Source organism: Raphanus sativus, chromosome 6 (assembly GCF_000801105.2).
Source record: "Raphanus sativus cultivar WK10039 chromosome 6, ASM80110v3, whole genome shotgun sequence".
Taxonomy (NCBI): Eukaryota; Viridiplantae; Streptophyta; class Magnoliopsida; order Brassicales; family Brassicaceae; genus Raphanus; species Raphanus sativus.
This window is the reverse complement of record NC_079516.1, coordinates 40,729,825-40,867,315: the sequence shown is the minus strand read 5'-3', so window position 1 is coordinate 40,867,315 and position 137,491 is coordinate 40,729,825. Positions and strand designations below refer to the sequence as shown.

The following is a 137,491-nucleotide window of genomic DNA, read 5'->3' as shown; positions in this document are numbered from 1 at the left end:
TCATCATCCACATTGATCTACGATACTTTTGATGTATTAGGTCTCCTTTTTATATTGTTAATTAATGTAATTAAATTGTAATTTATAGTGCAATATTTTGTTTAGTAATAATAGAAAACGTCAAAAAGAGTTTTGTAATATTCATGTAAACAAAACTTGTATACCATTTATTTGAATAATACCAGATAATTGACAATTCCAGCGAGGACCTGAATAAACATATTATTTGTATATATACTACTAATATAATTTTGGAGGATCTACGTATTAAATATTATTTGTATATAATTTTGACATATTAAATATTATTTGTATATTCCAGCGAGGACCTGAATAAGCCTATTATTATGTATTTTCATTTAAAAAATATTGAACTCTGCATTCGGAAAACACGATTCAGCTTTTGCTAGTGGTGTTACGTTTAGGTCATTGTATTGGAGATTTGATCTTTGATTAAAGTACCAATGAGAATAAACTTGGTTAAACATTAATTAATATTTAAACATATGAATAATAATTATGATAATGTATTTCCGGCAAAAGTAGCAAGGGAAGAATGATTACGTGAATGATGTGGGTCCCAATGTTTTGAAATATATTTCTAAATATTTGACCAAAGGAGGAGTTTTTAAGAGGAGTGTGGGCCCCGTTACCTTCGCGTCGACCTCTTCATTGTCTTTATGGAATGAATGATAAAAGAGGACACCTCACGTGGACTCTGCAGCCACAACGACTCTCTCCAACCATATCTTTCATATACTATTACTATTAATTTTTTTGGTAAAATACTATTATTATCAGAATATTTTCTGTATTTTTTTTTTTACTTATATATAGTAGTGGTAAAGATTCTTATATATGTATAATTTTATCGCATTTATTAACGCAACGTTCTGATTTTTCCCCTTTTAACTAGTCGTGAAAAAAGTATTTTCCTTGTACGGTGAATATTGTTCTCCATTTTCACGGTGTGGCTCTTTCTATCTATTCATTTTAATTATTATCATACATAAAATTAACAGATAAAATGGAAAATGATTATATTAAATCGTATTATTGTCTATTTTTGTGATGTAAAATGACATTTCTTTCTTAACTGTTAACGAATTGATTTGACATACAAGCTGGAAACTGACGTTGAAAGTTTCAAAGCTAGGGTTAGATTCAAACTATCTTTGCTAATTACATGAATCCATCGATCAGTCCATTTGCGTTGATAAAATGACACTTTTGTTTTCTTCAACTATTAAATGATACTCACATTGTTGACGTTTCTCTTAATTATTATGTGTTTCGTTTTTATGTTTTTATAAAGAAGTGACAAACAATTTTTTGTTGCAAAAAATAAATAAATATGCAATGAGAGTTTGTATTTTCTTTTAGTTTCTTTATTATATTTTTTTAAAAAAATGTAAAGCTCACCCATATAATTTCCACTCATGATCTTTGTTTCTTTAAGCTTTTCTCCCCATTCTCTCTTATCCTTCTCACTCAATTCCTTCGAACGTCTTTTCTTACTATTATTTTCCTTACTTATAAATATATGCAAAAGACACCATCTACTCTCTTAAATGTCATAATGGACGGTGGAGACAACGTTGGAGGAGGAGATGATCACAACCGTCACCTTCACCACCACCATCACCGGCCAACTTTCCCTTTCCAACTCCTCGGAAAACGAGACCCCGAGGACAACAACCAACAACAACAACAGCAGCAACCTTCCCCCTCCTCTTCCTCATCTCTCTTCTCCCTCCACCAACACCAACAATTATCCCAAACGCAACCGCAACCGCAGCAAAAGCCAGAACCGCAGAAAGACTTGCAAGAGGAAACAGCTGTGGTCGTAGCTAAAAGGCCGCCGTTAAAACGAGCGTCGACGAAAGACAGACACACGAAAGTAGACGGAAGAGGGAGGAGGATAAGGATGCCGGCCTTGTGCGCAGCTAGGGTTTTCCAGCTAACAAGAGAGCTCGGCCATAAATCCGACGGAGAGACCATCGAGTGGCTTCTTCAACAAGCTGAGCCGTCGGTCATCGCCGCCACCGGAACAGGAACTATCCCCGCGAACTTCACTTCTCTCAACATCTCTCTCCGTTCTTCAGGCTCCTCCATGTCTCTCCCTTCTCATTACCGTAACGCAGCTTCCACTTTCAGCCCTAACAACATCTTCTCTCCGTCGTTACTTCAACAACAACAACAACAAAGAAGCGGTGGTGGTGGGTTTCTTCATCCTCACCATCATCTACAAGGACGCGCAACGACGTCGTCTCTCTTTCCTGGTATTGATAACTTCACCCCGACGACATCGTTTTTGAACTTCCATAATCCGACAAAGCAAGAAGGAGATCAAGATTCGGAAGAGTTAAGTTCAGACAAGAAACGGAGACTCCAAACGGCGTCGGATATACATCATCAACATGAACAAATCGGTGGCTATACGCTTCAGTCTAGCAACAGTGGTTCCACGGCTACAACCGCGCAAATACCAGGAAACTTCTGGATGGTTGCGGCTGCGGCGGCGGCCGCAGGTGGTGGTAATAATAACCAAACAGGAGGAGTTTCTGGAGGCAGCGGTGGTGGTGGAGAGCCTGTGTGGACGTTTCCTTCGATTAACACTGCCGCTGCTGCCTTATACAGAAGTAGCGTTTCGGGCGTTTCAGGCGGTGCGGTTTCAAGCGGTTTGCATTTTATGAATTTTGCAGCGCCAATGGCATTTCTTACTGGACAACAGCTAGCAACCAGTAGTAATCATGAGATCAATGAAGATAATAATAATAATGAAGGAGGAAGAAGAAGTGACGGTGGGGATCATCATAGTACACATGAGAGACATCATCATCATCAACAACAACAGCATCATAATATTCTCTCCGGTTTAAATCAGTACGGACGGCAAGTTTCAGGCGAATCTCAGGCTAGTGATTCACTTGGAGGCGGTGAGGAAGATCCACAAGATTAAAAATACACAGAGAAAACAAACACAACTAATCGTGGATGACCCGGCGGCGCCGGTGGTGGAGACGGCGTTCGGCGGCTGTGTAATACTTTTGTTTTGCCGTTATTTTTTATTTTTCACTGTCTGTATTAATTTTTTTTTTGCTAAGTTAAAAACAAAAATACGCGAGAACGTGAGATTTTTTTAGTTTTGATTTTTTTTTACTTTGATTTAAATTTGAGTTTTTATTGTGAGTGAGTGAGTGATTAAATATAGTACACGAGATTTTCTCTGTCAGGTTTTTTTGGATTTTGAGGAGAATATGACACTTTTTATCATTATTGCTTTTAATGGTCTTATTTTTACTGTTATTGTCACTTGTCTCGATTCTCAATCATTATCCACAAGAAAATTAATTACGCATAAAAATATGTTTAAGTTGTACGCCCAAATTTTGCTTAGTATCTCCAGTCTCCTCAAGGAATCATTCATCTATCCTATTAAAAGTGAAGTACAAATGAGAAATAACCTTTACTTCATTTTAATAGTTACAATAACCTGTCACTGATTTTAATTACATAGAGTATGCTAAATAAATGGACCCATTCACGCAAGCCTAATTAGCAAAACCCATCTTTCGATTTTTTTTACAAATTGTTATTTATTGCTAAATACTTGCAGCATATTCAATTTTAGTAAAGATCAAATATAATCTACGAGTGAAAAAGTAAGGGTTTTAGCATAAAAACATTCGTAATATACAAATATTATCTTCCTGAAGTCATACAAACCAGTGGTATCATTTTGACACTCAAACCAAGCCCATATATATTTAATATTAATAAAAATATGAAAACACCTTTTTCAACTATATTACATACCTGATTTATATGTTAATTTTTTAATATAAAACTCAAATCATATCAGTGTATTTTTTATAAGCATGTATACGTAATTTACAATTTTTAATAGGATATCCTTAGTCATAGTTATTTATTTATTTGTATTTTATATCTATAAAAATATTATTTTCATTGTATAGGAACTTTCTAATTACATATATGTTGAATTTACTTAGTTTTTTTTAATCTTCGTCATAAAATACATGGTTTAATATGAAAAAAAAAATATAATAAACAGAATGTAATACGATTAACTATTTAAATACATCATTTACAATTAACAAAAAAACCGTAAATTTTCTGAGAAAATAACTTTAATCGATAAATCATTACATCTTCTAATTCCACACACTACCAAAGACAAACTATATAATTAACAAAAAAAATGTATCAACCATTTATATATAAATAACTAACGTAATTAATCATTTACACTTTTAATATCACCACACAATATAAGATATTTAATATCTGAATTACATAACGTAAAATAGTAATATCATAACATTTTAAATCGAAAATGAAAACCCGTGCGGACGCGCAGGTAAAAGTCTAGTTTATAGTAGGGGTGGGCATTTCGGTTTAGTTTCGGGTTCGGTTTGGGTTCGGTTTGGTTTGGGTAATTTGGGTTTTATAAAACTCAAACCAATTAAAACCAAAGTAGCTTTGGTTTGGGTTCGGTTTGGGTTTAATTCAGTTTGGTTCAGTTCGGTTTGGTTTAAATTTAGTTCGGTTTACATTATTATGGTCTAGTTTGGTTCGGTGTAGTTCGGGTTGGTGATAAAATATGAAGGCATCAGTTTTATACTTTTATTAAAAAATAATCAACTCATAAACGATAGAGTGAGAATATAAAAACTTATGCTACATGATTTTATATATAATAGTATTATTTGAATCGTATTTATAATTTTTTTTAAAGATATGGAAGTTATGAAAAAATGAAAAACAAAACTTTAACTAAAATTTACAATATGTTAATACACATATATATATATATATATATATCATATATATTTTTACTAATATATATTGGATTATCTGTTTGGTTCGGTTTAGCTCGGTTTAAATCCAAACCAAACCAAACCGTTCGGGTTGAGTAAAACATGAACCAATTGGGTTACATAAAGAGCACGGTTTGATTTGGTTCGGTTTAACTTCGGTTTGGTTGGTTCGATTCGGTTCGGTTTGGGTTTTTTGCCCACCCCTAGTTTATAGTTTAAAGTATAACAAATTTATGAAAAATGTTATACTTTGATTTTTTTGGGTCAAAATAACAATCAAGTATTAATTATTTATAAGTTTGTCAGTAGTTTAACGTTTTTAATGTAAAACAAAATTGCCAATATTTTAGAACCAAAAAAAAAAGTATAACATTTTTCATAAATTTGTCAGTAAATTAACGTTTTTAATGTAAAACAAAATTGCCAATTTATGAGAAATTATGTATCGACTTATCGAGGAACGAGATGGGCCTCTCTCTCGCTTGGCCCACAAATCTCTCTCACTTGGCCCTTGAGGTTGTTGTTTTAAAGCGAATAGAAAACAGCAAAGTGTCTCGTTTGTTTTACATGGTCGAACAAAAACGATACACAAAACATAAAAATATCTCGTTTGATCGTATATGCTAGGAAACATATTAAATGTTTTTAAGTATATGATTCATTTTATCTTTATTTCTTTGTCGTTTGTCCCCACTGAAAAATCGATCTGCTTTTTATATATGATCTTCGGATATTCAAATCAAGACTAGTTTAAAGTTTAAACTATGTATCTGAACTTAGCTCTGATCTAGATTGAAAGACTTATTCGACGTTAAATGTGGTCTTGTCTTTACTCTTTAGGAAAACGCTACAACTTATAAAGAAAAGATTCACTGTTTCAGATTATTCTTTTTTTTTTGCTTGCTTACCTTTAAATCATTAGATAAAATTTTACTTATAAGAAGTCACAACCAAGAAAAATAACATTGGATTGTTAGTATACTTAATTATAATCTACTCTGTAAAATCTATTCTTTTTTATTTAAAAATCTATTCGCAAGGGCCTAAAGTTTACAAAAATATAGAGACAAGGAAATAATCTAGGCAAATAAGCCCCATAAATAAATGATTTGTATTATTGCAGACTATACAATATATTAATGAATTTCTATGATAAAAACATTTATACAAATTCAATAAGTAGAGAGCGAGAGAGAGAAAAAGATTGATTGTGGTGGTGACATGAGGACTGTAGTGGTGTAAGGAGTGTGGGGCCAAAACGTTATCAGGTGCAGGGATTGTCGTGTGGACCCCAATCCATCTGTTTATCTCTCCGTAACCAACGTTCATTTTTTCTTGTCAACGAAACCAACTAAACTATAAAATATCAAATTTGGTATTTTTTCTCTCTAAAGAAACTCCAAAAATTACATAATTATATCAAATTTGATATTTTATGAAGTGTTACACCTAATATCAAATAATATTTTTTGTTTGTTTTCAAATTATAGTTGCATTAATATTATTAGTAGTTTAAATTTAAAGCTATAGATAAATATACTACACAATTTTATACATTTCATTATTATTTTAAAATTAATAAACACCAAAATATTATTATTTAAATTTCAAAACACTAAAGACACAAAATTTGCTGTTGTTTCAACAATAAATTTAGTATTGTGGTTGGAGTTACCTGACACAAGATATTTTTCTTCCTTTTTGGTTTCATCTTATATTAATTAACTAAGACCATGTACAAAGATTACAATTTTTTCAACATTCTATTTTCACATCATTTTTTTATTTTGACCTACCTAATAATGCAATAACTATTCAATTTGTTTTCACTTACAATAATTTTTTGTTAAATTAAATTTAACATTTTCTCCCTCCAATTTTCTTTTATATTTTATATTTTATCTATATTATATTTTTATTCTTTTACATTTGTATTTTGTGAACACTAACAATCTATTAGATTTAGGTAGTTAAATGAAAATTAGAAGAATTTTGGATGTCAAAAACTTATTACTAAGATACATTTTAACAAAAAGAGTAAAAACCATAATGAAAATGGCAATTCTTTTATATTCAAATGGAACGAGTTTATATATAAATTATAAAATACAGAATTTTTGTATAGTTCTTATAAAACAATTTGGACTAAAAATCATACAATTTTTAACAAGTAATAAAAACGTATGATGTAGATGCTATGAGCTATCAATATCATATAATCTCAAAGTTTGACATGTGGAAAAACTGAGTGCATTCTATCTTCTTTCAATTTGTTGAACAGATTGAATACCGTTTAATACATGTGTATTATCACAGAATTAACAGCTTTGTTTCGCTGTACTATTTAAACCGTTGAAAAAAGTTTAACAACCCCATTATTCATGGTCTAAGGTAAATAAAATGAGATTCATCACTCCACGTAAAGCTTAAAGTATTCTTTTGTTACCAGAAAATTCTGAACTAAAACCTGCAAGTCATCAGGCCAAAAAGGCAAAAACACCATTATGTAATTAAATTTTGTCACAGCATTCCTAATTATGCAGTGGAGATTTGTTTTGTCTGTGTAATTTATAAATTTTCACATTGTCATTATGAAATAGCAAATTCACATCTAATGTTAATACTCGTGATTTGATTAACGGATGTCAATTCTTTTTTTAACTTGACATTTATTTATAAGCAGATTTATGACATAAAACTTATTTGTCGAGTCTATTTTATGTTTAAATGCTAAGAAGTTGATACCATGTATCAATACAGATCAGCCAGCTACGAATGGATAGTTAGTTGTGGTCAATATATTTGTTCTCTTGCTGTCTAGGCTTTAAATGGTAACACATTGCAATGCAGTTAATAATAACAAAATTGTTGTATAAACCTATATATTTATACATTTTTATTGCTATTAGATCAAACAACAATTGTTTCGGATGTTACAATTCAGAGCCGTAGTGTTTTATTTATCACATTTTTAGTTTTTTCACATATAAATTTCTGTTTTGTTGTGACCAAAAAAATTATATTTATTATTTTTACAATAATTATTGGTTTTAGATGTATGATCATATAAAGTTATTGTTACTACCAAAAAAACACAGAATTTAAAATAATTGTAAAACCAAATGAATGAATGATTAATTTCTGAACCATTTTGTCAAGAACAATTTGAGCCATATAAATAAATAACACAATATGTACAACTAGTATCTAGTAATAAAATTGGTTTATCTACAATAAAATACCACTCAACTAATCAACTGATTTTTAGGACAGAGATTCAAACAGTTAAAGTAGTGTTGTTGAGGTAAGTTTTAGAGCACATGGGTTTAGATTCAAAAGCCATCGTACGGAAACGTAAAAATTGGTCCCCATAGTAAAAACTACAATAAAGAAGCAAATGTACGATTAAAAGTGCAACCTTCAACTAGTCACGGGGTCAAATGAAAAATCCATGTGTTTGTTTGTTTGTTTTTGAAATATGCATATTTGAAACGAATTAATAATTATAAACTATACATACAATATTTTTCATACAAATATTTGCCGTATGCGAACGGACTTGTGATCAAGTAGCAATAAACAGACATGAGACGCTAATATGTTTCAGGTTCGATCTTTCTGATATACGAAACTAAATCATATTATTCTTTTAATCTATTGCGGATATGAATCTATACTTTAGGATCCATTTGAATGCTCTGAAAAAAGAGTTCATCCGCGAGCTTGCGAATCCTTTAGATTCAACCATATTTAAAGTTTTTCAGTCAAAAAAATATTTTCCTTATGCCTACTAGTGACTAATGAGCACTTTTTTACATCTAATACAATATAAATCCTGCGGACATACTTGAATAATGAATATTTATTCTTGAAAAGATGAAGTATTATTTTTATATTTGACTTCAAATTCTGAGCCAGAGAAAACCCAAATGCGGACATACTTGAATACTTGGCTACCAAGCCTACAATTAATCCCCTTCTTGTTTTCACTGCAGCAAAAAAAAAGGGGAAAATTATGGAAAGAAGACTAATCCCAATATCTAACCAGTTTCGTGACTGAACAAGAAAATTAGATCAACATAAATCACAACTATTACCAACAGTCCATATCATCGGCTTAAGATGGTATAGAGAAACATAAAACAACATAATATTCGTCTTATAATCTGAAAATTCCATACGAAATGTCTAGAGGCAAACAGAAATATACTCTCTGTTATTTTAACATTTTTTTTGTTAAAAATGATATTTTACAATTTCAATTCAAATTATAAATCTCAATATATTTCGTTCTTTTGCTTTCTCCAAAATTAATTCGCATTTATTCACAACAATCAGTATGTAATCAAATGAAATCATGATATAGATCCAATGTATATAATTATAAATTGTTATTTTTCTTTGAATTAATTGTTAAATTAACTCAAAAAAATTTTTACATCTGGATGCTTCTTTTTCTTACTTTCTATACAAATTTTTCTCAAAGAATTAAAAAGAACTACTCTTCACTTCTATGTCTTTGAACTTCTACCTCTCTTTTTTAGTTTTGCTTGGTTCCAAACCAATATCTCAGACCTCCCTCTAGATCCTTATCCTTCTTCTTCTGGATAATAGAAAAACTTGTTTCTCACTGTTTTATCAATCAGGCTTGGCTAAAAGGGTTGATGGAAATTCCTTTTTCTCCATGCCTTCTCCTATTTCTCTCCCTCCAAATGTTGTGAACAGCTGCTTGAAACATATATCTGGTTGTAAAAAGCTAAAGCTTATTCCGACTTGAGTCAGTGATAAACCTCTTTATCCCCATCTAACTCTCTGTGTAATGTTCTTTGAGGACTCCTCTCGCCAAACTTCCCCATACCTGTTTTGAATAAGGACACTCGAAAAAGAAATGGACAACTGTTTCCATAGGCTCTTGACAGAATATACATGACGCATCCACACTCACATTCCACTGCATCATACGATCCCCTCTCGCAAGTCTATTTCTCATAGCCACACAAACCAAAAAGAGAATTTTGGAGTTGAATGCTTGAACCATATCGCCTTGTGCCCCTCAAAAGTCTGGTGCCTCTCTCTCATGATCTGCCATGTTTCACTTGTTGAGAACATCTTTTTATATCTATCTTCTTCTCCTTGCTGCCTCAGACCTTTAAACTTCTCAATCTCCACTTCTACTCTATTTAAAATTGGAATCCTGTGATTTCTCCTGCTATTGCTCATAAGAGACCTTCAAGTGGTAGAAAATTCTGCTCCCATAAATGTTTACAAACTACAGAGGAAATTGAACATAATGATGGAAAAACAAAAAAACAAAAGGACCACTTGTTTAATTAAACATCTTTAAATTAAGCATTATAAACTGGAAGAGCATAAGACGCAAAATGATGAAAGGGCATTTATTAAAGTTCAAAATCAACATTTGTAGATTTTTGCATTTTATTTATTTGACACAACCGTGAATTCACCTGCCAAGTTCAGATTCATATTTTAAATTAGGTATTTTGGGGATACACATGAAAAAAATAGAAAATTTAATTAAAGATTCCAGAGGAGCCGTTGAAAAACTACTTCCTATATTTGGCAGGTGAAGATCTGAAAAAAAAAAAAACAGCTGCAAACTTTTAAGGTCTTTCACGACTGAATGCATTTTGGGCAAAACTCATGAACCAAAAGTTGCATGAACACACACACACACACGAAATATAGAATGGTTGATTCAAGAGGTCTTAATTTATTTCATACCCTTAATTTAAAGCTATTCTTACTAAACCAACTTATATTCACTATCTCGACACTAGATAGAATCTAGTGACCAACAAAAAAATTTCTCCAAAACTTTAAACATATCTTAAGAAGCACAGATTCTCTCCCATTATGTTTAAGAACATGTTGCGACTCTATACTGAACCACCAAAAAAAAATACAAAGAGATTGAACTAACTTGTATAGTTGTATAGATGGGCTTCCCTTCTTGTGTGTGAGTCTGAAGTAAGAACATAAAAATGATAAAATGATAGTAGATTGATGTGTTTGCTTCTATATTTCTCTCATCTATGACATCAGAAGACATAACCATCAACACAAAAAGAAAAGTTGTTACTTCAAAACCAAAAAAGAAGAAGAAAAAGAAAGAATGATCATCAACTTAATGGTGGCAAGATCTACTTTCTTCAACTAACAGTTCATCTAAAACCCTTTCATGACCGAGAATTCCAAGCTTTGCGCATTTTCTGGGAAAGATACATTGTTGCATTAATAGCTCCAGCAGCCAAGAAACCAGACACAGCCTGTCTGGCACTTGAAACCATTACCCTTCGCTTCATTACCTTCTCCATACATCTCGCTGCTACTTCTCTTGAACCTATACAAACTTCCCCTGAAACTCTACCTATTTACCATTTCAACCATCAATTATTATTCCTCCATTTCCTTTCATATAACTAGAGAGAGAGAGAGGTCAGAGTTGGTACCGGTCTCGCTCAAGATTTTCTTTTCCCCAAGTAACTTCCCCATTTGGCTTCTTACTGATGCAGGGAGAGAAGAGACCAGAGAGCGTGATGCTGAAAGGCTTGAGTCCTGTCCACAAGTTGTTAAGGATCAATATCAGAACAGTGACTGAAATAATCTCATGATTGAACCAACCACATACAGTATGTATATAACAGCTATGAGCTGTGTGTACCTGAACTAAATTAGTTTCAGCAGATGAGAATCTCAGCAAGTTTTTGGTCTGGCAGTCTTCAAGAAAAGGCTTATACATTGACTGGAAAAGATCAAATTGCCCCTTCACAATCTTGTTCACCTAAAAGACAGGAGATTGAACTAATGGATCAGAAACCTTTCATCCGAAAAAAATTACATTAACATGTTTGTGAGAACAATATTCACAATGTGATGTACTCAAGAACAGGACAAGGTTCTCTCACCTTATTAGTGTCCTCAGCAAAAAGCATTCGCAAGTCTCCCATGTAAGAAAGGCTGCATATTTTGGCGTACAGATCTTCCTGCATACCAGAGTTCTGTGAGTTATATATAGTGTACAGTCTCATAGAACTTCATTTGAGCACTGAACAGAAACTCTAACCTCGGTGAATTTTGATGGCAAGAGAAGAAGGGCTGCAGATACTGCGGCTCTCTTATTAACAGAGTTCACGTCTTCTATGTCCAGATTATCAACAAGCAAGTGAACCTGCAACCAAGAGGCACTTCCCTATTATACATCTCACGATCCTTGCACGGTTATCAGTGAGAAGACCAAGAAACTGAGATACCGGTTTCTGTAAACGGCCACTCAAGTAGAATCTGTTCCAGTCCAGTATGTCCTGTACTAGGTCATTCATCCGAACAACCCCATACTTGAGCTTCTGCAAACAGCTTCACAAGGGAAATTAAATCATGCAAGCAAAAACGAATTTCAAATTACATACAATATGATCAAATAGAGCAGAACGTAAACATATGAAATACACAAGATTGTTCATTAGGTTTTCAGACAATCCCACAGTTTCTCTGGAAGTTCATTACCCTGTCGTTCCAGCTGACAAATGGGTTGAAGTGAACTCCAACACCTACTTTATCCGCAACTTCCGTGATCTGTGAAAAGAGTGTGTGCACAGTGTTCACTTAAGCAATGGTAGAGTATGTGAGAATGGAGAGAAACATACCAGCCTGGCTCCACCAAGGTGAACCATCCATGAAGCATAGTGATCTGAATTCATCTTCAGATTCTTGATTCACACGATGACAAACAATAGTTAAAAATCCGCTAGCTTAAAATAGCTTCTCTAATCTATTGAAAAAGTTTGTGGCTTTCTTGAGAGACTGACCTCAGAGTGCCATTGCAAGGGATCAGAGACGCCAAGGATGTAGTCCACCATTTTAGACTGCATTTTTGTGGGTCAATCATAAACAGGAAAATGCGAATATATATATATATATATATATATAAGAAATAAAAACCTTATCTTGGTTATTTGGGTGCAGCGTAGAACCATAAACACAACAGAAATCCACAGGGGGGAGAACAGTTAAGAAGCTAGAAAGCTCATCTCTTTGACTAGTTTCCATGTTCCCTAATTCCTGTTTGATTTCACCAGAGATGGTAAACAGAAGATCAGAACAGTAAACTAAACACTGTTAAATCATCATCACTAGTATAAAACGGTCATTACTTGCACAACATTTCTACAATTTTTTTACTACTAGTGAAGAGATTTGGCTCAGACAACACCAAAAAAAAAAAGAGAAAGCAAATTAAGCTATTTTCACAAGTGGGGTTATTCCAGTCATTCAAGATCACGATTTCAGTTGAGAAAATTAAGCAAATGGTGGCGACTAAAAGACATCAATGAAACTTCAAGTCCGGTTCTGTGGCACACGAAACTAAGGTTTATCAATCAATAGTGCTCTGAGAGATCAAAAAGATTTGGGAAAAAGAGATAGAAATCAAACAAGAGGAAGAACGCCAAAGGGACTGTTGATATGAAGAAGCTATACCTGCGTTGCGACTGAAGGCGGTGTAGATCGAAGACGAACAACTTAACGCCGTTCAAAGTTTGAAGCTTTCTTAAACCCCAATACATAAAGCTTTCTTCTTTGCCCGAAGTGAAGTTTTTTTCTTTAGGTTGGGCCCAAAATATCGTTGTTTTTTTTTTTTTACAAAATGTGTATAATTTCTTTTGACAGCTTAAATTTTTATTTAGTTTTCTGAATTTTCATTTAATTTTCTAATTTTTTTTTATAAAAATCTGTTTTTTATAAAAATTAATGGATATCGCATAAAATTTTGAAAGTGGTATTTATTGTTTTCTACTAGTCACTTTAACTTTTAAAATGATATTTCTATCATTAAAAACATTTCTTACATACTTGTTCATCAATTATAAAACTGACTGTTTGTGTAGGTAAAAAGGATGATGGGCTAATTTTTTCCAAAATAATTAAAAATAGTTTTTTTTTTTAATCAGAAAACTGAATACAAATTAGAAAATAATAAAAGTATGGGAAATGCCCTACCTTTGAGTGCGGTTTGAACTATTTGATTTACGTAATTGGAAGTAACCAATTAGGTTTACGACAAAACCTAGAAATCGATCACTGATCCAATTTGAGTACCTCTGCAGGATAGACCTCAACAGTTAAAAATATAAATAAAATTAAATTAAAAACTATATAACAGTTATAACAAAAACTCATAAAATTAAATAAAAATTCAGAAAATTAAAAAAATACATAACAGTGAGAAAATTAAAAAATTAAAAATAGTTTTTGTTTAAAATTACATGATTATAATTTTTAAAAAACTGGAATATCATCATTAACAATAACATTTCAAACATATCATTCATGACGATGATTATTTCTCACATAACTATTAACAATGATGGTTTTTGACATATCTTTAGTGATAGTTTCCAACATCATCAACGACGGTAGAATGTATGTCAATAACAATGTTTTTGACAACAATTGTTTACAACTGAAAGTATGTCAAGAACAATGTTTTGGCAAATAACAATGCTTTTGACAACTATCAAAGTGACATTTCATAGTTAAAAATTAGTGTAACACATGCACTATGCATATCTCGGAAACTATAATTGTAAATATGTTAATACCCGTCATTATTAATGGTTATGTGGAAAATGATCATGTTTGAAATGTTATTGTAATTGTCCATGTCCATTGATAAAGAAAGTTTTAAGTATCACGTATTTTGTGACTAAATGAAATACTGCATTTCATTTTAACGGATCCCAGTTCAGAAAAGACGATTTTTTATGGAGGGTTAAAGACACTAAAAGTTTAATAAGTTTAATAGTTGGAAGTTTAAAAACATAAAGTTTTAGTTGGGGGTTTTCATCCGATTTAAAAATAACTGGAGGTTTAAATAACTAAAACATTCGTTAAATGTAAGCATCTCATGTTATTTCAGTGATTATATGAAACATTGCGTTTTAATTTAACGGATTTCTGTTAAAGTAAAGACGACTTTGTTAGAGGGTTAACATTATTAACGGTTTAATAGTTGAGAGTTCAAAAGCATAAAGTTTTAGTTGGAGGTTTTCCATCGGATCTGAAATAGATGAATGTTTAAATCACTAAAAACCCCCTGATAAATATTTACAAAGATTTTAAGTTTTAGTTATAAACGAATTTAAATATTTTTATAATTTTTACCCATTCAAAATTTAACAAACATAAGAAATTTATATTATAATTTATCATTATTATCTAATAAAATTTGTATTGAAAATCTTAAAAAAAGATCTTTTTGAAACATATTTTTTAATGTTTGTCATTTTTAAACAGAGAGGTAACACTAACAAGTATAACAAAAGAATATCAATTTTTTTTTACATTTACCAAAGATAAATTGAAAAAGAAAACAGGTTATTAGTAGGTAGCAAGAAGAAATGGATGGAAAGTAAGAAATTGTGAATATGGGTGGATCTAAAGAGAACCGGTATAAAGACTGAATATGGTTTAATTAAGTGGATAAAGATTTTGGTAAAAGAGACAAAGAACGCACAAACAAAAGAGAGGGAGGGAGAAGAACATATCTTATCTGCCTATCGGTGGGTCAGAAACAGAAATGGCGAATTCACTATGCTTCTTAGCTTCTCCTCCTACCAGTTGCATCCAGTCTTCCATCAAAAGCCATATACCAACTCACTTCTTCTTTCTAGGAAGTGATCAGAACTCGTCGTTGACTCAGAAGAGACAAGTGTTTCAGACTTGTAAATCCAAAAGCTTCAAAATTCAGGTTCGGTTATTTCTAAAACTATGTTCTCTACCAAATCTGCTTACTCCATTTCATGCCAAAAAAACTTATCTCTTGGAACCAACAACAGGCCACAGACGGTACTGAGACCACTAAATCGAACAGCATACTTTGTCCAAACTGTGAAGGCAAGGGTAAGAGCTTGCCACTAAATCGAACAGAACTACCGAATTGGTTAATTTTTTTTTGACAAAAACAGTTTTGTGTGAAATAAGGTGCTGTGGCATGTTCTCAATGCAAAGGAGGAGGTGTGAATTTGATTGACCATTTTAATGGGCAGTTTAAAGCTGGTGACTCCTGTTGGCTTTGTGGGTTAGCCTACATCTTTCTCTTTTCATCTTATTCTTCTTTCTTCCTACAATACAACGAACAAACTCATGAATGAATATCCTCTCGTGTGCAGTGAGAAAAAGTTTATTTTATGTGGGGACTGCAATGGAGCGGGTTTCCTTGGTGGTTTCTTGAGCACCCAGGATCAGTAATACATAAAAAAGCCTCTTCAAAAGTTGGATCCTGTACCTTTATGTACAAACCTTAGATGTAAAAGTCGTTCTCTCTCTATCAATGCTCTTCTAAAACCAAAATGTATATTAGTATTACTATTTGTTACTGAACACCATCTTTGTTTCTAGTGCATCTCTCACACGTCACAGTTCATTATCTTCCTCTCCATCATCATTAATAACTTCCATGTCCTCCTTGGGGTATTATTATAACAAGCTTTGCTCTGTTTTTGTTATGATGAAGAGGTTTCCTCTGTTTCTGCCTCCATTGTTTCCTTTTAGTTTTGTTTAAATGTTTTGTTATAGTGATTTCCTTTTTGTTCTTCTTCCCGATTGATGGACGCAACCAATAAAGAAGTAGACAAGGAAACGCTGAAGCTCGTTTAGAAAGTAGATTCTAGGGGTTGAATGCAATTTATCGACAAGTTTTGATACAGCTCTTATCAAATTACATATACAAACAAACAAACCAATATACTCTAAATAGATAGATGTTTTAGGGAGTTTTTGATGTTTTAAAATAGTTAATTTTAGTATATCAATGTACTTTTTAGCTTTATCAAAAACTGTTTAACCAATGATAAAATGTAATCTATTTTGTGATTGGTTGAACCATTTTTAATTTATATTTTAATGATTTTTTTAGATTAAAAACAAGTTTCTTAATAATCGTGCACAATCCTAAAACTTCATCTATTTTGAAACAGAGGGAATAGTATTTAATTACAAACAGGAACAGAGAACAAGACACACTTGTGAATTCGATAATTGACAAAAACAGAGAAAGAAAGAAAAAGAGAAAAAGTTGAAACCTTTAGTGGAAAACCAGGAGAAGCTTCTTCATCTGGCTGACAATGGCCAAGCAAACACTCATCATCTGATTAACCCTCACCATCTCTCTCTTGATCTCGTTCCCCACAACAGTTCCCATCTCCTCAAGCCCATCGGAGCAAGTCTCGCCGTCAGTCATGGCCGCGCTGATCCAAGTCTTAACGTCTCCAACAACCTTCTCCGTCATCCAATTCCCTCCTCCCTTCTTCTCCGCCACGATCTCCGACAACGTCTCGTTCAGTTGACTCCCCGCGTCCGCGTAGAGCTTCGCGCAGTCCTTGACGGCCGGCTCCTCCCCGGGCACATCGTCGATCGACCGGAACGACACGGATAAGGCTGAGACCTTCTCGGAAGCGATCCGGAGAGATAGCTCGAGGATTGACTCGGGGTCGGATTCTTTGAGAGAGGAGGAGGAGAGAGCATCGAGGCAGGTCTGTGGGTAAGGAGTCACGGCGCAGACTGCCTTGAGAGAGTTGGAGGGGGGAGGGTTGTGGGAAGGAGGACGAGTGAAGACTCCGGCTGTTAAGGCGACGATAGCGAGGATCAAGAGGAGGGATACGATGGCGACGAGGGTTTTGCGGGATGATGGTTTGGGAAGTGGAGATGATGGAGGAATCTGGTTTTCTTGGTCGGATACTTTGCCGTAGCCTTTCAAGGTGTTAATCGACTCCATTGGGGAAGGGGGTTTGGATCTGTGAAACTCTCTGAGATTTGGGATTTGGAGATTAAAAAGTCAACGAGACTTAAGTTGGATCGAAGATGAATGGAGACTTTGGTACCATTTATTCGTAACTTACTGTTATTAACACGTCTTTTCTCTCTCTCACTTTTGAAGTTTCAAATCTTTTGCTCTCACGCGCGTGAGTAACCATGTGTCTTTCAATGCTTTTTCTCCAAATTGAAATTATATTACAACATCGAAGTTTTACAATAGCCCATATATACATGGACACCAAAACCGGCGGAACACAGATATATTCTCGGAAACTACAACCCATACAAGGACATCAAAGCCGGCAGAACACCAATAGATCCCTGGAAACTACAACCCAACAAAGGGAAACTAATACACCACCCATCTTAAAGTACAACCATGCTACTTCAACCACGAGGTCATGATTAAATTGAATAGCTCCAGTGGCGAACCTACTTGAACACTAATGGTGTCAGTTGACATCACAGAAAGTAATAAAAATTTAGTTTGTGGACTATTTTCACTGATCATTTGTGGCCTAGTTGGTTAGATAGTGCAGCACTGAACCCACAAAACACAAGTTCAAATCTCCTAAACTACAATATGAATCCTTTTGAACCCACATAATATTTTTCTGGGATCGCCACTGAATAGCTCCGAAGATGAAACAAAACACCAAAACTGAACCAGGTTAGAATCAATATCTGAAAAGAAGGGATGCCAGGTAGATAAACCCTTCGTACTGAAGACATTTGAGAGACAACAACAAACTCAACAACAAGAAAGAAGAAGAAAACATCCAACAGCTGAAAATTATTTGATAAACTTTCACCAGTTGCTACAAAAATGGTTTAGATATCAACTCTAACTACTAATCAACGATAAGAAGAGAGACTACTGTAAAGGAGCCAACCCAAAGATAAAGGCGAAGCGGAGACAAACTGGACACAGGACCAAGAGCTACCACTGGACTCAACAAGAAGAATCCGAACACAATCCAAATAACACTCGACAAGAAAAAACATAACAAGAGGTGTCGAAAGACCAACAATGTCGTGAACAAATGCCCTGCACCGCCTCCTGCGGCTACACTCTCCGTCAAAAGATCCCCGATCTCCAATTTGGCACCAGAGACATCATTGAACCCAAGTCTCCACCACCACCACCTTTCAACTCGAGCTAGAGAACCATAATCACCAGAAGCCCGAAGACTTAAACTGCGCTAGACACGCACAAAATCTCCTACTCCATAACAACAAATCAAACCCCTCTATAAACCTCCTGAGACCTAACAAAACCACCGACTAAAACCATTGATAAAACCACCAGGAATGACACTTAGCTTAAACTAAAGAGAACGGCAAAGACGAGAAAGAGATTCTCACCAGAAAAAAACATAAACCATATAAAACCTAGTTTAAACTAAAGAGAAGGAGGAGATCCTCCCTCACATAGCGGCGGTGAGGAGCACGGCCAACCACGGAGGGGTATCGGAGACCATGGAGATTTCTTCTTCTTTTCTCCCTCGATGTGTCTTTCGAATGTTTTGCTTTTTAAAATAAAACCTCGGTAAAACTAGGAGTGGACGTTCGGACTACTCATTCAAATTTGGTTAGAGTTTATTCGGGTTTTGGTGTTTTGAGGTTAAAGATTCTAGTTTCATTCAAATATTTAGAAATTCTGGCTCGTGCTCGGTTCGAATCTTTACGGATTTGGTTCGAGTCAGTGGCGGAGGCAGGATATCTTTTCACTAGGGTCAATTTTATAACAATTACATACAAGGGTCAATTATTTAACTTTACCATATTTCATCAAATTTTATAAAGAAAAAACAAGTATTTTTTTTTCACATGGGTCATGTGACCACCCTTGTTAATCTCTAAGCTTTGCCACTGGTTCGGATTTGAATACCATGTTTAAATTATTTTTAAAATTTTAAATTTATATATAATTTTAATTTAAATTTTATAAAAATCGAAAAATAAAAATAATATATAACATTTAATTTGAATAAGTGAATGTCAAAATACCTAAATTTGACATAAAATTTGGGTATTTTGAATATTGTTTAGTTATTTTAGATATTTAATTTTGACTACTTGGTATATATTTTCGAATATTAGACAACTTGAAAGTATCTTATATATTTTGGATATTTTTTTGGATATTAAATTAAAAAAACAATTAACATATTCAAGTACATAAACCTGATTCAGATATATTTGGATATACGAATACATTTTGGTTTGAATCAGATTTGGTTCTAATATTTTAGATACCAAAATTTTGAATCCTCAAATATTTAACCAATTTTTATTCGGATTTGATACTATTTTCAGATTGAATTCAGTTTGATTTTCTGGAAATTTTTTTCTGTAGATTTTACTTTTGGTAATGTCTTCTAAGACACTGAACGATGTGGTAGCAAGAGGAATAGGATCTTTGATGCAGTATGAAATATCTAAACAAAGTTTGAAATTCAAAATATTCCAGACTTACTCAATTATTCACTAAAATAAAAGATGTAATTACTTGATTAAGTAACAAAATTTATTTTTGTTTATTACATCATTTTTTTATTTTGGAATGCTGAGAGTTGACTCTAATATAAAATTATTCTATTTTAAAGTAAAAAGAATATAGTGATATATTGGGTTGTTCTTACGTAAAAGTGATGTTAAGTTTTTAGGTAAATCCTAATGAAATTCCATAATACCAAATTGAAAGAAATGATGTTACTATAAGAGTTACAATAGAGCTAAAATGACACCACACTTTAAAAAAACATATTTTAATTTAGTAAAATAGTTAAGATAATGTCATTAATTAGTTTATCTATTTATATTTTACTATACTTTCATAATACTAGATACTAAAATACTATATTGTTATTTAATAGTTTAGTTAAATTTATATTTGTTTAACTATTTAGTAATATAATAAATTCAATTTTTTGATATGATATAATAACATTGTTACGTCCGTCTTTACTTAACAGAGATGGCATGTATTCACACTATTTTTATCTATTAAGATACATTTAAAATCAGTATAAATTTTATTCTCAAGTATTGAATTCAATACATTTTATTCATATTTAAATTACAAAAACGTATTTAAAACGATAAAAATGTTTAAACAAAGTTTACCAATTTAACATATTTTAATTAACATAAACCAAAAATCCAAAATTTATTCAAATTTGTATGGCATATACTATTGAATTTAAAAGTAAGCGATAATATGCATATTTAAATAAATATTCAATAAATATTCATTAGTGTATAAATAAAATACTATCCTGAGCAAAAATAATTTTAATTTTATTAAAATGTAAATGAAATAAATATAAAATAACTAAACCAGATCAAATGAAAGAAGAATACATATAATTAGATTTTCAAATCGATAAATCGATAAATTAAAATATAAAAATAATAATATTAAAGTATAAATTAATAATAAGTAAGATAAAATTATATTTAAAACTATTATTTCTGCGCATCTTTTAATAAAAATAAAATTAGCAATCAATTTTTCTAAACATGTCAATTAAATAAAAATTTAATAAAATTTATCTCAAACATATCACTTGATTCACATTTATTAATGGATTTTTCTTTAAAACATGCAACATGCAACTTAGGAACACGAAGCACAAACAATCCTGAAACCAGGTGCGCTTAGCGGCACACTCTTCAAACCAGGATCTAACAAAAGATCAAATTACCCCTTATCTATTATTCTTTATAAGGATAAAACTGTCATACTAAGATCCAGACGGTGGTAAAGCAATAAAACCAGCAGCCACATCTTCTGGTTTCACCCCAACTTAACGGCGATTATTGTTGGCTTCTTCACTTTATATATCATTCAATTTCACTTCTCTAAAATCACAAAAACAACATATTCTAAATTCAAAAGAAGATCGTAAACTGAAAGTGAAGAAAAGATGAGTTCTACAAGCAAAGCGTGGACGGTGGCAGTTAGCATCGGAGTCGTAGAGACGTTGAAAGACCAGTTGGGTCTTTGTCGGTGGAACTACATGTTCCGGTCGGTGAATCAGCATCTCCGGAACAATGTCAGAACTGTTTCTCAGGGGAAAAGGTTCTCGTCTTCTGTTGCCGCAGCTAACTCGTCTGGTGAGAGTGAAAAAGCAAAGAAGTCTGAAGAATCGCTTAGAACGGTTATGTATTTGAGCTGTTGGGGTCCTAATTGATTAGTACTTAGTTTATAATGTATAGTTTTGTAATTTTTAAGATGACTTGGAGAAACGGAGTTTTAATTAAAAATTTGGTTCGAAAAAGAAAAATGTGATGAGCCGATCCAATCCCCCAAACAAAAAGCAACGACAAAAAAAAAAGCTCTCAGCTTATAAAGCAAAGCTTTCAAGTATTGCAACAGCAAAAAAATGTATCGGTTGAAATTTGTAAGAATATCAACTCAGATTTGTGTGTTCCAAAAAAAAAAAATAGAAAAAATAAAAATCAGCTCAGATTTGTATAAATTAACTAATTCTGAAAGTGTAAATTTCTGCATTTGTGTATATTCATCTCAAAGGATCAAGTACATATGAAAGTCATCCCTTCAGAATAATAGGCAAAACAATAATAAAAACGAATAGCACTATTGTTTTTTGGTCTTCTTATTTTGCAAACGTGAATTCTACAGTAGGTGATAAGCCTGCGGGTTCGAGTAGTTTGTGTAATTTGGTTTGGATAATTCTGGTTCCGAGTTCAGTGTAACTTGATTTGGGTAGTTCAGTGTAACTTGATTTGGATAGTTCAGTTTTCAGATAGTTTGGTTCGATTAAAAGTTTACTGAATTGAACCGTAAAAAAATTGGTTCAGTTTGGTATTTAGATATTATAGTTTTTAAATTTTTTACCGAAATTAACCAGAGTTTTCGGTTTGGATTATATTTTGATTAAAAATTGGGCAAATTTTGTTAATGAAGACTCTTATATATATATATATATATATATATATATACTATTATTTGCGAAGTGATTTTCGAAACAAAACTCTCACGTTAAAAGTTAGACTGGTTAATATCGTTTATACCCTTACTGAATAAACATATAAATTATCCATAAATAAAAACGAATTTTAATTTTATGATTAGGTAACTGATTAAAATTAATAATGACAAGAATATCCAAAATTTAAAAATATATTTTAAATAAAAAATTACAGTGACTAATATTGTTTATATCCTTAATGGATAAATACATAAATTACATACAAAATAAAAACGAATTTATTTTTTGATTACATAAGTAAATAAAATTAATAATGATAAGAATTATCCAAAATCTACAAATATATTGTAAAATAAAAAATTTAGAGTGGTCAATATCATTTATACCCGTAATGAATAAAACACATAAATTAACCACAAAATAAAAAATAATTTTTTTTATTAGATAAATAATTAAAACTAATATTAATAATAATGATCCAAAATCTAAAAATATATATTAAAATAAAACAAACTTATATTAATCATAGTATTTTAATAAAAATATATAATGTTTTTATTTTAGTCTAACAATAAATATATTGATCAAACTATTACTTTTTGTAAGTAATTTCTTTTTATTGTTTTTGTTTAAATAGTATAGATGAGCAAAATATATGTAATGGAAATATAAATAATGTAAAAAAGAAATGGAAAATATAAGTAAAATATAAGTAAAAATAAATGTTCAAAAAGTGATAACAAAAGTATAAGATTTCAAAATGAAAAATATTTTTAATATGTTAGTGTTTTCAAAAATTTAATACTTTAATAAACATACATATTTTAATAAAATATATAAACTAATAAATATTCGGAAGAAAATTGCAGGCAACACACCTAGTTCAAACTTGTTTAGAACCTCAACCATACCATCTAGAGATAGAGCAGAACCATTGGTAAATATGACCAGATCGTCGGCGAAGCTCATATTAAATCGACATCCTTACATTTAAGAAGATGCCCAAATCTGCCTATGTTTACAGCTTTGTTTAGACGATTAATCAACACGAAAAAATTGGGGATAGAGTTTTAGAGAGCAATCCTATCTCATTTTTTGAATATATAAACCCTAGCCGTCAAGAGAGAAAAAGAGAGATTTTTCATAGTCTCAAACCGATGATCGGAGGTTTTTCCAGCTCCGACATCGGATTGTTTAATTCGTTTTGCTTCTCTTTTTTTGATCTATTTTGTTTCCAGTTGCTGTTTTATTGTCAATTTATTTTGAATCTGGCAATATTTTTTGTTCTTTTGTATGCTTTTCCAATTGGTTTAGAAAGACAAAACTTTCGGTTTAGTTGAACTGTTTAGAAAAGATAATTGACAGATCTACTGCAGATGGTGGCGACGGATCTTACCGGCTTCAATCGTTGATGGTTCTTCATTTGATGGCGATGGAGTTCTTGCTGCAAACTATGGCTACTTCGAAAGGCAGCATGAAGTTCTATAGAACGGTAATCTCTTTGACTCTGATAATAGAGCAAAATAAAGAGTTGTCTTATCTCGGTGACTCATACTGGAGTAATAAAAAGAGAATGACAATTGTTTTTAACTTACTCTGAAGCGGGTGCTTTTGGATTAATATGAAGATTATCTCATTTGAGATTCATCTATTCTAGAAGCAAATATGAAGCTTTTATATGAAAATCTTTAGTTATCCATACGCACAATAGATGTATTAGTTTATTTTGGATCCCTACTAATGTATCATTTTCTATATTGTTTTGTTGGTTCTCATTATTTAGAATTTTTTGCCGCTTAATAATACAATCCAGTGACAAAAAAAAACAAGAGATTCGAGTGATTTGTATTAAATGATAAATTCACTGTTATTTAAATATGAATTTTAAAAAATTAAAGCAAATCTATATAGAAAGAAAGAAATACTGATCTATAGAAAATATTATATGGAAATTAATAATACAGAAACTGAAAGTGTATATTTAAATCAAATAAAAACTGGTTCACACATATCATCCCACGCCAATGAGAAAACGAATAATTTAATAGCAAAAAAATTAAATTTGCAAAATCTTTACAAGTTGCCGCTGCCAGCGTGTTACCTCTCTCTCTCTCTCTCTCCTCCTTTTGAGTTCCTTTCTCCTTTCTTCACTTCTCTCTCCGCTCTTTTCTCTGCTTCAGTTTCTCTTGGGAGGTTTTAGAGGCAAAGCAAAGTTGAAATGGCGGCGAGCATCGGGATCATGGACAGTGCATACTTCGTGGGGAGAAACGAGATTCTCACTTGGATCAACGATCGCCTTCACCTCAATCTCTCTCGCGTCGAAGAGGTTATCTTCTTTGCATGTCACCTCTCTCTTCTTTGCTTTATCATCGACCAACTTTAGTATCAAATGTGTTTTTTTTTTTCATTTTGCATTTCTTTTGTTATCTCTGCTGGATAGTGTGTGTGACCATTGATTCACGCTTTCATGGATAAGTGTTGATTTGCTTTGATAATTGAAGTTTGAATTGCAGATTAGAGTTTGATTTATTACAACTGATTTACAAAGTTTCACCGTTACGACTGAGATTGGGGACAATAAATGTATTGATTGTTTTTTTTAGTGTTCAAAGTTGCAATGCCCATAGATTCACTGTTGCTATTAGAAAGAGCCTTACTTGTTTTGTATCCAACTGTTCTTGTATTGAAGATTTGACTCTTGTCTTTGTTCTTTTAAGTAATTAATTTTCTGTTTTTTTATTATTTTTGGTTAGGCTGCATCTGGTGCTGTGCAATGTCAGATGCTTGATATGACCTTTCCTGGAGTTGTGCCAATGCACAAGGTAATATTCTACTTTCATATATTTTAGTTTTTGTTCTTGGCAAACTTAATATGATAATCTCAAAAAATGATTCTCTGCAACTGCAAAGGTTAATTTTGACGCCAAGAACGAATACGATATGATTCAAAACTACAAGGTCCTGCAAGATGTGTTCAACAAGCTCAAAATCACAAAGGTAAATAAATATGATCAAATCATATCTCAGATTTCTCTCAGCTTTCCTCTCTTACTAGCTAACAGATTTTGAAAATTACCTCTCTCCAGCCATTGGAGATTAACAGGCTTGTGAAAGGCCGACCACTGGACAACTTGGAGTTTCTGCAATGGTTGAAACGTTTCTGCGATTCCATTAACGGTGGCATTATGAACGAGTATGTTGTTTTTTTTTTCCATCTGTCAAGAGTTTTGGGAACTGTTACCTTCCATTGTCTCTCTCTCCTAAACACTCAAAGCCTTTGTAGGAACTATAACCCCGTGGAACGAAGATCAAAAGGAGGCAGAGAGAGGAGTGTAAAGGGATCTAATAAGATGCCAAAGTCACTGCAAACAAACAATACTCCACCAAACTCCACTTCCGTTGGTCTAAGCAAAGCCTCAGGTGCGCATCACAGAATAACAAAACAGACTCTTTCTCCTAACTTCTTTAAAGTTAACATCGTTGGAATCATCACTCCTAGGGCCCAAGCCAGCAAATACAGCTCAAGTGCAGGCTTTGTCAAAGGAGGTACACTTTCCACAGATCCTATTAGCTCTTTGATATATAAGCGTTGTTACATATGTTGGATATATATAACCCTTTTTCTCTTGTATGTCCAGTAGTAAGTTAACTGAAAACTTCATTTTTTTCTCTTCTGCTTTTTACAGCTTACAGATCTCAAGCTCTCGTATGATCTCTTGGGAAAAGAAAGAGACTTTTACTTCTCCAAGCTCCGGGATGTAGAATTACTTTGCCAAACTCCTGAACTCGAGGATCTTCCGGTTAGCGTTTCTCTCTAGAGCCTGTGATCTTCGGTTTTTTTTGTTGTTCAATACCCTTTAGCTCAGTTGGTCTTGATTGGTTTCTCTTTAGCCACCAACTCACTTCGCAGCTCCAAGAAAAGTTTTACCATTTTTTTCCCGCTCACCTTGCTGTTTTAAATATATTATTGCTTTTGTGTAAGAGTGTTTGTTTTTGAATCTGATGTATGCCTCCATGGAACCACCACGCAGGTAGTGGTAGCAGTGAAGAAGATACTGTATGCAACGGATGCAAATGAATCTGCACTAGAAGAGGCTCAAGAGTACTTGAACCAGTCCTTAGCTGTGGGAGCTGAAGAAGAAAACGGAGAACAAGAAGAAGAAGATTACTAATAATCCTATGTAGAAGACATTTCCGAATCAGTTTTTTTTTTCTTTTTCTTCCATTTAGAGTGTGGAACAATGGCTGGACATGGGCCTTCTCTTCAAAAATTTCCTTTGTTAAAGGGAACTTGGTGAGACTTGAAGATGAATGAGCTTCTATTAGATTTTTTGAGACGTAATTCAAAACCAAAACACTAGAACTGTGTTACTTATGAGGCTTCACATCGGCCCATTCTATACCGATATGAGAACAAGAATGAAAGGCCTGGCGCAAGAGAAGAATTGATTTGCGTTGTCTCGTTATCAATTGGTTTGATCACATGTGGAAGGTTTTAGTGACTCCATAACAATCTCTTAAATTCTCTGTAAAGTGAAGAGTGTATATCAATCTTTGATACAATACAAATTAACAGACTAACAGGTCCAGTGCTATTACTATTCAACATGCTCTTTCTTGTTTTAAAGACGATTACTCTGAACCAGAGTGAGGATAGTGAAATGCCAAGTTTCTTTATCTTAAGGTAAAGGTCAAAAAACGAGACCAACAAAACAAAACCAGGACCTGTTAGTTAAAACTTCACTTAAAAATCCAGACATGAGTTTTATAATCCACAAATAAATGAAATGATCACACGCCTATTCGTCCTGTGCGTATCTAAGCCAACACATATATGAATGTATACCTTTATAGTCCGACTCTCCTAGGATACCAATGACTCAATGAGATGTAGATTAGCAAAGCATCAAACTTGAGAGAACACTCTACTCTTTGCTATCTTCTTGGCTTCGGCTTCACTCAAATACCGAACTCCATTCTCACGTAACCACTTCTCCCCTCTGCTCAGACCCTCCTTTACTTGCTTCTCTTTCATCTTCAGCAGCGTTAGCCCCTCGCTTAGTTTAGGGAAGAACCCTTCTGGTCTAACGCACCACGCCCTGAAAACACCATACAGAACCTCCATGTCCTCTCTAAACCTTTCGACTCCATCATCAGAAAACTTCACATTCGCCATCAAGATGCTGCTGAAGAACAGCTTGTCTATCTCTGAGGCTAGACTCCTCCACGTAGCTGTAAAGTCTGCTTTGTTTAGGTTTTCTTCTATTATCGACGTTTTGCCTTGCAAGTAGTCTAGAGCCCCAACTAATGCCCTCGACACAGTCCACTCTTTGTCTCTCTTCTCCTGCCACTGCTTTCTGTTTTTAATGTACTCTCGAGTTCGGGCATCAAAGCCTCTCAAGACCACCACAGACAACTTGTTTATCCACTCTACCCTGAACTTCTCCAGCTTCTCAAACTCTTCTCCGAAAATACCTTCAGAAGGTTCTGTAAAGTTCTCCTGTCCAGGACCTTCCTGTGGATTCTCCTGTCCTGTTCCCATTTCGAGGAAAAAGACATCCTCGCACCATTCTTCCAAGACCGATTCAATGTAGTGACCAGCATTGATCGAGTTCGAGACCTTGATTAGATCGTCATCCTCGGTTAAAGCAGTTAGTCCTTCAGCTTCTTGGCACCTGAGAAGGAGGCTATCCAAGAACTTCTGGATTGTTGGCGAGGCTGCAAGTCTCAAGAACCTTGCCCTCAAATAAATGGCAGGCACTGATTTGGATCGTTCTATTATTGATGACAAGTGCTGCAGAAGGATGCTGGAAACAATTGGTGGTCTGTAAACGTTAGAAGTAGAGATGAGTTCGTCTTGAACCTTCAACGTCCAGTTTCTTTCGTTATCCATCTCTGCCTTTAACTTGACAAGCCTCTCATCTAGCTCTATCTCTGCCCATTTATCTAGCCAATCAGGTCTGTCACAGAAAACTGAAAGAGAGGAGATTCTTAGAAGATTCCCATCTTCTTGAAGCGAAAGTATCCCTGACTGCGATACAAGAGACTGCACTCGCTTATCAAAAGAGATCATCAGGTCAATGAGATGGAGCCACGACACCTTAGCCTCAGAACTACGATCAGTTTCGTTTAGCTGACCAACATATATAGGGAATATCTCCTTCACCAAGTACAAAGACAGTGAGCTCACCATAGCCGAAACCCACTCTTCTCTGCAACTGTACCCAGCTAGTTTCGCTTTATCAACAAGCGGTTGTAATAACTCATCCATTGAGTCCACATAGTCCCTTGTGATTTTATACACAAGCGCAAAAATGAATTCAGGCTTTTCACTCCACTTTGTAAAATGTCGCTGAGATGCAACTGTCAGAGGGTTAACGAGCTCTTCAATAGCCCAGAGTGGCTGGTGGAAAAGAACATTTTCACCCTTGCGGCTCCCAAGCTGCCGCGACTTCCTTTGCAACTGCAGACCCTGCAGGCTGCACAGGGCATGGAAGTTTCCACAGTACTGGCTTTTGAGGTTCCCTTCCATGTTGAAAAGCGGATTCTGGACATCCTCCGCCGCCTTCGAATCAAGACTCGACGAAGTTAAGTTAGAAAGCTTAGGCGGCCACCCAAGAGAAGTGAGCAACGCTCTGTAATCAGCAATCGCTTGAGGTCTCAGCATAGCTAAAGCTCTATCCACTCTATGATCAACTGCAGAAACAAGACGCCCCCAACGAGGATGCCTCTTCGCCACTAAACTCAGTATCTCTTCCGTCTTTTGGAGTGTTTTGATAGCGTGCAGACGCACTTCCTGAGGTCGGTCAGTAACCATGTACAAACATTACACACTACACAAAAAGACTAAACTTTTATCTCTAGATGAAGACAGTAAGTGTGCTTACTTCAAAACCACTTGACCGAGAAATTCTCAAGTTTTTATTGAGAGAAGACATGACAGCATCCTCTATATCACCCACTAAAGTGTCTAGCTTCAGTGCAGTCTCTGAAACATAAGAGAAACACCTTGAAAGACTCTAAGTTACAAAGAAGGAACACCAAAGAAAGAAAGAAACAAACTTTACCAGCATAAGCCCGCACAGACTCAACCTGTGCTACCTCCTTCGCCAGTGATGGAAGCTCCATCGTCTCCTCCTCCTTCCCGCCATCTGAATGGATAAGAACAGACAAAAGACTCAAAATTTGGCAGCACTATCATCACCAGAGATCTAATTTGGCAGTACGAACCTGACGCGGAGGTAGAAGAAGAAGAGAGATCGGCTAATTTGGCGTTGACTCCGATGAGCAGACCGCCGATGCGATCGGAGAAGGAAGCGTAGGAAGCTAAACCGGACTCGAGCCGGCGGTTAAGACCGGCTAGTCTTTGATCCAATTCGGAAATCTCGGTTTTCAGTTGGGAGACCAGACCGGGCGATTGGGAGAGATCCGCGGCGTCTCTGAACCTGTCGTCGAGGAAGCTGAAGACTGAAGCGGAGAAGGTCGAGACCTGAGGGAGTGGCTTGATCGCGTCCATTCGCGGTTCCTCTCGGGGACTCAATTTTTCATTTGAGATCAATGAGAGAGATTGAGAGTTTCGTTAGAAGAGGATACTGAGTCGATGACTCGGAGTCGTTATGAGTTGAGCCGGGTTACTCGGATTAATGGGCCTTGTTGGCCCATCTTGGTTGCTTTTTTTCTTATAGATGTCCATAAGTTTAGTAGTTAAAGTGAACGTTCCCAAATGGAAGAAAACAAATAGTGTCTGTTACAACAGAGAAACGATTTAACGCACAACCTTACTGTAATTATCCAAACAGTAGTGATATTAAATGAGAACAACAAAATTACACATCTAATGATAATACAGCTCTTACACACGGAATCTACACATATAGTAATATATCCAAAATGGGTTTGAACAGTTACGCCACCACATTTACACTCGAGAGTGTGCAGTTAGGAGCCGATCATGTCACCATCAAAAATCCATTTATATGGAGATGAGATTATTTTTTTATGTTTTTTGTAAATTAAGATGAGATTATTGTTGACGTAAAAATTATGAATCATATGATGGTTTATCTAAATGATTTTCATTAATTTAATTTTAATTTTAAAATTAGCTAGTTGATCCAAATTAAACCATCTTAATAAAAATGACTGAGTTAAAACAGTAGAATATCGATTATACTCTTATAAATTCCCAATTTACACGATGATCTAAAACCAAAAATTATATTTTCCCGCAAAAAAATTAAAAAATCTTATTTTTTCACAAACACTGAAAATATCGTTCTAGCGTCAGAACTGAAAATATATTTTCTGCCAAAACCAAAAAAAAATATGTTTTCTGCTAAATTAATAAAATTGTTTTTTTCATCAATATCAAAAATCTAATCTTTCTGTCCGAACCGAAAATTGTGTTTTCCTACCAAAACCAAACATATTTTTTTCGTCAAAGCCAAAAAATCATGTTTTCTGTCAAAACGATAAAATCGTGCTTTCTCCCCAAAAAAAAAAACGCGTTTTTCTACCAAAACCGAAAATTTTGTTTCTTGCAAAATCCAAAAGTCTTGTTTTTTCTCAAAAACCAAAAATCTCGTTTCCCCGTTAAAACCGAAATATCACATTTTCCCACCAAAATTGAAATCTCGTTTTCCTACCGAAACAAAAAAAAATCTTGTTTGTCGCCAAAAAAAAAAATCTTAGCTTTCATGTCAAACCCAAAAAAAAATATTTTCCCACCAAAACCAAAATATTGTTATCCTCGCCAAAACCAAAAAAATCTCGTTTTCTCATAAAAATGGAAATTTTTGTTTTCCCATCAAAACAAAAAAAATCTAGTTTTTATGTCGAAACCGAAAAATGGCGCCCCCCCCCCAAACCAAAAATCTCATTTTCCACCAAATCCAAAAAATAGTCTTTCCAACAAAAAAAAATCATTTTCTGTCAAAACCGAAAAATTGCATTTTCTGCCAAAACTGAAAAATCTTGTTTTTCAACTAAAACAGGAAAAATGTGTGTCACCCGTTATAATCAGAAATTATGGTTTCTCTCGGAAATCACATTTTATAGGGAGCATTTGACCACCAAGTTTCCAGTCTCAAACTGGTACGTATCAGTGGAAATCGTCTCCCAGAATTTTTACTATTAGTCAAAGGGATTTATACAAACGCTCTAAGCATTCTTCTCGTACAAAACATGACACCCACTGAAACACAACAAAAAATAAAAAAGATTAACGAAACTCTCTCACGTAGAAACATGACTCGAACAATGTATCTTCTCTTTAGTTTCTTCTGGTCCGATCTCTCTCTCTCTCTCTCTCTTCCCGCTCTTGTGTTTTTAGGGTTTCTTCTTGTTCTCTAGATGATTCCTCTTGTTAACGTCCTTGGGTTTTTTTTTTATAATCAAATACCACCAATTTTGATAATTTCATTTTGGGTCAACGAGTTATTTCTATACGAGAACTATTGTATAGCATCAAAGTTGACCCAAAATGAAGTTGGCGCCATGAGTGGAGGGTAAATTTGGTTAAATGCTGTGTACAAAGCCGGGTTTCTGGTTTGGTTTTAGGATGTCATGGTTTGTACATGTGATTATACTAATTGCTGTCTAGATTGATATCTGTGGAGAATTAAGTCTATAACTATTTTCTCAGGGATATATAAAATGAGGCAAAATCAGCGTTAAAAAATATATATATATAAAATGAAGCAATAGTTTGAGAGACATCAAATTCAAATTAAATGCCTGTATGGGCTGCATAGGATTTGGACTAAGACATATTATTATGGCCAATATATTTTCACAATCTCCACTTTAACTTTGGGCCTATCAATATCTCCAAATAGGCCCAATTCTTTTATAATTCTGGCCCAGACCAAAAGTAAATGTCCAGCCCTTTGTTTGCTTAGTTTCCTTTTTTCTCTAAACTCATTTTACTATTTAAATGCAGGAGAATAATAAAAATACAAGCACCTTAATGTTAGGGACTTGCCTAATAATAATAAACACCCATAGTTAATATGGTCCACATCAATTTAAAACCCAAGCCCAAGTAAACAAAAAAAATGAAAAACGAGAAGTCGTTTATTTAAAGGTTAATTATTTGTGGTTTTTCAAAAAAAAATGATTTTTTTTTTGAAACTAACTTTTTAACCAATTAAGATTTTGAAACAACGGATTTCCTAAAATAGAGGAAAACCAGATTTTGTGATTAACTATCTATTGCAAGCAAAAACCAAAATTATATTTTTCTTGGTTTTTAACATTGTACCTAGGTTTTGTATAGGGGTGGACGTTCGGGTACCCATTCAGATTTCGGTTCAGTCCATTCGGGTTTTGGGTTTTCAGGGTCAAAGATTTCAGCCTCATTTGGGTATTTATAAATGTTAGTTTGGGTTCAGTTCGAATTTTTGCGGGTTCTGTTCGGGTTCGGATAACCCATTCAAATTATTTTTAAAATTTTAAAATTCATTATATACTTTAAATTTTCAAAATCTATAAGAAAGATAAATATATTACATATAAATTTTAATAACAAATATGTCATAATACCTAAATTTAACATATATATTGGTTTTCTTTGAATATTTGGATAGAGAATCAATATATATTTAATTATTTTTGGTGTTTTTAGTATACTTTAGCTATTTTAAACATTTAATTTTTACTATTTTCATATATTTTCGAGTATTTTAGAAAACTTAAAGGTATCTTATATATTTTGAATATTTTTAATATACATTATATCTAAAAATAATTTATATATTTAAGTATATAAATCTATTTCGGATACATTCGGGTACTCGAAATACTTCGGTTCGGATCGGGTTCGGTTTCGGTTTTTTAAATACCAAAATTTTGAACCCGTTCGGATATTTAATCAATTTTGGTTCGGGTTCGTTGCTACTTTTTCAGATCGGGTTCGGTTCGGTTTTTCGGGTTTGGATTTTTTGCCCAACCCTAGTTTTGTATTTCTTTTATTCTTATTAAGTATTTGTATATTTATGTACTAATATATTAAAAATTAATAAGAAAAGATTAAAGTGATAAAATAGTAAGTATTCAAAATCACTAAAACTAAACAATATATTTTACATCTAAAATCTAATATGAAAATATAAAAGATTCTTACAATAATGAATAAACTTAACATGATTATTTATTTTATATTCAAAAAAGCAACCTACATATTTTATTGATAATATACATAGCTAAACTTTTATATATTGATACAATAATGTCACATTTATTAAAATAATTTACTTATAAATCATATTCAAAAATAATAATTAGATAAACAACAAATCAAAACCGGGGTTTCTAACTTAGGCCTTGATTGGTAGAGCATTAGCATTAGCATTATGCTCCACATTATCCAATCAACATTTGTTAGAAAAGCATTTAGAAAAGCATTTACTAAATGCTAATGCTCTTCAAATGCTCTCTGGCAAATGCACTCGTATGAAGCTTTTGGAAGAGCATTTGCATTTACAATTTATAAATTTAAAAAATAAATATAATTAGTTCATTTATTTGATTTAATACTATCATAAAATTATTTTTATATCCAGAAAATGAAATTTTGATTTATAAAATAAATTTATAATATAAATATTTCTTTTTAAAAATAGTATTTCACATTTAAAATATAATTTAGTTATATAAATTATATTATATTTTACATGCAAAATATTATTTTAAAAAATAGATATTTTAATTGTAAATTTTATTTTTTTAAATAAAATTATCGATATAAACATAATTTCTGAAATTAGTAATAAAATAAATTAATTATATCTCTTTTATATATTAATATATAAATAAAAAGATATATATATATATATATATATATATATATATAATTTATTTATTTTGTTTAATATTATTCAAATTATTTATATCCAAAAATAAATTTATATTTTATTTATTTTATTTAATAATATTCAAAATTATTTTATCCAAAAATAAATTTATATTTTAAAAAATATATATATTTTTTAAAATAATAATATTTCGCATTTAAAATTTAATTTGTGTTATTAATTGAGATTCATTATTTTTAATAACAAATATATTATTAATATATATATATATATATATATATATATATATCATAATTTAATATATATATATTTTAAAAATAAAAATATTATATACTAACTTTTATAAAAAAAAATTGTATACTGCTACTGCTTTACCAATCATCTTATTAAAATTTTTAATAAGAGCATACAGCTTCTACAGCATATTGCTTTTACAGCATACTGCTACTGCTTCTTCATCAACTGTACCAATCGAAGCCTTAGTTGGTAAAGGGTTTATAACTGTGAGTTCTACCATCTGCGTTCGAATCCCGACCACTAGGAAATTAACATTTCGGCATCATTAGGGACAAATGACCGATATGTAGCAACACGTGACTAGTCTGGACCACTTCTGTGGAGTCATGATAACTCCATATAATTAAAAAAAAAAATCAACAACAAATCAAAAACTAATATTTAAATACCAAAATATTGCCTTATTCTTTATCTATCTACCTTCGCCACTGCTCACAATCCTATTCTCGCGGTTTATACTGCTTCCATTTCGCTCGCTGCTACTATAGGATAATATTTTCATACGATATTTTTTTTGTAAACTTATTTTCATACGATATCTTAGTTGCATTTTATGTAATGATTAATAAACGGTTAAAAACAATCATCATATTTTGTCATTGTTTTTTTTCTTTTTTTGCTAAAAATAATACATAATTGTTTCCAGATTCTTTTTCAGATAGTGGATATTTCTTTAGTCTCCTTTATATATTTTCTTTGTGAATATTCTCCACTAGCAAACTAAAACGGAATTTTTTGTGTAAGCCCATATATGGGAAACTTTATAAAGATTTTCCAGCTTAGCATGCGAGTTGCCAAAGACTCCCGTACAATTATCATGTTATTATCATGCGAACCACTACTTTTTCAATTAATTTAAATTATATATTACACACATATGTACGTAACGGGCGTAATGTGTTTAGTACTGATGTTACACCTTGTTTTTTAGATGTTGCACTTTTTGGTAATTAAAAAAAGTGGTAAACTATTCACCGGAGAGAATGTGAAAATTTCGGTGACCACACACAGTGGTGGAGCCAGGATGATATTGTAGTGGGGGCAAAAACAATTGAGTCTTCAAAATTAGTGGGGTCATAGTGATAAAGTATAACCAGTTTACTAAATATTGTCTAAACATTCAGCTAAATGAATTAAAATTTACAAATGAACTGGGGTCAAGTGACCCCCCCTACACATAGCCTAGCTCTGCCCCTGACCACACACTGTGACAATCTGAATATAGGTAGATTCGAATTTAAGACCCGTAAGATCCATGGAACACCATGCTACCTCCCAACCACAGACACGTGATTAAACTTTTTTTTGGTAATAAAAAAATCGCATTCGCAGATATCAAAAAAAAAAAAGGAAAATCCCAGATACTACGAGCTTTGATTAAGTACTAACTTTAACTACTCTCCATCTCCCTTTACAAAAAAAAACTACTCTCCACCTTTATTGTAATAAATCCTCCATTTTGTTTCCAAATAAATATCTGGACGTTCTTTGTAAAAAAATATATCTGGAACGTAATTGGAACGCTGTAATCGCACCGGCAAACTTTGCATGCATGCACATGCGTCACATAAAGGCAAGAGTGTGACGTTCACGCGTATGTCTGTATAGATATGTGCTTAAATTAAAGGGTCAATTGGCTCATAATACCAAAAGAATGTGGATATTAACGATCTACCATAACAGTAAAACTTTGGTATGAACAGTATCCAAAAGAAGATTAAATTGACAATTTTAGCCCCAAGAGCTATATATGTTTCGAATAGAAAAATCATAGCAGTAATAGAGAGCTTCGAGAGGAGTTCGGGGTGGCGGGAGACTGACTTCGTGGCGGAGCCGAGCATCGAGGAGACGGATCACTTGGTGGAGACACTCTCCGCGGCGGAGGAGAAGAGATTTGGGAGAGAAGCTCGGGGTGGGGAGACGACATTGTACCGGAGCTGACGTCGCAGAGGGAGACGATGTCGTGGCGGAGCCGAGCATCGAAGAGGCGGATGACTTGGTGGAGACGCTCTCTGCTGCGGAGGAGGAGAGATCTGGGAGAGAAGCTCGAGGTGGGGAGACGACGTCGTATCGAGCTGGGCGTCGCAGAGGCGGATCGCTTGGTGGAGACGTTCGCCGTTGACGGTGTGAGATCGGCGTGAAATCAACCATTGTTTTGGGTCAATTGGAGCTATGTCCAAGGAGAGAGATGGGCGTGTTTTTGAGAGTAGGGTATGGGGTCATTTTGGTATTAAAAAAAAGTGCACAGTGAATAACAGTGTCTTTAGGTATATAGCTAATTATGGAATAAGTTATGTATAGGGAGTGCAATTTCCCTAAATTCTAGTAATGACTCAGTTTATGTTAAAAATTAAATTTCATGTTTTTAAGTAAAATATATCTTCTGAAACTTTATCAAAAAAAAGAGGTTAAAATGCCTCCTTACTCCTACCTTTTTTTGTTTTGTATATATAGATATTACAAAATGATATTCGTTGGCAACTATCTATAAAATAACATTTTCGCTTGAATCTTATACACAATACCATAGAAGCGAATAATTAAGACAGAAACCATATGGCAAAGAGATCTCCGTAATCTTTCTTGGAATCCATCGTACTAAAATCTAATAAGGTTTATAACTCCTTCAACTTGGGTTTCTCCACACTATTCTAAAATACTTTTTTATGCTACATTTGTGTTCGGTTAGGTATGATTGCATACCTGAGTTTTCCCAAAAATTTTGATCCACCTGCCAAGTGCAACTAATTTTAGATGAAAGGTTAAGGTGGTAAAAATAATTATAGACAGACGCCTTGAATGTCATTTTCATTTTTCCTGCTTTTAAGACATTTATATATATTGTTCAAAATTCTAATATATCTCTGGTGACAAATTCTAATATATTTGCTTACAAAACCCCTCAATAGTTGAAAATGAATATACTTCTTACTTCGAATGTTTCGGAGTAACGTATGATTAACTTACTTAAAGGTGAGTGTAATCATCAGCTAATGTACTCAACGAGTTTTCGTATAAACTCAAAACATATTAACTATTTTGATTGACCAAGTAGAACAAAAAATTTACAAGTAGAAAAAATGAAAATTATCATCATCACCATTTAACTAAATAAAAATAATATCAATGTATAGTTTTAAGTATCATGAGTTGTAGACTAATTCTTTCTCCTTATAACTTTTAAAACTTACTAGTTGGATGTTCGTGTCCGGTAAGAGGTGTAACCGAAACTAGAGTATTGTCTTTAATTAACACATTTAATATTAATATAGGGTATAAGAAAGGGAAGCAAGAACATTTTTTTTTTCCAAATTTGATTACTACATTGGAAGTACACTTAAGACCATGAGTGCATATATACAAATAATATAATGTGATTGTGGTAACTTAAATTGAATATCGTGAGAGAGTTGTAAAATTTAAACCAAAGAAATAATATAAACGAATTTTAAAATAAATAAAAACGAAATTAACAGGTACCTCGTGATTCTTCGCTGTATATTCCAATAATTTCATGTGCACAAGATCCAAGCTGACCACGCAATAGTACCATATTACTGATTAATTAATCACAAATATTAACTTTGGAACTTTGTCATAATACACATTATTTATGTACCAATTTTTAGTCGTCGGATTAATGATTAGATAAAACAAAAAAAATTGTAAGGTGATTGTAAGACTACAAGATGCAAGATGTGTTTGTTTTGTTGACCTGTCATGGTACGTTTTATGAAAAAAAATTCTTGCAAAGGAGTACGTTTTATAGTTGTTTGCTACTAAAGTATTTGTGTCAATTGAAACCCAAACAATAATGGCCTTGACATCCAGAACTGGCCCTGAGATTTTAGAAGAGGTAAATGATTTAATAAAAGTTTTAATAAAACTTTTATATAAATTTGAAAGTATATATCTATGTAATTTTTTTTAAAAAAGAAACTACATGCGAATATTGTATTTGGCTTTGCCCATGATCAACTTTGTTTACATGCGATCTATCTTCTGCAGTAATCGTCCCTGTAACCAAATTTGAAGTCTTGGTAACTGGCATTTGGAATCCTTTTCATTGAAACACTGTTTCGAATATATAAAAGATTACCGTATTTTAATATATACATATAAGATTATTGAGAAATTCTCTGATATGACTTTCCAAAAGTTTTTATCACAAATATAACTCCAAAAAATCAAAATGATCAAAATATTTTATAAATAGACATTTATATTTATATGATTAACTAATTTATACTTAAGTTTTAGATTTGAGTAGCGGAGTCAAAGGGTAATGTTCAGAATTTTTTAAAAATAAATAAATACTAAAAGTTTAAATAAAAATTTAAAATAGTTTTAAAAAGGATCGATTTTAAGATTTCAAAATAATCTTTTGAAAAAAAGAAGTTGACAAAAAATAAAAATAAGATTTGAATTCAAAAACGTATTATTCGAAAATAATAAAAAATGAATTTATTTTATTTATTTAAATAATTATTTAACTTTAATATCTATAAAATAAGGGTAATCGAGTCTTTTACCTCTTTAATAAAAAAATTGGTCATTTTTACGAACTATTTTAGTGAAAATACATGTTTTATAGTCTTTTGAAAAAATTACCTTTGATTATATTTATATATAAGTATCGTATCTTGGTTGCTAATCGGTTAGTAAAAGATAATGATAATAGCTACCCAGTTTTTTTTTGGTAAAATGTTAAATATGGCTAGCTAGTTTTGTTTAGTCAACAACATATGAAGTTCATATACCGTATAACTTTTTTAAATTAATAATCTATAAATTAATATCTTTATAAATTAATATAATTTCACAGTCCCAAATTAAGTTTTTGGTTCAATTAGTATCTCGATAAATTAATACATTTTATAAATTAATAAAAAGTTATAGTTTTGGTGTAATCCTAACATTATTAATTTATAGAGGTTTCACTGTAATCGATGATTTCATCGTTCAAGAAGATAAACACTAATTTGATAATAAATATATTTTGACTGAACATACTTAAAGAAATTATCATTATCTTTAAATTTTAAATGCCACACAAATATCCAGAGTTCGACATAAGTCATTATGTCATTCATATTTTCATAGTGGTAAGATTTTTTAATTAGTAATTATTGTGGTGGCAAAAATACTACTAAGATTTAGACTTAAGTTAGGTTTGGACGTTGGAGCATCCCGCTGGATTTGTTTCAGATTCAACAAAATTTTGGTTTTTCAAAGGCACGAAATTTGACCTCTTTAAATATTTTTGAAGTTTGATTTGAACTCAGTTCAAGTATTTTGGATTCAATTCATATATACTAATACAACACAGAATTAATAGAACCCGTCTAGGCTTTGGGTTCAGTTTTACATTGGATTTCAATTATCTAAATACTTATCTATAATTTGAAAATATACACTTTAGTTTACAAACTTGGCAAATTAAATAATTTGCACTGATTCAAAAATGATCTTTAAAAGGAAAAGACATAAACAAATTAAAATTAGCAAATAACAACTTTATAATCGTAAAATATTATTTAAACTTTAAATAAAGCTAGAAAAATGTTTAAATTTCAAAAGTAAACATATTAACAGTCGAACTTTAAATTTAATCGTCAAAATATAAAAATTAATATTAGACCAATACCAAAAATATATGTTAAACTAAGCATTTAAGTTAATTATTTATGTAATGTATACTTATTTTTTATTTTATTTTGTTAAAATTCTAAATTTATTTATCAACAAAAGAAAAAATGTTTACAATGCGGAAATTATAGACTAGTTTGAAAAAACTAATGACATACACATAGGCACAAAGGGATCTGAAACTAAGTTTTTCTTCCCATTCATTTAGTCATCATGATTATTTACTTATTTAGGTACTCAAAAGAATCTTAATATATTTTGAGTATTTGTTTGAGATTTAATTCGGGTTTGGTATGGATTTTTTGGAAATTTATTTTTTAGAGTTTTTTATAATATTCATTGGTGTTCGATTCGTTTGAAACCTATAATCCAGAATACCATAAAATAAAATCTTTTGAGTATTTATATAGAATTTGGTTCGATTTGGATTCATATTTATCGCATTCAGTTTAACTAGATTTATATTCGGTTAATTTGGCCGTCTTTAAACTTATTCTATTCGTATTATACTTTCCTTTTATCTTTTTGCTTTCTACTTTCTTTTACTTGATTAATTCATTCCAATATTATTATAAATAAATAAATACAATTGTCAGTGTTACGTAAAGCTTTAGGAGAAATATTACATCAAAATTGAATATTTTTCTCCGAAAAAAAGTTAGATGTTGGGAAGAATTTGATCACTTACACCCGAAAAATACTTGTGTTTGTTTGTAGTACTATTGAATTAATTTAGACCATTTCCAATGATAATTTTATCCTTGAAATATAGTTTAGTTATCATACCTAGATAAATTAAAATAAAGAATGTTCGATTGATTATTCCAAATTTCAAATTACCAACTGATTGATGAAGATGATATGATATAAAAATACGGTGAAAGAGAGACCAGAAACAAACTAACTAATCAAGGAACACTCAAAATTTAAAAAAAAATACCGATATTATTATTATCTAGCTTCGTTTCAAATAAAACAAAACCAATTGAATTGTATTTGTATGTTTTTTTGAGAGATATATTTGCATGTTTGTCTGTCCATGCATGCGTACATTAGCATATGTGATATTTCTAGTCAAGTTTTTTTTTTTCGTAACTGGCTTCAATTTCTAGTCAAGTTAATTGATTAAACCTTTAATCAACCCCCCACCAGAGAAATGATCAGCAGGTAATTATATCTCTATATATATATATATTTTTTGAAAAAAAACTTTACTTTGTATATCTCTATATATTTCGTGGGGTGTTAGATGTTAACAGTTTTTTTTCAGGACTCACTCGTAAATCTAGAGTCATTTAGAGTCTGATTATATAATAATTAATTATACTCGTAACAAAGATCCTTTTTTATGACATTTCAAATTTAATTATTAGTTTATTATTTTTCTGTGAAGATGGATCTGTGGCAAGCTTGGTGTTTATTGATGTTACTTTCAATCAGACACCTAACCATAATTATTAAAAAAACAATACCGATAATTTTTTTTTTTTTTGTAAACCAACCGATAATTTTTTATCATCATTGATTCCAGAAATTAAGCAAATCTGCCAATATATGTGTGGCAATATATGAACAAGTTAATAATTTAGTATCGCATATTTCCTTTATCTGTTAAGTGTTCAGTTTATAACATTCGTATCCTCCTATACTCGTGACCAAAAGGTATCCGCCTACTACAATCGAGCATCATCAGTTCATCACCTTCTAATGTTATTTATTTTTCAAATATTATTTAGTTTTCTTATTCTGAATGGTGACGGCACGTTAGTGGTAAACATGAATATTTGAATAGCAAAAAAAAATCATCTTTAAGTAAACTGAATATTAATATTATTCTTTATTCAGATAAAGTGGCAACATTTTCCCTAATAATTTAAAATTTGTTCTGGTAGATAAGTGGTAAGAATTAATTTGTGATACGACATATATACTTTTGTACTGAGTTAGATTTTTCCTATGAATAAAGCTGCTGATATTGACAACGTGGACTTTGGCATGCAATTTATATATTAATCGAGGAACAGATGATTTATCTTTGATACTAGTTGAAATACATAAATCAGATTAATAATTGAATATTAAATTCACTTGGTGATACCTTAATCTGTGAAATGATTGTTAAAGAACGAAATCTTGAGTTCGAAGACTCCTAAACGCACAAACAATCTACCTGAGAAAAGATTAGGGTTTACATGAGAAAATTTAAGATCGGTGTTCTGTAGAGCTATCTTGGATCCCATATAACAGGTTGTTACTAAGAAGAATATATTCAACCTCGAGTTTTAGGTAATTTACATTAAAATAACAAATTTACTGTTATTAAAAATAAATTTTAATTAAAAGTTCATTTGAAATCTACTATTATTAAAATTGGTATTTTATAAAATATTTTGAGGTCTACTATTATTAAAAATATTTTAAATTATTGAGTTTCAAAGTTTTCAAATGATTTTATAGTATTTTTTTGTCGTCGATTTTATAGTATTTGAATGAAGTTTTTGATTAAAAACATTCAAATTTCATATTTTAAGTGATCTTCAAAAGTAGTTTAACAAATATTACTTTAAATACTTAAATTTATTATAATCATTTAAAACCTCGTTAAATTAATCTTTTCAAATTTTAGATTTAATATACCTCCTAAATATAACTGATTCGATAATCAATTAGATAAAAAAAATAAAAGAAAAATGAACCTAGCAAGACAAAAAATTCAATCGCTAATAAAAAAATCGTGTTGCTAATTGCCAATTAAAATAACAGTTTTCCATTACAAAATTTGTCGATTAAAAAATTAAATCACGTCGGAACAGAAACTATAAACCTATTAGCTAGGATATTTAATACTTTCTGTTAAAATATTTACTAATTATATAGTTCTATTAGCAGTGGAATTCGATTTGGTCGTAAAACCACCACTACTTCCATCGCAAAATTTTGCGACAACTACAAAGATAAGTTTTGCTAAAAATCTGTTTTTGTGAAACACATTTCCCATCATGGAAGACTAAACAAAATAACTATGTAAATCCCCTTATGTTTCTTTACCGTTAAAATAAACACAAACGCCGAGTTTTAACTAACACTTGCTTTTAGGAAACATGCGATAAGAAAAGAAACATATATGTATTCTCTCATATTAAATTATTCCATGGAGTCAAAATGGTTCAAAATCTTCTTATTTTTTGCCAACTTGAAAATCTTCTATTTAAACACAAGTTGAAAGAATTCATGTTTATTCTATGAATTGCAATCCCTTCCACTTCTATATTCTTCATTTTTCGCTCTTTCTCCCACTCTGATAATATAAATAGCATACACCAAAAGGCTTACATAGTTCCCTTGACATATCTACATTTATCAAAATCAATAAACTCTTAGATTTATAAATATCTACCATATTACATACATAATTATGTCTAGCCGAAGGTCACGGTCATCAAGACAAACCGGAGCTTCCATGATCAGCGAAGACCAAATCAACGATCTTGTCCTCCAGCTTCATCGTCTTCTCCCCGAACTTGGTAACAACAACAGACGCTCTGGAAAGGTACAATGTTCTAACCAATTCTTCATTTAAAATTATTTATTTTCAATGATTATATTGTTTTTTTCTATGTTTCTTTATTTACTCTAATTTCCTCCATCAAACGAAAATGAACACTAGTATAATTTTTACTTGTGTATCTACTTATTGCATTCAAATTAGAGCCTTTAGTTATAATTACAGTCATAGAATACCAAAGTCCCGGAGTTTAATTAAATGCAGAATCAAAAAGGAAAAGCCGGTATACTAACTTTTAAACCAGTTTAAAAAAAAACCAGTTTAAAAAAAAAAACCTTTAAACTATAAAAATGGTTTAAACACATAGACAAACTTGTATACATATATAATCTTAAATACCCTGAATTCGTAAGGACTTCTAAGTTCTAACCTTTTTTTAAATTTGGTAAATTAAGTGAAAATTAGATTTACCTTTCAAAACTGATTTACTTATTTTGGATAATTCGTGATTTTCTTATAAACTATATTTTAAAACTCACTGTTTATAAAAAAAAGTTAGAAGGAATAAATATGATAACAAATTTTGGTTACAATGCAGGTTTCAGCATCGAAGGTATTACAAGAGACATGCACTTACATAAGAAACTTGAACAAAGAAGTGGATGATCTTAGTGAAAGATTATCTCAACTTTTGGAATCAACTGATTCAGCTCAAGCTGCGCTCATCCGAAGTTTGCTTATGTAGTGCAATGAATCAAGAAAGTGTTTTTTTTTATTTTCTATAAACTGTCTTTCTTAGTTTTAATTAATTCACGTGTATTGTATTTTAAAGTGATGATCATTCTGGCCTTTGTGTTCTCTCGGCTATAATTTTTTTTTCTGTTTAGGGTTTTGATTTGTCAGTTGTTGAACGAACTAAGAAGCAAGTGGTTGGATTTATGTTCACATTATTTAAGGCAAAACAATTAAGTTTTTTCAGAATTGTCCTTTTCGTCAGACATCAAGAATATTGTATATAACAAGAGAATAATATATATACACGTATACGGGCATATAAAGAAAAAAGGGACGCCAAGAAAGTTTGAAACAAAGAAAAAGTTTATAAAATACAGCCGAATAAAAAGTATATTTGTTAGGAACTATACCAGTGACAAAGTTCATATATATATATATATATATATATATATATATTTGATCTGAGCATGGTTTAGGACCAGGGGTCAATTTAAACTAATATTATTACATATACTTTATTTTCAAATATTTGATCATTTCAAAAACTGTTCATATATTTAATATTCTTGCTCAAAGAATGTATCTAATATCCTTGCTCAAGATAACAGTATCTATGTTCACTTTATTTACATTCCACGTTCAAATAATAAAATAAGCATAGAGAAACATGTTTATCAATTAATTTAAATTATTTTAAAAAGACTTCATATTTCTAAAGTTACTAAGATACTCTTAAACGTGAAATGGTATTTAAAATATAGATTCAAAAAACAAAAGTAATAGAATTCTTCTAGATTTCAAAATGAAACGAGAATACTCTCTATACGAGATTCACACGACCAATGCGTTTTTAGAACATTTTCAATATAATTTTTTTTTTTTTTAAATAAAGTAAAAATAATTATGGAATAAAAATAGTCTATATTTACTATATTCTACTTTTTACTCTGTAATGGAGTAGTGAACAAATAAAAAATTGATACTTTATTTATGGAATAAACTTAAAAATAGAATGATATATGAAATTGAGTTGAAACATTTATTACTTCATATTCATTTTACTCTATTTATAAAATAAATAGAATAAAATACAGAGTAGAGATGAAGATCGTCTTAGTATTCCAAGATCTTTAATTTTAATTTTTGGAAAAGAAATTTAAAAAAATATTAAATCCTCCTAAAATTTACAAACCAATGTTTTTTTTTGTTAAACTTACAAACCAATGTTACACGAAATGAATTTGCGATACAACAGCAAAATGTTAAGCGAACTGGAAAATCAACAAACCAATCTTCTTCGTAGCTAAGCTGGAGCAATGTCATATGAGATCCCATTAATTCTTTCTCCTCCTCGTTTCTCTTCAACTTCTTTCCAAAAAGAAAAAACATTCCTAAATGGTGGGTCTCTGAATGTATATATATGGATTCATATATGTAAGTATAATTAACCAATACGATTATGAAGAGTCAAGTCTAATTCCTAAACACAACCTCATCTCAGCCTATTGATGATCTTAAAACCCGACTATGAAATGAACATAATGACAGTATAAACATTAGTTTTTAAAATCACAAACACCCGTCTAATTTACATCATTAATCACGAACACACAATTCAAATAAACAAACCGCGCGTGAGAATATAACATAGCCGAGTCCGGTAAGTTAAGAAACTGTAGGTGTGTGTGTTAGATTCTCATTTTCAAAGTGAAGAACGTTGGGAAGCAAAGGAACCGCTTCTACTAACACGACGGGAGCCGACAAACTCAGGATCAATCACAATCCCCTGAACTTGCTGTCCCCGTCCTCTCCGTCCCAACAAGCTTACTCCCCCATGCCCTGGTGCAACCGGATCTGTCGCGGGAACAATATCAGGAACCGGCATCTCCGTGGAATGTCCCGAGATGCACAACGATCCCGACTCGTCTTGTTGCCAGTACACTTCCACCATGACTCCACGCGGATTCTCTGCAGTTTCGGTTCCTGGTATCCCAACAAATCTTGCCCCCACCGGTATCTGTAGATAGAACTGGATCAGCTTTGGCGTTATATATATATATATGGGGATGTTAAGTTACTTTTACCTCGACGGATGAGCCAGAAGTTAGTTCGAGAGTGACCATTGTACCATCAACAGCAGCGCTTTCGAGTTCAGCTTTTCTTGCAATGTTCAAGAAGACTTCTTCAAGAGTTGCTAGACCAAGTTGGATGTCTGAGATTCCAAACTCAACTTCTCTGTCTTGCAGCTCAGCAAAAAACCTCTGTATCATCATTGTTAAAGAAAAGCAAAATGATGCTTAGCTCCCACGGTACGTAGTAGTAGTGAGATACTCTCTATATGGTAAAGTTATGTACCGTCAAAAGATTCTCTTTGTCGTGCGGTATAACAAAAGTCATGAAGGCTTTGGTTTCTTCTATTGGTTTGACATTGAGATGCTGCAAGAAAAATGATCACAAACAGCTCAGCGAGAGAGAGCGCGTTAGGACTAATTAATTCAACCGCATTGTAAAAACAAAACTCACATCTTTGAAGAATTTCTTCACTGGCTCGCGTGAATCAGCTTCACCGTTGCCGTTGTTCTCTCCGTTGTTGTTGCTTTCGTTGAAGCTAATGTTAGCAATGAAACCTGTGCCGAAGCGGGACTTCAACCTGATAGAGGTTCCAACGCAGCGGAGCCTGCCCTTGGCCATTATCCCTATCCGATCACTTAAGATATCAGCTTCCTCCATCGAATGTGTCGTTAGTATAATGGCGCGACCCTTTTTGGTTTCCTGTATGATGTCCCACACGTGTCTCCTTGTGATCGGGTCCATGCCTGTTGTCTGTACCATAAAAACGAAAAAGAAAAGGAAGTCGAACTTAGATAAAAAAAACATATCAACCTATAGATAGGAAGGGGGTTGATAAGTAAACAAACCGGCTCGTCAAGGAAGACTAGCTTAGGATCACCAATGAGTGAAACTGCAACACTGAGTCGGCGTTTCATTCCTCCACTGTAACTTCCTGCCCTGATTTTCCCTGCTTCTGTCAGTTTTACCTCTGCCAGTGACTTCTCAACCATCTGCATGACCCGTGAAGAAGCATTTTAAGCATTTTAAACCAAGAAACTCATTTCTACCATTTGGGTGACATTACCGGATTGATGGATGCAGGTGGCAACCCTTTGATGCTAGCAAAGAGACGGAGGTGTTCTTCACCAGACAAAGCATCCCAAAGTATATCAAACTGTGGGAGCAAATAAAAAAAGTGCCATAAATCATTTTAGGCATATATCAAATCATCCTAAAGTATAATCAATTTAAGCAACAGAAAATGGCGCACCTGAGGACAAACTCCTATCATTTTACGGATGTTGGACATACCAACAGAGCTTCTTATTGAATTCCCATAGATTAGTGCTATATATGAGCCAATAAGAGGAGGTTTTAGTAATGGTGAAATGCTTAAGAGACTAACTTTTAAACATAAACAAAAACAAGCAAAAGTGCTTCTTACCATCACCACCAGTAACTGGATTTATGCCTGTCAAACAATTGATAGTAGTTGTCTTCCCTGCTCCATTGGGTCCAAGGAGACAGAATAGTTGATCTTTCGCAATATTCATCCACAACCCCTGTTTATTATATTTATATATTCCATGAAATTAGTTTAATTAACAAAAAGTGAAACACATATCATGGGAGACACTCCCATCATAAAATGAAATTGACCACAGTACCTTGAGAGCGTGATAAGCAGGTGTTTTCTTGCATTTGCAGCATCCAAACTTGGTTGTCCCAGGATAAGTCTTCGCAAGACCACGTATTTGAACAGCAATGTTCGGATCCACTAACCCCTCCATTGCGTGCTGCTTAACTAAAGTCTCCTCTTCAAGGACATCTTCGTCATCTGGAGTAACATGATCCACAGGTGGGACTGAACCGGTACAGCTACAAATCCCACCTTCTGCTCAGAGTAGAAACAGTTTAATTACGATAATGTTTTTTTTTAATAAACACCAAACCAGTTAACGAACACAAATAACAAAGTACCTTCCACTCGGCTGCCACCTTTACCGGTCCAGTAACCAGGTTTCAGAAAGTAAAAGACAGATTTTCTGACACCGGAGGCGTTTGGAACAATGTTATCAAAGTAGAGAGCAAGAACAAACCACAAACAAAACGTCCCAAGTAGCCACAAGTAGATATCATTCTGCCACAAAACCCAAAATAAGTTAAATGATCAGAGAACCACCAATAATAGGGCACAGTTATAAAAATGGAATGAATTTATTGTACTTGACGTACAATTGTAATCACACAATCAGTGTTGTCGTTGGGTCCGCATACTGCTCTCTTGCTCCAGCTAATGCCAGGATCTTGGGGAGTCGAAGTTGCATCAGAAAGCATCTTTAGACCCTGAGAAAAGGTGTTGGGTGGGAACAGTGACCAAAGCGTCCTAATCGTGCGAGAATATTTCTTGGCATAGGGAAACCCAGTCGATGATCCAAGCTGCAGATATATTTATTTATGATTAGAAACAATTCTCGAAGAGACAGTAGTATCAGCTATAATTTGTTTGGTCATGAGAACCCCACCTGTGTCACAAAGCCAACCAGGAACACAAAGAATCCGACAGTTGTCGCTGAAGATGATTTGCTGATAAAAGCTGATAGCATGAACGCTACTCCAATCTATAAGCACACACATAATTAGAGATATGAATAAATAAAATAAATATATACAACGCTTATTATTCTTCAGTTTTTTTTTTTACCATATTTAACTGGAAAAGCATGAAGAGTAGGAAGACAACAGGGAAACTGTTCTTCAAGAAGAAGTCGAACTGAAACATCATTCCAAACAGAACCACCAAGAGCGCTGAGACCGTCGTGAGAATCCCTTCCCACGTAAGCCACGACAGCCAGTAAGCAGTGTCGAAAACACCCATCATCGTCATCGCCTGGCGAAGTTTGAGCTCTTTCTCAGTGATCAAGGAACTGATCTGAAGAACAAAACCAAACATGGCGATGGCGAGGAAGAAAGTCGGCCCTATTGTATCCAACGCAACAACAGCTTCGATAGTTGGGTGTGGAAACTCCTTGAAACCGACAACCCAGTTAAACTTTGGATCTGCAAAGCGAATAAAACAAATTCAAATACTTTGTTCCTAGTACTACCCAGAAGCACAAAGAAGATAAACATATATATGCAAACGCACCTCCTATCAAGGACCTAGCGATCTCACGCTCAGCAGCAACCTGAAGAGGAATCTGGAACTTAAAGGTGGGATCTTCGAACCTTCCTCGGTTCATCTCAGGAGTTGAGTTCGTTTGAATACCGTAGCTCATCACCGTAGCGTTCCTTTCCATAAAGTGCAAAGCTCCTGGAGTTTGCAATGGATTCGCCATCAGCCACGCATCTACTTCCAACGGACTCTTGAATGGTAGAACCTGAATCAGACACACAAATGGTCAACACGCAAACTTGGGAGTCCACTTTCTTACACAACACATAAAAAGGTTCTGTCCAAATCTAATTTTGATTTCTCTATCCTCGCCCTAGAGAAGTGGTCCAGACTGATCACATAATTACGTGTTGGTACTTTGTGAACCCTTTAATCAGTGAACCCTTTACCACTAAAGCTAGCAGCCCCGGTTAGGACCGGCCATGTCTTAATCAGAGGGATTAAAAATTAAAACCCACACACTAATTAAAAGACAGAACACATACCTTGTCTTGGGGGATCGGTCTGCCAGGATTATTAGCCCTAATCGCGTTGACAATGTCTCTCGCCCTGGCGGTATCGTTACCGCTCCAGACGAAGTCGAAACAGGGGAGATTGACGAAGAACTTATCCTCGCAGGGAGGGATCGGAGGAGAGACGAGGGCGGAGGGATCGGTGACGGTCTTGAGGGCGGTGGAGGAAGCGAAGCTCTTCTCCATAGCCTCCTGGATGCAGAAGATGAGGAGGATGAAGAAGAAGGAAGCGAAGAGCTGAAGGAACGTGGCTCGCTTGCTCCGCCATGAGAGAAGAAGGTTTTTGCGGAACAGCGCCGTGTACTGCTGCCAGAGAAGAGGCAAACCTCTCTGCAACGTCATAACCGCCCTTTCTCTCTCTCTCTCTCTTCTCTTCAACTGTGTGATCCGATTTTATTAGTTTGATGACGAAACGATTTAAGACAGAGAGAGAGAGAGAGAGAGAGAGAGAGAGAGAGAGGCGATTGTGTTTTTTTTTTATTTTTTTATTTGTAGCCTTGAAGTTATAGAAAACTACGAATTTGCTACTGAGATTTGGCTAGGAAACTTCCTCGCAACAGATTAACTTCAGACAAAACGGCCCCTAATCTAATATTAACTGCGTGTAGTGTTTTTTCTATTACAAGTACATTTTTTATTTTTTATTTAATAATTACGACTTGTAGTAGGAAAAAGTATGATTTTTACGCTCTTGACTGCAAGCAATTCCTTTTAATATCGGCGTTGAACATAAAAAATAATTCTAATCAATTTCATATCTTTTTACACATATACGTGTTTTTTTTTTTTTTATTATAGTTATATGTTGTTGGCTTGTTGCATATTGGTCTATTCAATGTGAATAGATTATCTTAATATAGGCGCAGTTATCATTGATATTCAACCAGCATTTTAAAATTCTGCTTTGGTAGATTGCAACAACAACGAGATAAAAATATTGGAATTAGTTAATGTCCAACAAGGCCAGAAGGCCAGAAGGCCATGTCCAAACCTCTGAAATCATTAGTTTGAAAGTCAAAGAATTCTCTCTCCAAAATAAAACTTTGATGGTCAGATAATGTGTCGATTTATGTCAGCATCTTATTTTACTTGAACAAAACTTCCTCGTTTATAAATTAAAATATATGTTTTCTTTTTGCTAAAATTAAAATATATGTTTTGTTAAATTATTTTAATTGATGCAGGTAAACAAGTTATTTATGTATTTTCTATAACAGTTAGCGTGTGAGTTGTTATAAAACATATGAGATGGAGTAACATCGACGTAATCAGTGAATTAAAATTTTGTCACGTTAATCCAAATAGATGATATATGGGTTTGCATCACGTGTCGATCTAATGTGTGTAATTTGATGCAGCAATGATTTAACCAAGTAGTTATCTCATTATAGCATCGCTAAAATACAGTTTTAACTTTAAATATGAAGTTTTTTACTTAAAAAAAATAATTTCAAATTTAAAGTTGTTAGTCGTAAAACTTCAAATATAGAGTATCAATACTCAAAATTTCAAAATTCAAAATTTAAATTTCATATTTTTATTTTCATTTTGATATTTACATTTACATATTAAATTTTATAATTTTTAAATATTCTGTCGTTTATCATTTAATCTTTAAAAAAATATATCTCATCTCAAATATGTTTTCATAAATTAAAGTTGTACACATAAATTAAATAAAACCTTAAAATAAGACTTAAAATATTTTAAAACTAGATTCATACAACAACAATATTACAAAGAAAACTTAACAAATGCACTAATTAATTATATGTGAGAGTATTACATATATATTTTTACAGAATAATGTGATATTTTACTCTTAGTTTAGTATTTAGCTATGTATTCTATGTAAAATTTAATATTCTGTGTAACCTTTTATTATTTCACAATAAAAAATAAAGTTAAAAAAAAAATTGTACCACATAGTTAGAAAAATAGATAAGATAAATCAATGCTAAAAATGTATCGTGAATTGACTTTTCTCTTGCAGGTTCTCTTGCATGATTTAGCGCAATTCCTCCTTTGGCGTGAAAATTTCTTGCTAGTTTGGTTCTTATGTATTAGCTGGGATTATTGCTTCTGCTGTTTTTCTAGATCTCATCATGTGTTTGGAGCCTTTTTTAGCTTTTTTTGGGGGGGTTTCAATTCATGATTTGGCTCTGTTTAAGCAGATTGTGTTACAAGCTCCACTTGTATCTACATTTCATTACATATTAATGATATTAACATTCTTATAAAAAATGTATCTTATGCCATGTGCCTTATAGTATAATTGAAAAAGCAAAATATATTTTTAGCAAAAAAAAAAAGAAGCAAAATATATCTTTCAGTGTAAGTTTTTCATGTTTTGGAAACAGGGATTTACTGGGGTCGACTATATTCGCTACTGCGCTAGTAAAGTCGTTAACTGAAACTGAAATTCCAAATCTATCACATATTAGAATTACGTTTAGTCGGACCATGTATCGCTTGTCCCCCAAGCAACTGGCTGGTAGGAAGGATTTGAAAGAGTTCTTGAAAAGCGCGTCTATCAATCACATCGATGGTGCGCAAACGTAATAACTAATGCGAAACTAGTAAAGATCTAAAAGAATACTGTAATTAATAACCAATGAAAACAAAACTTTGTTATTGCCTATAGGTCGATGGAGTCGTGGGGATCACTCCATGTAAATGAATACGAAAGTTTCTATGTTGATTTCTTTTTTTAATTGTAAAAACAAATAAAACAGTATTATATTCGTCTTTCAATAATTGACTTTTTTAAAAATTCATATACACTAAAAATAATAAATGTTTAAATTAATTTATTACTTTTACCTTTTGGTATACTTTTTTATTTTTGACTGTTTATTTTCCAAAAATTATTCTATTCATATTTTTAGATAAAATATATTTATTAAAGTGGAAACCATTAATTTTTAAATACATATTATATAATATATACTCCCTCTGTTTCTTAAAGAGTGTCTGTGACATTTTTCACACAGATTAAGAAAGTTGTTGAAATATATGTAAGTTGTAATAATTATACCTCTTTGACCAATAGTATTTTAGATAAATAAAATTATTTATAAAATCAATGCAGTTTGCAATTAATTTTCAGCTGAAAGTTAGTATAATTTACATTGGAATTGTAAAGTGACACTCTTTGTGTAACAAGAAAATGAGCTCAGAGTGACACTTATTATGAAACAGAGGGAGTATCATATTTTTTTAATACAGAAGAAGTATCTACTGCAGTTTACCAAATAAAAATCAATTACAATTTCTTAGACTAAAATACAATCAACCACATAACAATAAAATTGTGGTCTAAGTTTAGTAAGAGGTGTTCTCTATGCTGAAGCTAAGAGTTGGAAATGGACAAACCTATTTGTTCTGACTGCATAACTGGTCGCCACTGGATGACGTCCAATTATTCCTCTTTTGCTCTTCTTCTAGAATGGAAATATCGGACAATGCAACACTGTCTGAAATCTATATGAAGGAAAGATGGCCCATCCGGCCTGCCAGATCAGAAGCATATATATAAGTTTCCTTCTATGCTTTTCTCTCCCCTATAACACTCAGCAATAAACCAGTGGTGGTTACACGTAGGAGATGGGAGTGCCAACTGACACCGGGTAAACTGATAAAATGTTCAACTGTAAAACATTTACTATCGTTTTAGCTAACTCAGCTAGTCTACACTTTGAAGTTGGCACCTCTAAAATGTGGGTTCAATCCTCTCTTAAAAAATTAATAATATTACATTATTATAATATTAGATTTAATAGTAAATAATTTAAAATTTATATCACACTATTAAATTCACCAAACATTAAAATAGCATTTTTGATAATGCAGTTAAATTTACAAATTTGATTAACAATATATAATTTTTTATGTGCTTTTCATAATTAATAGTTTGTAATTTTAATATAATATTATATATAAAAGGTATAATATTTTGAAACAGAAAATATAAACTATAATTAAATATTATAAACATAAAATTACAAAAATTTAACAAACACAATATCTAAGTGTGATAAAATTTATTTATCAATTTCAAATAATAAAAATATAAAAATTATTAAAACTGAAAACATTAAATAATATATAATATTACTTTTGATGTAATATTTAGTGCCATGGTTGAAAATAACAAAAAACATTTGACACCAAAATACCAAATTTGGGGTAATATCAACACCAAATTTAGTGTCATGGTTGAGATTGCTCTAATATAATCACACAAAAATATATAGGATTCAAATTTTGATCTATTGTATTAAAATAGGATCATGTCCAATTGATCAATGTTTGGTCAAATAATGTATTTCACTTATTATTTAAGGAACTATTATATAAAATTAAATTAATATAAAATTCAAATATGATTATACAAAAATTTAAATATTAAAATAAAAAATTCAAAAAAAAACATGACTACCTTTTAAAAAAGCGGATTATAATCTAGTAAATACTTAAAATAAGAGCACATATTTTCTATAAAAAATTAGTATTGTAATTATTTATTTTTATTTTTATTTTATTTTAACTAATTAACCATCTATTTGAATGATATCTATCATTTTATATCATAGTTTCTTAAAACCTCGTAACTAAGAATTTTTACTCATTATCTTTTATAATTTCAATTATTATTTTTAAATGTTAAGAACTTCTCCTAAAACTATCATTGGAGATACTCTAACAGTTAAAGTTTGTAAAACCAAAATTTATATAGCCAAAAGCTTAGTCATAGGTTTTGATTGACAAAGCATTAACATTAGCATTATGCTTCTTATTAATAAAGCATTTACCAAATATTGATCTTTCTAAATACTCTTTACTCAATGCTCTCATATAAAGCTTTTACTAAAGTATTTGCATTTGTAACTAAGAAAATGTAAAACTAGTTAACTTTATTCAATAATATCATGAAATTATGTTTACATCCAAAAATAAATTTTATGTTTTGTAAAATAATTTTAAAATTAAAATCCTTTTAAAATCATAATATCTCACTTTTAAAATATAATTAATTTTTTTAAAAAAAATTTATATGTGCTTTTAAAAATGAAAAACCTAAAAATGTTTTAATTGTAAAATTTATTTTAAAACATAAAATTCATTTTTGGATATAAAGATAATTTTGATATTATTAAATAAAATAAATAATTATATATTTTCCAAATTTTATATATTAATATATTATAAATATATTCAATAAAATAAATATATAGATTATTTTAAAATAAGTATATATATATATTATACTTCTTCCATGTCACTTTAAGTGATTTAAAAAAAAATATTTCATTTTAAATTATACTTTCAAGTTTCAATGCAAAAAGTAAATATACTTTGATGGTGTTAACCATATATATTCTACAATATGGTTTTCTATTGGTTGGATTAATTGTAATTATTGTTATTTTTAGTTAGACGAAAAAATATTAAATAAAATTTTATAATTTTTTAATTGGTATGAAAAAATCTTTAAATCCTTTATTTTGATACAAAGAGAATACTAACTTTTATAATAATTTTAAATAACACTATGCCAATCATTTTATTAAATAGCTTAATAAGAACATATATCTTCTGCAACATATGATTACTATAACATATTACTATTATTTTATCGTTCGCTCTGCCAATCATGACTATAGTCTAAAACTAAATTTCTTAGCAATCGGACCCTCTATTTATTCTTTCATGACTACTAGTGCCATTTCTTCTCATTTTCTAATTGTTTTCTAATTCATCCAGTTTTCTCAGTTTTAGTTTTTACACTGAAATTATAGTATATCTATCCAAAATCCTATCACATCTTGCGTTTCTAGACAATTCCAACGATCAAATTTATACATATAAATTTTTATAGTTGTGATTAACTACATACCACGCCTCCCCATGCATGATCTTATCACATGAAAGGTGGAAAATTTATTGAATGACACCCTTGCAACTTCTTGTGAATAAATGAAGTTCTTCGTTCATTGAATATACTTATTATTATAAGACAAAAGCTTGACATATCATATGGCCCCATATGGATATAGTAATGATGATAGTCAATTCACCAAATTAAGTAGTCTCCTCCCGTCCTAGCTAGTAACTGCCCAGCATCCAAATGTAAAAACAAAAAAGAACAAGAAGTCAAAAAGATTATAACCAAAGCTTTCTTCAATGGCAGATCTTGTTCCCGCCAGTTTCTTGACACAAGCCAACGCACTGTCTAGAAAAAACTTAGCCTATCAGGTATGATCAACACATGAGTCAGTAGATACTAACCTTTTTGCGGTAAATGAGTTGTATAAAACGTATGTGCATGTGTGTGTTGTAAGAGACGAAACCTATGGAGCAACGTGCGGCTTATCGTGATCCCCTTGTACCTCTGCGTGCTTCTAGTGAGTATTCAAGCTCTGTTCGATACACAGGTTAACAACTCTCCTGATAATCGATGCGGTTGTGAATGCATCGACGACATAGACAGAGACGGTAAATGCGACAAAAAGAGTTGCGGATTAGAATATTCATCTCAGAAGCAAGCATTGTTTTGCGCCTTCCCAAGCCCTCCACCACTGCCTCCTTTGTTACAGATTCCACGTCCCGAAACTCCTTCAGACTCGTGCAGCAGACTTAACGGATCTTGTCCTGTAACTATACTTGTTACTGGGAATAACCTTTCCCTTGGAGCAGCTTTAACTAGGAATCTGCTCACTACTTCTTTCATCGTGAACTCTTCTGTACTCTGGTTGCGTAATCCAGCCATTAATGTCTTGGTACGTTCTTGTCTTGTTTCCGTTATCATCAAATTTCTTTTTCTCACTGGACTTAACTTATTCAGGGTACAATATCAGAGCCAGACATCACCAACTATTTTGATCCAGGGATTCACTCTAATCTTCCCATATTCAACATCCAACCTCAATGCACTCCAAGAGATAAATTTTCATTCTCTTTCGGACAATCTCCTCAAAAGTTTCAGAAAGGTATATAGGTTAAAATGTCAGTGACCGTACATTTAAGTGGATATGTATGTTTCAAGTTCACCAGTTATGTTTTATATCGATGTAAGAATATGTGACATTCCATGTTCCAAAATTGTGTCCATTAACTTAATGCCATGGTTGTGTTGTGTCTTAAATAGAGGTGAGATGCGTTAAAGGGTTGAGTCTCTGGCGGAATAACTCCATAGACGTCAGTCATGAGATCTTAAAGGGATATCAAAAAGGAAATCATGACGTTGCTGCAGGTAATTTCTTTATCATTGTTCTCTGTGTTTTCTTCTTTTGTTTTTCAATTTTCAAATAAGTTTTAGAACTCTTGGGCAGTAGTCTCTGTATTTACCACTTACCTACACTTGGTTTGACTCTGTGTTTACATACGCAATTTCTGACTCTTTCTCTATATTTTTATTTGTTTCTTCCATTATTAGCGTACGATCTCTTGGATACGGATACAAACAAGTTCAACGTGACCATCTGGTATAACTCTACATCTAAGACCAAGTTACTGGATAGGCGTGTAAAGCTTGTCCGAGTTCCTCGCTCAGTCAACTTAGTAAGAAACCAAAGTCTTTTATGCAAGACATCCTCAAGCTTTTTGTTAATACTTAATACTTATGACAAGTCTCTTGATCAAACTCAATTATTGCAGATTTCAAATGCTTATCTTCAGTATTTAAAAGGGCCAGGGACAAAGTTACTATTCGAGTTCGTCGAAGAAATGCCTAAAGTAGAAACTTGGCTTCATGTGGACATTGCGTCTTCCATTGGTCCCATTTTCTTCACATGGGTTATTCTTCTTCTTTTCCCTGTAAGTTCATTCTGAGTGGACAGATTTAGGATCTTTACAAAAGCCTGTCATGAGGTTTCAGCAGTTACATACATGCATTTAAATTTGCAGGTGATCTTGAACACATTGGTATATGAGAAGCAGCAGCGTCTAAGAATCATAATGAAAATGCATGGGCTAGGAGATGGTCCATATTGGATGATTTCCTACGCCTATTTTCTTGTCATATCCACGTTATACGTTATATGCTTGATGATGTTTGGGTCAGTAATAGGTACTGCACTATAATCATTACACTATTATACAACAAATTTTCTTCTATGGGATTATTATATATAGCAGCTATGGTTACCTATAGGATTGAAGTTCTTCAAGCTTAATGACTACAGCATCCAGTTCATTTTCTATTTCATCTACATAAATCTGCAAATATCCATTGCTTTTCTAGTATCCTCAGCATTTTCAAAAGTTAAGACATCATCAGGTACTATCTGAAGTTTCACTTTTTTGTAAAATATTTGCTCATAAAACACATGTTGGTGTTGTTAAGTAACAAGTAGCACTTTATGTTTTATGCACAAATTGTAGTTGCTGCTTACATATACGTCTTTGGATCTGGGCTATTGGGTGCGTTTCTCTTCCAGTTTCTTATGGAAGATTCATCATTTCCCAGTAAGCTATCAATAAAAACTTGAAGAACACATATTCTCTCAAAGCTGACCACAATGCTAATGTCTAATCTTTTTTCCAGGGCGCTGGATTATTGTCATGGAGGTGTATCCGGGCTTCTCTTTATACCGTGGGTTGTATGAGTTTTCCGAGTATGCCCTTCACAGGAGGGAGGGGATGAAGTGGAAAGATTTCAGTGATAGTGGAATGGATGAAGTTTTCTACATCATTATCGTTGAGTGGTTTGTCTCACTTATTGCAGCATACTATATTGATAAGATATCTTCGTCAGGAAAAAAAACCTTGTTCTTCTTGAGAAAGCCTTTCAAGTTTCTACCAAGGCCTAGCCTGCAAAAACAAGGCTGCCAAGTTTCTATAGAAATGGAGAAACTAGATGTAGCTCAGGAGGTATGACAACAAGGGATCAAACAGTATATATGACAATTTTTTAAAAAAATATTTCTAACTGTTTTGATGAGAATTATTATTATTATTTTTTTTCAAATCAGAGAGAAAAGGTTGAGCAATTGATGCTTGAGCCGAGCACAAGATATGCGATTGTATGTGACAACCTAAAGAAGATGTATCCAGGTAGGGATGGGAACCAGCCCAAAATGGCAGTTCATGGGCTATCTCTCGCGGTACCTTCAGGAGAATGCTTCGGCATGTTAGGACCCAATGGTGCTGGCAAGACCTCCTTCATCAATATGGTCAGTACACAAAAATGGACAAGAAAATCTTTTGTACTTAGATTCTGATTGAAATTTAAAAAAAAACTCTTGTTTAGATGACCGGACTTGTGAAACCAACATCTGGGGTAGCTTTTGTTCGAGGTTTGGACATATGCAAAGATATGGAAAGAGCATACACCAGCATGGGTGTATGCCCACAACACGAGTAACTGAATCTAAAAAAAAAATCTAGAAAACATTATATTGTTTTTCTTACCATTCATTCTCTTGTTGTCTGTTTGTGATCAGCTTGCTCTGGGAGACTCTGACTGGAAGGGAACATCTGCTCTTTTATGGGAGACTTAAGAACCTCAAAGGCTCTGATCTCAACCAAGTATGTTAGCAGTATTTTTACGTCTCTAGCTTTTGTATGGACACCTAATGCATTGAAATATCAATTTATATGCATATTAGGCTGTAGAAGAGTCTCTTAAAAGTGTGAACCTATCTCGAAAAGGAGTTGCTGATAGACCTGCTGGCAAATACAGCGGAGGTATGAAAAGACGACTAAGTGTAGCCATTTCACTTATTGGGTGTCCTAAGGTACACTGCATTGTCTCTTTTACACATCTCCTGATAAACTTATAACAAGACCTTGCACGTGATTAAGAGAGAACAAATCCATTTTTCATTTAGTGTTTTTTTTTTCTTTCTCAAAAGGTGGTTTATATGGATGAGCCAAGCACAGGACTTGATCCAGCTTCAAGAATGAACCTATGGACAGTTATAAAACGCGCAAAAACAAACACTGCGATTATCCTCACTACTCACTCTATGGAAGAAGCAGAGTTTCTTTGTGACCGCTTGGGGATTTTTGTAGATGGAAGGTTACAATGCATAGGAAACCCAAAAGAACTAAAGGGAAGATACGGTGGATCTTATGTGTTTACCATGACAACATCATCAGAACATGAGAAAGATGTGGAGATGTTAATTAAAGATGTTTCTCCAAAAGCCAAGAAGATATATCATATCGGAGGGACCCAGAAATTTGAGATCCCAAAGGGGGAAGTTCGGATCTCGGAAGTGTTTCAGGCGGTAGAGAAGGCAAAGAGCAATTTCAAAGTGTTTGCTTGGGGACTTGCGGACACAACTCTTGAAGATGTCTTCATTAAGGTTGCTAGAACTGCTCAGGCCTCTAATGTCTTGTCTTGAGTCCTTTTAATATTAGCATACTTGTCTGTTCAAAGTCAATATTTGCTTGTTCTTGTTTGATAAAGTTAGTCACGTAGGTAGATGTTTAATTTATGTACATTATTGAAAATTGGCTGCAAATATGGGTTCTTTGAGGTTCCTATAACTTGTTTATTTCTGAATGATTTATGTAAAACAATTTTGCCTGACATGTGAATATATTAGATAAAGAACACAATAGAGCATATGCACAACTACACAAAGAACACAGCAACACTTAGGTTACAGTGTTAAGACTGCATCTTTAAGCAAGACACAATAGAGTGTTTCCCACAGCATTTTTTTGACTTGTGGCACTTGGCGCTAATGATAACCGTTGTTCTAAGGAACATGTCCTCCAATAGTCAACTGAATGATCATGTGCCAATATCTTCGAGATTCGTGATATATTGATTGTTATATCATCATCGTCATCATGTTTCCCCATAACCTTAGTTATGATAACTCATTTTCTACAAATGCAGTTGAAGAATTTATTGTACGTGGTATGGGATCACTCCTTTCTTGGCAAATACGTGAAGTTTTATCGTGGTTGAAATTAAAAAGTAACAAGTTATAAAGAAAGTTTAATGGCCTAAACCACTTAAAATATTCACAAGTTGAAATAAAAGCTTGTTGTATGGATCTTATTGTGAATTCACAAAGTCACTAAACAAGATTACCTAAGAAGCTCCATCAATGGCGACGAATCCTGTCCCCGCCAGTTTCTTGACGCGTGCTAATGCCTTGTTCAGAAAGAACTTAACCTTTCAGGTCTGACCAAGCAATATATAATACATGTGTTATTTCATTTATATAATATATACATATCCTGATACTAATTCATCCTTGGTCTAGAAACGGAATATATGGAGCAATGCTCGGCTCATCGTGATCCCTTTGTACCTCTGCGTGCTTCTAATGGGCATTCAAGCTCTGTTCAATACACAGGTCAATAACTCTGTGGATAATCGATGCGGTTGCAAATGCATTGACGAAAACAATGGAGATGGTAAATGCGAAAGAAAGAGCTGCGGTGCAGAATATTCATCTCCAAACCAAGCCATCTTTTGTTCCTTCCCAAACCCTCCACCATTACCTCCGTTGTTACATATTCCGAGCTCTGTACTTGATAGTAACTCGTGCACACGAGACTCCGGATCTTGTCATGTAACGATACTTGTTACTGGGAATAATCATACCCTTGGAGCAAGTATGCCTCCTCTTAATATCAAGCCTTCTTTTAGTTACTTAATTTCCGTGTCTATATTCTATAGTATTTGTTTTTCATATCTCAAAACTAATTAATATTCACTTTGTAGCTATATCTCGGAATCTGCTGCCTACTTATTTAGCGGTCAATTCCTCTGACGATTTCTTGCGTAATCTATCATATAATCTCTTGGCAAGTTCTGAGATTCTAGTTGTTTCCATTGTAAACTAGTCTCTTATCTTGGCTTTTCTGATTATAATGGATATATACATTTAGGGTACAACATCAGAGGCAGCCAACACCAATTATCTTGATCCAGGGATTCACTCAGATCTCCCCATCTTCAACATCCAAGCTGAGTGCAATCCAAACACGACATTGTCATCATTCTCATTCCGACAACCACCTCTTAAGTTTCATAAAGGTATATTCATAAAAAGGACATCGAGTAGACTAGTAGTTTTCTTTTTTATAGTAAACCTACATTTTAGTTTACAAGTTTTAGATCTAATTTAATTGCATTCCATGTTCCAAGTTAATTTGTTTAAGGGAATGTTTCTTCCCTCATCACTCAAAGCTATATTCTGAGAAAACATTCTTGCAGCCGATTAACTTAATGTTTGATGTGTCAAAACAGAGGAGAGATGTGTTCAAGGATTGAATCAATGGCGGAACAACTCCATGGAGGTCAACAATGAAATCTTCAAGGGATATCAGCAAGAAAATCACGAGGAGAGCATCAATGAGATCGTTGCAGGTTATTCCCCACTTCTCTACCACGTGTTTGTGTGTGTTTACCTGCACTTTTCTTACTGTTTATCTATGCTTTAATCAGCATACGATCTCTTGGACACTAATAGGAACAACTTCAATGTGACTATTTGGTACAACTCTACATACAAATTTAATATACAAGATAGGCGTGTAAAGTTTGTCCGAGTTCCTCGCTCAGTCAACTTGGTAAAGTGTTGTTGTCTTCAAGATATTAATAATTTTTATTATGCACAGGATATGTCTCTTGATCAAACCCAGTCTTAGAATCTACAACAAAATTTCAGGTTTCGAATGCTTATCTGGAGTTTTTGCAAGGCCCAGGGACAAAAATATTATTTGATTTTGTGAAGGAAATGCCTAAACAAGAAACTAGGCTTCAACTAGACGTGGCATCTCTCATTGGTCCCATTTTCTTCACATGGGCTATTCTTCTTCTGTTCCCAGTAAGTTTGTTTTCTATTTATTCATCTCGATACATGTTGATCTGTAAATATTTTTGGTAAAATTGATCTGTAAATATTGGATGTACTTTTCCTTCATGATCAAAACCATTGTTAGTTTTCTTTCAGAAAAAGAAAACCATTGTTAGGATTTAGTGCTAGCTTAGAGGTTGTATAACTGGCCTTCTTCTTCATTCAACTTTCTACACTCAGATAAAACAAAGTGATTGTGAAAGCACAAATCAGCAAGCATGTCATGAGATATCACTAGTTACATGAATTTTTATGCAGGTGATCTTGACCTCATTGGTGTATGAGAAGCAGCAGCGTTTAAGAATTATAATGAAAATGCACGGCCTAGGAGATGGTCCATACTGGATGATATCCTATGTATATTTTCTCATCATATCCACATTATACATAATAAGCTTGATGGTATTTGGATCAGCAATAGGTAATGTATTCTCTGTCTTATCATATGTTATTTATATATATAGAACAATTTTCAGAGCTACAGTTTCTTGCAGGACTGAAGTTCTTCATGTTTAATGACTACAGCATCCAATTCATTTTCTATTTTCTCTATATAAATCTGCAAATATCCATTGCCTTTCTAGTCTCCTCAGCATTTTCAAAAGTTGAAACAGCATCAGGTACTACAGTCAATTCTTTTCTTTCAAATTTTCTCAGGAACATGTTGAAGAAACACATTTTTTTTTTGTTTAATGTCCAAATTGTAGTTGTTTCTTACATACACATCTTTGGATCTGGACTCTTGGGTGCATTTCTCTTCCAGTTTCTGCTCGAAGATGTATCATTTCCCAGTAAGATATTAAAAATTAGATATTCTCCCAAAACTAACTGCAAACTAATATGATCATTACTTTCTTTTGCCAGGACGCTGGATTTTTTTCATGGAGTTGTATCCAGGCTTCTCTTTGTACCGTGGATTGTACGAGCTCTCCATATACGCTTTTCAGAAAACCGTGAATGTAAGAGATGGAATGAAGTGGAAAGATTTCACTAATAGTGCAATGGATGAAGTCTTCTACATCATTATCGTTGAGTGGTTTGTGGCGCTCATTGCAACATACTACATTGATCAGGGTTCTATATCCGTGAAAGGCTCTTTTTCATTCTTGAGAAACCCTTTCAAGCAATCTCTTTCTCCACAAAAGCCTAGACTGTCAATGCAGAGCTCTTCAGTTACTGTAGAAATGGAGAAATTAGATGTCACTCAAGAGGTATGACAACAATGATTCACAATATTTTGCATGTTCTTGATTTGAAAATTTCTAGCTGTTTTTATCAGTAAAATTTTGTTTTAATCAGAGAGACAGAGTTGAGAAACTGAGGCTTGAGCCAAGCACAAGCCATGCAATTGTATGTGACAACCTGAAAAAAGTGTATCCACGTAGGGATGGGAACCCACCAAAAATGGCTGTTCGAGGGTTGTCTTTTGCAGTGGGTTCAAAAGAATGCTTTGGCATGTTAGGGCCCAATGGTGCTGGAAAGACGTCTTTCATCAACACGGTCAGTGTCCATCCTGATGATAAATTACACTTACCTTATACATGAAAAATTATATCTGGCTGGCCGGATCTGAGCACATGCTAGTGAAACATTGGCCTTGACCCCAAAAATTTTGGAGGTCCTATCTAGCATAGACCTCATTAATAGAAGTTGTACTGTGTTTTTATTCCAGATGACTGGACTTGTGAAACCAACATCAGGCGCAGCGTTTGTTCAGGGTTTGGACATATGCAAGGATATGGATAAAGTGTACACAAGCATGGGTGTATGCCCACAGCACGAGTAATTTTTCAAACTCATGAGAACATTTTATTTCATTGAACTATACATAGTTAAGTTTGATAGTGAGTATATTGGTATGCATCCCTTATATACTATTTTAGTACTAATCTCAGTTACGATGTGTATCAGCTTGCTATGGGAGACACTGACTGGGAGAGAACATCTGCTCTTTTATGGAAGACTTAAAAATCTTAAAGGCTCTGAGCTCAACCAAGTATGTGTTATATCAGTCTTACTTCCCTTTTATATAACTCTACGAGTACCAATCCATGGATGGTCCAATTTATGCTTTATCAGGTTGTAGAGGATTCTCTTAAGAATGTCAACCTTTTGAATGGAGGAGTTGGTGATAAACCTGCTGGGAAATACAGTGGAGGTATGAAAAGACGACTAAGTGTAGCCATTTCACTTATTGGGAATCCTAAGGTATGTATTTATTTGGCGTGCTCGCTTAAGAAATAGTTAGGAAACTATAAAGGTTAAAGTGCTTCGAGCTTTAAGAAATTTTCATATGATCATTGTTTCAAAAGGTGGTTTATATGGATGAGCCAAGCACAGGACTTGATCCAGCTTCAAGAATGAACCTATGGACGGTCATCAAACGTGCGAAAAGACATACCGCGATAATCCTCACGACTCATTCTATGGAAGAAGCAGAGTTTCTCTGTGACCGCTTGGGGATTTTTGTAGATGGGAGGTTACAGTGCATAGGGAACCCAAAAGAGCTAAAGGCAAGATATGGTGTATCTTATGTTTTTACCATGACAACCTCTTCAGAGCATGAGAAAGATGTGGAGATGTTGGTTCAAGATTTATGTCCAAACGCCAAGAAGATATATCACATCGCAGGGACACAGAAATTTGAGATTCCAAAAGAAGAAGTTCGGATCTCAAAAGTGTTTCAGGCGGTGGAGAAGGCAAAAAGCAGTTTCAAAGTGTTTGCTTGGGGACTTGCGGACACAACACTTGAAGATGTTTTCATTAAGGTTGCTAGAGCTGCTCAGGATTTTAATGTACTTTCTTGATTAATCTTAATACATATTAATGTACCTTTAATAAGATTACGAATGAGAGTTTTTTTTTTGAACACACGGATGAGAGAGTTAGTAACCGAAATCAAATTTGTTCTCGATCTTTTTCCTCGTGAAGATTCCTCTCCACTAACGTGTTCTGTCTAAATTTGTTATTGTCCGGTACATACCGAATAATCAATGACTTTTTCGTAGTAAAGAGTTCCATTTTTGTTTGTCTTTTGACAGGATCATGCATTGCTTCTTGTCCAAGTAATTGCCACACCGGAAAATTCTGTTTATAATATTTTTTTAATTAGTCATAATATTATGTTAAAAAATAAAAGTCATAATATCACAGTCAACCATATTACCCGACACTTCATACGTGAGACAATAAAAAAAGACTAATTGAACTGTTGTTTAATCACTACGTCCACACGTGATGACATCTGAGATGACGACATTTATCATACTTTCGTACCAATCAAAACTTCTTTCAATAATAAAAAACAATCGAAACTCTCCCTCTTCCACTAATGGTCGTGGGTAGGGCTGGGCATTTTATCCGTTAAATTTGATTCGATTCGTTATCCGTTGCTATTCGATTCGAAAATTCCGAATATCCGTAAGCTTTCGAAGCAAAGCAAATACTAAAATTCAATATCCGTCAAAATCGAAGCAAATCACAAATATTAAAATTTTGGGAAGCGAATATCCGATCCGATCCGTCAATATATAAATACATGTATATTTTGATTATATTTAAAGTTTTAAATGTATAAAATTATATAATTATTATTCTAATATATTATTTGATAGATTCTATTCATATTATTACTTATATAAAAGTATTACATAAAAGGAAGAGAAAATATTTACGATAATTATAATTTTTTTTTAAGTTTTGTGTTATTATAATTTTAACTAAGTTTAAAAATTTACAAAATATGAAGATTCATTGCTTTTTTTAATTTTTATCTTTTATATCATGCAAAAAATATATTTTACAAAACAAATTTGTATCAAATTTTTAAGATTATTTGTATTAATCAAAACAAATGAGAGATCCGTAAGTATCCGCGAATATCGCAAATATCTATTTATTTTCCGGATATCCGTTTTTCCGAATATCCGTATTTTTCCGAAGCAAAGCAAATCGAAAAATCAGATATCCGTAACATTCGAAGCAAATCACAAATACCTTCAAAAACCCGAATATCCGATCCGTGCCCAGGCCTAGTCGTGGGATGACTATTAGGCAGCTTCGTGCAAAATTTACATTGAAGACTGTCTCCATGGTCACTTTCTTGATTTCCGTTGAGATCTCCTTTTCGTATGTTGTTTGACCAAAGAGATTCATTTTGTTGGTGCAACTATTTGACCCAAAAAAAGATAAAATAAAATACATAGATGACTGGTGTACATAATATTTGAATATTGTAATGGCTTTTTTTAATAAAACCAATTGATAGTTTTAGAGATGTAAGACCATCATTATTGGTGTCCACTCTCTCTCCCTTAACTAAGGATTTTCTTCTTTTTTTTTTTTTCGGTAGAAAGTAAGGGCACGCCCTTAAATAAAGGCTTTCTCACTCTCTTTCTTCTCGGTCCTCGCGTTATTCCTCTTAAGGGCTTTGCTAAGGTCTGCCCAATATTGATGCTCTGAGACACTAGTCACAATACGACTTTTTTGGTCTAAATGTTAAATGTCACAACACGACTTGTATTCCAAAAAAAAAAAAAGACAATACGACTAATTTTTCAATTTTTTTATTTTGGTTTAGAGACAGACAGCAGGTAAAGTAGTAAGCTAGTGCTAGTATAAAATCGTGGAATGTTTATGTATAACGGATTTGGTTATCTAAATTTTAATGATGATTTTTATATTGCTCTGAGAAAATAACTAATTTGAGGTGTACCAATTAACGAACATAAACCGCGTGCGTTAAGGGTATAGACGTAATTTTGCATTCTCGTATCTGTGTTTCTGTGTATCTGATTCTGTTCTCCGCCCGCTATATGAAGCAAAGGTCGGTGATTTGTGATTCTAATTTAACAGTTGGCAAAATAAATCAAAATTCAATTTTACTAACCCACCAAGCCTAGCAATCAAGCGAGGAAGAAGAAGGAGATTAAAATAAAATATTCTTCTTCTTCATCAAATGGCGGATTCAGGAGGTCCTGCAAGTTTCTCCACGAGAGCCAATGCCTTGCTTCGTAAAAACTTATCCTATCAGGTATAAACGTAATAATCCTATTCCATACTTTATTACAGTACGTACGTATTTAGAGATCTTGTCGTGCTATTTAGGGAACCAACCTCGGACATCATTACAGATTTTTTCACTGTAATTAAAATATAAATCAGACGAAAGTGTCCCAGATTTTTTGATGTTGCTTTCATGAATCTAATTGTTATTTTTTTATGAATTTAAGAGAACCCTAAACGTACTTGTTTCTTTTTCTTTTTGGTTACTATTCTATTACTCTGTAATTCTACTGTTATGTGTGTGTTGTTGTGTAGACACGCAACATATGGAGCAATATACGTCTCATCATGATCCCTTTCTACCTCTGCGTTCTTCTCGTCGGCATCCAAGCTCTCTTCGATTCCCAGATCACCAACTCCCCTGACAATCAATGTGGTTGTCAGTGCACTCTCACCAACGCAAATGGCAAGTGCCTCAACAAGACTTGCGGTATAGAGTATTCCTCCACGGATCAAGCGTTCTTTTGTTCTATCCCTAATCCTCCCCAATGGCCTCCCCTGTTACAAGTCCCTCCTCCCGAGAGCCGCGCTGTTCGCGCCGGTTTCCTCCCGGAGATAGGCTTACCTAGTGAGTCTTGCAGGAGAACTGGATCTTGTCCTGTTACTATTCTTTTCACTGGGAGTAACCATTCCTTTGGAGCAAGTATGTTTCTTTCTTCTTCTGTGTAATTGTTTTCTATGGTTACTAATAATAATCTTCATGTGGTTCTCTCTAGGCTTGTCTGGGAATATGCTGCCTAGTTCTGTAACGGTGAACTCTTCTGATCTCTTGCAGGGTTTAGCCTATAATGCCTTGGTAAGTTCTCTGTTTTGTTTCCACTGTGAAGTGTGTTTGTGTTACATGTTTTTTTCTTATGAGCTTGTTCTATCAGGGTACAGAAACAGAGCCAGAGTTCACCAATTATCTTGATCCAGGGATCGCCTCGGATCTTCCCATCTACAATATCCAATCTCGGTGCCTTTCAAACGCTGCGTTTCCGTTCTCGTTTGGAGTAGGACCTCTCCAGTTTCAGAAAGGTATTTAATTAGATATGTTTATTTTCTAAGGAGACATTGTTGCAGTCAATTAGCTTAATTTAATGGTTGTGTCAAAAAAAAAAAAACAGACTTGAGATGTGTTCAAGGATTGAATCTATGGCGGAATAACTCCAAAGAGGTCAATGATGTGATTTTCAAAGGTTATAAAAAAGGAAATCCAGAGGGGAAACCAAATGAGATCGCTGCAGGTTGTTGTTGTTATTCAACTTCTCTGTCATTTATGTTTTTTGATTATGCACACAAGACTTCTGACTCTTCCTGTCTGCTTTCTTGTTTGCCTTAGCATATGATCTTTTGAACACGGACAGGAAAAACTTCAATGTGCACATCTGGTATAACTCAACATACAAGAAAAATTCAAGAAACAGACCTTCTGCGTTGGTCCGAGTTGCCCGCTCAGTCAATTTGGTAAGTAAAAATAATATATTGTTTTCCATGTGAAACTCTATTGATGATTGAGCTAATGCCTACGCTTTGCTAAACTGCAGGTATCAAATGCTTACCTTCAGTTTCTGCAAGGCCCAGGAACAAAGATGTTGTTCGAATACGTCAAAGAAGTGCCTAAACAAGAAACCAGCCTTCGTCTAGACGTCGCGTCTCTAATTGGTCCCCTTTTCTTCACATGGGTTATTCTTCTTCTGTTCCCTGTAAGTCTGATTACAATATACATTAGTTTATCTTCCACAAATATTCACCTAACTAATGTATAAACGATCTATGAATTTTGGAAATGACATGAATTCTGCATTATCTGTGTAACATATGAACTTAAAAATATTCACTGCCATTTGTACACAGGTGATCTTGTCTTCATTGGTATATGAGAAACAGGAACGTCTAAGGATCATAATGAAGATGCATGGGCTAGGAGATGGTCCATATTGGATGATTTCTTACGCCTATTTTCTTACCATATCCGTTTTGTATTTTATATGCCTGATGATATTTGGGTCAGCAATAGGTAACTGAAGCCTCATGTGTCAATACAGTTCTTTCATTATGGTTTCTAATATAAAAAATGTTTCCACTCTCTTTAACTTGTTATATGTGCTCCTTCCTTGCAGGACTCAAGTTCTTTCGGCTTAATGACTATAGTCTCCAGTTCGTTTTCTATTTTCTTTATGTGAATCTGCAAATCGCTCTTTGCTTTCTTGTTTCTTCAATATTTTCAAAGGTCAAGACATCAACAGGTACACTTAATAGTAATTCTTGAACATGTTGGCGGGTCTAAAGGACTTAATGGGATTCCTGTTATGTCTAAATTATAGTTGTTGCTTACATATACGTGTTTGGGTCTGGACTTTTGGGAACGTTTCTGTTCCAGTTTCTGATTCAAGATTCATCATTTCCAAGTAAGTTTGGTGTTTAATTAAATACACTCGTTTATTCTCACAACTTACTACGATTGCAAATCTATTTCATATTTTTTTAACAGGAGGCTGGATTATTTTCATGGAGTTGTATCCTGGCTTCTCTTTATACCGTGGCCTGTACGAGTTCTCACAATTTGCTTTCCAAGGAAACTTGAGAGGGGCAGATGGGATGAAGTGGAAAGACTTCAGTGATAGTGCCATGGATGAAGTTTTCTACATCATCATCGTTGAGTGGTTTCTCGCACTCGTCGCAGCATATTATATCGATAAGATAGTCTCATCCGGAAAAGACCCCTTGTTCTTCTTGAAAAACCTTTTCAAGAAATCCCCTTCTATGCGGAAGCCTAGTCTGCAGAGGCAAGGCTCCAAAGTCTTTGTTGAAATGGAGAAACCAGATGTCACTCAGGAGGTATGAATTCACACCATATATTGCATGTTCTTTGATTATTTCAGGCTCTGACAAGAATGAAAAAAAGTTCAAATCAGATAGAAAAGGTTGAGAAGTTGATGCTTGAGGCTAGGACAAGCCATGCCATTGTTTGTGACGACCTGAAGAAGGTGTATCCAGGTAGGGATGGGAACCCACCAAAAATGGCAGTGCGTGGTTTATCTCTTGCTGTGCCTTCAGGAGAATGTTTTGGCATGTTAGGGCCTAATGGCGCTGGCAAAACCTCTTTCATCAATATGGTCAGTACCCACATGGGAAAAAACTTTTCTGTTTTAGTTTAGTTTAGATTCTAATCTTGTAACTGTTGTAATATGTACTGTCTTGCCCTGACCAGATGACTGGACTCCTGAAACCAACATCCGGAACAGGGCTTGTCCAAGGCTTGGATATATGCAATGATATGGACAGAGTATACACCAGCATGGGCGTATGCCCGCAGCATGAGTAATTGAGTTATTGAATTTCATTTCATTTTGGCAAAAGAACACATAAAGTCTCTCATTGTTTCACTATAGACAGTAATAGTATTGTTGTTTATAGTTCTCTTTATTGTCTGCTGTGTATCAGTTTGCTCTGGGAGACGCTGACAGGAAGGGAGCATCTGCTGTTTTACGGGAGACTCAAGAATCTCAAAGGCTCTGATCTCACCCAAGTATGTAATCAATCTTACTTCCCTTCTGTATTAGTAAAGTTACAAAGTGATGATCATATCGTTATTTAACTTGCATTAGGCTGTGGAAGAGTCTCTTAGGAGTGTCAACCTTTTCCACGGAGGAGTTGGTGATAAACCTGCTGGGAAGTACAGTGGAGGTATGAAAAGGCGTCTGAGTGTTGCCATTTCACTTATCGGAAACCCTAAGGTACGCTATTGTCTGAGTTAAAGCTTTTAGAAGTAGTACACTAAGTTCTTTCAATCTTAACAAACTTGTCCTCATTTTTTTTGTTTGTCTACCTCTGAAGGTGGTTTATATGGATGAGCCAAGCACAGGACTTGATCCAGCCTCGAGAAAGAACCTATGGACAGTCATCAAGCGTGCTAAGCAAAACACTGCCATCATCCTCACAACCCACTCGATGGAAGAAGCAGAGTTTCTTTGTGACCGGTTGGGGATTTTTGTGGACGGAAGCTTGCAATGCATTGGCAACCCGAAAGAGCTCAAGGGAAGGTACGGTGGTTCCTATGTGTTCACGATGACAACATCAGCAGAACACGAGGGAAACGTGGAGAAGCTGATTCAAGATGTGTCTCCAAACGCTAAGAAGATATATCACATCGCGGGGACTCAGAAGTTTGAGCTCCCAAAAGAGGAGGTTCGGATCTCAGAGGTGTTTCAAGCGGTGGAGAAGGCAAAGAGCAACTTTACGGTTTTTGCCTGGGGACTTGCAGACACAACTCTTGAAGATGTCTTCGTCAAGGTTGCTAGAACTGGTCAGGCTTTTAATGTCTTTTCTTGATCTTCTTAGATCGGGGATTAGGTTTCGATTCATACAACGTCAGTATTTGTTTGTCGATATTTAATTGCTACTACATGATTCACAGTTTAGTGATCTATAAGAGTTCATGTATATTACTGGATATATACATCTTACATATCTATACATATTGCAATTATTTGAATTTTATCAATTTGGATTATATATCTACTATCAAATGTGGGATTTAATTTCGCTTTCATTTCTTTTTACAAACTGAAATTTAGCTTTCATAAATGGAAGTGTTTGAGATTCATTTGTTGTAATGGACCCTAATAACTTTTAATTATATATTTATATGTTTCAAGCAAGGAATATAATTAGAATATTAACTTGTACAAATCTTTAAATACAACTCCAAAAGAAGCTTATAATATTTGTACAAACCATGAAATGATTTTTATAAACATTTGAAATGAATGGTAGTTAATAGAAAGCGGTTTATTTACATATTATAGTCTCATTGTTTAGAAATATACCAAATATAATTTTGAGGTAAAAACAAGAAAATGAAAATGAAAATTTCTTGTTGAGGATACCAGCCCAGAGCTCTGCCTGGTAAAATATTTGAAAAGTTAGTTTAGGACATAATTCTATATAAAATTTAAGAGCATATTTATGAAAGTTATTATATATGGTTCATGATAAAAAAACACCTTTTTGATAAGCTTTTTTTTATTTGAACCTAGATTACTATTATTTATCCACGATTTTTTCTATAATCACATCTTAAAAAAATAAAACTAATTAATTAAAGTTACAATAATGTTAATAAATATATTTGAGTTATTATATATGTAATTATTTAATAGTTTTTTATTTATTATTTTTTGTTTACTATGAATTGCGAAAGAAAACATATGTTTCTTAGACCTATAGACCCCTAATAATATTTAAATTAATATTTATTTATTTATTTATTACGAATTATAGAATAATATTTATGAAAGTAAATCTAGAACATAGATATTATTTAAACATAAATTCTATATTTTAAATCTTAAAATCTAAACCTTAAACCTTAAACCTTAAACTCTAAACTCTAAACCCTAAACCCTCAACTCTAAACTTTAAACTTTTAATTTTAAACTCTAAACACTAAATCATATTCCACTTTTTAACTCTAAATCCTAAGTCTATATTAGTTTTATAACATTAGAACTGTAAATGTTTTTTTCTCTTTAAAAGTGAAAGTAAAAATGATTAGTATAAACTTAAAAATTGGTATTATGAAAGTGGTATTTTTGGTAAATTTCCAAAAAATTTAAGATATCAAAAATATTTTTCGTGAACTTTTTAATGAAATCAGTTTATATATTAACGTGGAGTTTAATTTTTTTTATGATATTTTCTTTTCTTAATATGAAAATAATTAAATTTTGGGAAATTCTTGTAAAGAGTCCTAATTTTTTTAATCACAAAATAGTTCATAAGAAAAAAGATGACTATATATTTGTCATTAAAAATCAAAAACACTAAGCTACTTAATGAAATAATATATTTAATATAAATAATATTGTAGAAATATTTATTTAAAATTTTATCCTAAATTTTAAATCCTCAAACCCTAAAACCCACTCCCCAAACAAAGTATGCAAAATCAAAGGACATAACTATCCTAAATCACTTACATTCTCTAATATAATTTGCTGTTTAAAGTTATCTGTCTATTTTTTTTAAAAGCTGGTGCGATCATATATGACTTTGCTTTTTCTTAATAGACATAGATTAGCCTACTATTTGAAAATAAAATACTCCACATCTTTATATAATATTTTACGTTTACATCTAAAAGCTTTTGAATATCTTTTAGATCTAAGACATACGCAGAATATTTTAGTAAAGCATTATTTTTAGCTATTTCTATAAGAAGCAAGATGTTTACTATAATATAAAAAAACAATTATGTAATAAAAGTTAGTTTCGTAGATTAAGTACGACTTATACATTTGATGAATAGTAAAATTGAAATGAAGCATACAAATTGTTTAGTTATTTAAAATTCTGATTGGTGAACACAAATTTATTTCTAGAAAGGTGAACGATGAATAATATAATACTAGATCTTAATCCGTGCGATCGCACGGGTATTAATTTTCAGTTTTAGTTTTTGTTTATTTATACTAAATAGTATATTTATAATATTTGATCGTTTTATATTGACTGAGCTATGGATGAGTATTTGGATATCCATTCGAATTCGGTTAAAATCTATTCAGGTTTGAGATTTTCGAGTTTAAAGATTCTAGCTCTTTTCGGGTATTTATAAACTTTGGTTCCGGTTGGATTTGGAATTTTGCGGGTTTGATAACCCGTTTAAATTATTTTAAATTTTCAAAATTTATATATCTTTAAATATCCTTAAATCTAAAAAAAATATAACATGTAAATTTGAGTAATGTAAGTTAAAATACCTAAATTAAAAATTACAATAAGTTTAACTTGAATATTTGGATGAAGAATAAATATATATTTTAAGTATTTTTTTTGTTTTGATTATTGTTTATCTAATTTAGATGTTTACTTTTGATTATTTTTTTATATTTCAAATATTTTAAACAACTTAAAATAGCTTATATCTTGGATATTAACTCGAAAAATAGCTAAAATATTGAAATATATAAATATGATTTAAATACATTCGAATATCCGAAATATTTTGTTCAGATAAGGTTTGGTTATGGTTTTCTAGATACCAAATGGTAAATCTTTTTGGATATTATCTAATTTCGTTTCAAATTTGGTAATTTTTTTTGTTCAGATTTGTTAAATGAATAGTTGATATTATAATTTCCATGAATTGTTTGTCCAATAAAAATGTATTTTTTTTAATTTGACATTGATTTAATTGAGAAGTTAATGAAGTGTATTTAATTCAAATTTAATTTTAGAATACAAATTAATGTAAGTGGAAAAGACAAAGCATTAAAATAGAAAATATTATTTAATTGTGTATTTAATTCAAATTTAATTTTGGAAAACACATTAATCAAAGTGGAAAAGATAACATTAAAATATGAAGTATTATTTAATGTCAGTGGCATAGAAGTGTAAATAACACTGAAAACTAAGGATATTTTTATATGTGTACTTCTGTTTTAATAAAGTAGATGATAAGTCTTTAGCGGTTATCGTTCTCATCCACAAATCAGATGTGTCATGCTTGAGGTAGCTATATTTATGGGAGAGTCTTTGCATCTTATCCCTTTTGTCTAGCTTTCAAAACTCTGATGTGCCCTATTTTCGGTCTTTACTTGCCGCAAGTACTTCCGGTCTTTTACATCAATTGATCAAATATAAAATTATAATCTCAAATCTTCTATGAACAAGTACTTAGGGGTAAATAATGAGACCAAGTACTTAGGGGTAAACTGCTTGAAGAGTAAACAGTAGGATTTGCAGATGCTACAGATTTGATTTACAAATTGGTTTCCATTAAAAGAAAATAGAAATATTATTTACGATGTACTTTCAAAACAAAAGGAGTATTTAATAATAAAACAATTTCAAGAAATTTATCCATTGAAAGAAAAAAGCGTGTACAATGCAACTGGTCCGTGAGTGCATTTACGCATGGGATATCCAACTCAAAAGAAAAGTAAAAAATATATATACATCAAAACAGTGTTAAAAACATTCAGTTAAGAAAAAAACAGTGTTAAAAAAACGGGTGAATTTGTGTAATAGCCAAATTAAAAAAAAAATTAAGAATATGACTATGATGTTGACATTATTAGATTTCCTAACTTTTTCACCATTTTCTTCCGGTTTTGTCCATTTGTGAAGCAAGTTGACGGTAAAATTATTGTTGTGGCGTTTATGATATCAACTTTTTGATTATAATGTCATTTTATAAATAGAATAGAACATGCTATAAATGACATAGTTCACATTAATGAAAATTATTTAAATATATTATACTATGTATGTTTACAATTAACAAATAGCATAAACGTAACTTTTTTGACAGATAATTCAGCAATATATTACATGATTACTAACTTCTAAAAGAAAATATAAATCCTTAACCCAAATATCAACATATGCAAATAGAATAGTAACAAACGAAAGTATGTCAAAATTTAAATGTTCTATTACATAACACCAAAATAGTATAGAACACTAACTTCATCTCAACCTCTAAAATCTAGATACTAAACCTTATCTCAATTCCACCCAAATATAATGGAACAATAATAAATAACATATTACAAATGGTGAAACTTTGAAATGTTTATTCCTCACCTTATAAATACTAAACCCTAAATTTTAATCACTAAACCCTAATTCAAATGTAAACCCTAAACCCAAATATTAAAATATATTTTTAAATAAAGTAGAACACTTTTTATTAACATACAAATAGAATAGAACAAAATAAAATAGTATAGGAACATGTGGTGAGAATGGAAGAAAATGAGTGGTAACCGGTAATTGAAAAGAAGAAAGTCACTTAAATTTTTTATTAACTGGATGATAGGGATAATATAGTATATATTATAAGAATAATGGATGTACTTTTTTTTTGGTTAGATGCTAAATTATGGTTTATTTTGTAGCCATCTCACCTAATTTCCCTTAAAAAACATACTCCAAAACAAACACTTTTTTTTAGCAACACTCCAAAACAAACAGAGTCAAATATACACACCTTTAAAATGTCGCCAAAATATAATACAACAAAAAAACAATATATATATTCATTTTAATTTTTCATTTTTTTCTTTAAACTGAGAGGTTTCTTCAAATATGAGATATTACTAATTTCACATATGGTGTTTTGTGAATTAATAACTTTCAAAGGATCACACACCTGTAAGTTTTTAACCCCTTTATGATATATATATATATATATATATATATATATAATTATAACAAACATATATATAATATATAAAGATAAGAGAAATGAGGTCTAAGAAATAAATCCCAAATATAAAAGTCAACAATAATATTTCTAAGAAACTGAAAGTACAGCCAAAAAAATTGAAAAGTCTCGGATAATAATCTCATCTTTCTTATTTACAGGCTAGTATAAAATTATAAATAGGATACAAATACATACACACAGACTGTACAAGGAGAAAAATCCAAAGTTTCTATCTCTCTCTCTCTCTTTCTCTATTTCTCTCTCATTACTCTCACTCGTTAATTTTAATCGATCTGGAGAAAATGGTGAACAAGCAATTGTCTTTGCACGTTGTGGGTCTGACTGTTTTGGTGGTCTTCTTGTCATGTTTTGTAAATTACATTGACTCTAAACAGATCAAAACCTATAAGCTCACCAGAGGAAAGTTGTCTGTTACATTCACTAACTATGGTGCTGTCATGACCTCTCTTCTTCTCCCAGACAGACATGGTCTCGTGTCTCTCTCTCTCCTCTCCTTTCGCTTTTCTCATTTTCTGATTTAGATCTGATTTTGTTTTTCTTCTAATGTGATTCAGGAAAGCAAGACGATGTTGTTCTTGGATTTGATACTGTTGATGCTTACAAGGTAATAGTATTCTCCATGTTATCACTTTTTGGGTTAAACTATGGTTTGGATAGAACTGGATGTTCGGCTTTAAGATCGTCACGTTATTCGATGTGTCCACTTACTTTAAAGATATTATTATTAAATTGGTATTAATATTTTATTGGTTTTAAATTATAACCTCAAGAGTCATGACACAAGTCGTGAGTCCCAATAAATGTTATTGTGTTTTTCAGCGAAACATAACTTTATATTTTTCGTTTTTTCTTATAATATAGAATGATACAACTTATTTTGGGGCAATTGTGGGGAGAGTGGCTAATAGAATTGGAGGTGCTAAGTTCGAGCTGAATGGTCAATTGTACAAGACCGATCCTAACGAAGGCCATAACACTCTTCATGGTACCCCCATTCTTCCATACTTCTTCAATTGTTTTCATTTATCCTCTTAGAATATTTTCTTTTTAATCAGATGTAAAAATGTTACTAATGGTTAATTAAGGTGGTTCAAAGGGATTCAGCGATGTGATTTGGTCAGTCGAAAACCACGTTCCCACTAGCCACATCACTTTCAAATACCATAGCTTCGACGGTGAAGAAGGTAATAACCATACTAATCATGATTCAAATATACATAAATTAAAAAATAATCTATCCATCCAAAATTTCACATTCCATGGGTGGTTTCAAAATGAACATTTATCAGGGAAAGAATCTTGACAACGATGTTGGCACAAACTTTTCAAGTTGTCATCACTCATCAGTATATATTACATTCATATTAATTTAAGAAACTTATAAATATAACGAAATAAAACAGGATTCCCCGGGAACGTGACGGTGATGGTGACGTACATGTTGATCGGAGAAAACGAACTCGCTTTGAAAATGGAGGCAAAGCCACTCAACAAACCCACACCGATCAACTTAGCCCTCCACACATACTGGAACCTCCACGGCCACAACTCCGGCGACATCCTCTCCCACAAAATCCAGCTTCTCGCCAAGAAAATAACTCCCGTCGACGAAGAACTCATCCCCACCGGCGAAATCACCTCGATCGCAGGAACTCCTTACGACTTCCTCGAGCCCCGCGAGATCGGTGGCCGGATCCACGAGTTACCCGGCGGCTACGACATCAACTACGTCGTCGACGGAAAGGCCGGGAAGCATCTGAGGAAAACCGCTGTCGTGACGGAAGAAGTCACTGGGAGGAAGATGGAGCTGTGGTCGAACCAGCCAGGTGTTCAGTTCTACACGAGTAATCTGCTGAAAAGTGTTGTCGGGAAAGGTAACGCGGTTTATAAGAAGTACGCAGGGTTGTGTCTGGAGACGCAAGGGTTTCCCGATTCCGTGAACCACAAGAATTTTCCGTCGCAGATTGTGAACCCTGGAGAGAGCTACTTGCATGTTATGCTCTTTAGGTTCACTGCTCATTGATTCCTTTTTGTTTTGTATATTTGCTTGCTTTCGGGCGGGTTTGGGTTTTCACGATGAGTAATAATTTGAATGTCAGTATCATGCATTGGTTTCTAAGGAATAAGAGTGAAGATGTTAGAACCATTAAGAGGATGAAATTGAGGCAGTCCCAGAAGCGAGAGAGACCAGACCTCCCATGTTTTGATATTTTTAGGTGATACGAATGCAGATCCTTCAACTCTTTCTCAAACTTCTGCTTCACCATTATCACCTGTTCAATGTTAATATATGAATCTAAACTCATGCTCAAGCAACAAAAACTGGAAGTGTATAATAACTTCTTTTACCTGAGATGTGTTTATGCCTAGCCTTTTCGTCCATGAATCGTTCGGAGCTTGAGCTATACCTTGAATGCTTCTGGCAAGACAAGACCGGATGTCCAGTGCGGCAGTGCCCATTGTAAGATGTTGTCTATGGTGTTTGATATGACTCGGGTTTCATCAGATAGAAAACATCTGCAAGTGTTTGATTACGCTCAGTTATATCGTATGACTTTATTTCCCAAGAGCATCAGATCAGGTCAGATAAATTACACTGCCACGAAACTTTTGACGCTGATACCAAAATCAAGACTTACATGCGCAGAGCTTCACTTAGATAAGTCATATGCACAGACTCAAGATCCATCATATCCTTGACCTGAAAAAAAAAAAAAAAAAAAAATTCATTTGCAAGAAACCAATAAAAGGCTGCATACATAAGGCAGAAGAAACTTGGTAAAGTATGAAAGTTCGATTCCAATTATGGTAGATTTTCTTTTTATAATTTTTATGTATTCTTTTATTAACTTTTGTCAGATGTCATATACCGTTTATTTAACTATATTCTCTTTAAATTTCTTCATTTACAGAAATACTATATGTTTTCCTTAAATCTCTTTTAATTCTGTTTATTTATTTATAACCAGAAATACTATATGTATTGTAATAATTCGATGATTTTTGTAGTTTCATATCATTTTTACTGTCACTATTATAAAACACTACTAATTTCAAGTAAGCAATGTTTTCTATTATTCCCTTGTTAGATAGTGGCTCATGTTTGTAAAAATGTATTTTAAATATTAATATATATATACATTATTGGTTGACAAAAGAATACACAACAATTAAAATAAAATTTAGTTAAAAGGAAACTCTACGATATAATCATTTGATTCTTAAAATATTAAAAGGCCAAATTATGCTAGTGTGCTTTAGGCCGCCAAACTAATAGGTACGGCCCTGGTTGCACTATGCACTTTGGTTTTAGAGTAGATGAGCGATGATTTCAAACCAGTACCAAACTACCAATAAGCTATAGTGGACAGAAGTTCGCTTGAAAGGAATAATCCTACTCTTAGGTAACCTAACATTTAAGCAGGCCAGAAAAAATATTTCTATCTTGACCAAATAAACTGTAGTGTAAAATGCCCACCTTATGCTTCAGGGAATGAAGGAACTTGGACCATGATACGTGAGACAATTTCGAATGTACATATTGCTCTAGTGTTGATACAAAATGGTTGATCTGATGCCTGGCACAGTAAAGAAAGACGTCAAAAGATACCAAGGGATAACATAGAGACAATTCAGGTGTTTATCAAAAGACATTTAGCATTTTCAAAAGTATTGAATAGATTGATATCAATGTTTTCTGTTACTCTTATAAATGGTCATGCGCCAGAATAAATATGATTACCATACACCCAAGCAAATGCAATCCATTGAGTAACAGATACTTAGCTCAATGAGTCACCAATAAATTATTTAAATATGAAGCTTTTATATATATAAATTTACCTTAGTTTCATCAATATATGTAACCACCGGAGTTCTTGCTTCGCTATCCCCTGTCCTTACGGAGGCAGATAAGAGAATAGCAGAAATCCAAGGGTTTCTAGAATCCTCTGTTATCCCTCCAAATTTAGCATCCTCAACACCTTGCAGTCGCAGAGCATTCAACGCCAACCTAACCAAGCTTGATTCCTATTACAATTACAAGAAACAAAACGTAACTAAATGTGGCAGAAAGAAGTAATATTATATACAAATTTTATCTGCTCTTGAGAACGCGCCAGATAAAGGCAAGAGGACTATAGACATTTCACTGTTCTCAATAACACGTCGCCATTACTAACATAATCTCAGAACATCAAGGTTTTCTCCAAATCGTAAAAATGATTTTGTCCACAACTCATTCAGCAAGTGATCTGCTATCATCTTACTGAATTTCGGAACGCAGAATCCTGGATTGATCTTAACAAAACTCAAATTAACTAACCAAAATTGATACATTACCGAATCCACTATTAGGTTTCCGATCCAAAAAGATATTCACACAGAATCGAAATGCAAGTTCCTCTTTCCGTACATGAAAAGCTTAAAATCGTTGCGGCACTAAACTTACATAGACGGAAGAAGCAGGTGAAGCACGAGTTTTAGGTGGAGGAGGAAATCGACCACTATCGGAAAGTAAGGATTCACAATTTCGCGGTGGAAGGTACGGATCCTCCACTTTGAGCTTCTCGAGAAGCTAAGCGAGGTTCGTCTCCGTCACCATTATCAGAAACACTGAAAATGCTCACTCACCGAGCAATCAGTGCAGGAACATTTTGAAAAGAGCCTCTTCGTCGCAAAAGAAAAAAAATGGAACACTTAAACGAAGATAATGGCCCAATGGGTCATTTCGTCAGAGACAAGCCAATTCACAAGCCCAATTGCTTTTACAAAGAAAACTTTGTAAGGTACATGAGGTGAGTTTCTCGAATCTTTTCCTTGCGGAGAAGACGTTCTTGAGCTTTGTCATGACCTTGTATCCACAGCATAGCCTCGTACTTTATCTGGATTCTTTCAACTGTGAGACGGACAAAAATGTTTTATTTCGCCTAGTGTTGCACTATATTTCAATCGACTTAAGCGGTGGTCGTGTAATTTTGCTCTCTGATAGATGTGAAGTGTTCAACCAAATTTCATAAAGTGAACATTTCTGGAACGTAATGAAGTCATCTACTCAATAAATAATACATTCTTATACCATCAATGCACATGAAGCCAGGCTCAACCGTATCTTTTAACTGGAACCTAAAGAAGAAATAAAACTTTTTCTGTACACACTTTAAACAAAGTCGATCAACTTCCAGAGATTTGCAAAACATTGTTATCAGTGGTCCAATTTCCAAATCTTTAAAAATTATTTTCACAGGCAAGCTAAAGAAAGTTGCAAGATCCATGAGTGATTCCAAACGAAAACACAAAAGAAAACAGGGTTCATCTTTATAATACGCTAAGGAGCAGAGTTGGAAGTGGAGGTCTTCTTGAAATCGATCTTGTCGACTTTAACCTCTCCGTCGATGAGCTCATAGACATAGACCACAACTCGAAGACCATCGATATCCATAAGAACAAAGCTGGGGTTAACATCTTGGTTGATGCTACTGTAAGCTCCAGTAGCAGAGCCTGGGTTAATCACGACTCCTCCCTCGTGTTTGTAGGCAGTGAACTGGTGGGTGTGGCCTGTTACAAGTATGTCCACGTCGAGTTGTCTCTGAAGCATGGCAAGTGATTCTAGATCACCCCATGGGATCACCTGTACAGCAAACAGAGACCATCTTTTCAATAACGCCGCAAATAGAGGTACAAAGCTAAAGGAGGCATATCTCCTTCACAGTTTAGTCTAAAACCTTGAAACAGAAAATAAAACAGTTTCAAATCCTAGACTTTCTCCGTTAACTATTCTCCAAAGACAGTTCTTTATCATAACTAGAATAGGTAACTGCAGATCAAGGAATATAGACAAAAAAGAAAAGCAAAATAACAATTGTTTATTATAAGATAATTTAACGAGTAGAGGCTGTCAGTCCCAGATATCTTAAGGACACACACACATCAACGAGGCAAGCGAACTCAGATGTTGTGTGATACGAAGGACTATTCATGCTAACTCGTGAAGGAGCATCATGAAATGCGAAAGAGTAGAGAGAAAAAAACAGAACCTGGTGGCCGTGGCAGAGACCAAGCTTGAACTGGCCGATAGTCAAGGTTTTGGTCTCAGGGTATCGTGCATCTTCATCAAACTCCCCACGAACTATATGCAGATCAGGGCATATAGTCTTCAAGTAGTCATGGATTTCCTAACAAAATAAAAACAGTAAAAAAAAAAAGACCATAAGCTTAGCAGTTAGCACTCACAAAACTAAAAGAAATATCATTGATTTCCTCATAAAATAAAACTCATAACTGCTGAGTGAGTATATCATTGAATCCTCTTATCATCATCACAGGTAAGTATTTTTAGATCAAATAAGAATGATTCTCCTGATAATGAACCGGACGAGAAAAGATTAGAAAAATTTAAAGAAAAAAAAAGCCCTACTTTGATGCAGAGATTGCCAGTGCAGATGATGTGTTGAATCTTGCCAGGAACAAGCATCGATTTGAACTTTGGAGGCAGATCAGCCGCTCTATGGGGTACATGTAGATCCCCTAATGCCAGAACCAGTACCATTTCCAACTTTCCCGATTTATATATCTGGAGAGAGAGAGAGGTCAGAGGTGAAGATTATTCCCTTAGCGCGAATCGGAGAAGATCGAGCTTCCTAGAGCAGCGATTGAAAATTACGAGATTTGGTTCGCGGGAATCTCAGAGATCGCACAACGAAGATCCTTTCTCCTTCTGTATGATCGATCGCTCGCTCCTCTTCTGTTTGTTTGACTTTACCTTCCTTCCTTCTCAGCAAACGGCGAAACTATGCCCAAGACGACGTCGTATGATTCTACGATACTTTTGACATTAACCGGTTTCTTTGTCGGTACATGAAACCGAATAACCGAATCAACTCATTAACCCGGTTTCTACGCAATCATGAATTATGCTCTGCTATACTCATCAGTATCAACGGCAAATATTGAAAACTAATTCTATCAGTAGACGGTTTTTAAGTTAAACTAATAAGCAGTTCTCAAACAAACAAAAAATGCAAATTTGGAGCTTTTGTTTAATGCTCCATCATTCCATCCAACAATATGACTCTTTTGCAGACTTCAATTGTAGATTTTTATCATTTCGTATAATCCATTAAACTACCCATCAAGGCTTAAATTTTAGTATTTTACCATACGACTCGTTTGCAGACTTCAATTGTAGATTTTTCTAATTTTGACCATAAAAGGGTGATAGTGTAATCTTTTATGAGAAAATCTCAGACAGGTTAGAAAACGTAGATTGTATGCTCGTGTTTTTAAGTTTGTATGCTCGTGCTTCAAAATTAAATTTGCGTTTGTATGCTCGTGTTTTTAAGTTTCTATATGGTGAGGTCGTGGACAAACGAAAGTCATCAATTATTGGATACTTTTTCTCACAATATATCACACGTATTTGGAACGAAGATTTAGTCGTTGGTCAAATAGTTGTATGGTCAACGTTTCAGTTACCAAGTTGCCAGTTGGGATAATCTGCAAATATTCTTCCCATGTCATGTGCTCCAGTCACCAATTTTCCCATTCATCATGCCTTACATAACCATACATTATTATATATATAACCCAGAACAGCTGAAAGCTGAAGTCTCAAGAATAAATACTGGCATTACTTCTTTGGAAAATTAACAACACAATGACTTAGTTATAAAAATTGGAAACCATATTTTAATTCCTGTTGAAGAATCTTGAATCGTTAACTCAAACTACTGCCGCTGGATAAATATCAACTTTTGTCATTGATTATAGTTTCGATAAGGTGCATCTTGTTTGTATTTACATGTTTCTGAATCTGATAGCTTAATGTATTTATAATCTTTTGGTATGTTTTGTATGTTGTCCATATAATGATAGACATGTTGTCTTAACTTCTCTCTAAATCAAAACTAATAAAACCAATTGCATTCTTTTGAAATACAGACCTCTACCCATGACATTTTAGATAACGGACCTAATTTAGACACAATATTCACTACTCATGGTAAAACGAACTCTAATTGAAATGCTTCTTCTGTTCTTCTACGGCCAACTTGCTTTTCCTTTAGTATGACACTGTTATATATGGGTTGTATCAATCTGAGCATATTAAATTGTAGTTTCTGATAATAGCAAATTTAATAATCAGTTCGTGTAGATATTGATTCGATCTATAATTTACTTCTGCATCAAATGGCAGATACGTAACAAGTATCTACAGAATAAGTATTCGGGGTGAACTGAATATTCCTTTAGGTTTGGGGCAAAATGAAAAACTCAAAATTACAATTTAGCCCACATTATTCGGGAAACCCTATTTACTTGTGCGCTTTTTGGTCGTCTCTAATCAGTTCTCGTTGTTATCGTTTTGTCTTACTTATTAAAATCTTTGCTTACTCATCGGAGATGTCGATTTTGCTCAACAAAAACTCAATTTCATCTCACCTCCGATAAAACCCAGAAGTTGAAGTAAAAAAAAAACTCTTACAACAATCTCTCAGATCCGTCTTTTGTGTTTCCTCTTTTTGTCGGTATAATTTCTGCTATGGGGGAGACCGGAAGACACAAATGGTTCTCCTTCCACCACCACCGCTCAGCCTCCGCCACGTCTAGGCCACAACACAACCCCGGCGAAACTCCGACCGAGTTCCTCTGTCCGATCACCGGCTTCCTAATGTCGGATCCCGTCGTCGTAGCATCGGGTCAGACATTCGAGCGTATCTCCGTCCAAGTCTGCCGGAACCTCGGGTTCGCCCCGAAGCTCAACGACGGGAGCCAACCCGATTTGTCGACGGTGATCCCTAACCTCGCAATGAAATCGACGATTCTCAGCTGGTGCAACAGGAAGAAAGTGGAGCATCCTCGGCCTCCTGACTACGCTTACGTCGAAGGCGTGGTCCGTGCACGGATGGATAAAGAGCCGCCCGGTACGGGTAACCGGGTCGTCGCGAGGTCGGAGATTCTTCCTCCCGTCGCTGAGAATTCTCCCTCGGATTACGACTCCGTCATGGGAGCGATTCGATCTCGGTCGAGAAACTCCATATCTTCCTCTACTTCTCTTCCTCTTCACCACCATCACCGACCGTCATCGGAAGCTGAGAATCTAAACCGGATCCAAAGCTCATTCTCCACCTCAGATTACTCGTCTTTCCCTCCGATGTCGGAAGAAGAAGAGGAGATTTACAACAAACTGAGGAGCGCGAACACAGTTGATCACGAGCAAGGTTTGATTCTTTTAAGGAAGAAGACGAGAACCAGCGAAAGCTCGAGGGTTTCGCTCTGTACGGACCGGATCCTCTCCTTGCTCCGGTCTTTAATCGTGTCTCGTTACAACATCGTTCAGACAAACGCCGCTGCTTCGCTGGTCAACCTCTCGCTAGAGAAACCGAACAAGTTGAAGATCGTGCGGTCTGGTTTCGTTCCTTTGCTGATCGATGTTCTGAAGTCGGGGTCAACGGAGGCGCAAGAGCATGTCGTCGGGGCGTTGTTCAGCTTAGCGGTGGAGGAAGAGAACAAGATGGTGATCGGAGTTCTCGGCGCGGTGGAGCCGCTGCTCCACGCGCTGAGATCGTCGGAGAGCGAGAGAGCGCGTCAGGACGCGGCTCTCGCGCTTTACCACCTGTCGTTGATCCCGAACAACCGAACCAGGCTGGTCCGAGCTGGTGCGGTGCCGATGATGCTGGCGATGGTGAGGTCCGGCGAGTCTGCGAGCAGGATCCTTTTGTTGCTGTGTAACCTCGCGGCTTGTTCGGAAGGGAAAGGAGCTATGCTTGATGGAAACGGAGTGGCGATACTTGTTGGGAAGCTTCGAGAAGGTGGAGCTGGTTCGGAGGAGGCGGCGCGTGAGAATTGCGTGGGGGCTTTGTTGACATTAAGTGCCGGGAATATGAGGTTTAGGGGACTGGCGAGTGAGGCTGGAGCGGAGGAGGTTCTGACGGATATTGTGGAGAGTGAGAGTGGAAGCGAGCGGTTGAAGGAGAAGGCGGGGAAGGTTCTGCAGGCAATGAGAGGCGGAGAGAGGGAGTTTGGAGAAGGTGCGGAGGCGCGTGAGTGGAACCGGATGTTGGAAGCGAGTGGGCTAAGTCGTTCTCAGTTTCAAGGAGGACAAAAAGAAGGTTTCGCTTATTCTTCTCAATTTTAACGTAATTCAAACCCTTTTTATTTTCTTTTTTATTGGTACAAATATATTTTTTTTCCAAGGTTTTTTTTTCACTCTTTACAATTTTTTTTCGTTTTACTATGTATACTCTTGAACAAAGAGAGGTGGCAATTATTTGGGGGAGTGAATTTGTAATATTTTGATTGTTTTTTACAATGAAAAAACGACAACAAAGGTAAATGTGCTTTCGTTTACCCGTGTTTCATGTGTGAGGCCTAGTCGTGGAGGACTAAAACAAAAGTCGTCTCAATTATTGGTAGTTTTATTCTTATATACACACGGTTTCAAAACGAGGAACTAGTCGTTAGTCAAATAGTTGTATAGTCAACGTTTCAAGTTGGAATAAATCTACTACGTACATTCTTTGCCTGATGTCATGTGCTCCAATCACCAATTTGGACATTCGTCATGCCTGCACATATCAATCTCTCCTTTTCTTTTTCTTCGCATATGTTACAACAACAGCTGAAGGCTGAACTTGTCAAGACATATACTTGTTACAAACAACTGAAACCAACTACACAAAAGCATGATCAACTGATACGCTGGGTTTGGAAAGATGCTAAACACCACGAATTCAAAATCAACCAAATTTAAATTTACCTACTTATATGGTCAGACGGTATAGGCATCTAATTCAAATTGTGATCAATCGAATTTGTCTAGCACTATTAGACAGACCCCAGAAAATTAATTGGTTGGGCCGCGGCCTACGGATCCCCGGATTATCAAAAATAAAAACATTGGAAACAATATACTAATTGGAAACAATATACTAATTTCTGTTGAACAATCTTGAATCGTTAACTCAAACTAAATTTAAATTGCTGGATAAATGTCAATCCTCGCATTGACTTTTTATTTAACTGGTTACATTTTTATGTGGTTACATTTGTGCTTTATATACTTCTTAATCTGATCGTTATTATGATCATATAATGTTCATATAATCGTAGAAATGTGTCTTTTTTTTGTCTGACTTCTTTCTGATCATAACTAAAGAAAAAAACAATTGCCAACTATATACAAGCCCAAAAGGCATACCACTATCCGTGGGACATTCTACAGAACCGGACCTAAATTAGACACAATATTCACTACTCATTGTAAACCTACCCATCTTCCACCAAGTTTTGTTGGTAGGAGAGAATCAATCGACTCAAAACCATTATATTCAGACCTGAAAGGGAAGATGTAAGTTCATGTTTATTTTAGCAAACAACTAAGTTTCATTAGTTTTCTGAAAGATTTGGGAAGTATAAAGGTCTAGGGTTAGTGAAGTTGATATGGTGGGTTTAAGTTAACGAATGCTACAATTCATTCCTAATGATTGCATAAAGGCAAATAAACAGTGTCAAGCTATTTGCTTGCAAAAATTTGGGGAATCTCTAAGCTTACTTCTACTTGAAATTTGTTTAAATGTTTTGAAAACTGAATTTTGATATTGTTTAATAGAAAATATATGTGTACAGGATTATATAATGTCAAGATTTACTCACTTAGATTTTAAAATTGTCTTTTAATATGCAAACCATATGATAATGATGATTTGATCTTTTAGAGATAAAAATGAGAAACCATATATATGAGAGTATAACAACGTAGCTAGCATAACTTGAGAGGATGGACACTATAAGAAAAAGTGGAAATAAGGGAATGTTGTTATATATGCCATTTTGATTCTAAGTTCTTTGCAGATCCAGTAAAGTCCACTACTATTTCTACTCTGTTTTTTTTTTGGTGTGGAAATACGTTTCTCAAGCATCCCGATGGAGCGTCTGGTTACAGAAAGGAACATGGCCTTAACTTTTTAACATAGCACCACAATGTTAACAACGTATCAGTTATCAACAATACTTCCTGTTTTCACATAGCACCACAATGTAACCACTCGATCACCGCAGACAAACATAATCTAAGTCTCAAACATCACCATATTTTAGCTTCAAACACAAGTCAATTATGAAAGCCCAAGAAATTTCAAATAAAAGCTGCTATCACAACATTCATCCCTTATCTGCAAATAAGATAGTATACGTTTAAAACACTCAAACATAGTATATAAATAGAAAATTCTTACATAAAAAAAAGAAAAGAAAATATGTCTTCATTGAAACGCATAAGCACTTCAATGCGTAGCTCTTCTTCTGGATCTGAAGAACCTCTCTCTAATTGTGGTTAATTCTTTCACGGCTTCGCTCATTGCCAACCGGTTCACTGGAGATTCTACACAGCACCTAAGTCCCACCTCCAAAACAAGTTTCAAGCACTCAGCAACAGGGAATCCGATTCTGAGGCCGTTGTGAAGAATCTTTTCATCTGCAACTTCTAATACTCGCTCTGGCAAGGCAGACTCAATATAGCTGTGGAGGGTAAAGTTTCCTCCAAACAACTCATTTGTTGGTCGCTTTCCACTGAACATTTCCAAAAGTATAATCCCAAAGCTATACATATCACCGTGTGTTGATACTTCCCCACCCATTCCATATTCTGCACCATATTTTATAGAAACAAGACTGTAGCAATAAAAAAGTATGTACAATTTTTATTATTTAATATGTGTGACAGTTTTACCTGGTGCGGCATAGCCAATGGTTCCTCTGACACCGGCCGAACTAAGTTGATTGAGAAAGTATTCTTGGTCGAATTTGAGGAGAATCCGAGCCAGACCAAAGTCGCTGACATGTGCAATTAGATCTTCATCTAGAAGGACGTTGCTTGGCTTAAGATCACAATGAGCTATAGCTTCATGGCAATGAACATGAAGATAATCAAAGACAGAAGCCACGTCGACTGCAATGTTAAGTCTTTCAAGTAATGTCAAAGTTCTCGAGGGTCTAGCAATCTCTTCCACTTCATCCGGATGCAACCACATATCCAAGCTTCCATTTGGCATGAACTCGTAGATTAACGCTCTGAATTGATTTCCTAAGAAATCAATACTTGAGCAAGCCGTCAACAGTTTGACAAGATTACGATGCCTCACGTTTCTCAAAGATTCACATTCTGCCAAAAAACTCTTCATAGCTCCACGTTGCTGCAAGTTTAAGACTTTCACTGCAACAACCTTGTTCTCTGGCGGAAGCAATGCCTTAAAAACAGTACCAAAACAGCCTGAACCAACCAAATTACCGGAAGAGAAACCATTTGTGGCATTTCGAAGATCTCCATAGCTTATTTGTTCATGGAAAGTGCCCAAGGTGGAAGGAGTTGCTTCATTGGTCTTGTTCTTCTTTCTGTTTCTGAACCAGCAAAGAGAAACAGAAGCTATGAACAACAACAAAAGCAATGATACGCCTATGCTTACTCCAATCAAAACTTTCTTTGAGAAAGAGGAATGCTTGCATGGCTTTAGTTTCAACTCCAAGACGCCTCCACATAGGTTTATGTTTCCAAATACAGAAACTATACTAGCATTCTTAAACTTTCCTTCTGTTGGAAGTTTCCCCTCGAAGTTGTTAATGGATAGATTGAGACGTTCCAACGAGCTGAAGTTTGCAAAATACCCAGGTATGCTTCCGGTGAGGTTATTGTTTGAGAAATCAACCTCTTTAACGCCCACCAACCCACTTAGGTCTGGAATGGTTCCATCAAAAGAGTTTCCATGTAGATCAAGTTGTACCATCAAGAGACACTCTCCTAAAGTCTCTGGGAGTTTCCCTGATAGTCTATTGTGCGCAACAGAAAGTGTGCCAAGATGTTCAAGTCTCCCAACAGTTTCTGGCAAAGAACCGGTCAACAAATTATTTGACATGTTTAGTAAAACAAGCGGTGCAATTTGCATGATCTCCCGAGGTATGGTCGCATTCAGCTTATTATCTTGGAGATATAAATACAGCAGATGACTACATTTACCAATGCTAGGAGGAATGATTCCTTCAAAGCTATTGTTAAACAACCAGAGACTTTCTAATCGCGTGATGTTGCCTAGTGAAGATGGTATCTCTCCTGACATTTTATTTGACCCGACACTGAATTGTTCTAATCCCGAAAGCTTTCCAAGAGAGGTTGGGAGGTCTCCTGTCAATAGATTGTTTCCCAAGGAAAGTATTTTTAGGTTTATGAGATTTCCATTGTCGTGAGGAATGCTTCCAGAGATGAAATTCGACTGAAGTTCTAATATGTTGATGTTTGTAGATAAGTTAGCTATAGAGGTAGACAAGTCACCCGCAAGCCTATTGTAAGCTACAAGTAATGCACTCAGTTGGGTGCAGTTACTTAAAGCTCCCAAAAACTCAAGATCTTGGAGAGAGTGATCACTTCCAAAGGAATTAGTATGAAGAGACAGGAGTTGCAAATCTCGTAATTTTCCAAAGCTTGGAGGAATACTTCCTGTCAGACTATTAATCTCCATTCCCAAATTTTGAAGATTTGAGATGTTGGCAAGTGTTGTTGGAATTACGCCAGAGAAAGAATTATTTCCGATAAATAACCCTCGAAGGTTTGGTAATAAGTTACCAATATCAGACCTTAAGCTCCCAGAGAAACCATTATCAATGATGTTTAAATTCTCAAGCAATGACATATTGTAAATTGCTTGGGGAAAAACACCTGAGAAGTTGTTTGTTGCTAACTGAAGATCAACCATTTTAGCCAACCTAGCTATATCATTAGGAATTTCTCCTTCCATAATGTTTGCTACAAAGCTAAGTTCTTCGAGGGAAGTCAAGTTTTCTAGAGATGCAGGAAACTTTCCTTTAAGTTTGTTTCGACCAAGATCTAACAAAACAAGTTTCCTCAGAGTCCCTAGTTCCCATGGAACAACTTGTGAAAGAGAGTTTGAGTGTAAATGAAGTTCCACCAATCTAGAGCAGTTAAACAGACTAGTTGGAATCTCTCCTTTGAGAAAATTAAATGACATAAACAGGTGTTTAAGCCTAAACAAGTTTCCCAACTCTTGAGGGATGGTACCACCAAAATAGTTATTAGTGAGATTAAGTGATATGAGAAACGAAAGATTACCGATAGATGGGGATATTACCCCACCTAATTGCAATCCTCCCAGGTTCAGGCCAGTAACCCTTTTGTGTTTGTGGCCACATGTAACACATGTCCATTTGCAGAGAGGGAATGAGTTGTTCCATGAGGACAGGATAGCCCTTTTGCCTTCAGATACTTGAGACTTGAACTTGAGCAACGATTGCTCATCAGTTTCTGTTGAGAACAGCCGTCGTTTAGGTTAGAAGAAGAATAGAGAAGAAAACGTATTGAGGCAAATACCCGTTTAGGGTTTCTTATTAATGATGTGTTAATAATTTACAAACCCTTAGACCCATATTTATACAGCCTCAAAAACCCGATTTTCTTTTCCCAATAGAAATAGTAACTTTCCTAAACCGAAAAGACATATCGTACCGCGGGAGCCGCAGGCCCCCGCACCCCCCAGATGTCAACCTTGATAACGAGTATCGTCCGCACTCGGTCGGACTACGACCCACGAGTGCTGGGCATTTTACTGGTACAACAGAGATTTAAGACACACAGATGCAACAGTTTCATAGGTAAGACTGTATCCTTCAAGTAACATAAGAATACTGAAAGAAAGTAAAAGAAAGAGCCTCATTTTTCTCTTTTTTTTCAGGAAGGAAATTAGAAAACCAAAATGCAACTTACTAGAAAAGATACAACCGCAAAAAGAAAATTGCAAGACTTGTAGAAATGCAAAAACATTCCACTAGTCTTAACGTCCTTTCTGCGTTTATCATGGATTTTCTTTTCTAGTCAAAAACGTTAATCATGGGTTTACTGTTTTATGAAGAAATAAATCAGAGATTGAGTTTGAGGCTTTAAGATTCTAGTTCATATTGACTTCTCGACCATCTCATTATTTGGATTTTTTTGTGGAAAAATAGGAAAATGTGTCATCAATATTCAAGGAATAGGTCCAGAACATCATGGTCCAATGGTAAGGACGGGCTCCTTCCTGCATCCAGGTTGTGAGTTCGAACCCTGCTGGAGGGAACTAAGTCATGATTTCTGGACACCAACACGGATATGGCCTATGCTTTATGGCCCATTTGCATACCCGGAGAGAAGGTCTATCCGTGAGTTGCACATCCCCTTGGGGATTAGTCTGGACCCTTTCATAGGCCCGGGATACCCCAAGTTAATCAAAAAAAAAAATATTCAAGGAATAGTGAAAGTTATCTTCTTCTTTTTTTTTTGACAAGGAATAGTGAAAGTTATATTTTTTGACAAGGAATAGTGAAAGAGTTTAATCCTAGAAAATTTCTTATTATATAGAGGTTGTATCAGACGTATCAGTTTTTCAATTGTAGTTTCTTGTCACTACAATTTGAGAATCGTAGATTTACTATGTGTTAGATATTCTCGATGCGGAAGTGGGTTAAACCGAAAACATACTTTAGTCCAGTTTGTGGATGAACACTACTTGATACAATCAAACAAGGGTGGGGGATGAAATCAAAAATGAAAATCAACTATTTATCACAATTCAAGTATTTTTTTAGTTGATTCCTTTTAGTTTTTTTTCTTTCTAAAACGATATATGTTATGAATTGATACTCAATTGATTATCTTCTCTTTCCAATATCCTATATATGTAGACAGCTAAAAGATACTATGTGAAGAGACATATATCTTCAATGAAGAAACACATACATGAAGAGTTGCATTGGTTCAATGATAGAGTTTAATCAATAACTACCAGTTAACCAAACCGGTTCGGTATGCTGGGGCGCAAACCAACCTATTGGAGAAAAGATCTCACATCGGATATATGATGGGGACATAAGTAATATATAAGGGACTTGGGTCACACCACTAATTGCCAATTGGTTTTAAGTGGAAGCCCAAGAAACTTATCATGGTATCAGAGCCGGCCCAATACTCTGACCCTTTAATCCGGCCCGGACAGTGGCCCGATCAACCCATTAGCTGATGGCCCAAAGAAGGCTCAGTTCTCCGAGATAGCTAGAAAAGAACATTATCTCGGAGGGATATGACGGATTCTACGAGATTAATGGTTATACGCACAATTATCTCGAAGGAGGATATTGGAGAGAAGATCTCACATCGGATATATGATGGGGACATAAGTAATATATAAAGGACTTGGATCACACCACTAATTGCCAATTGGTTTTAAGTGAAAGCCCAAGAAACTTATCACAACCATAAACTAATACTATGTAACTCACTTTTTGAATAATCAGTTCGTGTAGGTAAACGATTCAATCTATAATTACTTCTGCATAAAATGGCACATTTATAAACATTACATTGTTATAAATTACACAAGGACGAGGTCGACCAGTAGAATAAGTTTAGGGTCAAAAATGAATAATGCGGTTAGCATTGGGGCAGAAACCGAAACACTCAAATTTACAATTTACCCCCACATCACATTGGAAACTTTAACTTGTGCGCTTTTCGTCGTTCGTCTTCAGCAATCGTTGTTTATCGTCTCATTTGCTTGCTTACTCATCGGGGGGGATGGCGTTTTTGCTTAAAAACAACTCCATTTCATCTCACCTCCGATCTTATCCCCAGGTTTCTCGATCGAATCTCATCAAACGGATATGTTTCGGATTCGTTTGATCTGTTATTGATAGGATCGTTTGATCTGTTTTTTGCAGAAGAAGGATGGTGGAGCTCTAGGTCAATCCCGTCGGGGATTCCATGTGGAGCTAGGTGCTCGCGAGAAAGATGTATGTTTAATTCTTACATTGAATCTGGGATCGATTGATTTTGTTTTTTTTGTTTCTTCTTTTTAGTTAGTTCTTATGAGATTCTTCGGAGATTCCATGGTTGTTTTCCTGTTGCAGCTTTTGGCTGAGAACGATGCATTGAGGAGATTCAAGTCGCATAAGAAAGGAGTGCGTCAATTGAAACGAATTGGAGATGTGATCACTGCTGTCGTTGTTGCTGGTATCCACTCTCATTGATTTTTTCTGTGATTCTTTCATTCACTGCAGATGGAGAGAGATATACGTTTTTGTCACTTGCTTGTGTTATGTTATTGCGTCATTACCCTATCATTTATATTTGATGGAAAGGCTAACAGCTTTCCAAAATTTTATGCACTTTGTAGTGGGGTGGAGGGGGGGGAGGGTTCATATTGTTTAGGTTTGATGATATTAGTATTCTGTGTTGGAGTTTGAATAAGCCCTTTTTCATGTGTGGATGTGTGTTCATTCAGGGTGCTGCTATGAGATCTATACGAGAGCAACAGTTAAAAAGGAAGCTTAGGCTGCTGCTTGAGGAAGCTCATGTGTCCTCTCCTTTCGCTTTTATCATCAATCTTCCCTTTTCTAGCATATGTCTCTGGGAATTCATGTTGCCTAATTGTTGCTCAGCGGTCTCTGAATAAGTGAATAAACGAAAAGGATTTGGTATTTTGTTGTTTTCGAGAAATGGAATAAACCAGAAAGACTCGTTTGTTGAGCTCGTAAACTTGAATGATTCGTCAAATGTTATTTCTATTATCGCTTCTTCTTGTTGGGTATCTCAATGGGAATTAAAACCACACAAAAATCAAAGTTCAACTTTCTTAAGCTCTGTTGCCAAAAAAAAAACAAAGAAGTTACTTGAGCTTGTTTCACATATCTGTGTTAACAGAATCTTGTAATATTATAGAAAATATAGAATGATGGAACTAGGGACAAAGTTGTTCCTTTGTTACATTTTGTAACATTCAGAATGGCATCACACAAGTTTGATGAATTTATCAAACACGAAAATTTCATTTATTTTATTGCTCCTAGTATCGAAACAATGAATATACTCAAAAGTGTATGCAACGAAACAACATTCCGCAAAGATTCATGGAAGGAAGCATCTGCTGCGTGAGAGATAGATTAGCAACTTAATTCAGATCATTCCGCTTGTTCTTCAGATTGCTCCATCTCCAATTTCTGCAAGGAAAATAAATATGAGTTGTAAGAATGAACCTAAAATAATGCGAATGTTATATCAGCAGCTAAATTCATAAAACGTCAGAAAAACTATACAAATTGTAGACAAAAGATCAAGTGAAAAAAGGTGAAGGCAAAACCATGAAACGTTACAACAGATCACATCTACCAGTTGCTTATAACCAAAGAAAATGCATAAGGTGTATGGAATGTTAGCCAATGACAACAACAGCAATCTTAGCAACCCTAACGCACACAATTGTTATGATAAGCCAAGACACCGTGGAAAAGAAATGTGACTGGCTGGAGTGAATGAATATATCGGTTTAAAAGCAGTTAGCCAGGACTAGTCTTATAAGTGTGTCTGAAGAGATTGTCTAGTCTGTGGATTATAATAGTAGAGTTTGGTTAAGTCTAACTATATTTTGTTGAATTGAAATAAGAAGAATAAGAACAAGAGTAAGAATAACATCTCATTACAAGGGGGACTACTTTTGGTCCTATCTGACCGACCTTGCTAATGTTTCTTACAAATGTGAAAACTGTGTAAGGTCTTGCTGCTAGAACGACTAAAGACTTTATCACAGATTCAAAGTTGCTCCAGGATATTTGATTACATTTCCAGAGGGCAGAAGCATATAACTCTGTTTAGGTAAAATATTCATCAAAATCAGAAGTGACAACCGATGCCCTAAATCTCAGAAGCAATCAAATCAGAGAAAAGGACGCTTTAAAAGTCTGGATCACGATCAGTGGAAACGACCAGGAACGAACGCAGCTCATTGGATACGATGGGAGTGTACCTAAGAGAGAGAGAGAGAGAGAAGTAGAAACTTACAGATTGAGCGTTGTGCCAAGAAAGGCCACGGTAGACATTAACGGAGAAAGTGGTGGTAAGGTATATGGTGGCGAGCCCTAGCCCCGCCGTGAAGGCCTTGAACGACCAATCTCCTGCTTTCGTTACTATTCCCATCTCTCTCAAGAGTCTCGGCGGCGTGGCGAAACAAAGTCCAGTCTTCTCTTCTTTTTACAACTACGAACCGCGTATCGAACCGGAAGATTTTATATCTGTGTGACGGATCAAAATTGAATACTGTATCTTTCCTTCGGTTTTCATGTCCGGTTTACTCTTTCTTTTCTGAACAATCCATGTCCGGTTTACTCAGTACTTGGATTTTGTTTGGATTTGACTTATTTTGGGTGTGACTGGTAAAATTTGGCAATCCAGTCAGACTATTTGTTCTAAATTATTAACCTGGCCGTATTAATTACGTGCTTGGAACACGTTTCTCACAAATCTAAAACATCATACTTATAGATCAATCGCTTGAACACGTCTCTGATCCTCTCACATCACATTACTTTTATCTTAACAGCTACAAAAAAGGAAGAAGTTAGTGCAGCGCTAAGAGGAGAAGCTGCTAGTTCCCTGGACTCTGTAGCCGTGTTTCTCTGAAAACAGAAGTGCCACCAGAACCAGCTGGTGAAGGTGACGAAGCTATGTAGTTTGTTCCAGACGCAGACACAGTGACTCCTGCAGCACTTGTATTCCCAGGTTGTGTTGGACCCACGCGTGGGCTCCATCTAGAAGGATGCGGAGCCTGAGAAAACAAGCAACAACAACACTCAAATCCCATAACTGCTCTAGGAACAAAATAAGAAAAGAGAGCCCAAATTATATTTTGAATCCAAGGTAGGAGTTTTGAATGTGTACCATATTGTGTTGTGAAAAGGCGGCAGCTGCTCTTCTGAGAGGAGATTCAGACGAAGAAGAAGCACCGCATAGTCGAACAACACTGGGAGTTTGAGCATTATTATGATTTGCTGCACCATCCGTCTCCCCGCCTTCCATGTGAGCATCATTAGAGACATCTACATGGAGTGGAGGACGAGATGCCGTTGTTCCTGGCTGCTGCGTGATGCTGCTGCGCCTTTTCAATTCTTCCTCAGCATTCAAAATCTGTCAGCACTCAGCAGCATCCGATCAGATCAATTATGGACATGAATAAAATTTCGATAAAACAAAGTGTGTAAATTGAAACAGCAACACTGACCAGCTTAAGGACTTGGACGAGATTGTGTTTCTTTGCATTCAACACTTGTAATCTCTCCTCCACTTGTTTCTCTTCTTTCTCTATTTCGCTTGGTACTACTTCTTCTTCCGCTGTTTCCTTTGCCTTGTGAAACACATTACACAACAATAAGGGACTTAACTGATTTGGTGTTACAGAAAGCTAACAACTTTACGAGTTCATGAAATCCCCAAAACGGATAACTGACGAAATTTACCTAAATTAGTAACCTTTCCTAATCGAAATCATTATTTATCAAAATCAATTGGGAATGTCTGAACAGAAACATACCTCCTCCGCCTTATCCTTCGCAGCTTCCTCGTGAACGGTTTCATGATTCGATAGCAATTCCATCACTCGATCTCCACCGTCCGATCCTCCTGCTCGAGCTCCTTCAGTTCTGACATTCTCCTCCTCTCTCTTCACCTCAACAAGCTTCTGCTTCCCGGCCGAACCGGGCCGTTCAGATGGAATCGCATCCCTCCGATCCGTAACCGACTCAGGCTTGACGTTATGGGTCGGGTTAGGGCTGGAACCGGGGAAGAGACGCGAGAGAGCTCGTTTGCGGCGGTGGAGGAGAGATTTGAATTCCTTGAAAGAGAGGTTGCGATCCGGCATAGTCCACCGGCGAGGCACGTCGGGAACTTTGTGAAGGTTGCCTCTGTACATGGATATCGCCACCATCTTTTTTTTTTTTTTGGGGAGTTCCGTCGTCAAATTCGCCGTTGTGTTCTGTTTGCTACCGTGATTGGGTATATGGTGATGGGATTTCGAGTTGCGTGATGTTTTGCTGTGGGAGATGAGAAACGTGCGCCGTTTCAGTTACACGAAATTTCTATGATTGTATTTAAGCCGATGGGAAAGCCCACACATGTATGTTTGAAGCCCATTTACTATCAAATTCTATTACTCCCTCTATTTGATGATATTTGATGTTTTGTCTAAGTGCACCAAAATTAAGATAACTAGATTTTTTAAAAAAATGTATTTTAAAAATATTATTTTAGAATCAATTAACCAATAATAAAAAAAGTAGTAAAATCTAATTGGTTGAACATTTTCCAATAAAATTAAAACTAACCTTAAAATCTCCAAACTTCTTCTAATTTGAAACAAAATTATCCTTCTAAAACATCAATTATATTGAAACGGAGGGAATATTATTTTTTCAAAAGTCATTTCTATAAAAAGTGAAAATTCCCAAATAAATACCTGAACAAATTTCATTTGCTAAAAAACTTAATCTATTTTAGTTTCATTTTTAATACAAAAACTATTTTTGATAGCCAATTAATACATAATTTTTTTTAAAAAAATAGAAAGGTTTACACCGCCAAATTAACAATATCAACCCGTTAAACGGATTCGTTAAAATGTTGTGGTGGACCTGGTGGTATAAAACTTTTGATTTTCTAAAGTTTATCTATTAATTTGGCTTCTAAAAGTAGTTTGGATATCAACCAAAGAACAGAAAAAAGGTTTAGGTATTTGTAAACCAAATCCGCCCCGCTTAATTTAGTGGATAATCCGTGAAATCCTCTGTTTTACCTTTTTAAAAAAATAATTATTTAATTTATTTATTATAAAATAATATATTTATAATTATAACTTTATATATTTTATATATATATTTTTTAGAAAAATATTTCCCAAATCTTTTAAAATATATACTTTTTTACAAAAGAAATATATTTTTCTTTCTTTAAATTTGCGCGTCGTCAGGTACCCGCGATCCAAAATCCACAAATTCAGATCTTCCCTGCATAAAGTATTCACAACTCACATCCGTACCCGCAAATTGATTTTTTTTTAAATTGTTTGATCCGCATCCGCTCTGCAGTGGGTAAAACGCGACGGGACCTGCGGGTTAAGACTCATATTCCCAAACCAGAAAATGCACCTTTGGTGAAGGTTTACCACCAAAAAAGCCACGAGCCGAAACAACCAAAGGCTGGAGAAAATAAAATTTAGTTCAATTTTATTTTTGAGAATTTTCATAACGAAGAAAATAACATGGAAATTAAGCATGGAGGTTCTGTTCTTGGGTCGAATTCGATTCTATTTTATGGTTTTATGTAGTTTAGGTTTTTGAAACTCTTATCAAATTAACCGACTGAAATGTGATTCAGCTTTTGGATTAACCCAAAATTAACTAACTTTTTGATATTTTGGTTAGATTTCGTTGTATTCGTGTATATTTTGTATCATTTTTATATACCTTGATAAAATTTAGTATACAATATTAGAAAACAATATTCTATGTATATGAAAACTGAGTAATTTGGTAAATATCAAATCAATGTATACCAAAAAACGAATAATTTTTTTTTTCATTTTATTTTGTTTGTACATATTTCATAAGTGGCAAAATCTTTCATTTTATTTTAGTTTTACTAATCGAAAGTATATGTGGTCGCATTAGAGGCAACGAGGAAAACCTCATGTAATCTTAGTTCTTTCAAAGGTCAAAAACGGTATTAGATTCTTAGGAATTTCAAAAACAGATTAGTGGCGTGCTATATTTAATGGGTGGACGGTGGGCGAAATTAACTTTGTAATTGAATGATTCGGAAATTTTGTTCAAATCGGCCTTGTAATTCTTTTCTGAATTCCTTTTAAAGGTTGGTTTAATGAAATTTAAGTTTATTAAAAATATTAAAAAAAAAAATAAAACCTCACCGCTAGATTGTCATAGGTCCAATCACAGTCGCCGTTATGCTTTTATTTGAAATTTTCAAAAAAAATACTGCCGTTGGAAAATAATACCAACGAATCTTTAAAATCAATAAAGAAAGACACAAATAAATAAATGATAGAATATATTAAGAGTTTAAACGGCAGTTTTAGAAACGCCAGCCCCGCTCTTTCTTCATCATTCTTCACATTTCCATAACTGTTTTTAAATTTCTTTATAATCTCAATCATCAAAACACGTTCCACTTTTACTTGATTGCTTCTTTCCCGCCAATTACTCATCGTCTTAGGGTTTCCCTTTCAAACAAAACTCTTCCTTGCGAGTTTGATTCCGAGTTTAAGAAGACGAAGAAGCGGGAGCAATAGATAAATTGCGCCATGCTCAGCAAGAAGAGATCGGTTCAGATACTCACTGCCGTCGGTTCACTGTACATGCTTCTCGTCACGCTCGAAATCCCCCACGTCTACAGATCCGGTCTCAACACTCTATCACACGACCCGTTAACCCGACCCGATCATCTCGGCAGCGAGTTGGATCCGCAAGAGAGGCGGCGAGCTCCAGGACGTCCTTTTAAGAGCTTGATTTATCAAGAAACGGTTCCCCCTGCTCAGGCTCCGGGCGCTGAGCCGAGAAGATTGTCACAAGAGATCATATCCGGGTTGAAATTCGACCCGGATCCGAGTAGCAGAGACGAGTCTTCGGAGCTCCGTGAATCAGCAAAAGTAGCTTGGGAAGTTGGTAGAAAGCTATGGGAGGAGCTAGAATCTGGAAAAAACCTTAAAGCCTTGGAGAAGAAACTTTCGTGCCCTGTCTCTGTTTCGTTATCCGGGTCGGATCTTTTGACACGTGGGAAAGTCGTTGAGCTTCCCTGCGGGTTAACAATCGGATCACACATCACGCTTGTGGGGAGGCCACGCGCTGCACACTCTGAGAAGGTTTCCCAGTTTGTGGTGGAGCTGCAAGGGTTGAAGGCAGTGGAAGGGGAAGGTGAAGATCCGCCTCGGATTCTCCATTTCAATCCAAGGCTTATTGGTGATTGGAGTGGTAAGCCTGTGATTGAGCTCAACACTTGTTACAGGATGCAATGGAGCTCAGCCCAACGTTGTGAAGGCTGGAGATCTAGTGATGATGTAGAAACAGGTGAGTCATGTGTTGATTGGTTATAGAAAAATGAGTCCAGAGAGTGACTGTTTTCTTTTCACAGTTGATGGTCAGGTTAAGTGTGAGAAGTGGGTTCAAGAAAACGGTAGAGAAGAGACTAATAAGAAGGAAACATGGTGGCTTAGTCGTTTTATACGCAGGAGCAAGAAAGTAACTGTAGAATGGCCGTTTCCATTCACTGAGGAGAAGCTCTTTGTGCTTACGCTGACTGCTGGATTGGAAGGTTATCATGTTAGTGTCGATGGGAAGCATGTCACATCTTTCCCTTTCCGAACTGTAAGTCATGCTTTCTTGCAAATGCTCTTTGGAGTAGTAGTAGTGATGATAATTTCAAAGTGTGTTGTTCGGTTTTGGGCAATGTGAAGGGTTTTACGCTTGAGGATGCTACTGGTCTAACTGTTACTGGAGATATAGATGTTCACGCTGTTTTCGCTGGCTCTCTCCCAACCTCGCACCCTGGTTTTGCTCCTCAGAGGCATCTTGATCTCTCGAGAAGTTGGCAGGCGCCATCGGTTCCTGATGAAGAAGTTGAGTTATTCATCGGTGTCCTCTCTGCGGTTAATCATTTTGCTGAGCGGATGGCCGTGAGGAAGTCTTGGATGCAACATAAACTTATCAGATCTTCCAAAGTGGTGGCTCGATTCTTTGTGGCATTGGTAAGTTGAAAAGTTTTATGAGATTAGTTGTTTTATGTCTTCATTCAGATTTGATGCTCAACTTTTTGTATATAACATAGCACTCGAGGAAGTCAATTAATGTGGAGCTAAAGAAGGAAGCTGAGTTTTTTGGGGACATAATTGTAGTGCCTTACTTGGACAGCTATGATCTAGTTGTCCTGAAAACTGTTGCAATTTGCGAGTATGGGGTGAGTTTCTAGTTCTACCCAACTAATATGTTTTGCCATATCTTGTATGATTTCATCATGGTATATGAAAACTCTTGTTTTGTTTTTGATTTGCAGGCTCATCAGTTAGCTGCCAGATACGTAATGAAGTGTGACGATGACACATTTGTCCGAGTAGATGCAGTTCTTAGGGAAGCAAAAAAGACACCCAAAGACCGAAGCTTGTACATTGGCAACATCAACTATTATCACAAGCCTCTTCGCCAGGGGAAGTGGGCTGTTACATTTGAGGTAATAAAGAACACAAAAAAATAAACAAGAGGAGTTTGGTATTATTTGATAAAAACAGTCTTACACAACTTATTCAACTGGTTTCTCCAGGAATGGCCAGAGGAAGATTATCCACCTTATGCCAATGGTCCTGGCTACATATTATCAACTGATATCGCTCGCTTTATTGTTAAAGAGTTTGAGCAACACAAACTAAGGGTAATTTTTTCTTTTTTTTTGGGAAAAGAGTATCAGAGAGAAGAAGAATCTAGAGATGTATGTGATGCGTGATTTTTACATCATTTTGTTTATGTTAATAGTTATTCAAGATGGAGGACGTGAGCGTGGGAATGTGGGTGGAACAGTTCAACAACAGCGTGAAACCTGTGGATTATGAGCACAGCATTAGCTTCTGCCAGTTTGGTTGCATAGAGAATTACTTAACGGCGCATTACCAATCGCCAAGACAGATGATCTGCTTGTGGGACAAATTGTTATTGACGGGCAAACCTCATTGCTGCAACATGAGATGACCCAACGGTGTATGTATCTCTTCTGTGAGAAAAGGAACATAGATATTCCATTGAGAACATCAAAATGAGCCTTTGATGTATTAGTCTTTACCTTCGAACAAATCAATGGATCCTTGTTGAATCATTCATTCACATTCATTCTTTTTGATGATTACACTTCGTAAACCAAAATTAAAATTGAATATTCGTGTATGCCAATGGTATAGCTATTGAGGGTTGGTGAAATTAATATTACAATGCTATCTAAACAGCAGCTGAAGATAAACAATCTTTACTTTTTTCTTTTTTTTTGTAACTAACAATCTTTACTTCTTCTGTAGAAACTGCGATCTTTCTGGTTATCTTTTTTTTTGGCTCAACATACTTCATTTATTTAATCCAAAAGCTTTTACACTCTAAGTTTATCAACCTCGACAAGAGGTTTTATCCAAACAGGCAAAACAGAATACAATACAGAGACATTGTTCTCAAATGAGATAGCCTCTCTTGCCAGTCTGTCTGCAACCCTATTCCCTTCACGACAGCGAAAGACAACCTGAGTAGAACCAAGCTTCTGTAACAGCAAGGATGTATCCTCCGTATAGGACTGAATATTTGGTCTACTTCCCTTGTCATGGTAGGCTTGGACCAATTCCTTGCAATCAGATTCAAAGATGATATTGCAGTAATTTAGCCTTACCATAGACAGAGCAGCCCATCTTAGAGCCTCAGCCTCAGTCTCTATAGGGGATCTAAACTTAGGTAATCTTCTAGCTCCACACCAAATGACTGTTCCACGGTGATCCCTTAGAGTCCAGCCTAGACCACTATGACCTGTTTCTTTTTGTCCCATGATCCATCAATGTTACATTTAAGCCAGGTCTGTGGCGGTGGTTTCCAATGTTCTGCAGCTCTAACAGCTGGAGCAGCCCTTGGTTCTTTAACCTCCATATCATCCCTGTTGTCCCACTCCTCCTTATCACATATTGCTCGATCTTTCTGGTTATCTAGTTTCATCTTTTGCCGCAATGTTCAGAAATATTTCATCTTTCGGATTATGAAGCTATACCTCCTTGTAGTTACAAGTCCAGACAATCTTTGGGGAAAAAAAGAAGCAGACTCGATACTCACCTACCAAAAATTCACTTTCGGTTTTAAAATATTAAAAATATATCATCGCAGATCGAAAACACAAAATATTATATTATATCAAAATATATATCTCTAAATTTACGGGCAACCAGCTAGTAGTTTTAAAAAAGGAAATTTTCTATAATATATGCTATATAAATGCAAGGTTATTTTAACATGATAATTCTGTTTTAATAAGATAGATTTTTATAACAACTATTCTCCCAATTGTACAAAATTCTACTGCAAAATAAGATCATAATAAAATCATTAGCTTCTTATCAAAGCAGGCTTATACAAAAGAATCAATTTTAAATCATTGCAAAATTCATTTAACAACACATAACTGTAACAATAATATTTTATTTAATATATATAATATATATATATTTAATTGTGATTATGTGTTTTTAACAGAAATTATACCCCAGGAAGTTTTAAAGAAATGTTTATAGTTTGTTTAGAAACTATGAGTGTTGCCCGCATATGTGGACATAATTTTCTTACAAATATTTATTAGTTTATATTTTTTATTAAAATATATATGCTTATTATTGTATTAAAATTTTGAAAACACTAACATATTAGAAATATTTTATAAATGTTTTTGTTTGGTTACTATTTAATTATAAATTACTTTATATCTTAATTTTCAACTTTTATAATAGAAATAATTATTTTAAGATAACAGCACAATATATAAGAATTATCTTATTTAAATATAATAATATTTTTAATCTAAATTCATTTTAAATTATATAATAAATTGATAAATAATAGTATAGATATAAATAAGTTGTTATATATATTTTTTAAAACAATTTATGATAGAAATAAATATTTTAGGATAACAACATAATATACTTATTTTTAAAGATATTATTATTAATATAAATTCGTTTTTAATTATATAATAAATTTGAAAATAATATTATAGATATACATAAATGGGCAATTATCTAAAACAATTATTTTAAGTTTTTGTCACAAAATAGCCCTCAAAAATAAAATGACTAAAATAACATCTTTTTATTTTAAAATTTTTAATATTTATTTTTGATTTTTAAAAATTTGAATACATTCCTAAAACCACAACCATTAACTCTAAACCCCAAGTCTTAGATTATTTAACCAAATGATTATAAACGCATATTTAACCTTCAATAAAATCTCTTTTGGTCATTTTTTTATTCGAGAAACTATTTTTGTGAAAATGATTATTTAAGAGAATTTCTCTACATAAATTATTTACATCTTGTTTTTAACTTTTATAATAGAAATAATTGTTTTAAGATAACAACAAAATATATAATAATTATCTTAATTTTTTTAAAAATAATATGATTATAAATTATTTTTATTTTAGTGTATATTTTATATTTTTATATTTGGATGATTACTATCAATATTATTTTTAATAATTTATCTAATAAAAACTTAAAATTCGTTTTTATTTTGTGGCTAAATTATGTTTTATTCATTAAGGTATAAATGATATTGAGCACTCTAAATTTTTTATTTTAAAATATACTTTTATATTTTGGATAATTCTTATCATTACTAATTTTAACTACTTGTGTAATCAAAAAAAAAATTCTTTTTTATTTTGTGGGTAATTTATATATTTATCCATTAAGCGTATAAACGATATTAATCATTGTAAATTTTTTAAAAAATATTTTTAAATTTTGGATAATTCTTATCATTATTAATTTTAATCAATTATCTAATCATAAAATTAAAATTCATTTTTATTTTATAAATAATTTATACGTTTATTCATTAAGGGTAGTATCGATATTAACCTTTCTAAATTTTAACGTAGAAGTTTTGTTGTGAAAAATCACTTCGCAAATATTTTTTTAAATATATTTTAAATTTTGGATAATTCTTATCATTATTAATATTAATCAATTATCTAATCAGAAAATTAAAATTCGTTTTTATTTTATAGATAATTTATATGTTTATTCATTAAGAATAATATCGATATTAACCGCTTTAACTTTTAAAACCGTTAGAAAAAATCCCTTCACAAATAATGATATTGATATTATTGAATATAGTTGACATCAAAACCACATATTCTAGTCCACTCATGCAAATACATACGGACTCTTCTACTTATCATTATCGCTTTATCATTCTTTGTTAAAAAAAACAAATTATCGCTTATAACTGAAAACTATATTTTATTATTTTTTTACGAAAGTTAATAAACACATGAATCTAATTGAATGAATGTAACTGCGGTAGTAAAAGACAGTTTAACTGTTAAAAAAAAGAGAGCCCAAATTTTAAATGACAAATATAAATATTGAAAAAAAAACATAAGAAGCAATGATAAATAAACATTCAAAAATTATTAGAAATAAAGATTCAACGCTTAAACAAGGCGTTGGGATCAATAATAACTGAAAACACAATTAAGACAAATCAAAATTTGAAGAAGAAAAAGATTAGTCCCCATGATCAACATTGAGTATCAATTCACACTCGTGAGACTAAAGCAAGTTGCCGCCCTCCTCAACTCCTTCTCCCCTATTTCATCTATAGGTTCCTTCGAAGATTCACCAGAGCTGCAACAACCAAAAAAAGTTAGACATGTTCTCATATTCTCAAGTCTTTTTAGCCGTATACAAACATACCTTGAAGCGTACACTTCTTTCGTTTCCGTGAAAGATTGACTCTCATCGATGATTTCGAGGAACTGATGGATTTCATCATAGTTGTGAACATCAACTTCTTCCTCTTGTTGATTCGATGCCATCTGAAGATTAACAAGTTGAGATTGTATAGCCATCACACTGTTATTGTTCTTCGTCTCGCTACAATGCTCGTTTTGATTCATGAATCCATAGTTATGATGATGATTATAAGGAAACTGACTCTGACCCCAAGCCAAAGAAGTGTTATTATGATTATTGAGAACTTCCTTACATGACTCTGGAGTGGGATTGTAGTCATGGTTATTATTAACTTCACTACAATAAGACATATGCTGAGGTTGTTGTAGCTGCTGTGTTTCAGAAACCGGACTGAAAAACGGTATGGTATTATTGCCTTGGTTAGTGTTAACCGGAAGTCCCATTCCCAAATCAAGCTGCGACGTGAGATCTTCTTGCTTCTCACCAATCTCGTGAATCATCATATTATGAGGGTTAGGGTGATTCTGACCGTTACGATAGAGCTGTAATTGAGAATTTACGGCTTTGAGCTCTTCCTCGGCGACCCATATCATGTATTGAAGCTGTTGCGTGATCCCAAGGCAACCGTGGACAGGGTTACGATCTCGGACGTAAGACTGAAATATAATTGATTTCATCGCTTCTGGTCTCTGAACTTCGTCGAGGTTCTCGAGTATTTTAACGATGCTTCTAACGCCGAAAAGCCTATGAACGTTTTGGAAGAGCTTTGGCTGTTCGGCTGGAAAGTAGGGTGCGAGTGGGCAGTCCGCGGCGCAGCGTCTGCGTTGGTACTTGCACGCAGCACATGCACCACTCGTGCCGCCTTTAAGTGTCATGTAAACGATGAGAGAGATCAAGAGAAGATCCAAAAATCTCTCTATTGACCCAATGGGATTGTGGATGGTTTTTATTTGGCTCATTCGATGGGGGCAAGAAATCAAAAAAAGGAGACTGGAAAAAAAAAACAATGATTGAAGATTTTGAATGAGATGAACGTGTGTGTGTTAATGGTTTTTGGTAAATGATAAAGGAAGAAGGAGAAGGAGTGGAAGTATATAAGCCCGATTTTGCTGAGTGGGGAGAAGACCGAGCAAACGAAAGATAGTGCTTTTAATTTTTTATAAGAAAATGTAAAAATATCCTGATTTTTAGAAACAGTTTTCATTTATTATCCATTTTTGAGTTTGTTTTTTTTCTAAGAATAGAGTTACTTGAAGAATAGTTGTTTTCTAATCTTCTACTTAAAATAGAGTTATATATCAATGAAATCAATTTGTTTCGATACTGGAGAGAGAGACAGAGACAGATTTTACATTTTGAAAATTTTATTAGATGTTTTGTATTATCAATTTAATAGTTTGTCCTCCATAAAAAAATGGATAGGAGATTTTTAAAATGGATTGTGTCTTATTTAATCATAGTAATCTGAAGAAAAAAGAATCCAGATATAAAATTCAAATTGATCTTATTAGAATATTCTTTCAAGCTATATATACTTTTTTTTTTTTAAAAAGTTATAATACATTGTTACTAAAAATTGAAGTTAAACAATTTGATTTAATTATTATAAAATCATATATAGTAAAAGAAAACCATATTTCTAATTCAAAAAAAAAAGAAGAAAAAAAGAAATTGGGAATGAGTTTTGGAAGGTACATGTCTAACCTTCATTTTCGAGAATGTGAATTTTATTGGAGTTAATCAGAGTTCTTAACCAACCTAAAGACTTGCAATGCAGGCAACCGCAGGCCATCTCTCTTTCTTGCCTTCTTTCACAAGGAACAACAAAGGAATGTCGGGTTTTGTCTTGAACCTTTTGTCTATGTTTTTCTTTTTGTTTTCCTTTTCTGTCGATTAATTTTTTTATGATCTGAACTTTTTAACACATTGAATATGAACATATTAAACAGTTTTCTATACGTGAATCAGTTTAGATGCTAGACAAGATGCACATGAAGTTGGTCTTTTTGGGAACTTATTGCGAACCAACAGATTTAAGGAGCCAGAGTGGAAGTCAAGGATTCTTCTATTCAGGAGTTGAAGTGACGGTCTTACTCTCGGGGAATCGAACTGATCGATGTCTTTGATCGTTTCATCCAACAACAGCAACGGATGAGATCTCCTACTGGCTGCTGTTGAGTTTTGCAGCTATTTTTGTATATGGAGATCAGTTGTTTTTATATTTTGTGGTACAGTCTATTTTTGGAAACTAGCTTTTATGAGAATGTACTGCAGCTTTTGGGATCTCATCTGCTTCAAGCCGTATGTAGAAGATGATGCTGTTCCGAGAGGAAGCCTATGTAACATTAGAATGAGACTTTTTATTTTTATTTTTAAGATTGGAATGAGACCTCCTCTCTGATGGGCCCATAATTTTAATTTATAAAAAATATTAAATAGAAATTCCTATATATTTAATAAAAAAATAGAACACATAAAATGAAATTTATACAAATAAAACATATAAATAGATGCAAGATATAAACACTATATCTGTTTCACTTAGTTACTTACTCCACACAACCGCGTGAATGTTTGTATTCATTTTTATATACATAGATATTTGTTTTAGATCATTAGTGATATATACTTTAATGTTAATCATATACTTAAATGTTTATATAGTTATTTCAAATACAATAATTTTTTAATTTACATGATATAATTAATCAACTGTTTAAAATCATCACATTTATTTGGTACGTTTTATTATATATTTTTATTGTATTTTTATTTAGTAATTATCTGCCAAGATGTAGATTCGAAGACCATAAAACTCAAAATTTTAATTTTGTGATATTTATGAATAATATCATTTTAACAAAAATTTATCCGCTATCTAATCATTTGAACAGATAGTTGACTAACTACTAGTATAATTAATCTATATATGCACGTTTGTGAAAATTTATGATGGAATAGACACTACCCAGAAAATTGAGTTTGAAATAGACAATTTTTCCTCGTGTTTATATCATTTACCAAGATCATTAAACCACTAATTTCTTATACAAATAGAGCTTGAATTCAAAAGGTTTTAAATCGTAGCCGATTAAATAACGAAAATAATTTATCTAAACCCAAGCATCTTTTTTTGTCAAATCTAAACCCAAGCATCTAGTTCTTAATCATATAGTTATATAGAAAATTGAGAACCATACAAAATCAGCAATCTATAGAGTTTATAAAAAGTTACTTTATTGTCGATGACTAGCATAAGGGTGCGACTCAACTACCACGTGGGACAAAAATAAATACAGAAATTCTGGTTATGTATGGTTTTGTAGTTAGGACCACTTGATACCTATTCAAAACTTGTGGAGCAAATTAAGCAAATAGTTATAACTTTAGGAGAAATTGCCAAAAATACCATTTTCATAGTATCACTTTTCATGTTTACACTAACCACTTTTACCACTACTTTTAATGAAGGGTTTAGATTTGAACGTTTAGGATTTAGGGTTTAGATTTGATGTTTTAGGGTTTAGATTTGATGTTTTAGGGTTTAGGGTATAAAGTTTAGGGTTTAGAGGTGAGGATTTAGGGTTTATAGTTGAGGTTTCAGGGTTTAGGGTTTAGGATATTGAATTTAGGGTATATAGTTTAGGGTTTAGGGTTTAGAGTTGAAGATTTAGGGTTTAGGGTTTAGAATTGGGAGTTTAGGATTTAGAATTTTGATTAAAATTTTGAAAAGCATATAAAAACAAAGATATAAGAGTCTTTAACATTTTAATAAATAAGGTATTTTTGAAAATGTGTATTTAGTGGTGGTAAAGATGAATAATGGTACCTTCAAAGTAGTATTTTTGAAAATTCCCCTAACTTTAGGGCATTTTAGAGATTTTCGTAAATCTCTAAACCCGATACCTTTGTACAGAGAAACCTTTCGCTGGCTCAGGTTTTAGATCGTCACCTGAAGAAACCAAAACAAAAATGCTCCGGTCACTTCTCCTCCGCCGCTCCAACGGCCGTCCCCTTCGAACCCTACCCACCGTCCATCCACCATTTCACCCTCTCCGCACTCTCTCCACTTCCGGTCAGACCTTAACCCCTCCCCCTCCACCGCCGCCTCCTCCTCCGCCTCCGATTCCATCATCCGCCTCAGAGAAGGAGTTCCGCAAATACGCCGGATACGCAGCCCTCGCACTCTTCTCCGGCGCCGCCACCTACTTCTCCTTCCCCTTCCCGGAAAACGCCAAACACAAGAAGGCTCAGATCTTCCGTTACGCTCCTTTACCCGAAGACCTCCACACCGTCTCCAACTGGAGCGGCACTCACGAGGTCCAGACCAGGAACTTCAACCAGCCGGAGACTCTCGCCGACCTCGAGGCTCTCGTCAAGGAAGCTCACGAGAAGAAGAGCAGGATCCGGCCCGTCGGATCGGGAATCTCCCCCAACGGGATCGGGTTGTCTCGCTCGGGGATGGTGAATTTGGCGCTGATGGATAAGGTCCTCGAGGTGGATAAGGAGAAGAAGAGAGTCCGTGTCCAGGCGGGGATTAGGGTTCAGCAGCTTGTCGACGCCGTTAGAGAGTATGGTCTCACTCTCCAGAACTTTGCGTCCATTAGGGAGCAGCAGATCGGTGGGATCGTTCAGGTTGGGGCTCATGGGACAGGTGCTAGACTGCCTCCTATCGATGAGCAAGTGGTCGGTATGAAGCTTGTCACTCCTGCTAAGGGAACTATTGAGCTTTCCAAGGATAAAGATCCAGAGCTTTTTTATCTAGCTCGATGTGGGCTTGGTGGGCTTGGAGTTGTCGCTGAGGTCACCCTCCAGTGCGTTGATAGACAGGAGCTTGTGGAGCACACTTATGTCTCGAACTTGGAAGATATCAAGAAAAACCACAAGTTAAGTTTTTGTCCCACTTATCCAGCATAGTGCAGTTTCTATCGTTTCCTAACTTTGTTTTTGTTTTTGTTTGTGGCTGTTTTAGAAAGTTGCTATCTACAAACAAGCATGTGAAGTACCTGTATATTCCTTATACTGACACAGTCGTGGTTGTAACATGCAACCCTGTATCGAAATGGAGTGGGGCACCTAAGGACAAACCAAAGTACACTAGAGAGGAGGCTTTAAAGCATGTCCGTGACCTCTATAGAGAGAGCGTTGTTAAGTATAGGTATCGTTGTGCTTTAGCTGTTATGACCAAATTGTTACCTCTAGTGTGGAGGACTAAATGATACATTGTTTTTTTTTTCCATCATGATGTATTTAGGGTCCAGGACACTAGTAAGAAGTCTCCTGACAGCAGGGAGCCAGACGTTAACGAGCTTTCGTTTACAGAGCTGAGAGATAAGCTACTTGCACTAGATCCTCTCAATGACGTTCACGTTGGGAAAGTGAATCAAGCTGAGGCGGAGTTTTGGAAAAAATCAGAAGGATACAGAGTAGGGTGGAGCGATGAAATCCTGGGATTTGACTGTGGTGGTCAACAGTGGGTATCAGAAACTTGTTTTCCTGCTGGAACTCTCGCTAAACCTAGCATGAAAGATCTTGAGTACATAGAACAGCTGAAAGAGTTGATTGAAAAAGAAGCAATACCAGCACCTTCTCCAATAGAGCAGCGCTGGACAGGCAGAAGTAAGAGCCCTATGAGTCCTGCATTCAGCACTGCAGAGGATGACATTTTCTCATGGGTAACTCTTGTTTTGCCTCTTTGACTTTCGTGAAAATAAGTATAAAACTAGATAGTGGTGTCAGTCTTTAGGAAGCTTGGTCCATGTCTCTGTTGTGAGGAAAACATTTTGGAATATTGATGCTACATAAAGAGATAGATTGTTGTTTCACTTGGTAGATTCTTGCTATTGGCCAATCTTGTTCCAGCATTGACTTCGTTTTTCATTCTCTCTATATTGCTAGCCATATACACTTATAATATGCTACGTTACAATTTGTGTCAGGTTGGTATAATCATGTATCTCCCGACAGCAGACCCTCGCCAGAGGAAGGACATCACAGATGAATTTTTCCACTATAGACGTTTGACACAGGCAAAGTTGTGGGATCAGTATTCTGCGTATGAACATTGGGCTAAAATTGAGGTAATTTTAGATGATCCTTCTGATTCACTCACCTTTTTAGAATTTCATATTTTTTTAGTTAGATCAGACAAAAGCTCCTACAACCTTTTCTTCTTGTAATGCAAGTGTTGTCATGGTGAAAAGTAAGCAAAAGGAAATGTGTAACGCAATTGTTCTAATTTTGAGTGTTAAAAATGTTTTATGTAATCAGATACCAAAGGATAAAGAGGAACTTGAAGCCCTGCAAGAAAGACTCAGAAAACGCTTCCCGGTGGATGCATACAACAAAGCACGAAGGGAGCTGGACCCAAACAGAATCCTCTCAAACAACATGGTGGAGAAGCTCTTCCCAGTCTCCAGCACTGCTTAAAACATTTTCATCAGTAGTTTATTTTCTCCTCTGAAGTACTTCCTTTTGGAATCCTATACGTTGCATCTACAAGTGTTTGTAAGAAGAGTGAAGCCGATATATTGGTCACCCAAAAAAGCTGAATAAAGTGTACATTGAGTTTTACTACTCTTTTTTCGCAATTCCCATGAATAAATACTTTTGTTGTTCTATTCCATTTTCTGGAATGAGGGTTTGTGGCTGTCTTGGCTTGTGCATTGTTTGGTGGGTAAGTATGGTCTTAGTAAGCTGGAACTAGAAGTTGTATGGTTCTATTGTTCTTGTCGGTTTTGGCTTCAGACTCAGAGAGGACCTTGAGATATAGAGAGAACTGTAGCTATTTTCGCCAAACACTTCACATGATGCTTTGACATGGTAGGGTAAGTTCTTAATGATCGTTATGCCAGTAGCAAGAAAAAGATAATCCATAACTCTACTGCAAGTTTACATGAAGATACCAACAAATGATTCTTATTAGTAAGATAAATAGGTAACAAAGCACACCTACCTCAATGTTTAGAGTGTATACTCACATAAAGGCTTTCAAACCAAATCAAATAAATAAATTTAACAAGAAAAGGGAAAAAAGGAACAGTCTAATACCAAACAAGAGAAATTGAAGCAAAGCGTGTGTTTGTTCTTCGGCTTTCAAATCCAAAGCCCCCACTTAGAAGAAGAATCCATCCTAGAAATTCACAATCTAACATCATCTCCTCTACTTTTGCTATCTACATTCATCAGCTGACTTCTTCTTTCATGAAACCCCACCAAGAACTCTCTTCAGCTCGGACTTCTGTTCCGCTGAAAGCTTCGACGGATACCTCACGTTAAGCTTCAATCTCAAGTTACCTTTCCTGCCAGGCTCTTTAGAGATAGGCATTCCTTCGTTGGGAACAACAACCTCGTGATCGGGGTTGATGATATCGGTTAGCGGGATCACGAGAGTCCTTCCATCAAGCGTCGTCAGGTCGATGGTCTTACCTGTTAGCGCTTCGAGTAGAGTGATCTCCTGGTTGACCAAAAGGTCGTTGCCGTCTCGCTTGTAAACAGGATGCGGCTTCTCTTCAACCACGAAGATGATGTCTGCTGGTATGATACCAGGCTCTTCGTTGCCTTTCTTAGGGAAAGTGAGCTTTGTGCCTCTCTTCCACCCGGGTTTTATTTCTATGGGCAGTATCTCCTCAACCACCCTCATTCTACTGCAAAAGCCAAACCAAACAAAACAAACAAACACGAATCGTAACAGTATTGAGACATCATCAGTCAACTTTCATCTATTTTTTTACCGTCAATGAAATGGTAAAACTAGATAAAAATTCTAGACATACCCAGAGGCATCGTAAACATTTCGAGACAACCTCATCTTCTTCTTCACACCTTTGCAAAGATCCTCCAAACTACAAGGCAACGGATTCTCAACGGCCGGAGCTTTCCTAAGCTCACTGCTATGACCGTTCCTGAAACTCGCATCCCTAAACGTTCTATGCCCTCCTCTTGCTCCTTCACCGCCTTCAGATCCAAAGATCTCGGCGTAGATATCCTCCGCGTCTCTAGGGTTGAAACGGAACGACGCCGCGTTAGGCGGATGCTGCCTGTGCTGGTGGTAAAACTGCTGCGGCGGTCGCGAGGAAGAGGAAGAGGAAGAGGAAGGGTCGTGCGAATTGGGGAATTTGCCAGATTTGAGGCCTTCCTCGCCGTAAAGATCGTAGATCTGGCGCTTCTGAGGGTCGGAGAGGACGTCGTAGGCCTCGGAGATCCGCTTGAATTTGGCCTCCGCTTCGTCACGCCTAGCGGAAGGGTTCTTGTCGGGATGCCAGATCATGGCCAGACGCTTGTAAGCTTTCTTCAGATCATCATCCGTCGCGTTGTGATTCACCTTCAGTATGTTGTAGTAATCCACACCCATGTTATCGAGTTTCGTTGAATAATTTTTCACCGAGAGGAAGGGGGGAAAGTAGGAACCGAATCAAGAGGGAAAGGGCAGATGCGTGGAGACTGGAAGAGAGGTACGTTTTTAGAAACAAATCGTTTTTCTACTTTGTCATAATTTTTTTAGATATTATAATCCTTTATTATTTTTACATCATAGTTATTTTGGTTATATATATATTGCATTTCTATAGATTGGTAAATGGCATAATTAGTTAAATTTGTCTTATTTAAACTTTTATTATTGGAAAAATACATAGATACGTTACCCAACAATTTTTTTATTTTCACCCCATTCAATTTTTTTCACTTAGGATATCTATTGGATAAGTTAAGAAATCAAATTAAATAAAGAGTCAATTGGGTAAATAACCATAGATGGAAAGATATTTAGGAAATCTTGCAAAGAAAAAGTTAATTAGGTATTTGGATGAAGGCATCCAAACAAAGTTACTCTTCTGTCCCTAGGCATGCATTTGCGCGAGTCTTGTTAAGCGTGTGAATTTTTATTTTATTTTTTAGAAAAAAATATATATATAATTCAACCCTACGAGATTTTCGAAAGATTACAAGTTCCGGGACACCGGAGAAACAACGAGTATCTGAAAATACAACGACATCAAGCTCATAAATAAAAACTAAATCTAAAACAAGAGAATCGGAGCGAGGGAAAGAAGATAGATGAAACGCAAAGCTTCCATCTCCGACAAGACACAGGTGGAGGAGAGCATTCCGGTGTGTCCGAGACCGATCAGTAGACAAATAGTTGGCCTTCCTACCACAATGTTTTTTTTCTTGGAGTTTCTTCTTCAGTCATAATAAGTGAATTGTGATCAAAGTCTAGTATCAGCAATGCTAACCTCTCCAAAGTAGTTTGGATGGTATTCACAGTCCAACATTGCACCACTTTCCTTTATTTTCTTGAGAATTTTTAAATAAAAGCTTCTGCTGATCAGCTATAGCTTCAACCAAGAAACCTGCAACCCACATAGTCCAACCAATAACCTCTGCAGGCTGAAATAATCTTCTAATCTTCCACCGTTACTTGCATTCACAAAAGAAACGGGTAAACTAACTGTCTAAACCCACACGGTCTGGGAAGATAAAAAGAAAAAAAGATAGAAGAAAACCCACATATTGTTAGATTACATGCATCCAACTTAAGCTGAACTACTAGTTTTTCACTCATTTTTTAAAGATGAAGAGAAAGCAAAGGTTGGAAACTAACCTGAAAAGTCCAAAAGATAACTAGTTTCCCCATATTTTCACGCTTTTCATCAAAGCATGAATCTTCACCCCACTTCAGGATTCTATTCACAGTTAGGATGTCATCAAATATGACTAGAAAACTTAGTTTAACTGTTTACGTATATCTCTATGTTTCTCTCACACAATATTCTTATGTGGTGCAGGTGCAGATATGATGAACAAATGAGTGGTTATCATCATCAATTAAGGTGTACAACTTACAAACCTCATAAGGAGGAGCATTCCAAGACGGAGTCCCCATACGACTACTAGTAAAGTCAAGACTACCTGGGAAATAAAAAAAGAATCGAATCAAAAATACAGTTCAAGAAAAATAAATCAATGAATCAGCGATAGTTTAGAAGAAAGAGTAGCTCAGACAGAGAGCTTGTTTTAAGAACCTGACGAAACGCCAAGTGCCTTTGAGAACCAGAGTCAAGACAGCAAGTATCACGAAATTGGTACTTCCTGTCCAACATTATCTTTTGAAGTCAAATCATGTTATTAGCAAAAGCCATCGAAAATACAAAGAATTAAAAAACTACACACCTTCGGAGGTAGTCCCGCAGCCCCGACGCCCATTTCCGTATAACCGGACTCTCAAACCCTAAATCCACGCACATAAGACCCTAAATCCACCGGTCAAGAAGGGACCGCTTTGACAAGATGCACAGCGAGGAGAACCGCCATCTCCTCAGAAAGCTCAGTCGCCAACAGCCAACCTCACAACCTCGGTGCACGCCTCCGCACCCCGATCACTGATTTGCGAAGCCGAGCGAGCCTCTGCACCGTCCTCTAGCAGAAAGAGCAAGCCGTTGTCCGACGAGCCACCAGAGCATCAGCGACACCTTGGAGATCTAACGCTTCAGAGATCTCACCGCATCGGAGGAGAGAGAGAGCAGTGTCTCCAAACGACCACCGGATCGCTAACTCCCGTCCGTGATGTGTTCTGATTCTCAAGGGGCCGGGGGAAGGATCGATCTACCGGATTGTCATGACGCCGTCAGAAAGATCTTTTCCAAACAGAAGCTAGATAAACGAGGAGAGAAGAAGGAGACGCGCGTGGCGTTGCATCTATAATACAAGGGCAATTTTGGTTTAAAACAGAAGTTGTACAGTATGTTTTTGCGATATACTCCCTCTGTTTCAAATTAGATGATGTTTTGAAGAGTTTTGATGTTTCAAAATACATGATGTTTTGATATTTTTATATTAATTTTACTTTATTGAAGATTGTGTCGCCAATGATGTTTTTATAGTTCTTTTGATGATTGGTTGAATTAGTTTTTATTTATATTTTAAATGATACATTCTAGTTAAAAGTGTATGTCTTAGTTCTTGTGCATTAACCAAAACATCAACTATTTTGAAACAGAGGGAGTACCATTTAGCTAAATAATGTTTGAAATATGTATATAGCGTGCAATTACTCTTAAATTAAATACATCAAAATTTTAGGATATGATAAATATAATGTTTTGGTCACCAAAAATGAAGAAGTAATAGAATGTAAACATAAACTTTTATTTTGAGACAAAATGAAATAATTTTGGATAAATTTATAATAGTTTCTTTATTCTTTTTAGTGAATTTACAGATTACATCTAAATAACTATAGAGTATGTTTTAAATAATTATGTATTATATCTCATATAATTATAGATTATTTATATTTTCTTTTATATGTGGAATAAAAGGTAAATGTTCATTTTTTTTGATTAAGATCATTTCTGTGGACAATCAATTTATATTCATATAGATAAACATCTAATCTTTTCATTATACACACATAAACTCTTATCCAACACTTGATAACCTCTATTCAAATTCCCAACTTTCAAAGTTTTTTTCTTTAAAATGGTTAGTTAATTTATGACTCCGCACGTAAAACAATAGTTATAATATTTATAGCTAATGTAATTTCATTATTTGCAGCAAGAATAGAGATTCGGGAATGGAGTTAAAAGGGGAAAAAGCCATGAAGAAAGCTTTGGATTATATCTATAAGTGTGAAGGTACTAACAAAATACAATGGTTGTGTTTGAGACAAAGAAAACGTATCATAATGAAATTTCTCCTTTTGTTAGGAGTCAGCGATGTAGAACTAGCCAATGGCGCACTTATCGTGCGTGGAGAAGGACTAGATGAGGATACAGTGAGAAGGAATATTGATGAGATTCTTTTGACCACATGGAGGTCTCTACTAGTTTGATACGTACATGTGGCATATATATATATATATATATATATATATATATATATATTATATATAGAATCCTTGTAGTAGTCTTCTTCTTTTAGTGATTTGTTCTGCCATGTATGGGGAACCGAGCAACAAAATCTTGTTTTACATTCATATTCATTTGAATCTAAGGAGATTACAGTACAACAACAACAAAGATGAGACTGAATTAGATGACCAGAATAAAAATAATAAAAGTTTACAGATTAGACCGAGTTCTTCTCTCGCTGCTTCTGCTCATCTTCATTGGTCTCAATAGCAGAGATGCCTTTATCATCACTGCCTTTGTATCTATAAAACTTAGCCACTATCAAGAAGTACACCATGTTAACGACCATGAGCCCCGTGAGCATGAAATAGAAGTAATCCAATTTCGCCTTGTTCAGATCCTCAGCTAACCAGTTCCCCGAAGGTGAATGTTCAGTCGTCCGATGAACAGTGGAGATCAAGAAGCTAGCGAGGTAGCTAGAAACACCTCCACCGACGTAGAAGATCGAGCCAGCGAAGCTCCTCATGTTCTCAGGAAACTGTTTGTAGTAAAACTCCATCTGTCCGATGGCTGCAAAAGCTTCAGCTATCCCTGCAAGAACCAGCTGCGGAATCAGCCACATCGCTGACATCGATGAGATCTCTCCCGCTCTAGGCTCCATCCCTAGGGTCTGTCTTGTCAGCGCAATGCTTCTTCTACGCTCCTCTATGAACCCGGAGACCAATAAACTCAGCACCGCAAAAAAGATCCCCGCTCCTATTCTTTGCAAGAGTGTTATACCAGTGTCTAGACCGGTCACTCTTTTGAGCGAAGGGACAAGGACACGGTCGTAGATTATGATGAAAACCGTCATACCGGTCATCAAGAACACCACATAGGTGGCTGCGGGGATCTTGAAGCCACCGGAACCTAATCTCCTGTCGCTCTGTTGCGCTTGGAAGACGGGATAAGTCATTTGCATGCTTATTGCAAGGTAGTAGATAGCACAAGCGAACCAGATTGGAATCACTCTTATAATACATTTCACTTCTTCCACTTGCTGCATCGTACATAGTTTCCATGCATCAGAAGCTGTTCCATCAGAGTTTAACTTGTCCTCAGGAGTCATTATCGCTGCTTTGTCTAGAAACCTGACAATATAACAACAACAAACCAACATTTAGTTTTTTTTTAAACTGCATTCATTGTAAAAATGGTTTTTTTTGTTACATTTATTCAAAAAGAACAACATTTAGTTTAAAAAAAAATTGCATTCAGTGTAAATATGGTTTTTTTTTGTGGAATACATTTATTAAAAATAAAAATAAAAAAAAAACACAAAGCAACAGAGACAGAACTCTTATGTGTTTACCTGAACTGGTCGGTGTATTTTAGGGTTAAGTTTGCATAGTTACGAGGAATGTGATTGTAAAGATCGACCCAAGGCTGCTTAACCGGCTTCAATCCTCGTTTCGAGATGGCGGCTGCTATAACACGAGCTATACCAGCCAAGGGACTACCGGAGGCTTTCACTTTTACATAAAGTTTATGACCAGCGAAGAAAATGACGCAAGCCAAGAACATGAGACCCACAGGGATACTCAAACCGATGGTCCAGCTCACGTTGGACTGGATATACACAACTAGCGTGAGCGAGATGATCTGCGCGAACGTGAAAGTGAAGAAGTACCAGTTGAAGAAACTGTTGATTCCTTTCTTTCCTGATTCGGATTTGGGGTTGAACTGATCGGCACCAAAGGCCAAGTTACACGGCCTGATACCACCGGCACCAACCACGAGAAGCGCTAAACCCAACATCAGAAACGCAATCTGGCCCCCATCAGGCCCTTCGCATGAACTTTTTGTTCCACAAGGAGTCGGGTGCAGTCCCGGAACTGCTGCCGTGAGTAGTATCGCAAGCGATCCCTACAAAAAGATAAACACGGTTTAGTAAAAAAAAAAAAAAAGAATTGAGTCTTAGTTAACGAAAATAAAACGGTTAAGTGTACCAGAAAACAAGCGATGACAGCAACAGTGAGAGTCTTGTAGCGACCAAAGTAAGTGTCGCAGAGGAAAGCAGCGAGGAAAGTGCCGAAGTTGATAGTGCCACTAAAGGCATTGATGATTGTTGCAGCTGTGTATTTCTTGAGGTTGAAAACTTGAGTTAGGTACACAAGAAGGTTTGATAACGTCCCAATGATCCCAAGCTTCTCAAATGTTTCGTTACCTACAAGAATCATTTATTAATTTCTTTTTCAACATAAATGAATCACTGGTCTGTTGTCCAAAAAAAAAAAGAATCACTGGTCAACCCCAAAAAAAATCTGGTTTCCCATAAAGTAACAAACTTTTTGTAACATTTAATTCACAACTTTTTAAACCGAAACACACACGAATCGAAGATTTTACTTTCAGTGCTTTTTTTTTTTGAATATTCTGCTTCTTTATTCTTTTGTCTTTAATTCTTAACTGCTGTAACTCCCAGAAACTAAATAAATTTGTCTTACGCGTATAAAAGTTATAAACTCAAAACTAAAAAGCATTATTAATGAAAAAAGTTGTAAATTGTAATAACTCTTTCTCCAGATCGTTGAATAAAAAAACTCTTTCTCTAGATCTGGTAGATTCGGTTGATCCGGGTTTCAATCGTTTTCAGAAATAAATTTCATTTCGTAATCCCAAATTCGAGATTTTCAACACAGTGAAGTCGAAGAGAAAGTACAGTACTTTTGAAATCACGGACAACATGTTCTAGTTTTATTCTCACGTTTTTATTTAGTTTCTGGACCGTGTTGAGAAAGCAGACACACAATAATATAAAAACAGATTGTCTGAATAGAGAAAAAGAAAAAAGAGCGTTACCAATGATAAAAGGCATGACTTTCCATCCTCTATACACGAGCTTTTTCTGATCTTCATCAAATGAATCGACCGAATCAGAACCACCGCCATCGACGGCGGAGTAGGGTTTCTGATCCTCATCCGTCTTCATTGTCTCAACCTCAAAAGGCTTTCTTTCCATGGTTTCTTCAAACTGTGTGTAATTATTGTTATTCTTTTAACTTCTCTCTGTCTATGGCTGAAGATGACTCTATTCTTCATCTCAAGCATCGCTCTGTCGTCTTCTTATATAGTGGTGGATCCAGAATATGGAATTGTCGGAATCTGGAAAAGATAAAAGATAAAGGGAAAGATCATTATGGTGATTTTGGCTGGGGAAGATAGAGACGTGTGTGGTGTGTGGTGAATGACTCATTTTTCTAATTCTACTTATTTTTTTTTTATTTTTTTCCAAAAGTTTCTTTTGAAAAAAAAAACTTTTTGCTTTGACAAAACCAATCTTTACTTAATAATTTGTAAAAATATATTGAGATCATTGTCTGTGCTTCAAGTCAAATAATATTGTTGAATTCTTTCTTTACTGCTTTCCAAAATTAATAATATTTATCCGTAAAAAAATAGAGAAAATTTATCCAATATGTTTTTTCATGACTTACAGTAAGAGCAACCTCGAGTTTTTCAATTTGGATTTCCCTTATTCAAAATAATAACAATTTAATTTCACAGATAATTAAATTTTAGTTATTTAAAAAATATTAGTTCATTCTATTTCATTTTCTCTGATATTTTTTTTATAAAATAAAAGATACTCTATTAAATACTCTTAATAAAATTGCTCTAAATTACTTAATTATATCTTTTTTGTAGCACTAATATCTTACTTAGGGCCTGACTGGTGTAACCGCAGCGGTTGTGGTTGCGGTTGTGGGAGTTTGCGGGTGCGGATGGTTGCGGTTTTAAGCGTTTTCTAGAGATTTGTACGACTGGTACAACTGTTAGAAATTGTTGCGTTTGCGGGACTCTCATGACTGGTAAACTACCAAACGCAATATCTGTTAAATAATAATTTAACAATATTTACATTTTATGTAATTATAAAAAATATTAAAAATCATAATAATATGATAAATATAAAATTTATATTTATAAAATCATATTATTCAATTTTAAAAATTTATAGAAAATATTTTAGTTTTGAATTTTTATAATATAAATTGAAATATAATATGAATACATTTTACAATTTCTATTATTTCAATTGAAAATTTTTATCGGATATTTTTACTATTATTTTTATTTATTCTGTTTCTAAAGAAAAAAATTTACCATCCCGCAACCGCAAATGCTAGCTGGAACCAGCTTTTGATTTTAAGAGGTTCGGAGCGGTTTGAAGCGATTTGTTAACGTTTTCTGTGATTATTTCGAAACGTCAACAACCGCTATGAACCGCAAAAGCTGCGTTTGCGGGTGGTAGCGGGAAAACCAGTCATCCCCTTAGTTATAAGTTTTTAGTCAAGAATCTAGTGTGTTTTTTTTGTAAATAAACTTCATTAATTAAAATTTTAAAATTTCATGTTTTTATTTAAAAAAATAAAACAAAATAAAAGATACAGAGCATATATCTTAGCCGGACTGAACCGATCCTAAGAAGGTAATTTATTAAATTTAGACGTTGAACAAGGAACCATCGAACCAAGCCGATAACTAGAATCTTGAAAAACTACCACATCACAAGACGACGAAGAAACTCCAACACAGATGTTCCTACCTGTCAACCACCATCGGAGCAAAGCCTACAGCCTACCATCACGTGTTAGACTGATTTTAGTTATTGATTAGCTGACTTTCACTGGAGATGAAAAATTGACAATCCTTGTACCAGAATCAATAAGTCAAGTTTTTGGAGATGACCGCAAACCCAAAACCGCAGTTAAAAGAAACAAAGGACTCCAGCCAGTTATGGATCAAGAAGACCGAAACATTGGCGCTAGGATAAACCCGTTGAATCATGTTCCGTGAGGAAAAAAATAAATTTGTTGACAAGACGATGAAACAAAACCCTAACACTAAAATTTAGTGTTTTTTTTTTTTAACATTTTCTTAACTAAAATTTAGTGTTATTAGTTATGGTATTACTAAAATGTTATTGGAAATACTATATAATGTAGTTATAGTGATTCTTAAGTGTTTGTAAATCTCGGTTATTTTATGCATCTTTTCATAACTGAATAGTATATATAAAAATTAAATTAAATCTTAATTTTTATTTTTTAAAGTTTATAAGCTTTGCCTAATTAACACATTTTTTAATATATATTTTATTTATCAATAGTAAATACAAATTTATACACTTTGGTGTATCACAATTTTTACCGAAGCTACTCATACTCTCATTTTTATAGCCAAATATATCTAAAATGACATATTTTGACTTGTTTTTAGACAAAGACGACCTAAAATGACCTAAGATATCACTGTCTCTTTTTGGTGTGGATGGTTGAAGACGATATGGTTTTCACTTGTTTTTGGATGTTGCGAGCGAGCTGAGGAGGAGAGTGAGAAAGTTTTTTTTATGTCAACTTATATTCCTTTTCTTATAACTACACAAAGCACTACCTCAGAATTAGAGGTGAATAAAATATATATAGTAATTTATTGACTCATTATCTATTTATTTTTATTCGTTTTAAAAAGAAATCTAGATATTTGTAATTCTAGAAAGCAAAACAAATATTAAAATTATTTATAACTGAGGAGAAAAACAAAGAATCAAATCCGAAAACAAAATTAACTATAAATACTAAAAATTTATAAGATAAATATCCACTCTGATATATATAATAGCTAATATATGTTGGGTTGACAAATTTTATTTGTTAGATTAATTATTTAGTTATTAAGTTATTTTAAAAAGTAATAAATGTGTTATTTATATGGTAAAATATTATTATTTTATATTAGATTTCAAGTTTTTGAATATACTCATATATTTATTGCTTAAAGATTACATCGGATATATAGATAGAACATTATTTTGTTGGACATTAAAAATTAAATATTAATTATTTGGATAATAACAAAATGATGCATGTCATAAAACTGGGTGAAATAATGGATTGTATATATCTTCATAACTCTGGATATTCAATATGGTTCATTCTTACCTAAAATTATATGTATCATGGATTTGTTTATCAGGAATATGGTCTAATTCGAATCAAAAATTAAAGTTGAGAATTGACATATCCTTTATATATTGCCCAGAGATCTTTTTCTCAACCAGTGTGGGATCAAATATATATTTTATGGACGTGGATGGAAATAGTTCAATGTAAACAGTTCAAACCAACTATTTCAGATATACCATAACAAAATGAAAGTTCTAAAGACTATAGAAGTAGAAACATGTTTGTATGGAAAAAGTATGTATCGAGACTAACCCTAAACTCTAATACTATATTGGAAATATAACTTAACTCAACTTAAAAGCTATCTCAAGAACAAGATTGTCATATCATCTTATATATTGTCTGATGACCTCTTGTGGCGGAGTTAGTGCTTTGTGCGGGTGTTCATGTGACCCATGTGTAGGTTTGTTTGTTATGTAATTTAGAAAAATGTTGCAAACTTAGCACATTAACACATGAAATGTATCTATGTTTTGTAATTGACCCATTGAAATTAGGGATGTCAACTGGACACTCTGTCCATGGACGTCCATGTCCAAATTAATATGGACTAATATGGACATGCCCAAATCTGTCCAAAATATTTTGTTGTCCAACTGAACAACGTCTAAATACGTCCAAAAACCAATGGACAAAACCAGATGGACATGGACCGTCCAAATCATTAAAATGTCTAGGGTTTTTAATTGAGGAAAATCATTTTTTTCATTTAGCCGTCACTCTTATCTCTCGATCTCATATCTCTCGATCTCAAGTTCTCCATGACTCAATCTCTCGATCTCGAGTTCAAACATGGAATTTTAATCTATGTATCTGTTATTATATATAAAATTTAGAATCTGTATATTTTTTTACATCAAGTGGGCGAACTGGACTCCATGGACAGTCCAACTGGAAATAGTCCTATTTGGACATGGACTATTTGGACATGGTCATATTTGACATGGACTATTTGGACATGGACCTATTTGGACATCAAGACCAAAAACGCCTAAAAAAAAAGAACCCATCTAGACATGTTCACTTCCGTCCGGACAGCCCAATTGACATCCCTAATTGAAATGATCAACCGGCTCTGCCAAATACATTCGTTGAAGATATTTGCGTCATTGATCTGGAAGTGATATGCTAATCTAGATTAGTTGGTGTTTTAAATTGCATTAGGTTCGAATCACATAAGATTCCGTTCATTGAACGGATAAATAGACTATATGTATGTGGTTAACATTAAATGAAGACAAAGGGTCCACTTTATTTACTTCACATTAGTTGCGGTCCCGATGAGAGTGCAGTTTTGGCATGTGATACTTAAGTTTTCTTTATGTAGCAGCCGACAAACAAAAGAGTTTTTTTTATTGAACAAAAGAGTTTTGCATGAAGCAGTTTTATTTAGAGCTAGATATCACTATTAGTTACTCGCTTTCAATTGGCTATTTAACTTGTACCCATCTTGAAAATTTAAGTATTATATGTTGTCAAAGCAAGTAAAATAAATCACATGTTATTTTAAATAGAATAAGCAAAACAAACTTTCATATATATATTTCTAACAGAGTATTAATTAGTAAGTAGTTTAAAAATATTTCGAAAAACTCGTAAATAATTTATAAGTACTCGTAAATAGTTTACAAGTATTCTTTAATAGTAAATAATACATCAAGACAATTAACTTTCAAGTAATTCATTTTTAATTAAGTATTCGAAATAACAAATAATCGTTTCTAACAAGTCAAGTATAAGTCGAAAATTTTATTATTACAAGACAAATCAAGTCGCAAGTATACGCAAAATAGCAAGTACTCCTTGTGTCCAGTCCTTGTTTTATTGACAGGAATTGACATCGTCTTACGTTATTAGATAAAGAAAGGAAAAATCAGAATTGTCGAAAATATTTACAAAAATACTGTGCTGAATATTACAACATACATTTTGGGTTCAAAATTAAATATTTCTTTAACTTGAAGAATAATTTTTAAAAACTAAATAAATAAAAATTAAATATATCTTTAAATTGAAGAATAATTTTTAAAAACTAAATAAATAATCAATAGATTGAATATCTAGATTGAACAACCGGTATATTACATTAATGATTTTCATGCGATCAAGTCTGGTAGATAATAAACCGTTTATGTAATTATAAATAATAGAATTCTATTAAAGCATTTTTAATATAAAATTTCATTTTTTCTTTAAAATAGAGCAAAAAATAAATATAGAGTAAAAACGATTTAATCATATTTTATTTTCTACTTCATAAAGCAATGAATAAACAAAAAAAAATAGACTACTTCATTTATAGAACAGATTTTATTACAGAGCGAAAATATGAAATTGGATCTGAACACTTTTATTTCATATTCATTTTATTTTCTTTTAGAGTAAAAATGAAATTAAGTTGGAGATACTTTTAATCAGACACAAAAGTTAGTTTGACTAGGAATATTGTGGTTGACCTGAAAAAAAAGACTAGAAAGATTGTGATATCCCAGTTAATTTGTTGTGACACAAAGTCACAAATAAAATATTATTTTGAACAAAAAAGGATTTTAAAAGACTTCAGTCTATTATAGACTACGATCCAAGAGTCCGATTATTTTATAAAATTATGACAACGATAGTCTTTAAAATTATATGCTGTGTTTGGACATAACTGGTTTGTTGCAAATTTCAGTACCATTACATATATCAATTAATATTATGATTCTGAATAACCACTGTTTAATCGCGAAATGACAGAAAAATAGTTAAACTGTAAAAAAAAATAACTAAGCTGCGAAAATATTTAAAATTTACGGAATAGTGGAATATATATACTAGATTACTTAAAATATTTTATATGGTATTTAATTTATTACAAAGTATCAATAACTAAACTAATTATTACAAAATCTGAAATAGCTAAAATTTATTTAAAATACTTTTAAATTTTTATTATAAATATTTAAATTATTTTCAGTATGTTTTTAATAATAGATTGACATCTTATAATATTATAAGATAAATTATAGTATAATTTTATTTATAACATCTATACTATTAAAACACAAGGCCTTTTTTTGAGATGACCTTGGAGTTTCAATCTATTTACAACCTTATGCCACTGAATAAATTTTAAGCTATGATTTCAATTAAATTCTTTTATTTTTATTTTTTAATTTCTGCCAACAACCTAACCATTTCCACTTATTTAGTTAGTTTCCCATATTTATCTATGCTCTCCCATTGAAAAAAAAAGAAAATTTCGAAACTCAACATTTTTGAATTTAATCAATTCTATGATTTTTGTTGAATTTCGAAAAAAGAAAATTTTGGCAAACTATTAAACAAATCTCCAACAATATATTTACTTTTGCAAAAATAACTCAGAATATCCCATAATCAAATCAGTATATACCAATCTTGAAAGATTATATCGATTAAACTTGACCATCAATATACTTTTTAATTTTCTTTTTATCAAACCTAACCAACCTAGCTTGCCGACTATTTACTCTATAAATAGTCATTGAACCATTTGGTTGACTCGACCATCTTTGCATTCTAATTTTCTTTAGCTCTTAATTTTCATTCTTTTTTGCATCTTTTATTGTCATTGTATTATACGTAGTTTGTTTAGTTCTTAATTTCTTTTGTTTTGTTCCTTCAGATTCTAATTATTTGTTTATCGTCAACAAGCTAATAATTTGTGTTTGTTTGTGTAGGGACTAAGCTAATGTAACTAATGGATGCGTAGCATAACAAAAAGAAGAAGAAGAGAAGTCTAATATTGGTATTTCAAAGAAAACGTTGTGAGTTGGGTTTAAAATATAAACCGTAATTATGCTTCTTCTTCACATTTTGCCATGTTTCATCGTATTATATATATATATATATATATATTGTTGTTTATTATTTATATTTTAAATATAGAATAATAAACATAGTGTTTATGAAATCATATTTTCGAAGATGAAAGGTTGGTTACTAAAGAAGAGTCCCAAATACAAAAAAGACCGAACGGAAGAAACAAAGATGATGAAGAACCCGAGAGGGAGAGAAATCGGAGGAAGAGGTGCAAGAGGCAGCCAGTGTTTTTCGAGATTGACAGTAGTAAGACAAACTTTACGGCGAAGGAGGCTTGACAATGGTGAAGAGGCAAGCTAAACTGATTTAGATTTTGTTTTTAGGTTATTTGGTTATTTATTTCCTTACAAAAAAAAATTTATTAACCAAAATTGTATTTATATATAGGCGTCAAAATAAATTGTTTATATATATATATATATATATATATATATATATATATATATTCATCAAACTTTTAGAATGGAAGATATACACAACCAATAAAAATCATTTTCTTGATTTACAATTCATATGATTTTTAAATTGGATATAAATTAAAAAATATATTCCATTTCGATTATTTTTATTATATATAAGTAAAATCTTATTATGTTGCAGACTGGAGAAAATATTGAGATATCCATAATCTCGGGATATCAATAATTAGAAAAAGATTTGATACTTTAGCGACAATTAACTGAAGTACTTATTTAAAATTCTTATAAAACTAAACGACATGTTGAATATTCATCTACAAACTGAGCCACATATTGTTTCAATTTAAAACTGCTTTTCATATCAACAGAAAGTTAAACAACAAACAAGATATTATTTATTTCAAAAAAATCTCATGATATATATTGGATCAAATAATTTCAGCTTGAAATATTTAATATTCTTCAACAATTAATTACGCGAAGTTTTGGCACAATTTGGATCTCTTCTGTTTTAATAATATTTACGGATCTCTCCCACTTGAGTATTTCAAACCTATGATTTATATTAAATTCTGTATTTCCTAATTTCTTTTTATTTAACCAACAGAAATTCTTCTTATTTAAACAACAACACCTACATTTAATTAATTATGTTTTCCTATCGCTATGTACGAGGATTATCCTCCATCATCCCCCCCCCCCCCACAAAGACGTGACAGGTTACAATCATTTTTTTTCTTTGAACCTACACCAAAACGTCTCTCGAGTTGCCAATTTTTTTAGGTTTTGAAATCATTCTTTTCTGTATCACATTTTTTTACAGGTAAGATAGATTTTTTCAGTAAAAAAAAAGATAGTGTTTTACTTTTGCCATGATCACCATTTCTGATGGATTCTAAAAAAACGCAGTCCTTAGGTGGAGAGGAGTAGAGTAGAAGATGTAAATGAGGGTAAGACCAAGCTGGATCATACCTGACATGTTTTTTTTTAAACTGAAAACGGATCATTGATTGTTACAGGTATGATTTGCATAGATAGTTTGTTTTAATTTTTAAATGTCGTAGTTTGTAAACCTTCTTCTAACAGACTTATTTTTTATTTTAGTTGTTTAAATATATATTAACATTTCTAATAACATTTTTACAATTGAAATATGAGACTTTTTTTGAGGTCATCTTAGTTTGTTTTAGTATTTACAAATGTGCCACTAGAATATATTAAACACCAGAAATTTAAATTGCTTACAATATCTTTACAAGACTTTTAGAATACTTGAACAAAAAAATCAATACTATTAAAACTGGATCATGACCAGTTAATAAAGGGTTATGTCCACATTAAAATATAACTACATCTAAAATATAACCGAATGACATAACTAAATACAACTGCATCTAGAAAACGTAAATAACCACCTTCTGTTTAAAAAAACGAAACCACTTTCTACAGCCACTTATAAACTCCTATTTTATGGGCTATGTATAAGGCAACAAACAACAAATATCGAACTCATATTTGGTACATAAATATACCAAATTTAAATTTATGATCTACAAAGTATATTTTTGGAAGTAAGTTTAAAACTACTATAACTATTTAAGCTGATATTATTATGGAATTATTATTTATAAAAATATATACTTATGAAGAGACCAGTTATAGTCAATATGTGACTTCACCACCCATCCATACATAGTGTTCTTCGCTTAATTGTTACCCTAGACGGTGAAAATGATGGATTTTAGTTTAACGGGTTTAAGTAGGTTATTCGAAAAAAATATTTACTAAATGTGATTTTACTTAAAGTTAATGAAGAATATATCAACCCATTTGTAAATATATTTAACAGAATATATTAAAAATTATTTTCTTAAGACATTTTCAAAAAAAAAATCGGTTTTCGGTGCGGGTTAGATTTGATATTGGTTTCTGGATATAACATTTTAAGAACCGTTCGAGTATATATATCAAGTCTAACAGAGCACGAGACTTTGATTTTCGAGTCGATTCCGAATCGGATTCTTTGGGTATGAAACATTCTTGACTAATTATGTTAGGAAACTACAAAAAAATATAATATTTTGCAAACTTTAAGAATAAAGTTTAAAAATAATCTCTTATATGCATATGGCACAAATATATAGCAATACAACTTGACATATTTAATATATTTACCAAAAATTTACTAAATTAAATTAATATTAAATACAAATATTATTAAAAAATAACACAAATATAAAATTAAATTTCTCAAAAAGGTAAAATGAAAAATATACCCGCCTTCTCAAAGGGCGGGTCAGAATCTAGTAACTATTTACTACTAAAACAAGTATTCCTATTTATTTAAAAATTTTAAATGACAGTATCATATAATTTAATAATATTAAAGTATTTATTATGTAAATAATCAACTAAAACTTATTTTTCCACTTAATACAATTTTTCTTTGTATTTTTCAGAAAAACGCAAACTTGCGTTTTTGTGTTGTTTTCATCCCACAGTTTTTTTTATTGTTATAATATTTACAGATTCGTGTTTAAAACACCATTACGCCATTTCGCAAAGTTATCAATCATAGCTATAGGCCGTATTAAATATATCTTTTATTTCACAAATAAGTATAATAATATAACCAATTTCCTTGTAGTTGAATGATTAACCCATTGCAATTTCGGTTATGATTAACCAATGTTTTTAAAATCAAATCAAAAGCTAAACTTTATAACTATAAGAATCATGGTTATACCAAATCGAATTTGGTTTAAAATTTTTATATGTATTAAATTTTAGAATTAAAAGTTTAAAATATATTAAATATTATATGTAGTTAAATAGAATATACATAGAACAAATCATTGTTAATATTAAATTAAATATATTTTTGAAATAATTTGTAATCTAAAACATTTTTTTACAAATAATATATATTAAAATAAATTTACTTACTAAATAAAAAAATTTAACAGAAATTATTGTAACTATTATATTTATTACTTTTAATTAAATTTCATAGTATTGAACATATATAACTAGTTAAAAGCATGAATTAAAATGTGAATACTTAAAAAAATAAAAATATCTACCAAAACTAATCAATAAAGTTTTGATTTCGTTTTACATACTTTTGTTTTGTTGAATTGTAAATGTCATTGTTCGGATGGAGGTTTGGTTATTAAACTAATCGATATGCTGATGACTAGTTACAGATTATTGGTTTATTTGGTTTGTTGAATTGTAAATGTCACATTTGGATGAAGGTTTGGTTATAACTTAATTAAATCAGAATCTGTGTAACATATATTCACTTTTTAAGTATACTGCAATTTTTTTTAAGAAAAAATCTTAAGAAACTAAGAATTAAGTCCAAGACAACTTACCATGTAGAATACAAGGAAGGACCGTCTTACACTCAACGTCAGAAGACAATCATTTTTTCATTCGTACGGATCCGGAATTACTATTTTGGTTTGCAGAGTTTTAGTTGAGTAGATAACAAAGTATACTACATGTATTTATAGATTTAGCAGCAATCAAATATTAGTTATTTTGGTTTAAAATGATTAATGTTGTTACATAAATATAGAAATGGCATTTCCTTGTAAATAATTTTAACAAAATAATGACTGCTTTGATAGTATAGATAATAAAAAATTGCATCCACGTTGTTAATATACACATAAATATATACACAATTGTGCTACTGCCAGTTCCATTTTTAATTAGAACGAAATGACTTGAGAAGACATTTATTTCAGAAAAGGGAAAATGAAAAAGGTTTCAACTTTTGTAGCTTTTTTTGAATAATCACATTTTCCTCAATGAAAAAAAATGTGAATGAGACGACTTGAACACTTAGTTTATTCATTAAAATATGCGCATACGTATAAGATAGGTGTACCACACAATCTATCTAACGCATGTTTTTATTGCATGCAAGTACAAATATATATTATCACCTAACATTTACCAACAAAAATGTCATATTCATATATGGTTTTGATGATGGCCGAATCCCGTATGGTTCGTTTAATTAAAGACTTCAAAGGGGCGTATAATCGTTTAATTAAATTAATCAAGAATCGTTAATAATTTGGTTTGGTTTTACCAAAAAAATAATTTGGTTCGGTCCCCCGATGGCCTCAACAAAAACTTAGTTATTTTTGTTCGATTTCATCTTCTGATCTTTGTTGTTAAAGAGTATATTTGTTTCTGTTAAAATATAGACTAAGGTGTGTAGTTTTCAGTTTTAATTGCAATAGATTCATAAAAAACAAACTAAACCGGAACATTATGGGTTGTCAAAAGCAACAAAAAAAAGAAATAAGAGGAGTTGATGAAGTTGATGTTGTATTGTCCGCGTTCTCAATGCGTGTTGGGGTTGACGCGGTTTATTTGGAAACAAGTGATTTGATCAAATTGTAAAAAGGTAAACACTACAAAAGTCAACCTTCTCATGCTTATGATTTTTCGCACGCTATTATTCACGTCATGATTTTGAACTTTTTAGTCTATTTCACGCCGTCAATCATTGGATACACAGTACACACCAGTCAACGAAAAGGTCGGAAGCCAACTAAATCAAATGGGATATCAAAACCGGTTACTTGATAATTTTCTGATTTTCTTATCAACCGAAGTCATATTATTGAAAAGTAATTTGGAATAAACATAAAACAGAACAGATTTAAAAAAGGCGTTTACTCAGTTAATTATTTAAAATTGTTTGCGAAACTTGGATAAAATGAGGTTACAAAAAAAAACTTGGATAAAATGGGTACTAAACCGATGCGACCCAAATGGAACCGAGCCCACAACAAACAGTAATACCAATCCCATGTTCAATCATATAAAAGCGTAAGTCCCAGTTTACTTTCTAATCTTTATATTTAGTGAAGTGTACCGGCAAACTGTACATAAACACCGGAGCGAAGTTATTATTATATGTACCGTTCTCTTAAAATAAATATATAAACGTGGATTACAATTTCTGAATAAAGAAAATCTCAATGGAACGGAACTGTATGTTTTGTGTCTAATCTCTTGAATTAAATTTACTTGTCACGTGTTCTTTTTGATTAGTTGGACTACGAGACGTGATTTGGTCCAAGGGCTTGGACTATTGCTTAAAACAATTCGCTAGATAAGAAGAATTCCCATTTAGAGCCACTCAATTTCGTTACGGCTTTCCTATGTAGCATAGAGATATTTTACAATGAAAGTAGTCTTATACCTCGGCAAAATATAAATTTTGATATTAATGAATATTTAAACGTAGTGGTTGAAAAAAAACTATATAATTATTGTTATTGTACAGTAACATATTTAAAACTATTACCAGAAAAACATATTTAAAACGTATAGTGGTTTGAAAGAACTTTATAATTAATATTGTATTAAAAAATTAATATTGTATCGCTATCTTATACGATTATACCACTGAAGCTTTTCTTTTTCGATGATTTCATCTTTCACTATTCTCAGTTCCGACTCATATAGTTTACTGCTTTAGCCTTCATGTCATTGATAAAGAATAAATTTCAAATAACTATTAGGTTTTATTTATAGTCTGATAGTGCCACATGAGATACACCGCCTCTTTATTTTCATGTTGATGATTCTTTCATTCTTTGTCTCGTTCTGTTTTACGAAAGAAATTTGTGAATAGTGACAAAATATTTCAATCGGTTTAACCGTGCAAACAGAGAATCACATTTCCCTTTTAATATGTTCTTCATCGATGCTTATAATCAGCAGGTTTTTGCTAAAAGCCTAGCTTTTCAATTTCTTATAAATTTAAATCAAAAAGTACGCACTATAATCCACTCGGGCAAATGAAAAGCAATTTGCAAGCATTTTCAGAAGAGAAAAAAGCAATTCGCGCACTACAAGTGTGTTCCAAAACCCACACAGTCACGCACTACAACTTCAAATAATCTCTACGGCTTCACGTGAAACATGTCTAAAAATGTTTTATCAAAAAAACATTATCAGAAAATTTAACGTCGACGCACTTAATTGTGTTGGCTGAATTATTTTGCCCGACGTGGTGGTTGAGCTACATTTTTTTATTGTTCACACGCTACTGACGCTACCAAATGGACGGTTTGAACATTGCTGAACCCTTTTGACTTTCGTTTTTTGTTCTGTTGGTCATGTACGTATTTAATTTTAGGAATTTTAATACATTTTTGGTCATGTACGTATGTATTTAATTTTAATATTTTTTAATACAAGCAACCTGTAATCTACTCTACGAATCAACGACTGAAGCTCATTTTTTTTAGTTACGGCTTTGGTATTTGTTGATACCCGTGGACAATGATGATATACCTGTAATATTTTGAAAAAAATACACACTTGGTCTGGTTTCAGACTGCTCTCATTATCTTGAATTTTAGTTGTACTGTACATTCGCAAGTTTTGAAAATATTAGAATTCAATTGATCATTGTTCATAGTTATACAAGACACAAAATTTCAGTTTATAAGACAGTTGTTGCTAAAAGAATATTATAGAATCATTTAAAACTCAAAATATATATATTTTGGGTCGATGATCTATTTCTCCAAGATAAATATCATATAACATCAAAACTCCACCAAACTATAAACTCGTGATAGATCATAACAAACTAAAAATCAGAAGAAAAAGATAAAAAATCAGAAGGATAACACAAGGAGGAAGATGATAGTCAGATAGTCGGATCTACGATGGTAAGAAGCGTCATGTGATGATGATTCACGGTGACATAGCTGCTACTCGTGGAACTGTGTTTTCGACTAGAAGTCGATGGAGAAAGAGAGACTGTGGAACCGGCGACTAGACAATGGCGGTTGAGGCGTCAATATTATGTAGTAAGATTGACACGAAATGATTCTGATACTATGAGTCTTTGCTTTTTGTTGCTTTTGTTCTCACCAGCAAACTCAAACAGAGACGAATAGAGTTATGAAGAAAAGTTTGATCATGAAAGAACATCAACTTCAACATGGCAATCGTTTCTTGGTCTTTTTGCAAAAGTGACTCAAAACTTGAAGTCAAACACAAAACTAACATTTTCTTTTGACTCATTTTTGTTTTGAGTTTTTAACTCCACATCTGCATTTTATCTACGAAAATGCCATTAAGCCTTTTTTTTTTGTTTTTCGAAAATGGCTTCTTTACTGTCTCAACCTCATTTTCTTCAAGTATTTACAATATTGCCACTACCATGAATAGTGGGAACAACCTTGTACTAACTGTTTGGAGCTTTTAATGCCCTTTAATGCACGTAAATCTCTTTACACTCTCTCTGTTTCAATTGTTATGAATTAAAAACAACATTTCTTTCATTTTCTCTCCATATTCATCAAAAAAACTCAAGCTTTTTGATTCAAAATATGGGCGATGGTTGACAGAGCCATATTTCTTTCGTTTTGACTTACGGTTGCTTTCGTTTGAGGTTCTGGGTGGTTGGAGAAGACCCTGTGTGCAAACGAAGTCATCTCACCTAGTTTAAGGTACGAATTTG

The 137,491-nt window shown here is 33.8% G+C and overlaps 23 protein-coding genes, 1 long non-coding RNA gene and 1 pseudogene across 30 annotated transcripts; 13 read left to right on the top strand and 12 right to left on the bottom strand.

The window, feature by feature from the left end:
• The first annotated feature begins 1,444 nt into the window (after positions 1–1,444).
• On the top strand, positions 1,445–3,276 carry LOC108813638 (transcription factor TCP14). Its single transcript, XM_018586252.2, has one exon. The coding sequence runs from the start codon at positions 1,544–1,546 to the stop codon at positions 2,960–2,962; it is 1,419 nt and encodes a 472-aa protein (XP_018441754.1). The 5' UTR covers positions 1,445–1,543; the 3' UTR covers positions 2,963–3,276.
• A 7,557-nt stretch (positions 3,277–10,833) lies between these two features.
• Positions 10,834–13,492, bottom strand: LOC108809098 (uncharacterized). Of its 4 annotated transcripts, none has more exons than XM_018581225.2 (11): positions 13,341–13,492; positions 12,804–12,923; positions 12,671–12,727; positions 12,509–12,571; positions 12,369–12,437; positions 12,116–12,208; positions 11,929–12,033; positions 11,771–11,848; positions 11,527–11,646; positions 11,315–11,420; positions 10,834–11,232 (listed from the first exon to the last, which is right to left on the bottom strand). In XM_018581225.2, exons 2-11 carry the CDS (start codon positions 12,909–12,911, stop codon positions 11,042–11,044), a joined length of 990 nt encoding a protein of 329 aa, XP_018436727.1. In that variant the 5' UTR covers positions 12,912–12,923; positions 13,341–13,492; the 3' UTR covers positions 10,834–11,041. The 4 variants fall into 4 exon arrangements, with proteins under 4 accessions (XP_018436727.1, XP_018436726.1, XP_018436729.1 ...); XM_018581224.2 differs by having other exon boundaries at positions 12,804–12,927; positions 13,341–13,459; XM_018581227.2 differs by lacking the exon at positions 13,341–13,492 and having other exon boundaries at positions 12,509–12,552; positions 12,804–12,832.
• Positions 13,493–15,347: 1,855 nt separating this feature from the next.
• On the top strand, positions 15,348–16,284 carry LOC108811988 (protein BUNDLE SHEATH DEFECTIVE 2, chloroplastic). Of its 2 annotated transcripts, none has more exons than XM_018584115.2 (4): positions 15,348–15,609; positions 15,698–15,761; positions 15,843–15,935; positions 16,031–16,284. In XM_018584115.2, the coding sequence occupies exons 1-4, from the start codon at positions 15,439–15,441 to the stop codon at positions 16,090–16,092; spliced, it is 390 nt and encodes a 129-aa protein (XP_018439617.1). In that variant the 5' UTR covers positions 15,348–15,438; the 3' UTR covers positions 16,093–16,284. The 2 variants fall into 2 exon arrangements, with proteins under 2 accessions (XP_018439617.1, XP_018439616.1); XM_018584114.2 differs by having other exon boundaries at positions 15,349–15,609; positions 15,843–15,939.
• Positions 16,285–16,796: 512 nt separating this feature from the next.
• LOC108811987 (pectinesterase 1) lies at positions 16,797–17,794 on the bottom strand. The gene has a single exon (XM_018584112.2). The coding sequence runs from the start codon at positions 17,632–17,634 to the stop codon at positions 16,945–16,947; it is 690 nt and encodes a 229-aa protein (XP_018439614.1). The 5' UTR covers positions 17,635–17,794; the 3' UTR covers positions 16,797–16,944.
• A 3,740-nt stretch (positions 17,795–21,534) lies between these two features.
• On the top strand, positions 21,535–21,937 carry LOC108811989 (uncharacterized). The gene has a single exon (XM_018584116.2). The coding sequence runs from the start codon at positions 21,608–21,610 to the stop codon at positions 21,872–21,874; it is 267 nt and encodes an 88-aa protein (XP_018439618.1). The 5' UTR covers positions 21,535–21,607; the 3' UTR covers positions 21,875–21,937.
• A 2,813-nt stretch (positions 21,938–24,750) lies between these two features.
• Positions 24,751–26,966, top strand: LOC108811991 (microtubule-associated protein RP/EB family member 1A). The gene is made up of 8 exons (XM_018584118.2): positions 24,751–24,962; positions 25,390–25,458; positions 25,547–25,633; positions 25,723–25,829; positions 25,920–26,056; positions 26,136–26,182; positions 26,323–26,436; positions 26,668–26,966. Exons 1-8 carry the CDS (start codon positions 24,855–24,857, stop codon positions 26,806–26,808), a joined length of 810 nt encoding a protein of 269 aa, XP_018439620.1. The 5' UTR covers positions 24,751–24,854; the 3' UTR covers positions 26,809–26,966.
• A 396-nt stretch (positions 26,967–27,362) lies between these two features.
• LOC108811990 (RINT1-like protein MAG2) lies at positions 27,363–30,227 on the bottom strand. Its single transcript, XM_018584117.2, has 4 exons — positions 29,867–30,227; positions 29,704–29,787; positions 29,524–29,624; positions 27,363–29,432 (listed from the first exon to the last, which is right to left on the bottom strand). The coding sequence occupies exons 1-4, from the start codon at positions 30,150–30,152 to the stop codon at positions 27,543–27,545; spliced, it is 2,361 nt and encodes a 786-aa protein (XP_018439619.1). The 5' UTR covers positions 30,153–30,227; the 3' UTR covers positions 27,363–27,542.
• A 13,344-nt stretch (positions 30,228–43,571) lies between these two features.
• LOC108810714 (transcription factor PRE4) lies at positions 43,572–44,797 on the top strand. The gene is made up of 2 exons (XM_018582806.2): positions 43,572–43,945; positions 44,499–44,797. The coding sequence occupies exons 1-2, from the start codon at positions 43,811–43,813 to the stop codon at positions 44,643–44,645; spliced, it is 282 nt and encodes a 93-aa protein (XP_018438308.1). The 5' UTR covers positions 43,572–43,810; the 3' UTR covers positions 44,646–44,797.
• A 1,371-nt stretch (positions 44,798–46,168) lies between these two features.
• On the bottom strand, positions 46,169–50,816 carry LOC108812687 (ABC transporter A family member 2). The gene is made up of 15 exons (XM_018585017.2): positions 50,348–50,816; positions 49,836–50,067; positions 49,392–49,747; positions 49,213–49,308; positions 48,923–49,126; positions 48,668–48,827; positions 48,355–48,581; positions 48,132–48,249; positions 47,958–48,034; positions 47,772–47,861; positions 47,554–47,697; positions 47,159–47,458; positions 46,991–47,071; positions 46,720–46,896; positions 46,169–46,652 (listed from the first exon to the last, which is right to left on the bottom strand). The coding sequence occupies exons 1-15, from the start codon at positions 50,714–50,716 to the stop codon at positions 46,338–46,340; spliced, it is 2,946 nt and encodes a 981-aa protein (XP_018440519.1). The 5' UTR covers positions 50,717–50,816; the 3' UTR covers positions 46,169–46,337.
• A 5,636-nt stretch (positions 50,817–56,452) lies between these two features.
• Positions 56,453–60,930, top strand: LOC108813376 (ABC transporter A family member 4-like). The gene is made up of 15 exons (XM_018585914.2): positions 56,453–56,632; positions 56,719–57,156; positions 57,222–57,366; positions 57,525–57,629; positions 57,813–57,937; positions 58,034–58,192; positions 58,283–58,445; positions 58,530–58,655; positions 58,760–58,843; positions 58,923–59,248; positions 59,350–59,550; positions 59,628–59,737; positions 59,821–59,905; positions 59,986–60,114; positions 60,232–60,930. The coding sequence occupies exons 1-15, from the start codon at positions 56,561–56,563 to the stop codon at positions 60,724–60,726; spliced, it is 2,763 nt and encodes a 920-aa protein (XP_018441416.1). The 5' UTR covers positions 56,453–56,560; the 3' UTR covers positions 60,727–60,930.
• A 440-nt stretch (positions 60,931–61,370) lies between these two features.
• Positions 61,371–66,172, top strand: LOC108808527 (ABC transporter A family member 5-like). Its single transcript, XM_056989540.1, has 16 exons — positions 61,371–61,518; positions 61,603–61,957; positions 62,067–62,149; positions 62,234–62,381; positions 62,595–62,714; positions 62,793–62,917; positions 63,016–63,174; positions 63,463–63,625; positions 63,699–63,824; positions 63,912–63,995; positions 64,069–64,415; positions 64,504–64,704; positions 64,877–64,986; positions 65,116–65,200; positions 65,284–65,412; positions 65,517–66,172. The coding sequence occupies exons 1-16, from the start codon at positions 61,444–61,446 to the stop codon at positions 66,009–66,011; spliced, it is 2,805 nt and encodes a 934-aa protein (XP_056845520.1). The 5' UTR covers positions 61,371–61,443; the 3' UTR covers positions 66,012–66,172.
• A 1,830-nt stretch (positions 66,173–68,002) lies between these two features.
• Positions 68,003–72,750, top strand: LOC108813375 (ABC transporter A family member 7). 2 transcript variants are annotated; one of them, XM_018585913.2, is made up of 16 exons: positions 68,003–68,236; positions 68,524–68,911; positions 68,985–69,064; positions 69,141–69,285; positions 69,375–69,494; positions 69,590–69,714; positions 69,795–69,953; positions 70,105–70,267; positions 70,371–70,496; positions 70,575–70,658; positions 70,742–71,088; positions 71,166–71,366; positions 71,462–71,571; positions 71,695–71,779; positions 71,859–71,987; positions 72,088–72,750. In XM_018585913.2, exons 1-16 carry the CDS (start codon positions 68,162–68,164, stop codon positions 72,580–72,582), a joined length of 2,832 nt encoding a protein of 943 aa, XP_018441415.1. In that variant the 5' UTR covers positions 68,003–68,161; the 3' UTR covers positions 72,583–72,750. The 2 variants fall into 2 exon arrangements, with proteins under 2 accessions (XP_018441415.1, XP_056845519.1); XM_056989539.1 differs by having other exon boundaries at positions 68,090–68,244.
• A 4,916-nt stretch (positions 72,751–77,666) lies between these two features.
• On the top strand, positions 77,667–79,595 carry LOC108805905 (uncharacterized). The gene is made up of 5 exons (XM_018577894.2): positions 77,667–77,959; positions 78,046–78,095; positions 78,353–78,476; positions 78,577–78,675; positions 78,895–79,595. Exons 1-5 carry the CDS (start codon positions 77,773–77,775, stop codon positions 79,512–79,514), a joined length of 1,080 nt encoding a protein of 359 aa, XP_018433396.1. The 5' UTR covers positions 77,667–77,772; the 3' UTR covers positions 79,515–79,595.
• A 31-nt stretch (positions 79,596–79,626) lies between these two features.
• Positions 79,627–82,154, bottom strand: LOC108805906 (uncharacterized). The gene is made up of 6 exons (XR_001942467.2): positions 81,942–82,154; positions 81,335–81,520; positions 80,970–81,069; positions 80,131–80,192; positions 79,841–80,008; positions 79,627–79,764 (listed from the first exon to the last, which is right to left on the bottom strand). It is a non-coding gene; the product is annotated as an uncharacterized LOC108805906 (long non-coding RNA).
• Positions 82,155–82,673: 519 nt separating this feature from the next.
• LOC108812605 (vacuolar protein sorting-associated protein 29) lies at positions 82,674–84,282 on the bottom strand. Of its 2 annotated transcripts, XM_018584903.2 has the most exons (4): positions 84,153–84,281; positions 83,907–84,062; positions 83,527–83,664; positions 82,674–83,120 (listed from the first exon to the last, which is right to left on the bottom strand). In XM_018584903.2, exons 2-4 carry the CDS (start codon positions 84,036–84,038, stop codon positions 82,818–82,820), a joined length of 573 nt encoding a protein of 190 aa, XP_018440405.1. In that variant the 5' UTR covers positions 84,039–84,062; positions 84,153–84,281; the 3' UTR covers positions 82,674–82,817. The 2 variants fall into 2 exon arrangements, with proteins under 2 accessions (XP_018440405.1, XP_018440404.1); XM_018584902.2 differs by having other exon boundaries at positions 83,907–84,282.
• Positions 84,283–85,852: 1,570 nt separating this feature from the next.
• Positions 85,853–87,792, top strand: LOC108812603 (U-box domain-containing protein 39). Its single transcript, XM_018584901.2, has one exon. It carries the CDS (start codon positions 86,031–86,033, stop codon positions 87,624–87,626), a length of 1,596 nt encoding a protein of 531 aa, XP_018440403.1. The 5' UTR covers positions 85,853–86,030; the 3' UTR covers positions 87,627–87,792.
• A 1,980-nt stretch (positions 87,793–89,772) lies between these two features.
• On the bottom strand, positions 89,773–93,207 carry LOC108808528 (probable LRR receptor-like serine/threonine-protein kinase At3g47570). The gene is made up of 3 exons (XM_018580658.1): positions 93,153–93,207; positions 90,219–92,804; positions 89,773–90,134 (listed from the first exon to the last, which is right to left on the bottom strand). Exons 1-3 carry the CDS (start codon positions 93,205–93,207, stop codon positions 89,773–89,775), a joined length of 3,003 nt encoding a protein of 1,000 aa, XP_018436160.1.
• Positions 93,208–94,996: 1,789 nt separating this feature from the next.
• LOC108809511 (succinate dehydrogenase subunit 7A, mitochondrial) lies at positions 94,997–96,097 on the top strand. The gene is made up of 4 exons (XM_018581649.2): positions 94,997–95,156; positions 95,243–95,314; positions 95,432–95,534; positions 95,806–96,097. The coding sequence occupies exons 1-4, from the start codon at positions 95,100–95,102 to the stop codon at positions 95,853–95,855; spliced, it is 282 nt and encodes a 93-aa protein (XP_018437151.1). The 5' UTR covers positions 94,997–95,099; the 3' UTR covers positions 95,856–96,097.
• Positions 96,098–97,806: 1,709 nt separating this feature from the next.
• On the bottom strand, positions 97,807–99,396 carry LOC108805946 (uncharacterized). Its single transcript, XM_018577939.2, has 4 exons — positions 98,884–99,396; positions 98,575–98,697; positions 98,235–98,480; positions 97,807–98,121 (listed from the first exon to the last, which is right to left on the bottom strand). Exons 1-4 carry the CDS (start codon positions 99,274–99,276, stop codon positions 97,942–97,944), a joined length of 942 nt encoding a protein of 313 aa, XP_018433441.1. The 5' UTR covers positions 99,277–99,396; the 3' UTR covers positions 97,807–97,941.
• A 2,023-nt stretch (positions 99,397–101,419) lies between these two features.
• LOC108806324 (hydroxyproline O-galactosyltransferase GALT6) lies at positions 101,420–104,239 on the top strand. The gene is made up of 7 exons (XM_018578408.2): positions 101,420–102,427; positions 102,492–102,724; positions 102,814–103,104; positions 103,185–103,313; positions 103,410–103,583; positions 103,674–103,781; positions 103,883–104,239. The coding sequence occupies exons 1-7, from the start codon at positions 101,665–101,667 to the stop codon at positions 104,093–104,095; spliced, it is 1,911 nt and encodes a 636-aa protein (XP_018433910.1). The 5' UTR covers positions 101,420–101,664; the 3' UTR covers positions 104,096–104,239.
• Positions 104,240–107,488: 3,249 nt separating this feature from the next.
• On the bottom strand, positions 107,489–109,234 carry LOC108810151 (LOB domain-containing protein 27). The gene is made up of 2 exons (XM_018582283.2): positions 107,854–109,234; positions 107,489–107,784 (listed from the first exon to the last, which is right to left on the bottom strand). Exons 1-2 carry the CDS (start codon positions 108,810–108,812, stop codon positions 107,691–107,693), a joined length of 1,053 nt encoding a protein of 350 aa, XP_018437785.1. The 5' UTR covers positions 108,813–109,234; the 3' UTR covers positions 107,489–107,690.
• Positions 109,235–111,749: 2,515 nt separating this feature from the next.
• LOC108812165 (L-galactono-1,4-lactone dehydrogenase, mitochondrial) lies at positions 111,750–114,473 on the top strand. The gene is made up of 5 exons (XM_018584344.2): positions 111,750–112,739; positions 112,826–113,011; positions 113,108–113,528; positions 113,793–113,933; positions 114,124–114,473. Exons 1-5 carry the CDS (start codon positions 111,826–111,828, stop codon positions 114,280–114,282), a joined length of 1,821 nt encoding a protein of 606 aa, XP_018439846.1. The 5' UTR covers positions 111,750–111,825; the 3' UTR covers positions 114,283–114,473.
• A 276-nt stretch (positions 114,474–114,749) lies between these two features.
• Positions 114,750–116,319, bottom strand: LOC108812166 (uncharacterized). Its single transcript, XM_018584345.2, has 2 exons — positions 115,629–116,319; positions 114,750–115,499 (listed from the first exon to the last, which is right to left on the bottom strand). The coding sequence occupies exons 1-2, from the start codon at positions 116,204–116,206 to the stop codon at positions 115,055–115,057; spliced, it is 1,023 nt and encodes a 340-aa protein (XP_018439847.1). The 5' UTR covers positions 116,207–116,319; the 3' UTR covers positions 114,750–115,054.
• Positions 116,320–116,795: 476 nt separating this feature from the next.
• On the bottom strand, positions 116,796–118,167 carry LOC108808530 (uncharacterized; annotated as a pseudogene).
• Positions 118,168–119,801: 1,634 nt separating this feature from the next.
• On the bottom strand, positions 119,802–122,813 carry LOC108813059 (protein NRT1/ PTR FAMILY 2.10-like). Its single transcript, XM_018585492.2, is given in 5 exon segments — positions 119,802–120,838; positions 121,060–121,613; positions 121,697–121,914; positions 122,550–122,744; positions 122,747–122,813. Coding segments are annotated over 5 exon segments (1,932 nt in total). The 5' UTR covers positions 122,799–122,813; the 3' UTR covers positions 119,802–119,925.
• Between the last annotated feature and the right edge of the window lie 14,678 nt (positions 122,814–137,491).

Excerpts from the sequence above, each read along its gene's own strand:
- LOC108813638 (XM_018586252.2), top strand. The coding sequence starts at position 1,544 with ATGCAAAAGACACCATCTACTCTCTTAAATGTCATAATGGACGGTGGA.
- LOC108809098 (XM_018581224.2), bottom strand. The coding sequence starts at position 13,426 with ATGTATTGGGGTTTAAGAAAGCTTCAAACTTTGAACGGCGTTAAGTTG. Across the intron at positions 12,209-12,368 it reads TTGTCAGCTGGAACGACAGG|AAGCTCAAGTATGGGGTTGT; the intron begins GTAATGAACTTC and ends AGCTGTTTGCAG. Across the intron at positions 11,421-11,526 it reads CTGAAACTAATTTAGTTCAG|GACTCAAGCCTTTCAGCATC; the intron begins GTACACACAGCT and ends ACTTGTGGACAG.
- LOC108811988 (XM_018584114.2), top strand. The coding sequence starts at position 15,439 with ATGGCGAATTCACTATGCTTCTTAGCTTCTCCTCCTACCAGTTGCATC. Across the intron at positions 15,610-15,697 it reads CCAAAAGCTTCAAAATTCAG|GCCACAGACGGTACTGAGAC; the intron begins GTTCGGTTATTT and ends AACCAACAACAG. Across the intron at positions 15,940-16,030 it reads GACTCCTGTTGGCTTTGTGG|TGAGAAAAAGTTTATTTTAT; the intron begins GTTAGCCTACAT and ends TCTCGTGTGCAG.
- LOC108811987 (XM_018584112.2), bottom strand. The coding sequence starts at position 17,634 with ATGGAGTCGATTAACACCTTGAAAGGCTACGGCAAAGTATCCGACCAA.
- LOC108811989 (XM_018584116.2), top strand. The coding sequence starts at position 21,608 with ATGAGTTCTACAAGCAAAGCGTGGACGGTGGCAGTTAGCATCGGAGTC.
- LOC108811991 (XM_018584118.2), top strand. The coding sequence starts at position 24,855 with ATGGCGGCGAGCATCGGGATCATGGACAGTGCATACTTCGTGGGGAGA. Across the intron at positions 25,459-25,546 it reads GAGTTGTGCCAATGCACAAG|GTTAATTTTGACGCCAAGAA; the intron begins GTAATATTCTAC and ends GCAACTGCAAAG. Across the intron at positions 25,830-25,919 it reads AACGGTGGCATTATGAACGA|GAACTATAACCCCGTGGAAC; the intron begins GTATGTTGTTTT and ends AAGCCTTTGTAG.
- LOC108811990 (XM_018584117.2), bottom strand. The coding sequence starts at position 30,152 with ATGGACGCGATCAAGCCACTCCCTCAGGTCTCGACCTTCTCCGCTTCA. Across the intron at positions 29,788-29,866 it reads TTCTTCTACCTCCGCGTCAG|ATGGCGGGAAGGAGGAGGAG; the intron begins GTTCGTACTGCC and ends TTATCCATTCAG. Across the intron at positions 29,625-29,703 it reads GTCTGTGCGGGCTTATGCTG|AGACTGCACTGAAGCTAGAC; the intron begins GTAAAGTTTGTT and ends CTTATGTTTCAG.
- LOC108810714 (XM_018582806.2), top strand. The coding sequence starts at position 43,811 with ATGTCTAGCCGAAGGTCACGGTCATCAAGACAAACCGGAGCTTCCATG. Across the intron at positions 43,946-44,498 it reads ACAACAGACGCTCTGGAAAG|GTTTCAGCATCGAAGGTATT; the intron begins GTACAATGTTCT and ends GTTACAATGCAG.
- LOC108812687 (XM_018585017.2), bottom strand. The coding sequence starts at position 50,716 with ATGACGTTGCAGAGAGGTTTGCCTCTTCTCTGGCAGCAGTACACGGCG. Across the intron at positions 49,309-49,391 it reads TGCTTTTCCAGTTAAATATG|ATTGGAGTAGCGTTCATGCT; the intron begins GTAAAAAAAAAA and ends GTGTGCTTATAG. Across the intron at positions 47,072-47,158 it reads TGAAGAAATTCTTCAAAGAT|CATCTCAATGTCAAACCAAT; the intron begins GTGAGTTTTGTT and ends TTTTTCTTGCAG.
- LOC108813376 (XM_018585914.2), top strand. The coding sequence starts at position 56,561 with ATGGCAGATCTTGTTCCCGCCAGTTTCTTGACACAAGCCAACGCACTG. Across the intron at positions 57,157-57,221 it reads ATCCAGCCATTAATGTCTTG|GGTACAATATCAGAGCCAGA; the intron begins GTACGTTCTTGT and ends TAACTTATTCAG. Across the intron at positions 58,656-58,759 it reads AAAAGTTAAGACATCATCAG|TTGCTGCTTACATATACGTC; the intron begins GTACTATCTGAA and ends CACAAATTGTAG.
- LOC108808527 (XM_056989540.1), top strand. The coding sequence starts at position 61,444 with ATGGCGACGAATCCTGTCCCCGCCAGTTTCTTGACGCGTGCTAATGCC. Across the intron at positions 61,519-61,602 it reads GAAAGAACTTAACCTTTCAG|AAACGGAATATATGGAGCAA; the intron begins GTCTGACCAAGC and ends TCCTTGGTCTAG. Across the intron at positions 62,150-62,233 it reads ATCTATCATATAATCTCTTG|GGTACAACATCAGAGGCAGC; the intron begins GCAAGTTCTGAG and ends ATATACATTTAG.
- LOC108813375 (XM_018585913.2), top strand. The coding sequence starts at position 68,162 with ATGGCGGATTCAGGAGGTCCTGCAAGTTTCTCCACGAGAGCCAATGCC. Across the intron at positions 68,912-68,984 it reads TAACCATTCCTTTGGAGCAA|GCTTGTCTGGGAATATGCTG; the intron begins GTATGTTTCTTT and ends GGTTCTCTCTAG. Across the intron at positions 69,715-69,794 it reads TTGCCCGCTCAGTCAATTTG|GTATCAAATGCTTACCTTCA; the intron begins GTAAGTAAAAAT and ends GCTAAACTGCAG.
- LOC108805905 (XM_018577894.2), top strand. The coding sequence starts at position 77,773 with ATGGTGAACAAGCAATTGTCTTTGCACGTTGTGGGTCTGACTGTTTTG. Across the intron at positions 77,960-78,045 it reads TCTTCTCCCAGACAGACATG|GAAAGCAAGACGATGTTGTT; the intron begins GTCTCGTGTCTC and ends AATGTGATTCAG. Across the intron at positions 78,096-78,352 it reads ATACTGTTGATGCTTACAAG|AATGATACAACTTATTTTGG; the intron begins GTAATAGTATTC and ends CTTATAATATAG.
- LOC108812605 (XM_018584902.2), bottom strand. The coding sequence starts at position 84,038 with ATGGTACTGGTTCTGGCATTAGGGGATCTACATGTACCCCATAGAGCG. Across the intron at positions 83,665-83,906 it reads CTGGCAATCTCTGCATCAAA|GAAATCCATGACTACTTGAA; the intron begins GTAGGGCTTTTT and ends TTATTTTGTTAG. Across the intron at positions 83,121-83,526 it reads GTCTCTGCCACGGCCACCAG|GTGATCCCATGGGGTGATCT; the intron begins GTTCTGTTTTTT and ends TTTGCTGTACAG.
- LOC108812603 (XM_018584901.2), top strand. The coding sequence starts at position 86,031 with ATGGGGGAGACCGGAAGACACAAATGGTTCTCCTTCCACCACCACCGC.
- LOC108808528 (XM_018580658.1), bottom strand. The coding sequence starts at position 93,207 with ATGAGGCTCTTTCTTTTACTTTCTTTCAGTATTCTTATGTTACTTGAA. Across the intron at positions 92,805-93,152 it reads TATGTTACTTGAAGGATACA|CAACAGAAACTGATGAGCAA; the intron begins GTCTTACCTATG and ends GACGGCTGTTCT. Across the intron at positions 90,135-90,218 it reads CATTGGCTATGCCGCACCAG|AATATGGAATGGGTGGGGAA; the intron begins GTAAAACTGTCA and ends AATATGGTGCAG.
- LOC108809511 (XM_018581649.2), top strand. The coding sequence starts at position 95,100 with ATGGCGTTTTTGCTTAAAAACAACTCCATTTCATCTCACCTCCGATCT. Across the intron at positions 95,157-95,242 it reads ACCTCCGATCTTATCCCCAG|AAGAAGGATGGTGGAGCTCT; the intron begins GTTTCTCGATCG and ends TGTTTTTTGCAG. Across the intron at positions 95,535-95,805 it reads CACTGCTGTCGTTGTTGCTG|GGTGCTGCTATGAGATCTAT; the intron begins GTATCCACTCTC and ends GTGTTCATTCAG.
- LOC108805946 (XM_018577939.2), bottom strand. The coding sequence starts at position 99,276 with ATGGTGGCGATATCCATGTACAGAGGCAACCTTCACAAAGTTCCCGAC. Across the intron at positions 98,698-98,883 it reads CGAAGGATAAGGCGGAGGAG|GCAAAGGAAACAGCGGAAGA; the intron begins GTATGTTTCTGT and ends GTGTTTCACAAG. Across the intron at positions 98,122-98,234 it reads CCTTTTCACAACACAATATG|GCTCCGCATCCTTCTAGATG; the intron begins GTACACATTCAA and ends TTGTTTTCTCAG.
- LOC108806324 (XM_018578408.2), top strand. The coding sequence starts at position 101,665 with ATGCTCAGCAAGAAGAGATCGGTTCAGATACTCACTGCCGTCGGTTCA. Across the intron at positions 102,428-102,491 it reads TAGTGATGATGTAGAAACAG|TTGATGGTCAGGTTAAGTGT; the intron begins GTGAGTCATGTG and ends TTCTTTTCACAG. Across the intron at positions 103,105-103,184 it reads CTCGATTCTTTGTGGCATTG|CACTCGAGGAAGTCAATTAA; the intron begins GTAAGTTGAAAA and ends TATATAACATAG.
- LOC108810151 (XM_018582283.2), bottom strand. The coding sequence starts at position 108,812 with ATGAGCCAAATAAAAACCATCCACAATCCCATTGGGTCAATAGAGAGA. Across the intron at positions 107,785-107,853 it reads AAAGAAGTGTACGCTTCAAG|CTCTGGTGAATCTTCGAAGG; the intron begins GTATGTTTGTAT and ends TGGTTGTTGCAG.
- LOC108812165 (XM_018584344.2), top strand. The coding sequence starts at position 111,826 with ATGCTCCGGTCACTTCTCCTCCGCCGCTCCAACGGCCGTCCCCTTCGA. Across the intron at positions 113,529-113,792 it reads AGGATGACATTTTCTCATGG|GTTGGTATAATCATGTATCT; the intron begins GTAACTCTTGTT and ends AATTTGTGTCAG. Across the intron at positions 113,934-114,123 it reads AACATTGGGCTAAAATTGAG|ATACCAAAGGATAAAGAGGA; the intron begins GTAATTTTAGAT and ends TTATGTAATCAG.
- LOC108812166 (XM_018584345.2), bottom strand. The coding sequence starts at position 116,206 with ATGGGTGTGGATTACTACAACATACTGAAGGTGAATCACAACGCGACG. Across the intron at positions 115,500-115,628 it reads AATGTTTACGATGCCTCTGG|TAGAATGAGGGTGGTTGAGG; the intron begins GTATGTCTAGAA and ends TGGCTTTTGCAG.